Source organism: Drosophila mojavensis, unplaced genomic scaffold (genome assembly GCF_018153725.1).
Source record: "Drosophila mojavensis isolate 15081-1352.22 unplaced genomic scaffold, ASM1815372v1 contig_74, whole genome shotgun sequence".
NCBI classification, from domain to species: Eukaryota; Metazoa; Arthropoda; class Insecta; order Diptera; family Drosophilidae; genus Drosophila; species Drosophila mojavensis.
In genome coordinates, this window is record NW_025318899.1 from 17,626,092 (window position 1) to 17,745,078 (window position 118,987).

Sequence of the window (118,987 nt, forward strand, 5' to 3'; positions counted from 1 at the left end):
AGGCTACTACTATTTTCATGAATTTTTTATAAACACTTCCTATATCAAACAAAAATCATTAAATTAGTAAAAAATTTCTGAATCTTAATATTTGGCTTAAATTCTACTATTTAAATTAAATTTGAGAAACCTTTTCTATCTCAAACAAAAACGAATAAATTAATAAATAATTTGCAGCTCAAGCAAAAAAGAATAAATTATCAAATAATTTGTTATTTATCTTAATATTTATTTTAAATTCTACTACCATAGTAGTACAATTCTACTACTATAAACGTAAACTCTACTACTTAATTTGTTTTAAATTCCATTGCTCTAGTAATAGTAGTAGAGTTTAAAAGAAATAACTACCTTTACTACTTTTACTACTACTATTATTTTAATAAGCGCAGATTTTTAAATGTCGCATCAAAATAGTAGTTCGACTGTAACTCAAAATTTTCCTTTAAAAATTGTATTATAGTTGTGTCATACATAATATGTACTTATTAAAATATCTCAGCTATACTTAAATAGGCCCACTAACTAATGCTATTTATAATCCTCTTATAGTCCCACTAATATTTATATTTTTAAGCTCAATTTAAATCCGTGAATTGTGGTTAAAAATAACAGCATAAGCTCGTAATTAGCAAATGGCAGCTAGGAAAATAATAAATTTTTAAAACGCAGCTCGTTTGTAGGAGTGTGTTGTTACACTGGCCAACAATGGCCGCAAATGTCATAGCTCCACTTTTGTGCCCTGTACCTTTAGCTATTTTTTGTTGCTGTTGCTGTTTCTGTTCGTTAGCATTTGGTCCAATGCCATTTTGTGCCTTGGGTTGTATTGTGTGCAGCTGACGTTTGTTTTTCTTCTTCTATTTTCCCCCCTTTCGCCCCTTTGCTGGCTGCCTGGCTGCCTGTCTGCGATTGCATTGCCTGGCTTCAGGTGTTTTTTATTGCATGTTGTGAGTTTTGAGTGAGTTGCCTTTTGAGTTGCTTTGAGTTTGTGTTGTTTTGCGCATGTCTCAACACGAATGTTGTTGTTTCCACTGGCGAGGCACCCTGTATTGTCTAATATTTTATTTACTGCATTTTAGTTATAGCCAAGTTCTTTTGGTGTTTAGTTTTAATGTTTGTCAAATCCCTATTTATTGGATTTAAGCAAATTTAATAGAAAATGTAACAGAAAAGCAAAGTGAAATACAAATTTATTAAATATTTATAATTAAAGCATATGTAGAAGAAATATAGATCGTTGATATGTAGCTTTGCCTAAATGTCTCATTATTAAATATTTTAAAACGGAGGCACAGAGGCGGGATGGAAAGTTAGATAGACACAGGACTGTCATCTGCTTCTCTTTAGTTTCCGCTCTCTTTTAATTCAGCAAGCGATAGAGAGAGGGAGGATCTGAATACGAGGAGGAAACAGAGAGAGAAAATAGAGACAGATAAAGTCAATGAAAGCAAAAGAGCGAAATGGAGAGATCAATATACAGAAAGGAAAGAAAGCGAGAGAGAAAGGGCGAGAGTACAAGAGAGAGAGAGTGGAGAAAGAGGGATAACTAGAGTGAAAACAGAGAGATAGAGAAAGAAAGTAATAAAATAAAATGGATGTAAATTGGGAAAAAGAAAGAGAGAAGAGGATATCAATAGAGAGACACTTCAATAGGCAATGAAATGACAGAGAGAAGGAGAGAGAAAAATAAAGCAAAAGTTAGAGAAACAGAGAGGGAGGAACTATACGATCCAGGAACAAAGAGTAACACGACGTAAGTGAGATTTAGAGAAAATAAGAAAAAGGTTACATTTGTGACCAAGCGAGAGCTAGAACACGATAGAGGAAACGAGGAAAGAGATCCGAAAAGGAGCAGATCAAATTATATAGTTACAAAATGGAAATTGAGTGGACAGAAGCATACCAAAATAGATCCAAAGGGTCTGATACGAAGTGTCTGAAAGTGATAATAAGAATCTGATAAAAAGCCAACTTTTTGGCATGCTTAAAGAGAGGGAGGTAGTTAGTAGTATCATAATATTGCCCAATTAATAAATGTTTGTGGGCTACCACAGAGACACTACTTCAGTAAAAGTCACACAAATAGAATGGTTGCCACTATAGAAACTCTAGATGTCTGTAGCCAGACTATAAATTAAAAAGTTAAATAATGGAAATGTCAATTGCTTTGAATGTGAATACTTGTGGCAGACACTTGTGCTGCTTGACAATTTTGCTTTATATTTGGAGTGACTCGAAAACAGTCTACAGGAAACTGCCAAAAAGCTGACACAGATTTCCATCTATTTGAATGGAAATTTGAGTTTAAATGGCTGTTTACTCACTCCAACTTGTTCGGCTGGGCTAGAGGCTTTCGAGCAAATGCATACCCCTTGGTAAAAACACTTTACATATTAAAAACTTTTTCCATGAGAGACATAGAGAGGGAGTGGAAGAGAGGGAGTATGAAGCCAGCCGCATCCTTCAGAAACTTCATTATACGTTTTTTAACTGGCATAAAATGCTAATTGTTTGACCAGCTCGTCACTCAAGCGTGGCCAACTCATTTTTGGTTTGGATTTTTGCATGTAATTAATTACAAATTTGTTGCCACACTCAGTTTATTCGTTGCTTCTTCTGCTCTGTTCTTCTCTGTTGTTGAAATTGAAAATAAAAAGGGTAATTAAAACTTGAAAAATATGAAACGGCCAGCATTAATTGACCCAGAACGGGCGCTGCTTAAGAGATCGCAGCTGAATGGGGGAAAACTCACTCAAGCCAAGAGGAAAACTCACTCAAAGTAAGGTGCGTGCGAAGTGCAACTGTAAATGTTACGCATACGCCGCGTGCAACAAACGAGCAAGGCAAGCCACACACAGAGATTACGCTTGCGCTCTCGCTCGCACTCGCTAGCGAAAGTGCATGCGAAAAAAAAAATCAATTAAAATGCACTCGAGTGCATTTGCTGCTGTAAGAAATTGCTGCTGCTGCTGTTGCTGCCGAAAATAAGCTATAGGCTAAATTGTTGCCGTAGAACCCCTAAAAGCAGAGACCTAGCCAGCCCCCCTCCCCACCTCGCTCCTGCTGTCGCCCACACAGATGCGATGCGCTCTGCTCGACGATTCGCCCTTACACAGTGCGCTCGGTGCGACGAAATTTCAATTCAGTTATTTGTGCAGTTTCGCTCAGTCAAGTTGTGCATGTCCTGTGTGCGCTTCACCTTAACGACAAATCGACGAAATTCAGCCCACAGCCGAAAGTTCATATCTGGCCAAATAAACGCATGCATTCACACACGCACACAAACATAGTTCAATAATAATCAGTGCATTGGAAGCGTAGTTTATAACTCTAGCAATCGACTAAACGTGGCCAAATAAACAAACTGCATTAACTACCTGTCCCAGAGGCAATCGACAGAGGACAGTGGACATACGACAGACGCCGTAGTGCCGCAACAAACGTCATAATAAACACACTGAGATCCGCTGAGAGAGCGAGCGCAACAGAGCAGCACATACATACATATATAGAGAGCGACAGTGAGTGAGTGAGAGTGAATGAGAGAGAGAGACAGAGAGAGCGCATCAGTCTGACCATATGTGCATATGTGTGTGTGTGTGTCTGAGTGCTTTCTGACTGTACTTTGGCGCCCAAAATTATCAAACGGTATAATAACGAAACCAATTAACGCAAAACCAAAAACCAATCAATGAACTAAACCAAAGAATTTACAATTACAGCCCAAAGCTCGTTCATTCGATTAGGGCTCCAATTTTACGTTGCAAAAAGGCCCCAAAAATCAAATTAAATAAATCCAAACCAACAATTGCGACAGGTGAGTGCGTGTAGTGCCCAATTTCAGTATACTTAATTCAATGTATTTGGCTATAATTGAACTTTGTCAATTTTGTGGTCGATAGACATACGATAACCGATAATAATTACTAGAGATTGCATTGAGAGTTGCAATATTTACTATAATTAGGAAAAATGTGCAATATTTTATAAAATATTTATTTTGATTTTTATAATTATTTATAACCAAAAAAGGACAGTATAAATATAGATTATTTATTTACGCCTTAACAAAATAATAAATGATCTTAATAATCGATACACTCTTGAACTAGTGTAAAGTGTGAGAACTTGGCAAGAGACGTAAATTTTGTTTATATCATTTTTATTTGCCTTGTCAAGAGGTGAAAATATATTTTGTTTATAAGCACGATTTTTATTTTGTTTACAATATCATGAGCTTTCATGGTCGAAGCAAATGATCTTTTGTCAATGTAATAAATGCTCGAACTCTTGATTCTTATATGAGTTTAATACATTTACTTGTATGACTCTTTGGATGCAATACATATAAACAGATTGTGGGAAAGTGTAGTAGCGTATAATAAAAGCCAGAAGATTGAAATTCAATAGGTGACTGAAATTCATAGCAGGATAATACGTTATCGTATAAATAAATAAGCTACTGAGTTATCGTATACCTAGCATAATAATGATATTGATTATCGTATAAATGATATTGATATTTATACAATGATAATAAAATCAACAAAATATTCATTATTATTTAGAACTTTAATTACAATACAATCACATTTGCCCCTATTAATGTTGTTTAATGTATGAGCAGCGAAATGGAATTCGAGTGAATGGCAATTGCTTTAATATTTCATTAGCACGCTCCGAAAATTAAATTAAGAAGCTCCAACTATATAATGAGTATAATATCTACTCAGGGTACTTCCTAGTCGAGCACTCCTGATTGGTGCATTTTTAGTCGTTATTGAAACTGTTTCTCGATTTCTATTCATACATTTTCCTTATTGTTTTTCTTCTCCAGCTTTTCCATTCGTTGTCAAACAATGCCAGTTGACAGGCAAGTTTGATTGATTCGTTTGCCCAATATCATTTTAATTAACAGTTCAATTCTAAGCAGTATCTCGCTCTTCAGCTGCTCAGCAATGCGAGCAGCTGTCATTTCCTCTTATGCTTTCTACTTTCAACTTTCTTCTTTTTGTTGTTGTTGTTGTTGTTGCTGTGCAGCTGCAAAGGCTCTGGGGCAATGTAATTTAAAACAATTTGGTGGGTAAATCCCATTAAATGTTCAACAACTTTTGAACTGGCTTCACTGAGCGTCGCAAGCGCTTTGTTCTCTTCAGCGGGCACAATGGGCTCGCACACAAGGACAACGCGCAGCAAGGACGACTAATTAGAGCCGCGCTAGACGCTAGACACTAGAAAATATGGAAATGAGGATATAACGAACTTAGCGTCACGGCGCTAAGTAAATAAACTAAGCCACGATTTCACGACCCAAAGTACCATAAAATATAAAAAAGGAAAATTGGAAATATATAGAGAAGTAAAGTTTACTTAATAGCACGGAATTCTTGCCACCAAAGCGAGAGGCGGACACAAAGCAACATGCTGTACATTTGCCCAGGGAAAATATCAAAAGTAAAATATGAAAAAAAAAAAAAAAAAATACAAAATAGAGAAACGAAACTACAGAATGCAGAACAGAATATATACATATGTATATATGTGTGTGTGTGCGTCTGTTTGTATGTATGTAAATATATTTTTACGTGCACAGTAATGAAAGGCCTCGGGCATAAGTTTTAAATAAATATTTGACTGTGTATATGTGCATGTAATTTAACAAAAAAATAAGATGTATATATATATGTAAAAAAAATTATATATATATATAGAAATATGTATGTATATATATAGAAAACAAGCGCAAAAGAAACGGACAAGAGTTATGCCCGGCTGGGAGGCAAGGGATTGCCTGGTCCAACTGCTGCATATGAAAATTATGATGAATGATATATATGTATGTACATATATAACTGAACAAGTACGAAAACATAATGCTCTAAAGGCTAGACAAATAAATATTCTTCATTTTGTTTTTTTCGAATGGGGGCAATCTTCAGTATTTCATTGAAGCCTATGTTTTGTACTTTATAAAAAAGAAAAATTGAACAAAAATTAAAAAAAAAATTGTTATAAATTAGTATCATTTCCAATATAGAAAAATTAACAAAAAATAAGTAAAAATAAAATTAATAAAAAAAGAAAATAATTCGAGTTTTATAATATTATAATATTTTTATAATACTAAAATATATTTTTATTTTTATATACAAAATAAATAAAAATAAATAATCATATAACAATATGAAAAATAAATAAAATTTTAAATATTAATCAAATATAAATTAAAAATAAAATAAATTATATAAATAAATACAAAAAAATTAAATAGTTAAATTTTTATAATTTAATAATGCATAGATCTATGCATTCTTTTTTAGCCTTTTTTCATAAGTGACAAACGGTATGATATAGCTATTATACTCTCTTGTTCTCATGGTACACTTATATATATACTATATGCTGCAGATGATGTGGACGCTGAAGAGCCGGGCTAGGTAAATATGCACAACAACAGCAACAACAGCAACAACAGCAACAGCAGCAACAAGACTGCCTGACTGACTGCCTCACTGTTGACTTGCAGCACGTTTCGGTAGGCGTGGCAAATGGGGCTACAAGGTGGGGGGCGGGTACGTGCGCTGGCTCGCTGTGTGGGTAGTTCTTAACAACGACGGCGACAACGCAGTCTGGCCCCGAAAGTAGGTTGAGGTAGCCGCCAAGCGCTGCCATGTTTAGAATATGCACACAAAGCGTAAGGCCAACAAAAGCAGCAAGAAGGGTTACTAGATGAAGCGGCGGCAGCCGAGCGATGTATGTGTGCGTATGCGTGTCTGTGTGTGTGTGTGTGTGTGTGTGTGTGTGTATCTTGTTTAAAGGAGGCGCAGCCTTGTTGCTGTAGACAGTGTAACAAAAGATTTGCTTAGCTTTCATGTAAAGCGTAAAATACAAACAATTATGCAGCTTGTTGGTAGGATACAAGGTACCAAGTTCCCTTAGCTACTCCCCCACGCCCTCCGGTGTCCCTCCCCCTCCCGCTCGCCAGCTAGCCATGCGCCAACGAGCCCGCATTTCCTATTTAGTAGGCCGTCACAGGCCACTTGAGCCCGAGACTTTGCTACTTGAACATATATATTTTCCTCTTTTTTTTTTCTTTTTTTTGGACAAAGGCAGCGCGACGCAGAGGCAGATGACGCCGCATGGAAAAGGGGTGAGCGGGGCGGCGCTTCCACAAAATGTGACAAATTACAAAATAATTGTGCGCACAGTCAAAATATGCTCTGCTGTTCTGCGCTGTGCCGTTCTCTTCTGTTCATGGTGTTTGTGTTGTCGCTGCTGGCTCCTGCTCCTGCTCCTGCTCCTACTCCTGCTACAGCTCCTGCTCCTGCTGTTGCTGTTGTCGCCCGTCCACCTTGCAATATTAATGAACTCTTTTACATCGTCTGTCATTGCCATGACGTTCGTGCGGGGCAACGCAACCGCAATATTGCGAAGCAGCCCCCCATTACCAATACCAATCCAAGCTCCTGCTTTGGCCCGATTGGCAAACAGTCTGCGCCTAACTATTTGCATTACAGTCGCACGGCCGTCGACTACGGCAGTAGGCGTAAATGGAGCTCTGCTGGCAGACAGCACGATTTGACTTAAGGCCATCAGCTAGTTGCTACGTTTATGCGTTACGAGTTTTGCTCATAAAGTATCGTGAATACATCTATTTATATGTGTTGAATTTATGTATACTGAATATCCTTGTAATTTCTAGTGCTTGTGAAACTCTTGTATCCAATTGTGAAAGCACTTTAAATAATCTATTTTGTGATCTTTTTGTATATGATGTAGTAGTCCTCTTACAACCCTTTTCTTTTTAGGAGGAAGGGAAAGTCTTTAGAGTATGGGTAAAAATATTTAATATAAATTCTTTTCTCTGATTTTGTGTTGAATAGGGAAAATTCCAAAACTCCAGAATTGAGTCTTTATAAAAACAATCGCGGATATTTATTGAAAAGATCTCGTATAGAAGTTAGTCAAGTAAAAAAGTATGAAAGAGATATACATGATAAAAAGTGCGTATAATTTACATTAAATTATGAAAACATCTAGGTGATTTATTTAAAGACTATAACTAAAAATATTTGAGAGTTTGATAAGGAAAGTATGAGGTATATTTATTTTATATAGCACCATCGCCGTAGATCAGTTTTAATCACTTCGTTTCGCTTTATTTCACTGAAAGGTTTCATGGCAAATCAATATGAAATTTATATTATAAATTGATTAAATATTATTTACTAATTTTATCAAATTTTTATTTAAAATATTAATTAAATATTAAATTAGTGTTGTTTAATCTATATTTAATATGTAATATTTAATATGTATATTTAATATGTAAATCAATTCTGATCAGAATGATGTGAGGGGCATATGTTATATATAATCATATACATAAACACACTTACATAGGTATATATAAGCTAGAAAAACAATCTGGCTGAGCTGGTCGTCTATTCTCAATCATTTTGTACGTTGATCACAGTCCCTCTCTCTCTCTCTCTCTCTCTCTCTCACTCTCACCCTCACCCTGCTGTAAATTCATAAATCTCCTCTTTGCCATGCACATGGTACATATATCTGTTTATTGTATCATGTCAATATGCAAATATAACATATAGATATATAACTCAGCATCAACTATAAAATTCCGGCTAAAATTGTTCAGCGGCAACCCGCTTATCACAATTTGCCGCATAAACATACGCCAATAAAGCCGCCCCTTGCACAGAGGCAATGCCTGTGACAATACTTCAACTATATATGCATATACATATATATATGGGTGTATATGTGTATTTGCCGGCAGCTATAGGAAAAGTCTGCACCTGTCACGCTGTTTTACAGCGAGTGGGGAACGACATCCAGCCATTTGGTTACCAAATAAACGCGTTCGCTCTGCGCCAAGTTAGTTACTCGAATGCATTTTATATGGCCCGTTGGCCGTTGCAGTTCTGTTTGCATAGCCTCGCGGGCATTCATTAAAGCCCGAGTGCATGCATCGATGCTTTAAGCTGACATTTGCCAAGTGCCATTGAGCTAGAATGAAACTTCAAAAATAAAAAAAAAAAAAAAAAGGGAGAAATGAGTAAAGGGGAAGCAATTTTTGTGACAAGCTGGTTAGCGCTGAAACTAAAAAGGAAATTAAAGGAAAATGTGCGTCGCTAGGCGAGTGTTTGAGTAATGGAACTTTGCCGGGGCCTGACAAACTTGCCTGGATAGATAGTTGGCAGGCCGTCAGGCCGTCAGGCTGGAATGCCAGTTGGACTTGGCTTATTACATGCCACGACACCGAAACACAGGGTGACTAAATGTGCGTGTATATGTGTGTTTCTGTGTGTGTGTGTGTGTGTGTGTGTGTGTGTGGTGTTGGCCAAAAACTTATTAGACAGACGGAAATTGAATATTGTTCCAGCAAAATTTGTTAAATGCTTTTTCGCTCTGAGCGAATCGTGTCCCGTCTAGCTGCTCTTGACGTGTCCTTTTGAGTTTACTTTTTTATCATCTCGATTTTTGTATTTTATCTAGCACAGTCTGGGGTGACAAGGGTGTGGTTTGCACTCTTTGTGTAACTTTTAAATTGTTTGTTACGTATACGACATGTAATTAGCAAAATGTTAACATATATTGGATAGTTTGTAGTGAACTTGTTAAATGAAAAATATGAAAATATTTAATGAAACTCTTCTCATATTGAAAAAGTTTCTGCTTAAAGTGAAAGCGAGCATATTTTAAAGGCAATTACAACGATCTGTCCTCATTTATTACATTTCTTGCATAACATTTCGTTTACTAACACTGAATTGTTCAAGCTGTAATTCCCTACGGTTTTCCTTAGTTTCTGATAGTCGAGTATGGTATAAGAATAAAGAAACTTGCAAGATTTATTGCTCAATTTGCATTTGAATACATTCAAGTATTTCCTACGTATATGTTATTAAAAAAAAATGTTAGCATACCATGTAAAGTCTATACAGAAAATAAATAAAATGAAATGAAATGAAAATTTTAAAATATTAAAAAATAACTTTTCTTAAATGAAAAATAGTTTAGTCTCAATTTACAACATTTATATCTCAAAGCATATCTCAAATCTCAATTCGAAGACTTTCTCTCATTTATTGAAGTTAACATTTCTTGCATAACATTTCGTTTGACAACTATGAATCGTTCAGGCTGTGCTTTGCCTTTGATACCTTACAGCTTTCTTAGTTTCTGATAATCGGATATGGCATAAGAAAAGAGAAACTTGCGGCATTCAATGTTCAATTTGCATTTGAAATATCTCGCATTACGCATACGACCCGTTGTTGCCATAGTGCATAAAACCCAGCCAGGCAGCTAGGCAGCCAGCCAACTGGGCAAAGCTGCCAAGCATCAGACATGAAATGTGCTTGAGCGTAGTGTTGTCATCATTAGTTACATTTTGTGGCGCACGATAAGCGTATTAGCCAAATGTAAGCGACAATGTTAGTTAAGTGGCATTACGTATACGGCCCCGTGTGCGGCGCAACTTTAATAAAATGCCTTTAAATTGCGCATCAGCTAATGGGACTTGCACCTGTTTAAGCAGACGCTGCCTCAGCTTTGCCAGGAGCAGCTGCTTTGAAGCGTTAAACTCTTTTTAGCGTCTGCCATTCCACGTCTGCATCTTTGTCTTACTCTCTCCCTCTCTCTCTGTCTCTTCCTCTTAATGCCAGTTGAGTGCATCGCTTGGCTGGGCTTAAACTCTTTTTGCCGCCGCTCAGTTGAAGCAGATCCCGTGCCACTTTGTATGCTCCCACACAAGTTTGAATCGAAGTTCAATCCGCTTCTCTTATTCCTGGCTTGAAAACACAAACGCATGTAAATTGGCCAATTTCGTGCTGTCCCTGGCAGGCCGCTGCCACTTGCGCCAAACCTCTCGAAATGCTAACAAAAAAAATTGCATATCGTTTCTTCGCCAAATCCCTTTTCTTTTCATTTCTCTGCAGATTTTTTTTTTCATTTTACTCTTCGCTCACTCCCGCAGCAGAGACGGACGGCTGTCTCTGGTTCTGTCCCTGCCCCTGCTCCTGCTCCCCTCTCGCCATGCACATCTTTTGATTTGCAACTTGCGCACTTTGTTGATTTCGTTTCCTACATTTTTTTCACTCTCTCTCTCTCTCTCTCTCTCTATCTTTCATTTTATTTGTTGTTTCTTTGACAGCCAGCGCCGACCTTTCGCAATTGCACAAAGATGGTGCATCTATCTCAAAAAAATAAAATAAAAGTTGGCTCTGTCGTTGCCATGCCAAAATGCTGGAAAATTAAAATTGAAGCTAATGGCCAAGCAAAGTAATATAAAATGTATATAAATGAATTCACACACAGATATCTATATATATATAGGGAGAGAGGAGAGAGTGAGACAATGCCACTTTAAATGGAAATAGATGTTATCATAAATATACAATGAGCAAAGGAGTGTAAATTAATGACCCTTGGAAGCTCATTAATTTTTAAATAGTCTCTCTCTTAGACTCTGTTAGAAATTCTGAATCTCTCCTCTTTCTGTCTCTGATTGTGCCACGACTGACTTCTGGTAACCGATCCAGGGTAATGTCAAATGCTGTACCATATTTCATATCACACAAATCCCTGTGACAAACACATTGTTTTATTTTATTTTTTTACTTAGCTTGAAACGAAAACTTTTATTGCTGAGCTACAGATAACTCTCGCATAATATATCTAATGGCCATGTAAAGAGCATGTAAGCTATGCCAGCTCCAAAGTAAACGTTTCTCTCTCTTTCTATTTTTGTCTTTCCTTTTTTTTTTGGCTGCTCTTCTGGTTATTTTAGCCGTAGCTCCTCCACCTCCGAGTCCCCACTTCCCCCTCCCCACCCCTCTGTCGAGCTGTTCGTGTCACATCAATCACGTGCCGTCTTTCGTGCATGTGCAGCAGAAAAGTATGCTACATTTTCTGCACTTAAGTAGCTTGTTCTCTGCTGCGTGCGTTTTAGTTGCCTCTGTGGAATTTATTGTGGCTGCCGCCTGCCACACAAGTTAGCAATATATTGTGGCATACGATTTGTTAGCGCAACCACAGCCGCAGCACCATCAGTAGATGCTTGAAAACCCATTTTGACTTCTGTCGCCCGCTCATTAAAATTTAAAATATATATATTCAGCTCAACGCTCAAGAGCGTCAAATAATTAATGATAAGTAATATAGAAGACGTTGACTTCGACAGGCTTTCGGCTGACCGCAAAGCCAGCTCGCTGATAATATATCCGCTCATAGCTCACACATAGGCTACGAACTACGAGCAAGGTGTGTGCCTGCTGGGGAATTCTAATTTGATTAGCGTCGAATGGTACCCAACGCAACTCAACTCAACTCAACTCAAACCAAATACCACATGGAGCACTGTGCTCCTTTCAGATTGATGTCTGGCAATCGTTTCCAGGCGAGCTTCATTAAAACTTTCGTAGCTAGCGATTGGCTGTGGTCTCTACAGCTACAGCACCGGCTTGAGGTGAGCTAACCGCAACATTTCATTAAAACTGAGGTCGACAACTTGCATTGGGCACAGGAGCAGGAGCAGCAACAGGAACAGGAATAGCAGAGATAGTAAGAGCTTAAGAATGCAAGTCATGAGTTCTTGAATAATTGGCCAAGTTCATAGATGTATCAATGCATATCAAGTTGATCGTTGGGAAGTGGCTGCCAGATATTATGGGTGGCCAATAATATGCTGTGTAAGCGTTAAGATAATATATATTAGGTGGTTCGTAATGAGTTAGAGGTCTACATATCTAACTGTATATATTGCAAGGTGTGTAAAGGAATTAGGGCAATGAGTTGTAATAAGTCTAAGATGTGGAATAGAGCACTTAGCTTTGATGACAAATTATTTTTATTTTAAAGTGCAAAGAGATTCCTTAAAGAGATTCACAAAATATAATTTATCTTTGATTATTATTATATTATTTATTATATTATTATTTTTGATTGAAATAAATAAAATCAAAGTAAAGCTTTTGAAAGCCGTAGGAAATTCCTGCAATAATTATAATTAAAAAAAATTTTTATTCACATATTTGTATATCTTTTTGATTAAACTAAGTCATTCATTCTTATTTAGTACCTGTAAAAATATCAAAAAAAAGAATACCTCCACTTTCTTTTTAAATTTTTGAGAATCAGTAGAAGTAAATAAATATTTTACAAGTATCCATAAATTATTTATTCACATGCCTTAAATTCGTTTCGATTAAACTAAATTCCTTCAATCCCCAAGACAATTTAAATTGAAATTTTGTGAATTTTCAACTCCCTGAGACAATTTGCACATCGGCTGCTTAGTCAGAGATTGCATATTTAATTGAATATGTTTAAATTGCAATTAGATTGCATGCTAAGCAAATGACATAATTGGCTAGATCTGTTGTCAGGAATGCTCCAATAGCCAATTAGCTCATTGCATATTCAAGTGCTTGAGACATGATTCCACATCGAGCATGCTATCACAAACAAACATGTCCCTGTGCAATTAAATTAACAATCTTTTATGCATTTCTAAATGCATCTACAAAATCAAATATAATTACAGCAAATATTTTGTCGGCGCTGTTGTCGCTGTTGTTGCTGTTGATGCTGTTGAGATTTTACAAATTTTTGCGTAGCATTGTAAGCGGTGCAGCAACTGCAACAGAATAGAGGCAAAAAGTGCAGCTAAATATAGACGACTCGAGTTGGCACTGGGTAAGTGCCTCCTCATCGGCTGGCCGAGCCACTCGCCTCGCCACGCCTCGCCCCGTCTCTCCACGGCCAACGGATTCTCATCGCATTGCCAAATGCAGTGGACGACGCGGTGCCGACGGCAAGGGCATCTTCTCACTCGCGCACTCAAGTTGTCACAGGGCTGGCGATGCAAAAAAAAAAAAGAGAGAGAAATGAGAAGAAGAATATATAACTTGGAGAGCCCGCACTTTGGTTGAAATGTTGATGCAGTCCAATAAGTGGTTGTTGATAGCAGCGGCAGCAATGAATCCCATCGAGTGACAATCTAAGAAAAGAAAATCATTTAAATTTATTCAATATCCATCTTCTTCATTAATCTACAAAATATCAATGCCAACGGAATGACTTTTTTTTTGTATTATTTTGGAATTCATTTCTTTTATTTTATTGATCTAATAGGGGTTTTATTTATTTATCTCATTTTATTCGATTTTATTTTTTTATTATATCAGTTTTTATTTTCCATGTCAATAACTTTTTACAGAAGGAAGAATTAAAATTTCAAGGCCATGTGTAAGTTAAAAATCTTAGATGAAACATAATACAAATACATACTAGGAATAATATGAATTAAATTTAAAAAATGCAACCAAACCATACAATGACTATGAGAAGTTAAGAAGTTATAGTAGAAGAAATATTTTGTATAATTTGTTTGTATATTTTAATTTTTATTATTATTGCTTCTTATAGTTTTAGAAAAGATTTTTCATTTTCATCAAATTTAATACCAACTAATTAAATAAATTAATTGTAAAAATAATTACATTGTACCCTTTTGAAAAAAATTTAAATTATTTTAAGCTTAATATAAAAGTGAATATATATCTTTTTTTATGTTATATAAAATAATACAAAATATTTGTTATACTATAAAAAGTTATAGAAGAACAAACATTATGTATATTTTGTTTGTATTTTTTAATTTTTATTAATATATTTTTTTTTTTTGCATTTATTTTCATTTAAGATTTTTAGTCTTCATACAATTTAATATTAACTATGTAAATAAATTAATTTTAAAAATTATTAAACACTAAAAAAACAAATATTTTAAGCAAAATATAAAGCTGAATATATATTATTATATTATTTTTATGTTATATTTATATATATTCTTTTCCTTGCACTTTATAGCAGATTTAATATAATTCAAATTATCATTGTGATATAATAATAAAAAATTATTACTGTTTATTTGCTAATTTAATTTTCTTTTTTCTCTTTTTCTTTAAATATTTTATTGATTTCATATTCATTTTGACTATGTTTAGCATTGACATTATTATTCTAATTATTTTTGCTACCAAAATAAAACCTTTGTTATTTTCTCGTTCTCTTAAATATTTTCACATACTTCTACATTTTCTTATACTAAAGCGTTATGCTTTGCCTTGCTCCAACTATGATTTAGTGCAACCCTGTCTGGTATAGCATCAGTGTCTATTAGGCTGTGCGTTGTCTATATGTTGTTGTCTATATATTATGTACTAAATCTGTCGTTTTCCTTCAATATGTCAACCGTGTTGGCCGTTGACGCCGTAGCAGGTCTCTATTTTTTGGGATCTGCTCTCGGCTGTGCTGGGCTGGGTTGGACTGGGCTGTGTGTGTGTTCGTGGTTGTCGCTAAAATTTAATTAATGTGAAAATTTGCACAGACTGAGGCTATTTATAAGTTGTTATAAGTGCTCGCAATTGCACTACCCCTTCCCATAGACAAGTTCTCCTCTCTCTATCTCTCTCTCTCTCTCTCTCTCTCTCTCTCTCTCTCTCTCTCAGTCCCTCTCTCTCTCTCGTGTATGTGTGTGCGATGTGAATGCAATTTGTGCCGTAAGCAGCACAGAATTTGATTGGAAAACCTTAACCGAGCTGCATAGGAAGCTAATTTTCGTTGTATCTACACATGTATGTATGTATTATCGATATATATATATATATATATATATATAGTTATATGTATGTGTGTGCATGGTCAAAATGAACTCTCTTTAAAATGCAAATGTGACATGATGGTGATTTGCTTGTTTGCATATCAAACAAATTGACGAGCTGCGAATGCTACAGTTTATCAAGCGGGGCAGAGGGAGGCGAACGGGGCGTAACCAGGTGCCAGAGAGCCGTGCCCCAGCTACCGGACAACAGCATCCAGTTGACGACCACAGCAAACAAAAGCACTCCAAAAGCTGAACACTCTGAACAACTGTAAACTCTGAACTCAATGTCAGAGAGCGGCTGGTCGAACACTCGACACGCTTTTTGTTACACGTACTCAAAAACTAAGTTCGCTATGGAAATGACAATGTTAGAGAGTGCATATAGTTGTTGTTGTTTAAGTAGTTGTTGTCAGCAAGATTAAAGGATTATTATTATTGTTTTTCCTTTGGCATTTTTTTCCTTTGGCATTCAATATTGATTGAAATTTTTGTAAACAAAAAATGAATATATTTTGCTTTTTTATGCGCAACATTCAATTAATGCAAATTAATACATATATATTATATTTTCATATGACTTTAATTAAAATGCAGCTTATAATGAATATTTGATGAGAGTCTAGTTGTTTTTCATTGTTTCATTGTTATTGAGTGAGTAGAGTGTATCTCTGAGTCGTCTTTTTGCAATTATATTCGGCTCTGTCTGCCAACCTGCCTGCCTGCCTGCCTGCTGTTGATTTTCACTATCACAAACAGGTGAAAAGGCTCATGCTGGTGCGCTCACGCAGCGGGCGGACGTGCCCGCTCAAGTCTTAAGAGCATCAGTGAAAAGTGTAATTGAATTTTGATTTAAAGTCCTTTGATATCCGACACAAGACACCGTACACACTTGGCTCGCCACATGGTTAGGCGAGCACTTCAGCTGGCCCCTTGCCCCTTGCCCCAACTTGCCCCGCCCTGCCCTCGTTTCTGGCACCATTTTGTGCCCAGCTATTGTCAATTTATCGGTAAAGTAAATCAATATACTGCTGTCCTTGTATGCTATGCATGCGTGTGTCTGTGTGTGTGTGTGCTTGTGAAAAGCCAACATGACCAGACTTCTGGCCAAATACCATTGCCAAACTAAAGCGACCAATAAAAATAGTTGCAAACACAATGGAAAAGTTCTTGCAAATTGATTTGTTGCAGATGTTTTGGGGCTTTCGCAGCTTTTGTCAGACGATGCCAGGCATGTGGTCGTATTTGGTCTTATACTTTAATTACTTAGATTAATTGAAAAGTTTGCGGCAGACAGGGGGGGGGAATGTGGGAATAGTTCTACTCTTTTAGCCAGCAACTGCAATGTATAGATTGCAATTTCAATTAAGCTTCATAGCTAAAATGGTATTTAAAGCACAAACAATTGATTTTTATGAAAAGACCTCAAATTCCTCGAATGTCGATCAAGCAAAGTAAATATGTATATTTTATATTTTTTCAGAAATTAAATAGAAACTCAACTGCAAGAATATTTCATTTTTTTAATTTTAATTTTTACTTTTAGTTTCAGTTCTGGGAAAGGTTTAAATTTTTGCAACTGTGTGACAGAGGTAGACAAGGGAAACATTTTCTGTTTATATTTCTGTTGAATGACGATTAATAATAGAGACAGAGAGAGAGAGTGAGAGACAAAGAGAGATAGTGAGGTAGGCAGAGATTGAGCTGCTTTCAATACTTGTTCGCTTGGATTGCTCTTTAAATTTTACTTAAAGTCTCTCATAAATGATAAATTTAGCCTTTACCTATATTATGGCCCGTTCTTTTGGATAATGAGCTCTTAATCCTTACACCACCTTATTGAACCGCACTCATTAGAGTCTCATTAAAGCTCAGCTGGGTATATTATATATATCAGTATATTTTCTTCCATATTTAGGCATAGCCCTTTTCCAATTGCCGCATATCGTCGCTGTAAGCAACTCTAATGGAAAATATTTTGTAAAAAAAAAAAATAAACAAACAAACCATAGCCAACACACACACACACACCTTTGCGGCAAGGCTGTCAGCGGTGGCTGCATGCAATGTTGTCCGCTAATAGATCCCAAAGCTAAAGCCCAGTGTGTCCCAAGCCCACCCCTGAGAGTGTGCGAGTGTGTGTGTGTGTGTGGGTGTGGCTGTGTGGGCGGGTGGCGGATGCTGGGAAATGAGTAATGCCGCGTTTAGGTTTCGCTGTTTGGGGCCACCGGCGGCAGCTACAACAAGTTGGCCAAAAATGTGTTTTCAAAACGGACTAAAAACCAAAAGCTCTGCACAGTTATTTTAATTAGAAACGAAGCAATTTGCATATTAACAGCGCTCCCAGCAGAAAAGAGGCGTGAAAGAGACGAAGCCAGAGACAGAGAAGGAGAGCGGCGGCAAAGAGCGAAAAAGCGGGCGAGAGTCATGTTAAATTTAAACTTTATTTCAATTTAGTCGAGGATGTTTTCCTAACCTGTGAGCAACTGACAAACAGCTTAAATAGATAATGAGCAAGTTTTTAGTAACTAATTAGAGAAATGTTTTGGAAACAATTCAACAGAAACATAAATAATATATATTGTAGAAGTATATTTTGCTGCATAAGTTATGAACATGTGAGGAAAATGTTTCATAAAAGGGATAATATGTGAGCAAAAAATAATTTACAATAAGTCCCATTTAGCTAATCGGTTTTAGTTATCTTAGTCTTTCTGTCTTTCGCTACAAGGCTACCGATTTTTATAAAGAAAAATTCAATCAATTTAGTCTTCACATCAGCTAAATATATAAATTCCATTAGAGTACAATATAAAATAAATTAAATATATGTTATTTATTACTGTTGATATTTTGACTGGAGTCAACGTATTTTATTTATAAAACACATTATAATAATTTTGTTTTCATGTTATTTTCATTTTAATTGATTTAAATTTACGCAAATAAATAATGTAAATCAATTTGGAAAATTTGCTGATAAATAAATGAAACAAAATTTATATTTATTTTTGTTAAAAACATTTGACAGCTTCAGTTTAATGCGCTACGACGTGCAGGATTTTTAGTTGATTTTCTATAATTGAATATTTAATTTATAATGCCTGCAGCATTCAATGATTTACCCGTTGGCTTTCCCTTTCCCTTCAATTTGCATTATCTGATCAATTACAAGCTTCCGTCGACTCGAATATGCTGAAGCGTTTATTTCAACTAGATTATGGCCAGTTGGCATGGATAATGAGCTCGTATTCCTCGCATCACAATTACAGAGACTGCCACCCTATTGGGCCGAAGTCATTAGAGCCTCATTAAAGCACAATTGGGCATAGAAATCTCAATTTGATGGCTGTTTGATCTAGAAGGATCTGAATCAGAATATAGCAAGGCGGAAATTTGATTGAATTGTATTGAATTTGATGTGGAACCTAAAATTTATTGTTTAAACAAATTGTAGAAATGCTACACTGTCATTGAATTAAAGCTTATGAAAAGTGGGCTGCATTTACCTTCTGAAAATGTTCCATGCCATAAGCTAAAGACTGACTGCTCTCAGTTTAACAGACAGTTAGAGAGAGTGAGAAAGAATGAAAAAGCGAGACAAACAATCAGTGAATCAATGGGCAACTAACCAAGTTAGTTGGTCTGTCAATTAAATGTTGAAAATAAGAAATCTTAAGCAACATCAATTGATACGAATCGAATCGCTGTTCCTAAACGACTTTTGAGTGTTCTCTTGATTTGTTTGTTTATTTTGTTTTCGTTTTTTCTTTTTTCATTCTTTTGTATTTACTTATTTCTCGAGTAGAAGAAAAAAAAAAGGACTTCAAAGTGTCGTCCTTGTCGGTCCTGGCATACCAACCCAAATTCAATTTCTTTTTTGTTATGCGCCAAAGGACGTGCAAACTAAACTGATTTGAAATGCAGCCAGCGGTGCCCAACGCCCGGGGCCACAACATTTGGACATTCTGACTCCGGCCATGGCGTCGTCCGCCCAACCAAAGACGTGATGCCATGTAAACAGATTCCAGTGCGAACAAATTCTGAGACGTAGGTAAATGGACATTGAGACTGAGAAGCCGATGGAAAGCCAGAGGGAGACTGAGCCGAAGACTGAGACGGCGACTGCGACGGCGACGGCGACTGAGACTGAAGGCACAGACTGAACCATTTTTGAAGTGACAGCGAATGTCAGCTGCTGTCAACGCGTAGGAAATTTGAATAGGCAAATCGTAAAGTCAAGATGACAGAGTACGATATTCCACTATTAGTGTACAAGCAGCTAACGAGGGTTGCTCATTGAATAATGCGCGATTACAGCAAAATGCCTTACAAATTTCCCTTAGATATACAATTTATACATGCCCCAAAGGTCAAGTGGCTCCGATTTAGGGAGACATCAAGTGTGCTGTCGCTATTGTGTGATGTGTCGGAAATTTGGTATATAAATGTGTTTATGTATGTATATTATATGAAGCAACAATAATAACTAGTTATAATATAATCTGCCAGTTATAAGAAGTATTTAGTTAGTGAGTTATCATTCAAGTTATCAAATGTAAAGCTAAAGCCTCAATGACTGCACTGTTTTTGCTATTGGGTCCCTAATTTGCATATAACATACAGATGAGACAATACTTTACTAAATTAGACTTACTTGGAAAGACTCCCTCTGATTTGGCACAGATAAACAATTAACGTCCGATCGTCTTGAGCTCCTATTTAACACTGACTTAATTCTTCTCGGGCTCAATTGCTTTAAGCACTTATAAAGGAAACAGAGGGGAACGAGCGAAAGGGAATGAGCACAGGGGACCGAGCAAAACGGAGCGAGCACAGGGAACGAGCACAGGGAACGATCACAGGGAACGAGCACAGGGAGCGAGTATAGGAGAATGAGTACGGAAGAACGAGCACAGCGGAACGATAGGAGTGAAACGAGCTCAGAGCTCATATACTATATTTTTCTGTATGCAACTTTGACAACTGAAGAGAAATTAAAGAAGCATTAAAAAAAAGTGCAAGGCTATGAATTTCTCTGTTATGACTCATGACTATTCAAACTTATTATCTTCAAATTTAATAATCAATATGATCAATATAATAAATAAATAAACAAATATATATATATAAGGCATTATGTATATTCTGCAGAAATTGCTGCACGATTCGAATTATATGAGCAATTTTTTATATATTTAATAAATAAAAAATTCTAATTTTTAAATTTAATTACTATAATCAACTCAAATAAAAAAATATTAAAATATAAATGATTAATTATGCAAAATATAAAATTAAAATATAATATTAAAATATAAATGATTAATAATGGAAAACTTTGTAATCTGAAATATTTATAAAATTAAATAAAATTATGAAAATATGGTTCTAGCATAATTCTTAAAAAAACATAAATTTGAATATTTAATATTGCAAAATGTACAATTTGAATTCAAATACATTTAATCAAAATATTATGAATATTAAAAATAAATTTAAATATTAAGTATTTAAAAATAAATATATATATTTTTTTTATTATTTAAGAAACCCCAATAGACCGACTCTATTTTTATTAGTTCCATCAATACTCCTTAATCCAATACCTATTATGGCCCATATTGCCCTTGCATCACATAAATTTAAATACAGTTTAACCAATTTCAATGGCCAGCAAATGAAACTTCATTTGACGGCTTCTCACTGTGTCCTGGAATTCACACTCTGCCCCTGCTATTGGCATTCTGTCACTCTGGATGGTCATAAAAAATCGCGAGCAGTAAATCTGGGCCATTGGCTAATTCGTATTCATGGCCACATAAACGAGCAAACATCTTGAAGGCTCCAGGACCTTCATAAAATTTGACGATTTTTAATTGCCCACTTTGAGAGGGCGTAAGCCAGCAAAGCCAGGCACAAACTATGCTCCAAAAAAAAGAAATGTAAATTGCCACGTTGCTGGCAAAGACAACAACAACATGGGGAGAAGAAAACAACCTATGAAATTTGCACATCATCATTATCAAGCACAACAGTGAAAATTATCTGCTCAAGTGAAGCTGGGGCACGGCTGCCTGTCCAAAAGTGCTAACAATGCCGCAGCCACAGACTGTGCCGCCTCCCCTACTCTCTCTCTCTCTCCTTCTGTCTCTCTCCCTTTCTGTGGCAGTCCCACCTCACCTGAGCGCCGTAAAAGCTGCGACGGCGACGCGTCAAATACCTTACGGCAACTTCAACTTTGTTGCTGTTGTAACACGGCAAATAAAAATTGAAAGCAAATGAGACAGCGGAGACATGGGACAAGGTGTAGGCGGATCTGGATGCGGACGCGGATGCGGATAAGGATGCGGCTTGCAGAGAGGGGTACGTGCGGATGTCGCTTTGCTGTCCCAGTCCAGGAGCCAAAACCTAGACCATTCCCAGTCGCTGCCTCACCCACTGCCACACCTACCCCTGCTGCCACTCCCATGCCCCCCCTTTCCTGTCTATGCGTTTGCCAACACTGACAGCTAACGCTAAAAACGCCGAGAGTCGAGTGTCGGGCTCGGTCTCGGTCTCGGCTTGGCTTTTTGAGTGGTTGGTAATGCGTGACGGGCCCAGACCAGAGCAGGAGCAGCAGGAGTAGCAGCAGCAGCAGCTTTCGTCTCTTCCCTCTCACTCTCTCCTCTACAATGTTTCTGAATTCAAATTTGATGGCGGCTGTGTGGGCAACAACAGCGCACGTCCTGCCACCAGTTCCACTTTTCCCCATTTTCCTGCCCGGATGCGAGGCGACAGCGGCGTTTGTCTATGTCGTGTCGCCCCTCTCATGCTGTCTACCCCCCCCTTTAACACTCTGCGCCAGCACGAAAGTTTAAGCGAATTAAATTATTTGCTTTTTAGATTTCAATATTTCCGCAGTGGAGATTTTTCGTCGATATCAGTAAAGTGGTTTGTGTGTGCGCAGGTGGAGCAGGCGGGGCAGGTGGGGGGAGCAGGCGACGCTCTAAATTGAGTTTGATGATGCGCTGTAATCATAAAGTGCTTTAGGGCTGGCAAAATATTTGGGTCTGGGTTAGCTCAGGTAACACACAACAGATATAGCTACACATACAAACACATACACATACATATATATATATATGTATATAGATTTATGGCTAAAGCGTGTGGCTTGCAATAGCCAAATAGGGTTAAAGAACATAAGGCTGTCATTCAAATGAAATTGGGTTAGTTTCAGATTTATGATTTTATAATTATGTGAGAAATCTTTTGCAATACATTAGGAATATAATATATAAATCATAACGGAGGGGAACTTTTTTTTATAGACATTTGAATTTATTTATATTTACAAAAAGATGTTGCATCAAAGATCTTTGACCTTTTCTATGAATTTTGCAAGTTTTAAATTTTATGAAAAATCATTGCTTTAGATTTTTATTGGAAAAAATAAATGTATTATATTTTTCTTATTTATTTATTGATTTATATTTAATTGAAGATATTATATTATTCATTTTTTTATTTTTTTATTTTTGTATTATTTTATTTTATTCTATTTATTATTTTTTATTGCTAAACAATAATCAAATGTATTAAAAATATATTACATATTGCCTTTAAAGTTTATAAAACATTTTATTTTATTTATTTATTTTTTTTCATGAATTCTATAATCTTAATATTTTTTTTTATATTTTTACAATGATTTTGTAAATAATATAACTTTTCTGTAATTTCTGTGAGCTTACAAATTATATATAATTTAGTTTTTATTATTCAATGAAATTATATAATTAATTTTTTTACTTCTTAGTGAATTCTAAAAGGTTAATAATTAATTTACATTTTTATAAATATTTTATATATAGAAATTACTATGAATTATATGTCCTAAATAAATTAATTGACTATCTCATTCAGTGCATTTAAAACAGAATTTTTTCTGAATATCTCTCTATCTATTGAGTGAACTGGTTATATTAATTATATACTTTAGTTCTTCCATATGGATATATCTATTTTCATATATCTTCATTTATACATACATATTTATATATCTATATTCCGCTATTTCATTCATTGTCTCAGTTCATATGATTTGTATTTGTATTTGTTTTGCTCTGCTATTCTCAGTGTCCTTCAGACCCAACTGAAGAGTATTCATTAGTCAAGGCACTTTTTCTGTTCAGCTCTATGTTTGTTTTACTGCAGCCACTTTAAGCTCGAGCAACGTTTGAAATCATTAAAACATAAAAATTGTACTTATGCAAAAACAAGGCACACAGAAAAGAAAAGAAAAATGTAAAAGGAAAAGGAAAATCCGCCCAGAGTTTTCTTTTCTATTTAAATTCCAACTCTAATTCAATTTCCCGCTGAATTTGCCTTTTTACGGATCGTCTAGGCGGCCAAATTACCTAGGCAGCTAAGTATAACTACGTACACACTTATGTATACATATATATGTACATATATATAGATATATATGTATATAGGAACATTGTTGTGAAGGAAATGCAAGCATGATTATTATAACGCTGCTGGAAATTTTTATTTGATTTTTTTCTGCCGGCTTACAGGCATAAATATTGAGCTTGGCAGCGTCAGAGTGAGACAGAGCGCAGGCAAGCAAGCGAGACAGCGAGAGGGGGAGAGAGAGAGAGAGACAGAGCGCAATCGGTTTGAGTTTTGAGTTTACTTTACATACCCGAAAGTTTGCTGAGCTGAAGACCAGGCTGACTGCCTGCCTGGCTAGCTGACTGACTGACGATGCGGTCGGTGGGTTGGCCAGAAAGAGAGAGACAGGGAGAGTGAGAGAGAGAGGAGGAGGTACCGAAAACTATTGAAGCGCACACACAACGCGAAGCGCATTCATTTACTTCGTGTGGGCGGATATGGGTGAGAGTGCCCCGCCCCCCAACTACTGTTGGCCGGAGTGAGCAAGTCCATTGCATGCCTGAATGGTCGCGCAAAACATGCCATCATCATCATCAAAGGGAAATTAACCTAAACGGCCATGAAGCTGTTTGCTGGGCGTTACTGCCACTGAGGCTTTGCTTCATGTTTGTTGTTGCTGTTCTTGTTGCTGTTGCTGCTGTTGCTGTAATTTTGGCTCTGCGGCCAGGGCAGCGTAACTGTGAACTGTTGAACTGAAACTCTGTAAATGTGACTGGCTTGCAGCTCCTGCTGAGTGTGCGCCCACATTATTGCTGATTATGAGGTTGAGCAAACTGCAAAATATTTTAACCTCCGGTTTGGTCGCTCCATTTTGATTGCTACGGCTGCTATGGCTTCTACATCTGCTGCTGCTAATCCCAACAGTCGTTGCTTATCCACTGGGAATCTCTCTTCGACTCGCTGGCCTTAAGTGAGACATTCTCACTCTTTCTCACTCTGTCTCTCTCTCTTTCTCTCTGTGTGCGCACCGAAAACAGCATCCAACTCGTCTTTCTTTATGTGGTGCTAATTGTGGCTGCTTTTGCTGGTTAACTGCGCTAATTGAAGTTCTCGTTGAGTCAGTTTGTGGATTTATCGATACGTTTGCGGCCAACTCTCAATGGAGCCTTTCAAAGGGCAGCTGGCACGTTGATTAACATTCTCCAGCTGAATGGGGTTCCGTGTACGGTGCACATGCCACGCAAAAGGCTCGCGGAATATTGGTCTCTCATATCATCATTTCAATGAATTGAATGATTGCCGAAGAGAATAGAATTTAAATGGGTTATTGAAATGTGCTCTTAAATTAAAGAGTATTTCTCAAGAAAGGAAGACAGAAGAAGAAGACTTCGAGAATACCGATTATGAGTAGAGCAAACATATTCATTGAAGACTTAAGTTCCCACTCATCTGCAGTAAGTATAGTAAGTTAGGTGCAAGGGTAGCTACGTCTTGGGCTTTACTATCTATACTATCATACTATCCATTCTATCTATACTATCTTTACTATCTATATTGTCTATACTATCTGCACTGTCTATACTATCTATACTATCTGTACTATCCAAACTATATATGTATACTATCAAACAATCCATACTATCTATACTATCTACACCATCTATACGATCTATATTATCTATACTATCTACACTATCTATATTATACAAATTATCTATACTATTATATTGCCGATACTATCTATACTTTCCATATTTTAAATATCATCTATACTATATAATCTATACTTACCCCAAAGTAAGCTAAATCTTGCACTCAAAAGATGAATATCACATATGCCCATTTAGCTGTTCTTTCTTAAGCCTTTTGAATACTTTGTATCATGGAAGTTTATTCAACAATTTGTGGGAAAAGTGATTTAAAGTAATTGCTCAAACTTCAATGAAAGGTACAGGATAGAGTTACAACATATAGCTACAAGATACAAAACAAGATACAGCGACAAGTTACAAGATTTCACTGACAAGATACGAATTACAAGCTGATTGGCTTAAGATAAAGTTCTTCATATCATGTGAAACACTTTGTGACAATCTGTTGTTGTTGGGCTTTAATGGATTCGTCGTAGATTTCTTAGCAAAGTGGAGTGAAAAAAGCCGTTTTACACCGCAATCCCATCAGGCAATGCCACAGATCCTGTCACCCCTTTAGCGATTTCGACAGCACTTTTCATAATTACCCCCGCCGTGTCGCAAGTCCTTTGTACGTTCGGAAATTTGCGGCGGCTTTGGCCAAAGGACTCTGCCAGCTGTTGTGGTCTACACTTTTAGCGTGTGACAAATGAGAATACATAGCACTTTGTTGTAGTTCCAGTTGCTGTTGCTGCTGATGTTGTTGATGTTGTTGTTGTTGTTGCTGTTGTACTAAATGAAGCAAGTGCACAAAAAGGCTGAGCATGCTTATCCTTATTAGAGGACTTTGCTGCCAGGTAATCCATATTTATAAAAATAGTCATTAAAAGGGTTGCTCACATGTCCTCTGCTCTGCCCAGCCCACCGCCCACCGCCCACCGCCGCTCTGCCCGCCTTATAAATACATTTTAATTTAGCTTTGTGCATTGAAACATATTTAAATTAAAGAGCAGCGGCTCGTAAAATGCGCTCGCTCAGCTCAGCGCAGCTCAGCTCAGTTCAGTTCAGTTCAGTTCTCTGGTCAGGTCTGCTGGTCGTGTCCTTTGCCATTTTTAATACAGTTTATCAATGTCCAATGGACAAAAGGAGTCCGTGTCCTTCCCCTGCTGCCGCCTCTGCCGCACTGAACCCAACTTGTTTGTGCTACGAAGCATGCTCAATTGTGAGGAACCGCTGACGACTAGTCATGTGTCCCGTGTCCTGTGCTCAGTGTTGCTCACATTTCAGGGAAGTCTTAACCGGCTGTTATATGAAAATGCGATCAATACTTAAAAGGGAAATGTATTTGATTATTGCATAAGAGAATGCGGCTTCAATGCTTACTCCTATAATATTTCTATCATCAGCTTTTTATTTACTATAAAAAACAGTAGCTAGATTTATCGCTGCCAACACTGTTGCAGCTGATTTTTTTCTTGTCCTTGCTTGCTGTTGTCCTGTTGTCCTGTTGCCTGTCATACGTTCGATAAAATTAAAACGTCTGCTCATGTGAAAAACCTCAGACCAGGACACAGACCAGAGTCACAGCGTATAGCTGACCAGACCAAACCAGACTCGACCTGACCCCATCAGACCAGGCCAGAGTGGAGTGGAGTAGCCTAACGCAGTTCAGACCAAGTTTACGCCTTTGTTTATCAACTTGGCCATGTCCACATGTTCTCTAACTTACTCTGCAAGAGTCATACATTTTTTTTATCAACCAACACAATTAACGCTTTCATGTCAACTAAAAGTTAATAAACCTTAACCAAGATTGTTACAATTTTTAATCAGCCTCATGGAAAATTGGAAAAGTTGGAATTTCTAGTTAAATATTATGTAGGTGAAATTCCAATTTGTTTTGTATTTATTTATTTATTTTTTTTTTAGAAATGAGTAGTTGTAGTATAGGTTTTATTTCATAGTAAATATTTTAATTATTTGTTATATATCAAATTATAGATTTTTAAGAAAAACAGTAATTAGACCTTTTCTGGAATAAAATAATAAGTCTCTTACTAGGAAAGAATAGTAAAACTTTTTTTTAGAAAAAAAGTAATTAAAATCATTTTTTGTTTGATTACTTATTCTTTGTTTGTTGATTTTATATATAATTATAGATTTTTTATCAAAATAAAATATATTAAATAATATAATATTATTATTTATATAAAACCTATATTTTTTCAGGATTTATATTATTAATAATAATATTTACTTATATTATTAATATTATATTCTTGTCAATTTGTTTTTAAATATTATTATATTCCAACTTAAAACACTGCTATCAGTTAACATATATTTTATAAATATTAATTAAATAATCTCATAAATATAGCATTAAATATTTTTTAACGAAATTTGTATTTTTTCAATTTTTAATTTTAATTTAATTTGCCGGAGCATTTGATTTGATGTGTGTAATGTGTCGGGAAAAAGTTAAAAAGAAGACAAAGGTTAGTTAAAACTGCACGACTATGAGATACCCTGTACTTTAAGCAGAGTTAATATTACCACTATTCTCCGATTCTATGCTGCATACCTGACTAGATCATCTCACTTCGTCATCCCAGTCAAGAATATAAATAACTTAGTGTGTGCCACGCCTTCACCTGCCTGTTACATGTTTATTCACATAGCCATTATACCCGGTCATTCCTTTTTCAATGTCTTCCATGGGGACAGTGCACATTTTGCCAACTCTTCAGTTTACTTATTTATCGATAATTGGAAAAGCAGACCTGTTGTGCTTTATCTTTCACACACACACACACACATACATACCCCTCTTCATATGCATATAGTCATTGTCTACTTGCTATTCTTGGCCATAATATGGAAAGAGCTGCCACGGGTGGCATCATGGATACATTGATTCATTAGCTTGACAATGCAACTGAATTCCATTAGAGAGAGAGAGAGAGAGAGAGAGAGCTTTACTCACTGCATAGCAAATGTCTGGCTAAAAAGAATCAAGGTACCTAGTTTTGCTCTGCTCTACGCTGCTCATCATATATGACTTTATGCCCAGCGCCTGCAATTTTGTGATAAGCGTCAATTGCCGTGTCCCATTAGCAGCCCCCGCAGCACTCCGGCTCCTGCTTTACCACTTGATCCCACTGACTGTAGCCGTGCATTGTCTCGCATTGGCTGACTGGCTAATGAGTTGCTAATTAGAAGTCTGTGTGTATGTGAGTGTGCGTGTGTGTGGGTGCGCCAAATGGAAACTTTAAATGGCAATGTGTTGCAGCAATTTGTTGCCAGCGATTGCAGCGAATTTGTTAGCATTTCAACTTTAGCAAAGGACTTTGAGTTAGACATTTAAATGGAATTTGAATTCATTCTAGAACTATTTTAATCAAATCCTAACCAACTGCTTTGGCAGGCAGCCCACACAGCAGCACACGCTGCCTAAACTCATTTGTAAATGTGCTTAGACACACATTACTCATACGCCCTGTTTAACATGCAATTGCTTAAAGCTCATGTGCATGGCTCTTGAAGGTTTTTCTCTCTTCTATTTCCATTTCCATTTCCATTTCTATATTTCAAGTGCTACACTTTGCTTGGCAGCAATCTAAAATCTGCGCTCAAACTGTCTCAGCTGCACTTGAAGCTCATTTCAGATTGAAAATCAACTGAATTTCGTCTTGGCTTTGCAGCAAGCTTCGCTTCAATGCCATTCAGCGCTTTTCACAACAAATTTCGGTTGAGTGAATTTTCATTTTTTTTTTATTCGTATCTCTCATCTCTCATTTTGTTTTTTTGGTCTTGGGCTGCAGCAAAGATTTGCGCGCACCATTGGCCAGAGAAGAGGAGCTCGGCTTTGGCAACGTGTAATTAAAATATGCGCAATTAAAATGGAGCAAAGCAAGCTTACAATGCGTCTAATTCGAGTATGAAAAATGCAGAAGCGACACTTCATAATCATAATTTACATATGTATGTGACACACAGAGACAGAGAGACATACATTTGCTAAGGGAAAGCCTGCGTACATAAATTGAAATTTCATTAAGAAAATTCTCACAGCGGCGACAGAGAGCGGATGACGCTCATGGACTCTCATTGTTTGTGTGTGTGTGTGTGTGCGTGTCTCTCTCATGTCACTTCAAAATTGAAATGTATAATGGCTTTCGTATGTATATGTGAAGGTGTATGTGTGGGTGTCTCTCTATCTGTGTGTGTGTGTGTGTGTGTGTGTGTGTATAGGCGCACTTGAGCGACTTAATTGTGTCGTGTTAACGTCAAACACATGCAACAAACATGTGCAAACAAATGTTGTGAGAATGTGTATGTGTGCATGTGCATGTGTGCGTGTGTGTGTGTGTGGGGCGGGACTGTTCGGCACGTTTATGTCAGCGTCGTGTTGACAGATTCAACCACCCAGTAAAAAACCCGTTACCAGCCTACCTTCCGCTCTCACACACACACACACACAGATGCATAAGGCCACTCTTTTATTTTATAAAAACACATATACAAACATTCACTCAAGCGGCAAAACATATCCGTACACATCCGTTATACCGCCAACGACCCCCAAAGAACACCAGCGAGCCTTACAAATCCTCCTGCTCCTGCTCCAGCTCCTGCCCCAGCTGCTACACCTGCCGAGTGCCTGCCAGGCAGCCATTGCCACCTGTCATAAATTTCCATATGCGCGAAAGGTTGAGCGATTTTTTTTTTAATATCAAGCAAACGGCAGCGTGAAGGAAATTAAATACTCTATCTTTGTTGGAGTTAAGGAACTCAGATATAGCTTTAGTATTGACTATATATTTAGAATGTTGAGCTGAAGAGACTTTAATTTTATTTTAACAAATTTTTAATTAAAAACATTTTTATTTTAATATGAGCTCTATATATTGGTATGAAATTAATTTTAAAAATATTTACCTATCTATTATGTAATATAATATATTAATATTATCATTATAATAATTAATGTATTAAAATATATTTTATTATATATTTAATATACATAAAATACAAATATTATATAAAAATAAATATAATAGTTAGAAAACATTAAATAAATATAATCGAAATAAATTTTAATAAAATAATGTATTTGTTGCAATACAAAATTAATAATGAAAAAAATATATAAATATACATATATACATATATTAATAAGATTGCAGTTGCTTAAGATTTTAATTTATAGGGCAACTTTAGAGTTTCTTAGGATTTTAAAAGATAAAGATCTACTACACTAAAGACGTATATTATATTTTGTATGTTATGTACAAATATTTTATATAATATTTTATAGCGCAATATATTTCAAAACTAAATTAAATTTAATTCAATTTCTTTATATTGACTAGTTCTCTAATCAATTTAAAGTAGGATTTAATTAAATCAAACCTGCTGCAATTGTCTTTAAAATCTCTAATTTCAATTTAATGTACTACGGAGAAGCTCTCTATTTATATAAATATTTATTAAAGCGATGGCAAAGATAATTGATTTAAAATTTTTTTGAAAGAAAACTGACCTTATGACTCGTGTAACCCGAGACACACATTACAAATATATTTATACACACATATATATATTTTGTAAAACAAATTAATTAACTTTGTCTAGTCACCAACTAGTCTCATGCTTCGCAATTGAATTCGACTCTGAAGATAAATATTTATTTTTTTATTTTCTCGTATTTTTTGTGCTGCTTCGTCTGGTCTCAAATTTCAGTGGAGTCTCGGCTTTCGGTTAGGGCATGATGCGAACTTTTTGGCTGAGTAGTACAGCATAAAAGCAGCTGTTCCGTTATGACTGCCAGTGGCTGAGGGTAGCTGGCGGCTTATGCATAATAGACACACACACATATGCATATGTATATGTATATATGTGTGTGTGCATGGCAGGGAAAAACCATTTCCATAACTGACTCAACGATTCTGCGTTCATATTTTCGATTATGACAATGCTAAAAATACCGCGAGTTAAATTCAAATGCATTTTCTGTTTTTCATGCCATTTTTTTCCTCCTCTTTCTTTTTGGTTTTTTCTTTTTGCCAATCAGCCCATTTGGCTGACCAGGCCGACGATGCTTTTCAGTCAATTTTTCTGCCCCCATTGTTTGCGCAAATTGAATTTCCCAGTTTGACAATGACTGTCGTCGCTCTGCGGCCATTCATATGCATGCATGTGTGTGCATTTGGACCAAAACTGGCAATGGCCAGATAAGTTTTAAGCCTTGAGTGCTAATCAAATGCTGGAATGGCCAATCAATTTGGTGTCGACGTCTTTTAATGAACGTTTTTCCAATGATGCAATGCAACCGCCTGTTGCTGGCGCCATCGTCGCATATTGTGAAAAGTGAAAAGTGAAAGGCAAAAGCGAGCGACCGCTTCGTCCCGCCCCCTTTTCCGGTGCCCCTGGGGGCTGTATTGTGGCCAGTTGACAGTTTCATTAGTTGGTTTACATGCAGGAGGTGCCCGTCTCTGTTCCCTGTTTGTTTGCATTGTATTGCCATGTTGTGCAGGATATTGGCTGGCTTGTCCTGTTCACTTCTGTATGTGTATGTGTGTGTGTGTGTGTGTGCGTGTCTCTGTCTGTCTCTCTGTTTGGTGTGGCTGGGTGCTCTGCCTTGTTGTGGCATTCTCCGGAAGTTGCCTGATAAGTTTACGTTGACATGTTGCCGCACTCTACCTCACTACGATTTCTTACTTTATGCACTTGTGTGTGCTCGTGTATATGTATATGTATAGGTATATGTATATTCCCAGCTGAAAGCTTTCATAAGTTGATTGAAATCTTAACTTTTGACCATGCTATTTTGACAGCCACTTTGGGCGCTAACTTAATTCTGATTTTGCCTTCGTAGTTTGTTTGCCTTTTTGGCTCGAATCGAACCTGAGCCTTAAATTTATGGCTATTAGGGTTAGGTTAATAGCAGTATAAGTGATTTACCGAATATTATATTGAATGAACAACAAGTAAAATATTCTTTAGTGTCACGTCTCCATGAGAACATTGGCAATGTACATATGTAAACGTCATAAAGTATACATCATCTTAATGTGGATATAAAGTCGAGTTTATTTGGGCACGTCCGTCTGTTCTCTGCTCTCTGCTGCTGCCCTCTATCTGTATTTCTGACGTCTCTGAATGCTTTTCCGTCTGTCTGAGCATCTCTCTCCCTCCCTCTCTCTCTATCTGTCTACCTGTGTTTCCGTCTCTTTGTCAATTTGTCTATCTGTCTGTATGTTCGTCAGTCTGTCATCTCTGTATATATATGTAATATATGTATATATATGTAATCGACTCCCTTTGTCTTTCTTATGTCTTGCTATATCTGTCACTCTGTCTGTGTACCTATTTATATGTCTGTATATGTGGTTGTCCGAGTGTCCTTTCCCTCTCTCTCTCTGCATGTTCATATGTCCGATCGTCTCTCTGTCCATATGTCCATATACTTTCGTGTATATGTAAAGCTGTCTATCTGTTTCGTTGTCTGCCTGTCTGCCTGTCTGTCCTTCTTTCCGTGTAGCATCCGACAGTCCATCCGTCAGTCCGTCCATCCGACGCTCACTCTGCCTTCATATCTGATCGTCTTTCTGTACATCCGATATCTCTCTCTCCCCCTCTCTCTCTTTTTAACTATCATTCGCTCTTTCTCAGTCTCTCTCTCTCTCATTCTCTCTCTTTCTCTCTGTCACTCCTCTAACGCTCTCTGCCTCTATATCGCTCTCTCTTTATTTCCGATCGATATCAACATTTATATATTTATGTATACATATATATAATATTCTTTATACCTATATACCTAAAACTTATTTTTTAAAGACCATATCTTCAACTCTGAAAATTGCGATTCTTATATACACTTATTTTAAATAATTAATACATGAAAAAAACTTAAGTTGAGCTGAAAATATTTTCACATTTTTCTTCACTACCAAATCTCAATTTCAATAATTAAAATCAGAATCTAGAAAGATTTCTATTTTTTTGTTCAACTCTAATCGAGAGCTCTTGACTGCATGTCCTATGTAAATGTCATTTGTTGTTGTTGAGCACACTGAGAAGAGCTCTCAAATGCTTTTTCAAAGTAAATGTCAATTATGGTTAAAAAAAAAAAAAAAAAAAAAAAAAAAAAGAAAAACTTCTCCATCCACAGCTGTGAACGGAACTTGCCAATCAAGTTCCATTTCTAATTGGAAAAACTATTTAAATCCAAACAGCCTTAGATAATACCAACACGTATACACCTTTCAGACATGTCAGCCACACCTCGACTCTTGGTCTTACCCACTCCACTCCCCACCCCCAGGAGGTCTGGAAAATCGAATACGCACACAAACATTTGCATTTTTCGTTTTGTGCCGTTGACCCATAAAAACAAAAGAGGATGAAAAACAAAAAACAACAACAGCAGCAACAACAACAACAACAAAATGGAAAACGAAAACACAGGAGCTTCAGCTGACGAACAGCAAAGTGCGCAGGACGATGTGAGGATGATGCCATTCCAATGCAAAATTGAACAAACTGTCAGTTGCAGCAGGAGCAGCAGCAGCAGTCGGGCAGATCAGGAGGCCTATAACACACATAACACATAACACTACACTACACAGCACAACACAACACAGGCCAAACACAACACTACACGTCAGCAGCAAGCTTTGTGCTTTGTACCCAGCCAGCTTGTGGGTATAACACGATATCTATCTCCCTCTCCCTCTCTCCCTTTCTCTCTCTCTGTCGCTCTTTTTGGCTGTGCATAGCGATTGTGACTCGCTGCTGACCACATACACTGTGCGAAAATCTGTTTGGCTCATTGATTTTGATGTGCATGTGGTGGTACAAACTGAAGGTTTGATGGAACTCGTATTAAGTAGTTCGAGCTGAATATGTGATGGAACTGGTATTATGTAGTTCGACCTAAAGGTTTGATATAACTTGTATTAAATAGTTCACATCAGTTCCATTAGAACTTCATATGAATGATGATTTAGCTGTTCAGTTAACTAAGAGGCACTAAGAGCCACTAAGTGTGAGCTCTGCTGTGGATATATAGATAGATATAATATGTGGATATATAGATAGATATAATATCACTGAAACTAAGGCATGGAGATCCAACATTTACAAGAAACATTTCACTGAGAATTATGGCATGACTCTAATAATTTACTAAGAATCCAGCTAATTGCATACTTGTAATATTTTAGATATATCCTAAACTAAGGCATGGAGATTGAATATTTACAATAAACATTTCACTGAGAATCATTACATTAATATTAATAATCTTCTACTATATCTTCTAATTCTATAGAAATCTACTTATAATATTTTACATACCCAATATTTTGTCCAGTGTAGCTGAGTTGGTGTAGTAACTTTGTTAGCCAACACTCTGTTAGCAGCAGAAGGACACATCGTGAGCTGCTGCTGCTGTGGCTCCTGCTGTTGCTGCTGCATGATAATAGGCCATTGGACGTGGTCTCTAAACGTGGACATCGATTCACGGACATCATGGACTTTTTGGGCATATGAGCGTGTGTGTGTGGGAGTGTATCTAGAGTGTTTTTTTTTTTTGTTTCTTGTGGAGCGTGCCTATAAAAGTGAACGGAAGTTAATACGTTTACCTGGCTGTATTGTTTTTTGTTGCCATTGCCCGCACACAGGTGGCGCCACCTACATTGTTTGATGGGCTTTGTATGCCTTTTATTGTTGTTGTTGTTGTTGCGGCTGCTGTCAGCTTTGTTGTTTTTGTTGCTACGTAAACAGAGTAAATTGAATTGCGTTAATGCGCTTATGGCTTATTCGAGTGTTGTTGGGTCCATTGCTGCAATAAATGGCCAAAATAAAAATGCATATGAAAATCTACATACTATCATAAAAATAGCCAACAAATTGGGTTTAAGTACAAATGACACACCGAATACATACCAACACACACACACGCACACACACATGCCCGCTGAACACGTACAAAGTCAGCTCTGCTGTGGTTTGGGATTTATAAATATGGCATAACATTTATGTTGGCTTAAATGTAATTCTGAAATGGAAGTGAGGGAATTACGACTGCCAGCACTTAATGAAGCCACATAAACACATACACACACACACACACACACATATATATATACATATATACAAACACAAGTACATATTCATATTTACACTGTGTGACAGTTGTGATAATCATTATTTTGGTTTAGCTCGACACTAAATTGAAACATTCAGCTCTGCCCAGTCTAAATATAAATGGGTTATGTGAGCTTATGTAATAAGCAGAGCTTAAGAGCCCATCAACCATATGAAGTTTAGCTAAACTGTTTTTATCTACTGCATGTGCTTGAACGTAGCAGTGATTAGCAACAGATATTACATCTGGCTATGAAGCTGGAAGTTATGGCAACAAAAGGTCAGAGGTACACTTAATTATATATGTCTGCCTTTATAGCAAACTCAATTAAAGCAAAATTTTACATTCAAAATATGTCTGACCAGATTTGTTAGGGTATGTCATAGGTGAATCTGCTCTGAATCGAGGAACCACTCTGTGCTGAGGTACATATATAGCTGAAACAAATATAAAAAGTAAGAATTAAAAACCCATTTAAAATCAAGAATCTCAAAATCATCATCTATCAACATCTGCCAACGTTTATGAGTTATGAAGAATTAAAATTAGTAATTACGAATATCATAATGGAGAGCAATGTAGAGATAATGAAAGATGAAAATGTTGAATATCATATATAAGCTATAAACAATTAAATTAGTAAGCCAGGCATAGTCTTTCCATAGGCAGAGTGTGATTGATTAATTAGATAGACTTGTCTAGATAGCGTCTTTTCAGTCCATTCAGTTTTTATGGATGGTTTGTTAATGTCAAGACAGAGTTGTTGGGATTAGAAAAATATTTAATTTTTTTTGTAATATTGAATTAAAATCAGGAGTAGTCTAAAATGTTTACAAATTTGACTTTGGGACTCTTATCAAGTTAAGTAAGCCATGCTAAATATTAGGTTTTTTATTAATATATATGTATTCATGTATATATATACATGTATATAAACATATACGTATATCTATATCCAGGTAATTTATTAAGAACTCATTCTCTCACTCTCTTTCTATCTGCCTCTACTTTTTCCAATTATAACTTAATTTTGCTCTACTTTAAACCTTTTTAATTCCTTCTATTTTCAGTGATGCGTTCGTGTGGGAATCAGATCTGCTCTCTCCTTCATTAGCTGGCAATATAAAAAGCTGCAGTGCTCTGTGAATTCTCGGGTAAGTACATATTAATGAATATTCTATCTTTTGTCATTAAGATATACAATTTTTTCTGCCTTTTGTCGTTTGTTATAAATATGGGCAGCCATAAATATAGCAAGCAGCGACTCACACTTCAGTCGTAAATTCCTATCGTAAGCCCTTGAGTCTTGAGTAACAATTTATTTTTAAATGCAGTTATGGTCTTGGCTCTGTCCATAATCGCATTCTATTCTTTATCTGCCATTGACTTAGTGCCTGATCCTGTTGCTGTCCATTGCATAAGCCAAATGAATTCCTGCTGCTTCTTGTTTCAGTTGCCGTTATCGTTGTCCTGGCAAAATTGCATTATTTTGTATTAGCAGCGGGTGAGAGTGTCACCTGCCTGCCCCCCTCTCAGTAAGTAGCTGCAACTGTCCATATTTCTCAGTATCTTCCTCCTCCTCTTCGACGTCTTCTACTTTGGCGTTTTAACATTTTCCTAATACACTAAAAGCCAACGTCATAGTTCAAAGTCGACGGCACTTAGCTAACGGCAAATGCAATCGCCTTTAGTTGCGCATTTTATACTCGCTCAAAGTTGATGAGCGGGTATATTAGCACTTGAAAAGTGTATGTAACAGCGTACAGGATAACAATTATATATACAGGATAACAATTATATATTCATATATTTTGAGTGGAGCAAGTGTGAGTTTATGTAGGTATATGTATATGGATGTCGAGTTTGATATAGTTGAGGTGAGTTGAACAAAAAGCCGTACCCAACTCTTCGCCTATACACTACTCTACTCTACTGTGTTCCATTCTGCAGTACTCTTCTCTACTCTACTCCACTCAGCTCTATTCTGTTCCACTCTACTCTGTTTCAGTCTACACTTCTCTACTTTACTCTAAGCGGTTCCGCTCTACTCTGTTCCGCTTTACTCTGTTCCACTCTACTTGGTTTCACTCTACTCTGTTTCGTTCCACTCGGTTTCGCTCTGCTCTGTTTCACTCTACTCTGTTTCACTCTACCCTGCTTTGCTTTGTTTCACTGTATTGTGTTCTACTATACTCCGTTCTACTCTACTCTGTTCCACTCTATTATGTTCAACTCTACTCTCTTGTACTCTTCTCTGATCTACACTACTTTACTCTGTTTCACTGTACTCTACTCAACTACTACTCTGCTCTACTTTACTCTACATCTTCTGTCTACTCTTGTCATCTAAGGACTCTCTATTTATATAGCTCAGTATATAAGAGCAATATACTCTTTTCATGTCATAAATTAACTGACAATTTAACTAATTTGCTTAGAATCCTTTTAAGCAAGTTTAAGCTGTTCCTCTTCAACATGATCATTAATAGTCAAGCAGTTCAGCTGCCATTCAGCTGCTCGTTAGGGTATCCTTCAGTCGAATACTCCCACCAATACTACTTTAGCTTGTCTTATTTATTTTTATAATATTTTCACTTTGATTCAATTTCTTTATACCTTTAAGTTAACATCCGCTTTGCCGGTTGCGTTCAGCTTTCACTTCCGTTTTGCCAATGCGTTCGCGTTCGCGCTCTCTCTCCCTCTCTCTCACTCGCTCACTCCGCCTCTAGCTGTGTGTGTGTGCGTGAAAGGTATAGAGTCTTCCGCTGCAAGCAGTGGCATTATCCCTGCAATCAGCGTAACTGTAAATCGCACACACTCACGCACATGCTTACACATACTAAGCTATTAGAATAGTTGACACAGGCAGAGACTAAAAATGGCGTAGGAAATGATGCTGTGATGGCTGCCAAGTCTCGTATGCTTTTGTATTATGAATGTAACTGTAACACGCAAGCAAACATCGCACACGCAGCACATCACAGACAGATAGACAGTCAGTCGGAGAGAGAGAGAGAGATGGAGAGAGAGAGAGGGTGGGGGCTGTTGGACCAAGCGAAACAGGACAGTTGTGCAGCAGCGGCAGGACATTTTTCTAAACTGAACTCGACTCACGGAACTTTCGGTGTCCCGTGGCCGGACGGGCGCTTCGTTCGCATCGTCGCCAAACTGACGGATATTCCGGTGCTTCTGTCAAACGCTTGTCATTTTATTTACTATCCACACAGACACACACACACACACACACACGCACACTCTCTCTCTGGCACAATGAAGCACCACTCACTCACAGCATCCGAACGTCCTGTTTCGCCTTTTATCGGCTTAAAATGCGAAAACTGCAAATAAATACGAGAAGAGCCCGAGCAGAGCCCGAGCAGAGCTGAGCTCTAGAGTTTCATTCGCTTCAAGTGCTTCGCCTGCGCTGGCCCACTAAATTATTTACTTAGTTTTTATTTAGCGTTAAACGCTTGTACTACTCTGGCTGGCCATGTTGTAGTGGCTCCTTGTATCTGTTAGATACTTTCGATCGTTAGCCGCCAGTTGAGTGTAAAATGGCTTAAACTGTCTGCCGCCTGCCCAATTGTTGCGCCAGTTCCATGTTCCGTCCATGTTCATTTCGTGTGCGCTTCGAGTGCTGCTCAAATATGGCCCACACACAATCACACACACACACATACACGCACACAGTGCGTTTTATTGGATGATTGGATTCTACTAAGTGAAGAATGGTAATTGGATGCCTGACTAGCTGGCTGACTGGCTGGCTGTCCCTCTCTGTCTATCCGTCTCACTCTATCTCCCTCTTCCTGTGTGTGACTCCACTTGCCAGAGGCCGAAGCCTAAAGTGAATATATGACAATCGCCTGGCAACAGCTCTATTTAATTTCTTATTTCAGCTTTATCCAGTATTAGTATTAGAATTTAAGTACTATGTCTCGATATAAGCGCAATCAATAAATAGTTGCTTGGCTGATATTTGTTGCAGTTTATTCAAGTCTTGTTCGCTTGACTACTATTTATTATTAATATATTATAAGAATTTCTTCTATTGCTTAAATCAACTTTTATTATAGTTTTGTTCGTTTGACTACTTTTGTATTGTTAATATATTATAAGAATTTATTCTTTTTCTTGAATACAATTTTATTATATTTTATGAAACTTCGCTATCTCGAAAAGTCTTTGCTCTTTTAAGTAAATTTCATGAGTGAAATGAAAGCGTTTGAGATTGTAAAATCTATAATATTTGTTGCCTTTTTATGTGATTTTCATTTTATAGTAAATTGTGAAATTTTGTAAAAATATTTAAGAAATCTCATTTCGCTTTTTCCGTTAACTCTCTGTTATCCTTTATCCTTGCACTTGGTGTTTAAGGTTTTTTTTTAATAACAGTACAAGAGTTTTCATATTATTATGTAAATTCTACAGCAAATATTTGTAATATTTCCTATTTATTTTTCTAAGTTATTCATTAAGTTAAATCAAAGTCATTTGTTGCCTTTCAGCCTCGAATATGTTTTAAAGTTTCTCTATTATTTTCATCATTCAATCTGCTTTTAAGTCTCTGTAAAGGCCAAGATAAGATTTTTCATATATAGAAATATTTCTTGCTAAGCCTTAATATCTTTATATATGTTTCTCACTCTCTTAGTAAAATATATGATATATTAAATTATTTTCACCTAATGATCAACTTAATTAAATGCTTAAGCACTGGCTGCACATTCCTGAAATATATTTCCTAAATATATACACATTTATATATCCTGTGTCTGTTCCATCATAATAGTTTTCTCATTTAACGCCCACCCATGAAGAACAATTATTGCCCGTGTTTAGCTGGCAAATCCATAGCAGTTTAGGCTTACCTGCCCCTATAAATAACCCGAACAGAAATGTGCCCAACAAAAAAATCGAAAAACAAAAACAATTTGGCAATTTTCCACTTTTTATGCAATTAATCAAAGGCAAACAGAAGCCTTAGAGCCAAAGGAGAACTGTCCCAGCATCTCATGAATATATATTTTGCACTGTGATGTGCTGTGATGTGTGTGGGGGGGCAGCGGCTTTATAGATATGGCAAATCGTCTATCAGTCTCGGGTCCGTTGTCTGCTGCTGCTGGCCGGCAACTGGAAAGCAAATTCAATTAACCCTACGGACCGTAGAGAGCGTAATCAAATACACTCAGCCAATACAAATAAATGTGGATGGTGATGGACCAAACTAAGCCCGGACACGAAATATGGACGAGGGGCAACGGAGAGCGGACAGTGGACTACAGACTATGGATTGCTTTGGAGCGAGACACGCGCCACTTTGAAGCTACATCAGGCAGAGAGACCCAGACGGTTGAAGGGGACCGGCGAGGGCTGGGGAAGGTAGCGGTGGAATGTGTTGGAACCACAACGACACAAAGTAACTAATTATCTCGCCTTATCCCCCACGGACTGGGACTTTGTGTTTACTCAAGTCCAGAGCACTCCAGAGCGCCGGCACTCAACGAGGCAAAATTTTTAATATGTGCGCGCCGAGAGTTGTTCGAAACCGTCTGGCTAACCCTTTCTACACACGTCCACATCCACATCCTCATCCGCATCCCCGTGCAGCACACGTGGCCAGAAATCGAATGCAAGCTCGATATGTCTGTTTGGTCAGTGTGCATACGTTTAAATGGCCAATAGATCAGGACCTTCAAGCAGCAGTTGGCCAGAAAGGAAAAAAAAATGAATGTGAAAAACTCCAAGTGATATGTGTCAAATATGCCCGACACATGCTGCGCTCAACCGGCTGTCCTCCCCCCCCCCAGCAACAACAACAAATCGCAAAGCTCAGCGACTATTCGCACTTTTGCATGTTCTCTGATGACATTTGGCTTAGCCTTGAAAAGGGGTGTTTGAGTTTTAAAGGGCGGACATTGCCAAAGGGAATATGTTTTTTTTTTTTTTCATGAATGACTAAGCTTCTTTGGCTACATCTATTATTTTTAATTTTTTGTTCATATTAACTTTTTTTTTTTTTAATTCATTTATTCATATTAACATAACATACTACTGCATATTTATTAATTTTTTCTATGAAAAATATTTAGTTTTAAAATATTTGCATATTTTAATTGAATATATTTACATATAATTTTTGTTATTAAATATTTACAAGAGGACACTACCTCCTGTTTAACTCCAATATGAATATAATATTTTTCTTCTTTTTAACATGTGTGGTTTAAATAAAACAATTTGAATTTTTGTATAATTTTTTATATTTATATTCTTTATATTTAAGTCATATGCTAAAATTATGGAAAAATTAAAGTTTTTATATTTAAGCTAATAAAAGTAATCTTTTGACAATTATATTTATAAAATATTTACAAACATATACATATATGTAAATATATTTGCCAACAAATAGCTATCCCTCTAAAAATAATATTTTTAAAATCAAAAACTATATAACAATGAAAGCATTAATGTTAATACTTAAAGCATTGTTTGCGCAAAATACTTGAAATTTTTTAATTTAAATAATTAAAAAAAAAATTTAATAAGACAATAATAATTAATTTTTAAATGAAAAATTAGTTCATTTTTGTTATACAAAAAATATTTTTCAATAAGACAAAGCTATTTTTAAATAATAATAAAAACAAAAACATTTAATTTAATTTTTAATTTAAAAAAATCTGCTTATTAAATAAAAAAAATTAATATGTAATTATTTTTTCCAATTTCCAAATTAAAGCTCATATATAGTTTTTACCTTTAAATATTAAAAAAATAAAAATATATATGGCTACTTAGGGTGTCAATTATTTTATAAATTATTTATTTATACTTTTCCAAATATATATTTTTAAATATACAACTAAATATATAAATATAAAACTATATAATTATATCCTCAATTCTAGTATCTCTTCTCTACCAGGGTATTCTATCTCCAATCCCAATTTTTTTTTTTTTTTTTTTTTTTTTTTTTTTTTTTTGGGAAACTGAGAAATATGAAACAGCTTTTGTGTGAAGTTACATTGAACATTTTGTTTGTTAGGGCTTGTGTTGGATTTGCCATGTTCAGTTATGGCAGTTCGAGTCGCAACTTCGTGCATTCATTCGATTATTGGGGGTGTTTATCCCGCCTTCCCATTTTTTGAGATTTTTTTTTAGTTTGCTGCTGGATGTTTGGACACGGCTCACGTATCATGTTTTTATTTTATTTTTCGTTTTATTGTTTGTCTGGAATTCGGCATTGGCAGCTGACAGTGAGGCGAATATCCTTTACATTATTGGATTTGAGCTCGGTATACAACAACATTGCTAAGTAGATCAAATCCACCAATTAGCTGATATGCTTCCTATACTCCCTGTACTCCTTTTGTCATAATCGATGTTAATGAAAATGTTTGTTAATTGGAGCTGGAAAATTGAGGACTACTTGATTATGAATTATTGAACCTGTTTGTATATTAATTGTTCAAGTAGCTTAGACTGTTTCAAGAATGCTTTGTGCATCGAAATCAAGTGCTTCTCTGCGATTCTCATCAATTCTAGTAGGTCTTAAACAGTTTACCGCTTTGACATTAAGTTTTATAGTAGTGCATGTCTACAATATTATAATAGACTCTGTCCTATTTTTCTCCCTCTTCCTACCAGTACTTCTCTAGTCTGCCAACCCATTTTCCTCTTTCTTTTCCTGAGTTCTTTAAGTACAGTTTAATACACTTGCTAAAGCGTTTACTTCCACTAACATTTTTACCTAGAATCGATTAACGCTTTATTTTATAAATATACCTGCAACCTCTACCTCATTTTCACCTGTTCGCAAAATGAAGTAGCTGGCTAAATAAATCTGAAATTTAAAAAATGTTGCTCAACTCTCAACTTGGTTAATATATGTATTGTAGTTTTGCTGCAATCTCTCTCTCTGTGTCCCACATAGTTGGGGAATGTTTTTGGTTAATTGAAGTAGAGCTATTAGCTTGTGCGTGGGCTCTTCCTGCTGCCCTCCACCCCCCCCAAACAGGAAGTCGCAGCAGCTGCAAGTGCAACATTGGTGTTGCCATTTCGCTTTTGGCTGTTTGGCTTGCATTACGGAGTCGAAAAAGTTTTTAATACGCTTTTACAGCATTTTTCAACTTTTTTTCCCGTTTTTTTTTTTTTTTTTTTTTTTGGCTGGCGTTTCCCGCGCAAGTTTCTTCTTCTTCTCTTTTTTGCACCGTGTGTGCATGAAATACAATTTTGTGGCAAATTAAATACACAAACGAAGCGTGCACTACCACGCATACCAACACATATATATTATATATATACTATATATACTATATACTCACACACACACACACAGAGCATGCAGCGAAAATTTGTCTAAAGCGTCGCTCAGTCGTGTGCGTGAAAACATTTGCCAGCTAAACTGAATAGTTAGTCCTGGCATACGTGACGTTATATATGTATATGTATATATGTGTGTGTATGTCAAACGTAGTTGCTAAATATAGCTACACGAAGTATATCTCAGTATATACTACATATTATCCATTGGTTTTTTTTTTTCAAGTTTCTCTTTCTGCTTTTATTAAAGTCGAAATGTTTCTTATGGAATCTCTGCAAATTATGTGCGTGCATTGCTCTTCTCTGCGATTCTCAGGCATTCCAATAAGCTCTTTGTCTAGTTTTCTGTTTCATATTTGATATATTTCGTGACAATTGTGTTGGTGCCTCCTCAGCTTTATTAAGCCTTTGCGAATCGCAGAGAAGAGACATTTTTATTTTGATTTTCATCTGTCTAGTTGTCATATTTGTGATATTGCTATGCCTCTATGGAAAGCCTCTACCTAGTGAAGCATTTGGCATATGCATATGGCATTTCATTTTCTCTTTTTCGCTTTCACTGCCTTCCTCTTGCAGCGCTCTTCTCTGCAATTCTCAAAGCTTCAATTTCAATTTGTAAACTTGTCTGCCTGTCTGTCATAGTTTTAGCTACCATATATGTGCATATAGCTCTTATTTTATTGTTATATTTTTGATGGTATCTCTATTGCTTTCCCTCTTTCACCTTTTGACCTGCGCTCTTCTATGTGCGAACCTTTATCGCATCCTTTCCTTTCCATTCCTTTCCTTTCCTTTAATTTCTTTTATTAAATGTGCTGTATTTCTATGGCAAATCTATTAGTGCTTCACTCTTCCCTGTGGTTCTAGTAGCTCCAGCGCTCTTCTATTTATTTCTCAGCTGTTCTATGTAAATATCAAATTATTATTTCTCTGCAGTTCCAATGAAACCTTATTCTTTTTTTTCTAATTGTATCGCTTTATTCTTAAAATGTATAGCTCGATACTTGATTCTCTGCAGTTCTCAAAATTGTTAAATAGATACTTGATTGATTGATTATATTTAATAAATTTGTTTGCAATTTTCTCTATATTCTTTGTCTCACTTTTTATCTGTTTGAGTATTAATTTCGTACCTCTTTTAATTATTATTATTATTATTATTATATAGCTATAATAGTTCTTAGGTTTCTTATAATTTTATGCTATATTTATATACAAATTTAGAGGTAAATAATGATGCTGATGAAAAGGTTTATAGAAAATAAATCATATAATAAGGAATCAGTAAACTCAATCATTGAAAATTTTAAGAACAGAACAAAGAGAAATGAATGAATGAGAGCACTGTATGGTAGCTCAAAAGACACGCAAATATTATTATCCAGAGTGAAAGGAACTCTCTTAATTAAAAAGCAACTTCAACTCGACTTAAAATGAGATTGCGTTGTCTTCTAACGTGTCCAACAGCAGTCTATGGTACATTTGCTGGTACTTCTGTAACCACACAGTCAATTTGCTCCTGCAGCTGTCTCCCCCTCTCCCCCCGTCTCTAGCTCATTCACTTGTCATTTTCTGTCTCACAGTTTTTCTTCAACTTACAAATGTTTGAGTTGCTCGCACGTCTGTTAGGCAGATAAAACTTTAGCTTTCAATTTACCTAATTAGCAGACCAACCCCCTCCCATGGACCCTTATCTATTTATATGTGTATCTCTATATGTGTGTATTTTCTCGAGGATAGTTGCGTAGACACATGCTTGCCGGAAGTCGATTCCCCAAATGCGTAACTGCTTATCACATTATCTGGTATTGTGCGCACTCAACTTTGGCAAAGTTTTTTATACCCATTCACGAAAGTCAAATGAGTATATTGGCTTTGTGGTAATTCCCTCTTTCTGTCCTTTCGTCTTTTCATAGGAATTTAAGCCTTGTGTATAACCTCTTCTGATAAACTGTCAAAGTTTTCCTAATTTACGCCCCTTGAGGGCGTGGCAAATCGTTAAATCAATCTGTGAGCATTTTGGGTATTCTGCAGTCGTTAACGCCCGACTACTCACTAAGTTTTTTTTTCTTTTATCGTTTTTTGACATTGTTCAGCCACGCCCCCATCCGTGTTGCAGCCCCTATAAACCTTTTGCTTTGTTCAATGTGCAGCTGCAGAAGGGAAAACTTAAATAACTTTTCAAGTTGAAGCTGAAGATTTTGCATTCGCAGACTTCTCTTAAATCCTATCGCTTATTATATAATATATATATTATAATATATTTATTTCAGAGCCTCGACTCTGTTCACATTTTAAGAGATAGGCAAAACATTAAGCGGATTAGTTTTGCTTAGTTCACCAACAGCCAGGTGAGCCATTAATTCTGTCTCGTCCCTCGTCTGGCTCTGGCTCTGGGCAAAGTCCATTTCCTTGGGCTTGGTCCACTTCAGCTAGTTATAAATTGTTGGCTATTAGTTTAATGAACTTGTAGATTCTTTGGCTGCCAGCGTCTGAGGCGGGCATCTCCGTTTGCTTGAGTGGCCAAGGTTAAGGAAATAAGTCGAAACGAGACCCCAAATTCCCCCCAACCACCCACCGAACCCAGCTTTAGCTGAGGGTCAAATGGTTTTCACAATTGGCTTAGCAATTGGACTTGGCATATTTTGTGGGAATTATTTCAATTTAGTTAAATTTGGAGCACATGTTATTAATGGGTGAGCCGCAAATGCGGTGGGAAATCGGTCTAACTGTACTTGGCTTATTATAGAAAACTATTTTAATTTAGTTTAGATTTAGGCAGAGCTGAGTAAATGGCAAATTTTTTTTATTTAAAATTAAGATTACTTGCTAACCCATATTACTATATTTATGGATAATAATTATAGTATATTTTTTTTAAATTTATATTATATTTATAAATATTTATATAATATTTGTAAATATTATATATTATTGTTTCTATTGCGAATTCACAGTTTCTTTGGTAGATAATGTCTACTAGTAAATAAGATGTGTGTATTTATTATATATTTGAAAAGCTCTATCAAATGTTTTTTGGCAACTCCTTTAAAGGATATCTGCAAGTATTTTTGTCCTTGTTTATTTTTATTTTAAATATAATTTTACTTTAATTGTATTTGATTTTAAATATATTTTATCAAAAAATATATTTAAATTTTATATTAATTTTAGTTTATTAAGAGGTAAATAATATTTTAAAAATATATTTCAACAGTTAGATAAAAGCCAACGGCATTTAATTTTTAAAATTGATATTTTATATAATAATATATAATATATAATAAACTGGCATAACTAATGAAAAATGTTAATAACTAAATGGTATAGATAGGTTTAATACCTGTTGCAAATATATGTATATATCGGAAATAGCATCCTTCCTGTTTGATCAAGCTGTCAATGTGTCGAAATGATTCAGTTGATATAAATATATACATTCTTATTTTATAAGTATTTATAAACATTTCAAAGTCTATATATATTCTGTATATATACAATATAATACATATATATGCATGTGTATATAATTCTATATTTATTCCTATATTGATTTTTGTAAGAAAAAAAATGCCATGACAATTAGAGTTGATTCCAAATTCAACACGACCTAATTTACGAAAAATTGTTGGCTGTCAAATGTTCGATGTGTGTGTGTGTATGTGTCTATGTGTGGGTGTGTGAAGCAATGCCAAAACCTGTCACACACACACTCACACACACACACACAGATAAAGAGAGGGAGCAGGAGCAGCAGCAGCTGTGCCTCAGCTGGCAGCGCAAAATACAAACGCTTGCATTGAACCCACACACACACACACACACACAAATACAGACGCACACACACAACGCAGAGACAGAGTTAAGCTCCGCGAATTTATATATTGCCTACTTATGTGTATTGGTATGTGTACTCTGACTCTGTGTGTGTATGTGTGTGTGTGTGTGTGTGTGTGTGTCAGCCGCCTATTGCCCACACAGAAAATGTGATTAAAATTTCATGCCCTTGTAAATGCAGATGAGCAAAAAGTGTAAATTAGCTTGTGTGTGTGTGAGAGAGTGTGGGAGTGTATGCATGTGTATGTGTGCTACCAGCACACACACTCAAATCAGATTAATAATAATTTAATTAAATTCGCGTAGCTTAATGCACTTCGCTTGTAACATTCCTTTCTTCGTATTCTTCAATTCTCTCTCTCTCTCTCTGCCACTTTATCACTCACTCTCTCTCTTTCTCTCTCTCTGTCCCCCTCCCTCACTCTTGCCACTTGTGTTTTATTTTATTTTGTTTGTTAAAAATTTAATTAAGTTTTACACTTATCGCTGGACCAGGTTCAAAAGTTGCGCCTACGCAAATCAATTTATCCACCTTCCATTCTCCATCTCTCTCTAGCACACAGAGTGGCCCTGCATGCATTTTTATATTACTCTCGCCCTCTTCTCCTCACCATCGCACTATGCTGCTTCTCCCGCTCTCCTTCGCCCTCTCCCTTCTCCATCGACCCTTCTCACTCTCACACACACTGTCGCTCTATCTCTCTCCCACTCTCCCAGACTCTGTATAAATTGTTGCGTGTGACATTTAAATTTGTGCCACGCCCACAACGTGCGCCCAATTAACCCGCAGCTAACCAATAATATTTTTGCAGCATTTTATAAAGTTTTTTTTTTGCAAATATATTTTTTTTTTGTTCTATTTATTTTTTCCTTTGTATATTTAACATTGGAAAAACAAAAACAGAAAGTAAAATGTATTTTTATTCAATTAATTGACTTTTGTGCTTATGTTTGTGCTCATCCTGCTACACACACACACACACATAGAGAGAGAGTTATACAAGCACAGGTGAGAATGTGCGGCGCGCAGGTGTTCACATGGCATTTAGCAGTTGTGCAATATTTTAATCTGATTTATGTGAAACATATGAAATTATATTCCATTTGGGACTTTTTTTGCGTTTCGTCTAAAAATGTGAATACGTATGCGTGTGCGTGTGTGAGTGCTTGATGCACCTATAAATACCTCGTAAACAGTTAAAAAGCTTATCGCTTTTTTATTGCTTTCGATGGTTTCTATTCCAATTGGAATGGACATCAAATCCTAAGTTTACTTTTATTTATTTTATTTTTAATATTATATTATTTATTTTTATTTATTCTATATTATCTATTATCACAACTTTTATTCTATGCCAACCTTGCATATCTTGCTTTTTTCCAGGGTATCACAAAATATCGAACCAGCTGAAATTTTATTAGAGTTCCTAACTAATGTTTATTTATTAAAATTAAAATAAAAAAAAAAAAAAAAAAAATCATATATTTCTTTATAATAAATATGCAGAAATATGAATATGAAATAAAATTCCAAATAAATAATTCTATAAAGAGATAAGGGGATTTTATCGAAACAAACATGTTTTTTAATTTTTAGCGAATTAGAGAACTTTAAGCTCTGACCCACTGCGGCATGAGCTGTACGGCTTTTTTTTATTTTTGTTATATATTTTTAAAATATAAATTCCAAAAAATTGAGTCTTATGATTTACGAGATATGTAAGCAAACACGTATAAATTATTAAATAATTGTAGTTGTAATTATTCAGTAGTTATTTGTGTCATTTGAGTTAATTTTGTATTGTTGCCACGTGTCAATAATGCAATAAAAGTTTAATGCAATGCACTATGTATATATGTATATACTAATTATACATACATACATACATATGCAATGCTGTAGATGATGTTGAATCTCGCGCATTTGATATGCTCAAAACTTGGCAGCACTGTTTCTTTCCATAAATGTGACACTCAACACACATTGACGAGTATTCACTCATAACGCTAGCTCACTCAGTGAAATGTGCTCAAACTATCTTAAGGCAGGACACCAACATGCGCAAGCGAGATAACCATAGTGCCGTACAGCATATAAAAGAGCGCATAGACAATACGAAATATACTCAACTCTCCCTAACAGTCAGCTGTTAAGCTGCTCGGTTAACATTCGAGTGCATCCCCAAGCGTATGCAATGCAATTCGGTTAGCCCGTTTGCGCACTGTACACTGTACACACCACTCATTGTGCTCTCTATTTTAGCGGCGAGTTAACAGTTTGAGTGTCATGTTAGCCTAACAGCACTGCGGGTGGCGTACGCGCTCTCCTAACGAGCGAAAGAGAGCGAGAGAGACGGAGAGCGCAATGTGCCAGCCAGTTTAGCTTGTTTGTTCTTATAAGAAAAACTGAGCGCGAAACTGAGTCATTTATAAAAATTTAATGGTGGTGTACGGTTCGTTCAGCTCGCAACGCGTCGCAACGTTTCGATTTGTTGGTCAGTGAAAAATTTCAGCAAATAAGGAAATTGTATTGTGCATAGTCTATTGTCGCCGCGCGTCGTGCATTACACTGTAACAAGTAAAAATACAAGCAATATACAACAAATTTTCAAATAAAAACCAACAACAAACAAAAATAAAACCAAATAAAAGCGCGTCGCGTCTAAAATTGCAAATTGCGAATTGCAATACAAAGTCTGAAACGTGAAGCCGAAAAGCGGAGAAGAGAGCAGTGTAAAAAAAAAAAAAAAAAAAACAGCTATTCAAAGAAGCGGCAAAAACACAAAACATACATAAAATACAACAAAAGCAACAATAATAGCAGAAACAACAAATACAACAACAACACTCAACAGCAACTACAGCTACAATTGAGAAAAAACGTGAGCGCAATTTTTTGTTTTACACTGAATTTGACTGCTGAACAAAAATTTTTTGAAGCAGCTTTTGTTGTCTTTGGTTTTGCTCTCATCGTTTATTTCGCTATCTGCAAGTGCTGTGCAAAAAACTTAAATAAAAATACATATACGAGACTTTACAACTGTTTAATAAGTTTATTGTTTGTCAGTTTGATTAACAACAAATTAAGCATAATTAAGCGTTCTTTCTCTGTACCTTCTATTCGCTCTCATCTTTGTGGGCAGCCGGCAAAGCCGTCGCGTGTTGCGTGCCTGTTTCAATGTGTATATATGTGTGTGTGCGTTTCTATGTGAGTGCGTTTGTGGTGTATACAGTTTTTATGCGCTCGCTGGAGATGAGCATATAAATTGTACATGTCTTTGGTAACGCATCCAAAAATATATTGAATTTTGAAATCAGTGCATAATTAGCAAAAATAAAAATGTTTTCATACTTAAAATGTATTTCATTCAGACTCAGATCTGGAAAAACAGGTCTTAAATAATTTGCATTGTTTTTTCTATATGTATGAAATATACAAGTTATGACGCTCAAAATAAATTCGCATACTAATTTCATATTATATAAGAAATTTATATTATAAAAATATTTAATTTTGCCATGTGCCCGTGTTAAATTCATAAAACATCAATTTGAAAGGGAATTAGAAATTCGTTTCACTCTTTGCGCTGCTCCTTTTTTTGAGTGCAAAACCAAAGACAGCATCCATATACACGTTCACTCACACACACATATCACATTCGCATTTAACATATTCGTCCCCACGCCGCTTGAAATTGATTTTTGTATGGCGGCGGCGGCGGCGGCGTCGCATTATTTTCTTATTTGCTTCTCACGTTTTGCTTTGCCTTAGCGCTCTTTGTTTTCTTCTTTTTGTTGTTATTTGCCTCCTTTTGTGCCTTGCATTCTTGGAACAGTCGCCGTTTACGCGCGCCTTTGAGTTTGCTGCTTGCTCTCTTGCGCAAGCCGCTCTCCGCTCTTTGCTCTCAAATGCTGTATAGCCGTTGTGTGCGTGTGTGTGTGTGCGAGTCGCCTGTTTTTACATTGTACAACACTGGTTGGTTTACCAGTTGGGATTTATGTACATTTTCTAATTGGCGTGGGCAGCAAAGCGCTCAATTTATTTATTTAAAAGAAATTTTTTTGGCAACCCTTTTTCAGCCTTAATCATTTACGCTTGGTAACGCGTCAGGGCTTTATTCTTATCAGCCTACCAGACAACAAACTGCAGAAACTTTTCTATGGGCTGCTGTCGTTGTTGCTGCATCTTCGCCGTCGCCTATAAAATTCAATTGTGATTACTTTTAAGGCGACGCAGCCGTCGCTGTCGCCGTCGTCGTTGTCGTCGTCGTCGCTTCGCTGCACTTGAAAAGAGACAGATTTGAATTTGAATTTACACCCGTCTCGACTCTCTGCCTGCTCACTCACTCACTCTCTCGCGCTCAGTCTTTCTTTCATTCCACCTTTCATATTCCGTTGACTTGGTTCGGGGCTTTGCACAAAGCTCAAGCTCAGGCGTTTGCTTTGTTGTTTAGATTTTTGTTGCTGCTGCTGCTGCTGCTGATGCTGATTCCTAGTCATATACAAATCATTTACACTTGGCACGCTCACCAAACTTGAGCTGGTAACAACAAAAACATACACACGCACACACTTATCTTATATGCACATATTGACTCTGGTAGACAAACCAGAAATCTCTGAGAATCCAATTCGATTTATTTTAAGAACATTGTATGTTGAGTACCAGAAATTACTGACCAAACAGAATAACAGACAGAAAACAAAACTAGTTCTGATGAAAGCTTTAGCTGGGATTTATAACTGTAGTTGTATGGTGATTTACTGGGGATTGGAAAATACTTCTATTCAATTTGGTTGATTGCGTTTATTTTCAATATGAATTATTATGCAAGATAAATAATTTTTTATATATCAATGTTTTTTCCTTTTATTTATTATTGTTATTTTGTTTTTAAAATATATTTTTGTTTATTTATGTGTTCTAAAATTAAGTTGACTATTTATTTTTATTACTTTGAATTTATTTATTTTTTGTTTTTAATTTTTTATGACTAGATAATTTATTTATTTAGCGTTCATATTTAAGCTAAATATATTTAAACAGTATTATTTTATTTTCTAATCAAGCCACAATTAATAAATTTTCCCATGAATTTTAAGCTCACACATACACTCACACACACGCATACAAGTGTCTTTTCTTCGTTTTTATACCCTGAACCCATTTTCAATGGGAAATCAGGGTATAATGGTTTTGTTGAAATGTATGTAACAGGGAGAAGGAGGCGTGGCAGACCCCACAAAGTATATATATTCTTGATCAGGGTGACGAGCTGAGTTGATTTGGCCCTGTCCGTCTGTCTGTCCGTCTGTCCGTCTGTCCGTATGTATGAACGCGTCGATTTCAGAAGATATAAGAGCTAGAGACTTCAAATTTTTTTTAAAATGTCCGTAATTACAGCGCGCATATCAAGTTTATCATTAAAAATCGATAACTCATCTCGATCTTTTTTTATCGATAAAAAACCTTATCGAAACCCAGCTATAAAATTATATCTTCTACACCTTTATTGCTAGAGTCTCCAAATTTTTAATGTATGCTTATATGCCATTTATACAATTTCGGTTTTTGTTGAAATTTACCCCCCACCACTAAATTCACCCCCTCACTGTCACTTTTGTAAAAAGCGTATTTCAAATACTAGAGACTTGTGCTTTGGCAATTACATGCATATTCATGTTATAATCATAATCTAAAAGTTTCATGAAGATCGTACGTCCATAAAAAAAAGTTATTAAACAATTAAGTTCTCATAGTAAGCGCACACTGCAGCCCATGCGTGTTTATGCGTGGTTGCTTGTATGTGTATGTGTGTGTGTATGTGTGTGTGTATGTGTGTGTGTGTATGCGTTTGTGTCTGTATGCGTGTGTGTGTGTATGTGTGTCTGTATGCGTGTGTGTGTATGTATACCTGTGTGTGCGTACGTGCGTGTGGGTGTGTGTGTGTGCGTGTTTTTTGTGTAAGCTGAAAGTCGCGAAAAAGTATTGAAATATCTATTGCTCCAAGGGTTCAGGGGATCTCGTAGTCGAGCAGTCTCGACTAGAGCTTTCTTACTTGTTGTATAGGCTTTTATCAGTTATTTGTTTTGCGTACATGATATTCAGCTGCTTGTGCCGCCCATTTACCGCCCGAATTGCTGCTGGTGTGCTCTGCTTCTGTTTGTGCTGCTTCTTCTTCTTCTTTTGCTTTGCAGTTGCAATTGCTTTGACGTGTTCGCTTTATGTTGCATTTTCTACTTTGCGTTTTGCTACTGCTGCGCTGCGGCTGCACTGCTGCTGCTGCTGCTGCTGCTGCTTTTGCTCTCTTTTGCATTCCTTCGTTCGCACTGTGCCTATTTGGAGCTTTTTTTTTTAGTTTTTATTTTTGATGCACACACGCCGCTTTGTCGCCTGCTTTTCTTTTTTGTCTGGTATTTCGCATGTCTGTGTGTGAGTGTGTGTGCGCGAGCATTTTCTTTGCTATTTATACTCTGTTCGAACAGGCAAATGAGTTTGATGTATTGTAATTACCATTTGTTTAAAGAGTATCAAAAGGGGTTTGCATTTATTTATATATATTCTATACAATTGTATTAATTAAATTATATATTAAACAAATTAAGATTAAGTTAAATTAATGTCTTAAAAGGAATACAAAAATATTTCAATAATATAGTCCGATATTTTCGAGACCGCCCAATTCACAGACATTATAAATATACAGCAAATATTGCACTATGATAAGATAAAAAGTGTTAAAGGAAACTTAAATTAAGCTATGAATAAGCTTTAGAGTAGTTATCATATAAATAATGTTTTATAAAAAGCAAAAATTAATAATATCAAGAAAATATTATGAAATGCAGCGAAAAAGAATAAGAAATAATGAGAGCGAACGAGAGATAAGCAATGTGGAGTATTTGCTGGACCATGCAATATATTATATAAAATATATGTAAATTTGCATATCTGTATATGCTTATATATGTATGTATGTATTTATATTTGCAGAATTTATATCAGAATTTTAGATTCAGTTTGCTTCATAGTCAAATCATCTGTTATTTTGCATATGTAGGGTATTGCGCAGTCAGTCTTCTTGGCTGCTGTTACTCATTTACTTTACGCTGTCGCTTCGCTCGTTCTGCTGCGTTGAATTTCAACCTGCCAAACGAACATAAAACGTACGAGCGCGGGGGAGGAGGCGGCGGAGTAGGTAGCTGTAAGTGACGATGCATGTGTGTGTGTCTCTCTCTCTCTCTCTCTCTCTGTGTGTGTGCGTGTGTGCACTCGCTATCAGATTGGTAGCTGTACTTTGTTGCATTTTTGCTGTTGCAATTTCTAACTGGTTGGGCATGGGCTTTGGCTTAGTCTCGTCTTAGTCTCGTCCCACCTCCCTGCTCTCGCTGTCTCTGTCTCGCACAATTTCTCTCTATTTGATTCTTATTCTTTGTTTTCTACTCATTGCCGTCGTCTGTAGGCCGTTGACGTTGCTGAATTGCATTGAGTGGCGTTCCTCTTTGTCTGGCCACCCGCTTCCCCTCCCCATTTTATCAGACGCGCCCCCGTCCCCAACGCTCGCGCGCCCCCTTTTATTGTTGACCCTGCGCGCCACTTATTGCAGTTTCCTCTTGCTTTCTGCATTTCTTTTGCTTCGAAGCCCCACAGCGCAAAGTACTCAACCCGTTTATTTCCATTTTTTTCTTTCTTGTTCTCCACAGCTCAGAGCTAAAGTGGGGTGTACCTCCCACTCTCAATCCCAGTCTCGCCCTCTCCCTGTCTCTCGCACTCTCCCCCGCCCTGTTTAGATGTGGGCGTAGGCTGTATTATTGCTGCCTCTGAGCACTTAACCGCGTTCCGTCTTTTGTGTGTGTGTGTGTGTGCGTGTGTGCTTTTTTGTATGTTTTGCTAGCTGCATTTTTCACACCCGCCAACAGCAGCGTCAGCACCACAGCACCACCAGCACCACCGTAACCAACAAACCACCTGACCGGCCAAGAATTGACGTTGCGCCTTCTCCTTTTCCGGTCGCGCCGTCGTCGTCGTCGTCGTAGGCTCGCAAATGTCATTTAGACGATGGGCAGCAGCAACAACAACAACAACTACAACAGCAGCAACGGCGACGGCGGCTACAAATCTTGCCCCCAGTCTAGTGAAATATGCAACGCAAATGTAATCATTATTGATTTTGTGGCCAGCCTGCTTACCCATGCAAAAACCCCTTCACTCCGCTGCTGCTACTTACACTGAGCGAAATGAGTGCACTCTAGTAACTGACATTAAAATTATAAATTGGAATGCAAAATTGCTGTTAGACGAAGCTAATATTGATGGGTATATAGACAAGTGTTCATAAATTCAGCCTTTGGGCTTACTCAGTGATTGGGCTAATTAATAGAATTTATTTATTATTTCTGAAAAATATTCCAGAACTTTGCACAAAAAATAAAAATTTTAATTTCAATATTTTTTGTTGATTAAATGTTAAACAATTCCATTTTGAACTGTAATAATTTAGGTCAATTTTAAAAATTGTTGTATTTTATTTATAATTGTTATTTCAAATTTATAGAACATGACAAATTTTAAAGAGATTTTCGCTCCAAGCTTAAATTTAAAATTCTATAATTTGAAAAAAAAAAAAAAAAAATTTATAAAAATTCTTTTTAATTTCTATGTTATTTGTATTTGTATTTTACTTCTATATTTCTTTGAATTTTTTTTATTATTATTTTCTTTAAGTTATTTATTTTTATTTATTTATTTATATTTTTTTTTTATTCAATCAACAAAGTCATTTTAAGGCATTAGATAACATGCTTCACCCAATGTTAGCTTTGAAGCACTTTAAAGTTTAGGTTAGCACATTCATTTCTCTCAGTGTCGCCCATATCTTTTTCTATTGATTTACAAAGCATTTGTACTTTATAAATAAGTAAACCGTTTTCAAGTAAACTTGCTAATGAAATTACATAACATTAGCATTTGGAGACACACGCACACACTCATTAATTTCTCGCTGTGCATTCGCAATCGCAATCGCATTTAAAGTTGAAGTCAAAGTCTCTCGCTCTCCCTCTCCCTCACACCTCACACCTCACACTCGCAATGGGGCTGCGCTCACATTAGTATGGCAGATTATCCAGGGCTGTCAGGTCGCTTGCTGTTGGCCGTTGGCTGGTGGTCGTTGGCTGTTGGCTGCTTAAATATGCAAAACGTTGCTGCTCGTTGGCTATTTGCGGCCGGAAAAGCAACAACTTTAAGGGTCGTTGGCGGGAGGGGCGCCCCGAGTCGAGAGACGTAAGGCAAACGCTATGTTTGGCTGAAATAACTGCGGGTCTCGCTGACTGACTGCCTGCCTAGCTGACTGGCTGACTGTCTGACTGCCTGGCCGACGGGCTGTCCCTGTGCGAGGTTGCACGGACGCGGGACACTCTCTTGACTCGCACACATTAGAAATTTAACAGGTTAATGTCCAGAGTCGTAAACGAAACCATTTATTTATGCCATTTGCACGACGGCATTTTCGGCAGGACTTGAACTTGCGGAATGTATCCTCTGCTCGTAATTTACATAATATATATATATACGTACATATATATATGTACATTATATGTAGATATATCTGCGCCTGCTACTCTAACTCAGAATCAACAGAAGAATCATTCGCGTAAGCGAGACAGAGCGAGACAGCAAGACAGCTTGCAAGAGCTTTGATAATAACTGCGGCCACCCCGTTCGTTTATCAAAGCAGGGCTCGTCCTCTCACTCCCGTTTAATACTCAGCTCCTGTTACGAGCATATGATGCGTGCCATAAGCTATGCTCATATATATATGCGCATATGTATAGAGCGAGCGCCCCATAGCTGTCAGATTTGTCAGTCATAACTGTCTGGGAGCATAAGGCACACACACACACACATAGGAAGTTACATGCGATCCATGGGTGCTTACAAGCACAACCAGAACATGAGTAGCGCCCAGCAGCTCGTTTCAAGTTACTCGAGATCTACAAATGATTAGAGTAACATAATTAGTATACAGTAATTTATGTTTAGATTTTAACTAAAACGATCAAATTTAATTTCTTTGAACTATTTGAAAGTCTCTACTTAGAAATGTTAAATGTATCTATGTTAAGATGTATATGTTAATAATGAATGTTAGCTTTCAAAAGGGGAAGCAATGTGCTATTGGTTGTTATTCACTGTAATCAAGTTTCAGGATTACCTTTCTCTAGCATCATAATTAATAGCGGTAATATTATTTGCCAGTAGATACTAAATACTAAATATATTAATTTTGTTCATATCATAACTAGAACTTGTAAATATTTCGTGAATCATTTATATAGGTAATATAACTACAATATAATTCAATAATATAGTAGATAAATAATTGAAGTAATATTGAGTATATTCAAAATAAACTTTAGCCAATTTATATTCCAGATTTCAACTTTGCTGAGTAGATAAGTAAAAGTTTTCATGACTGGCGAATATTACCTAATAAACAAATATACTCTTATTCACTAACTGAATGCGCATAAAAATCTATAATTAAAACTAAATTCGCAAATTTGATATTGTTTCCCTAATAGTCGTTTTATTTAGTTCAGTCTGTTTTTTATGGCTCATTTATTCGTCTACAGTAGATATGCAATATGTGTGTTTATTGCTATACACACACATGCAGTCTTTCTCTCTCTCTCTCTCTCTCTCTTTCGCTCTCTCTCTCTCTCGCTCTCTCTCTCTATTTTTCGCACAACTATAACAATTGTTTGTCCGAATCCCTTGGAAAGTGCAAAGCTGAATTGAAGCACATTTGGACATTGGCTTATCGTAAACGCATCTGCACACACGCAATCAGCCATAAATGGATTTTGATGACTTACAGCTGCAGTTGGAAATTCCATAAAAGATTTCCATTAATTCTTTGGATCTATTTTTACATTATTAGTGCAAGGCATAAACAGAATTCAGCATCCATCATCGGCAAACGGCAGCATCCAACTGCAATCAGTTGAGCATTCAGGCATTATCAGACTCTTAACCAGTTACGAATAGCTTGACTATTTCTAGGAATCTCTGTTGCTGTTGCAGTTGCTGTTGCTGTTGCTAATTGCACTGACAGCAGCAGCAGCAGCAAAGCCAAACCAAGATCCATTGATTTTCCCCTTAGCTGTCAGCTTTTCCATTTTTGTCAACGCCTGCATCTGCAAACAACCTTATTTGGCCAAGTTAAAAATATATAGAAATAAGTAATAACGTTGCTGTCGGGCATTACCGATTACAGAATACTCATTCATGGCTCAAGTGCTCACAGATTCGATTCCGATTTGCCAATATGCATTATTTACCAAACCAATATACTCATTTTACTTGCATGAACAAGTATAATATATGGAAAAACTTTAAATATTTTTTATTTTCCTTCAAAGCCAAATCCAATTTGTCTACACAATGACAATGTCTATTTTTTTTTTGCTTGTCTGTCAGCAATTGAAATCGAAAACGAATAAAAAAAAAATCAATTTGGTATTTTATTTGTATTTTTTTTTTTTAAAGCTAAATGCAAATGTCAACGTATCAATTTCTGTGTCGCCTTTTTTGTGTGTCCAACTTGTTCATATTTATGAGCATTTATTTTTGCTTATTATAATATTATATACACCGACAAGGCGGCGATCTCGTTTGTGTATTAACTACAATAAGTTGATCAAAATTCCCCCAAGCAACAGAAAAAAAGAAGCCGAAAACCAAATACACACAGAAAATATAAATTATAAAAAATGTACAATGGGCATATTAAAATGAGCCATAGTATGTAACGAGTGAGAGAGAAATATGGTTAAAAGTAATTTTTAGTTGTTAATAATTATTTAAATTTGGGTTAAGCTAGCGATTTTTAAGTTTACCTAAAATATAAAAATCAGATTTTATTTCATATTCATATATTACAGCTTTAACTGCAGGGTATTTTCGTCTCTATCCACTTTGTTTATCGCTCGCTTTAAAGTCTGTTCATAATTAGCTCATTTATAAATTGCTCGAAAATGGGGCGTATCGATTTGCTAGAGTTGCTTGCCGGATTGAGTTGATTAGCTGATAAATGAACTCGGAACATTTTAAGAGATTTGTGTGAGAAGCAAAAATGAAGCATATAAACGAATGAGCAACAAAAAACTGTAGACCCAAATGAAAGATTAAAAATTCAATGAATAAGTAATAAATTATAATACATACATTAAATATTCAATTAGAATTAATTAGAATTAAATATTAATTTGTTTTCAATATAATTGAATTCCACTCAAAAGTTATTTAAATTTAATATACTATAATTTGAATTAATAACAAAAATATTTATTTATGATATACTGAACTTCTGCTCAAATAGAATTATATATAAGGTTTTTTTATTCATGATCATATGCTGATAGTTAAAGCATGTATTTAGCTAAAAATATTTCAATATTTAAATACCAATTTAAATTACTTGTTTTTTCTTTTCAATTTCTCATTTATTAATTATTGAACCCCCAGTTGCTTTTTGTTTCCCCGTTTTGCTATTTGAGTAACTAAACAAATATTTATTTTCCCACTTTATACATTGTGCTTTTTATGATCAATACATTTTCTGTTTATTTATTTATTTATTTATTATTGTTTCTGCTCGTTTTTTGATTTATTAAAACATTTGTCTTGTTATTAATTAGCTGAAATGCAAGTATCTGACGCATCGAAATATCATTTAAACGATCTGCCCACATGTTATGTCTCTTTCTCGCTTTGTCTTGCACTCACTCACCCGCTCTCTCTCTTCTCTCCCTCTCTCTCTCTGCTGTGCTGTTGCTAATCTCATTAGATGTTATTGTACTCAAATGGGTTTCCAGCATTTGTTTTTGCTCCATGCGCGCTCTCTCTCTCTCTCTCTCTCGCTCGCTCTCTCTGTTGATATAGGTTTTAGTGAGATGTTTGACTGCATATACATATATGTGTGTACGTGTGTGTGTATTTGTATGTCTGTATATTTGCTTTATTTTGTTTTTATTAACCGAATTTCGCCTTAGTCTTTATGTAGTTGCTCTGGGGCTAAAGCGCTTTGGCCGCGGTGTAGGCATTTTCATTCATTCAAGCAAATGTTGTTGTTGCTGTTATTGTTGTTGTTTTTGGTATTGTGTACATTGTATGTGTTATGTTATTATCATTAGCTTGTCGTGCTGGTGTTGCTGTTTGCTCGTTCGCACTCTCTGTTTCCTCTCATCAACAGCAGCCGCCTCTGTCGCTGCTTCTGCCTCTGCCTCTGGCTCTGAGCATCATCTGGCCAACAAGTTCATTAACTTTTGTTTGCCGCTGCCGCGAAATAATTTGTCAAATATTTTGTCGGACATGCGATTTATAAATTATGCTTTTGATTTGATTTTTCTTTCTTTTTTTCTTCGATTTGGCAAAGATTTTGATTCATTGGATCTCATTTTTCTTTTCCATTATACTATAGCCATCTCGTCTGGGTTTTATTGACCTATATGGCAGTGGATCTGTTATTTCTATTTTACGCTCGTCCGGTTATTTAGCCAGATTTGCCACATTTACTATATTTGCTACATTTTGCTGGTTAACTCTTGTCTTGTTTTTGATTAGCACTCGATATGTCTGTACGTCTGTCGATCTGTCGTCGCCGCTTCTGATATAGACGGACGGCTGACTTACTTGACTACCTGTTGTGCCGGTTTACTTATTTTTGGGGCTACCAGTTCCGTTTCAGCATCGTTTAGCGCCTGACGTCGAAATCAAATAAAAAAAAAAAAAAAAAAAAAATGTATCTCAAAAAACGAAACAAAAATGCGATGAAAATATATAAAGTACCGGTTCAATATCATCATCGTTGCCTAGAGACTCAATTCGAAACTATTCGTTTCCTTTTGCTTGTCTCTTGGACACTGTAATTTTCTCATTTCCTGCACAAACAAGTGAAGATTTTCCATGCTATTAAAAACCAGTTTTCTCTAAATGCAAACAAATTGCTGGAAAATGGGAAGAAAATTTTGTATAAATTGTTTGACCGTTGAGCGTTGAGTAACAAATACAAACACAGTGGAATATATATTTCAATTTAAAAAATATATATATTTTTTATCAACTATGCGAGAATCAATTAATTATATAAAATATATAAAATTATAAAATATTTACAAAATATATTTTAAATATATATTTTTTGTATTACTATTATTTTGTTTTGTTTTTTGTTTTTATTGGATATACAATAATTAATAATCAATAATTGTATTCTTTAAATATATATAGATATATATTTTTCATAACCTTTTGGTACATTTTTGAATATTTCTAAAAAAAATATTTTATTATAAGTTTTTTTTAAAGCTTTTATTTAAATTATAATAATAAAAAAAAACATTTTTGATGCATTTATTTATTATTCATTATTCATGTTGGTTATGCAAAACAAAAAATATTTATAACAAAAACAAAGTTTAGCTCTTCAAATGTTTTTGAATATTTATACAATATATATATTTTTTTTAATTTTATATTTTTTTCGTTGCATTTGGCTTTAATATGTATTTATTCATTGAAGTACAACTTATGCACACAAAAACATGCGCAAACGTTTTATGCAAAATAGCTGAAATGCTTCCGCTTTAGTTTATTTATTTTGGGGCTTGGCTTTTAGAGGCAAACATTAAAAAAATAAAAATAAACAAAAAAATAAAAAAAAAAAAACAAATATGAATGAACAACTGAATTTTAAACTAATTTTTGCCTTTTGTTTTTTTTTGTTCTCTTCCACAGGTATGTTTTCTATGCATTGATCTTTGTTTCCTGAAGAAGCTAACAACAATTAGTGATGTGTGTAAGTTTTAACACATTTGAATATGAATGTGCCTATCCCATTAATACAACAGCTAGCTGAGCTTTATAGCCCGGGTGGGCGAATCGATTTTCAGGTAGCCATATATTAATTAACCCGGGCGGGCTGTCGAACAGATGTTTTTTGTACGTGTTAGTTTAAAGATTCATCAATTTACTCAGCTCCAACCGTAGCTAAATGACGGACTGACTGACTGATTGACGGACGTGCAATAGGTTAATAAGCTTTGACTGACCTGGCGGCGGGAATTCTTTAGCAAATCTTTGAGCTCTGATCGAATAAATCACAACTAAAAGAGAAATCGACCCCAATGTTGTTGCTAATGATGTTGCTTAGTTCGTTTTTTGGTTTTTGGCGCCATAATTGGGCAAACTTAATAGAAAATTAAGAAAATGTTTGATACTAAATATAATGCGACTATTTATATGAACTTATGCACGGATCTTTGTTGAACATCTAAATGTGCCTTAAGAGGAATTTTTTATGTACAGTATATATACACATATTGTGTATATATTTATAAGAAGATAAATATATCTCAAGATTTCGGCTAGAGACTACAGTTTTGCGCAAGTGACTGAAAAGAATTACTTCCTATTTTCGCAACTGATATACTGTTGGCAAGTAAATAATTTTGAAAATATTAAAAAAATGTTTTCAAAGGGTTAAATATCTAATTTCATATATTGTTCTGATTGTTTTGATTAGACTATTCGTAAAATTTGTTAGTTTTTTATCAGTAGAAAAAATAGTGTAAAATTTTATACATTAGAAATAAAAATCAGCTTCACTTTCTATTTATTTTATCATTTATTTTCCCCAGTAACTGTCATATCAATATTTCAGTTCATTTATCTCGCTTAACTTTTCTTCTCACTTGCATCTATGTTTCTCTCAATCTCTCGCATTGCCCTTATTTATGACCTCTAGATTTCTGTCTCTTAAAATCTTGACTCATTGTAGTTTTTTTACACCAATTTTCCATCAAGTTTCTCTGGCAAATTAACTCCGTTCAATTAAATTCAATAACAGCCAAAAAAAAAAAGAGAAAAGACTATAACTAGTTTCTCTGTTGCTGCTAACAATTTCCGTTAAACGCTGCACTTAAGAAAATGTTGCCGTCAAGGAAGTTGATTATTTTCCGCCAGTTATCTTTGTTCTCTCTCTCGCGCTGTATCACTGTCTCTTTTGCACAATCAAGGCCCTGAGCTGCGGTTTGTTCTTTATTTCTTGTTAAAGCATATACATTTTATTTCTAGCAAATAAATATCATAAGACCGTTGACAGCCTTCGAACAGCGAAAATTCATCTCCGGCTTTGGTTGGCTTTCTTTTCAGCCAGAGCCAGAGCCAAAGCAAAAGCTGAAGCAGCAAGAAAAACTAGTTTTTTCTTTCTTTCTTTCTTTCGTTGGCTAACGTTTTCGGTATTTTCTTTTTGCTATTTTTCCAATAGTTGGTAAAACTCTCAGTACACACTACATACTTGGGCTAAAAACTTTTCTGCGGTTGCACTGCGCCACCAGCAGCAGCAACAGCAGCAGCAGCAACAGCAGCAACACATCAACCAGCATCAGTTGCTGTGGTAGCAAACTCTCGTATCATGTCAGTCAGTCTCTGGTCCATTCGTTTTGGATCTGTCGTGTCTAAAAGTTTTCCATCATAATCTACTTAACTTTTGCTGCAATCAATTGCAGTCTTGTGATGTTGCTATTGTTGTTGTTGCTGTTGTAGCTGTTGTTGTATGTGTCGCCTCATTGCATTTGAATTGCAGAGCCTCTAGAAACTCTGCTCCAGCTCTGCGCTCACCCATACACATATATATGTATATACATATATATCTCCTTTGTATAGATACAATAGACCAAGAAGAGCCTCAAGCGATGTCTGCCTATATTTCCCAGTATTGCGTTAATAGAAAAGTTGTTGGAAGTTTTTGCCGATGCTGCTGCGGATGCTGCGTAGGAAAACGGACGGACCTGTCCCACTGTCAATCAGCAACAGCAACAGCAACAGCAGCCACAGCTGCAGACTTTGCTACAAGTTTTGCTCTAACAGGCACACGAATACAGAGAACGTTATAGATACAATATCTTAAAGATGCATTGAAGCGTAATTGCACTTACCTATCAAAGCAATAGCAAGCTCTCACTCTCCACGCTTTCCTCTCCCTTACTCTCTCTCTCTCTGCCTCTCAATCTGTCGTTCGTTCGCCCTATCTGAGTTGCTTTATCTGTGATTTTTGCTCACAACAACCTCATTTCGTATTGCATCGAAAATGCATTTTACTAACAATTGAAGCTTTTGTGTGCACAGTGTGCGCACAGTGGCACAAATCGAATGTTTAGTAAAGAATTTTTTATGTATATTCATTCGACTCGCACTGAAAAATATGTAGTTATTTAATTTAATATATAATTTATATATATTTTTTAGTTTACAGAATTTTCAATTAACAATTTAAAACTGCGATAAATAGTAAATTAATTATAAAAAAAATATTCAAAGTGACAAATTTTTAAATGATTTGTTTAAATTTTAATATTAAATTAAAGTCGAAGAGGCGATATAAATGTAAATTTTATATACTGAAGATTCAAGTTGATCTTAATATAATAAAATATATATATGAATATTTATTATATTTATTGAAAGCTTTTTAAGAAAATTATTAAAATAAACATCTGTATAATTTTTTTTTTATAATAATTTTAATTCGAAAATATTTGTTATTTAATTCTAATGTTTCTCAGGATTTTTAAATCAATGTTAATTTATTTTTGCAAATTATTTTTGCGATAGCAAATATTATTATTAAATATTTTTAAATGTTATTATACGCATAAATGAATTTATTTATATTTACTTAACATCTTTTAGACATAGTATTTACATGTTTTTAAGAACTCCTTTCACTGCTGTTCGCCTCTGCTATTTTGTATACAAAGTTTTACTTAGAAGCAAAAACATTTTGTTTTCTTTTTTTTTTATTGTTGCAAATGCCAATGCATTGTGCATTGTGCAACGTTTTATAAGCTAGTTAATTTTTGAAGTGCATTTACGAAATTGTGTTTCTGTCGGACTGGGGACTGGAAACTGGGTCTGTGACTGGGGCTGGGCTTGGGTCAAGTTGTGTATGTGTGTGTATGTGTGTGTGTGACGAGGTGTGGGACGAACAGGCCCGCTTTGTACTTAGCTGCGGGCTCACCTAGATGTAACTGCAATTCTCTCCGAGTGTGAGTGCACATCTAGTTTTTTTCCGTATAGGCGCATGCCATCTCGCTTTAAGACTCCATATACTACAATGTGCTGTACTCTCAGCTTGTGCACATTTCAAGATTTAGTTTTCGTTTTAAGACTCGCAATGAATATTTGTTTAGCTGCAGCAGTTAATTGTTTTGAATAGTCATCGGAAGCTGCTGAGCGAGTGCGAATACAAGCGTCTCGTTTGTGCACATAATTGTAATTGATAGTTTGACTTTTACACACACACACACACAGAGGCTCACTCACTCACACACACACACACGCCCATTTGCAGTACAATGTGCATACGCTAAGGGCCTGTTTACGTCTCGTTGTTATTGATGCTGTTTGTTGCAGCTGTAATTGGATACTTAAAATGGGCCAAGCAAAGCCAAGCCAAGGTCTTTATGCAGTCGTGTAATAAAATACTATATGCGCACTCGTGTGTGTGTGTGTTTATGTGTTTGTGTGCTTTGAACTCTGATATTTTCGGTTATGTAGCAAAGCTTAAAGTGCAAGCGCACAGAGCCAATGCTGCGCATACGTAATATCCGTTATATATACACATATACATACACATGTACATATATATGTATATATTACTCATACGCCAATTGCTACAAAACAGCGCAACAAGCAGAGTGAGAGAGGCAGCAAGCAAGCAAGCGAGCGAGCGAGCGAGCGAGCGAGATAGCTGCTCGAAATTATGCGCATCTCAACTGTAAAGTATCTAACAGCACGTTGAAAGTTCATTGTGCGTTGTTGTCGACGCGTTTCTATCGTTAACTCAATCAAATGCGTTTAACTTTTCTTTTCTTTTCTTGCAATTTATTTCATTTTATTTATTTATGTGTTTTACACATTTTTGTTGTTGTTGTTGCTGTTGCTGTTGCTTCTTCTTCTTCATTTTCGCGCTGCAGCGTCGCAGTCGTCAGCTGCGTTGGCAAATTGCGTGTGCTTTTCGTTTCGTTGGCTGCCTTTCGTGTTGTTGTTGTTGTTGTTGTTTCTTTTTGCGTATATCAAGCGTTCAATGCCCGCTGCGTGTGTGTGTCTCTCTCTCTCTCTCTGTCTCTGTCTCTCTCTGTGCTTTTTTTGTTTTTTTGCTGCTGCATTTTTGTTTTATTTTTAACGCATACAATTTGTTTGTAATCTCTTTTGCTGCGATTCGCTTGGCATTTGTTTATGCTAAATGATTTGTCCGTTATACGCGAGAGTTGACTGTATGTTTGGGTGGGGTGGCGGTTGGCCAACGACAATTGCACTGTGAACTCTGTGCGGCGAACGTTCGCTCTCTCCCTCACTCTCGCTCTCTGTCTCTCTCTCACTCGCTCTCTCTTTTTCTCTCTGTGCTCTTACTCAAGGTCAATAAAATAACCTTTTGAGTGATTTATGTTTTGTTGTGATTCGCTTACGCTTCCCTTTTGCGGTTTTCTCCCTTTATGTGTTTTTTTATTTGTGACTGTTAAATAAATTGTTGTTACTTATCTAAGCACGTGTTTGGTGAAATTCTCTCCACATGATATAGTATACACACTTATTCACTTATTCGCTGTAGATAAGAGTGGGAATTCGGTTAGCTTGTTCTAGATCTTGTATCGATATGATTATATGTTCTTAGGCTTATCGAAAGTGAATGTGTTAACACAATGATAAGGTAAATAAGCTATGACTTGTAGATATGTATATGTGTATATATATAGCTATTCATTTCCTGAGCCACATAAATTTGAACGCATGCTAATCAAATAAATAATTTCTATAAATTCTTATCTATGACTAATCAATTTAGCAATCGCATAAATCATTTGCATCTGTTATTATTCTATGATCGATCCGCAGACGGCAAACAATTGTACTAGCATTTAACATAACTACTTACTAGCCAGCTAGTTCACCTATCAACAGTAACTAAAACCAATTGTTGTTAATCTTGTTGAAGTGAATTGCTTATCAATTTATGGAGCTCGTCGTCGTCATTTGCTGCTAGGCCGCGTCGCGCAGTGCATGCCGTGCACTTAATCAGTTTATAAAGAGCTATATATGTATGTATATGTTTGTGTGTATATGTTTGTATATATCTGCTGTTTGTTTATATATAGCTTGTGTGTATAGGGCTCTGACTAAATGGCCAGTGCTTATACAGCGTAAATACTTATATATGCGCGCATACTTACACAGACGGACTGTAAACCACACGTCTCAGGGCTGCGTTTAAGCAGCTTTAATTTCATTTCAACTGGCCCACTACAACAATATTGACAACAACAACAACAACTAGAAAAAGCTGTTTTTGCGCTATTTTTATTTACTTGTGCCATGCGTTTTGCCTTTGCCTTTTGCTCAATGCTTTTGTTTTTATTTTTATTCAATTTTATTTTATTTTCGCCGCTGACTTTGCGGGCTTTTTGCATTTTTACTTTGGCCTGCAAAACTATTTTTGTTTACTATTTACTTTTGTGCCGCCGGCAGCAACAGCAGCAGCAGCAGCAGCGACAGGGAGAGGGAGCGGGGGCAGTGTCGCTGCTTAGTGCGTTGATTTCCCGACCTAGCCGGCGACAATATTTGTTGTGCACTCAACACACACACATACACACACACACAGCAGCAGTAACAACAACGCATTGAAGTCTGTGAGAGAAGGAGAAGGAGCTGAAGCCACAGCAGGCACAAGAGCACAAGAGACAAAGGCCAATGGAAAGGCGTGGTTAGCCATTCGCTCTCTCCTGCTCCGTCTCTCCCTTTCTCTGTCCCTGTCCCTCTTCTCCTCACTCTCTCCCTTGCCTGCTTCCACAAAAGTCACTGTGCCCAGCGCCAAGGCACAGACATACAGCCTAGGCATTATGTGCGGTTCGACTGCACAGTGGTGCGGATTGTGGCAAATAAATTAAAGAATGTAGAAATTAATGCGAAATTATAAATAGATGGAAATAGTTTTAATTATGTGTGGAATGTAGACGAGTTGGAATATACAATTTAGCTGTGAATTGTACTAGAGAAATATAAACAGATTTGCCTTAATTGACTTAATTATGAGCGGAACTTTGGTGAATTATCTTGCCTGCCTGAAAGTTCTTTTTATTTATAAAAAATACATGTTGCCCCATTGAAAGCTCAAGCATAATTCCAAAAATAGCCTAATTAATAAATTATAATTTTATATTAAAAAATACTTATTATATATACAATATATTTTTTACTTATGTATAAAATATATAAAATTATATTTTTATTAAATTTAAATTTAATAATTTAAATAAATTAAATTATTATTATTTCTTTTCAATACGTACTATTATAATAATTAACCCAAAATTCAAATTCTTTCAATTTCACTTGTTAATGGTTTCTTCCCATAGTCGCTTGATCAAAAAATATTTTCTGTAGCCAATTACAATTATTCATGTTTTAGCTTACTTAACATATATTTTTTTTGGTATGCTAATTTCTTTATGGTCATCATTATCATTGCATTTATCTGTTTTTTATAACCTAACCTATTTTATTGCATACCCGTTTCTCTAGCTGAATCCAAATAATCTCGAGTCCTGCTCCTCAAATTGTTGGCAGGCCATAAACAACATTTTTCCTTTGCCATCAACGACGCCTTTTCTCTTTCGAGTGCTTAACATATTTGATTTTATGTTCATTTCTTTTAGTTTTTCCATAACAGCGTTTCCCACGCTGTCTCTTTGTTTATCTGTGTGTATGTTCGTTACTCCAATGACACCACTGTGCCATGTTTCGCTAGCTTTTGCTGCGCCGCTCTTTGCTCCACTCGTTGCTCCACACGCTCTGCGTGCACTGCACTGGCACATAAGTTGCTTCTCGTTGTTGTAGTTGTTTTTGTTGTCGTTGCATGCCACTCGCAATGGCGCAAAAGTTCCTAGACCACTCAAAAAAAAAAAAAAAGAAAAGCATAAAAAAGAACACAAAATTTATATGCGCCGTCGCGCATGCAGTCGCCGCTGACGTCGACAGCGCAGTCAGCGTCGAATGTTGACACGTACAGCGCAGCGTCGCGCCTTGTATGGCTTTCAATGGCAGCAGATTATTAATATTGCAAATGTATGTGCAGCTAGAGAAAGAGAGAGAGAGGGTAACCAATAGACAGAGAGAGAGAGAGGGAGCCAGATCTATGCGACGACGAGCCTATAAATATGTTTTGGCATTAGGCCTAGGCCCGGGCTTTTGTTTATCTGCAGCAAATGTATTTTAATGCTGTCGCCAAGTGCGATCTGTTTTTGGTTATAACTTGGCTTATGGTATGGGTAGAAGACATTGTATGTATATACACAAATATATTTATTTATATATGTATATACAACATTTTGCTAACTTGCAAGAATTAAAAGTATTTGAGGCAAAGAAAAATAAAATATTTTTATATTTAATTCTTTAAAATAAAATTTGATATAAAGTATAACAATATATGTTTATCTAAAAATGTATTAAAAAAAAAAAAACATAAGTTATTAATAAGTATGTATATACAAATATAATTAAATAAATATTAAAAAAATATCAATAAATAAACTAAGTAGAAATGATATCCAAATGTCATTCATATAAATATGAATAAATAAATAAAATATAAAAAATTATAAAAATATGAATATTTGTATATAAATATAAAATCAATATAAATGTTAATAAATAAATTGAGTAAAATTCATACAAAAATAGGAATTTATATTTCAATAATTATTAAAATTTCTTATTGTTTAACATTTTTTCGTGCCGAATGATCAATTAAAAACTTTCTCGATTATTTTTTTTATCAGAAATTTTTATGTTTCCGTAAAAAATTTGTTTCGCAGAGGCTTTCACAGTTCACATAATTTTTGTTTGTGTTTTTTTCTTTCGGTTTTTCTCGAATTTTTTTGGTGTGTGTATATGTGTGTGGAAAATCTGTGCTGCCGTTGACTACTTCAAATAATTGCGAAAAACCAGGCGCAGCAGCAGCGGCAGCGGCAGCGGCTGGCTAGCAACCTGTCTGGCAGCCGTAGGGCAACATCATTATCAAACTTGATTATCATTGGTCTGTGAGCCAACACAACGCACATTGCACTCGGTTTGGAGTGTAACTTCATCATCAGCATGCACAATATCATTATCGGCATAGTCGACGGCGGCGGCTGCTGCTGCTGCTCGACATGCGCTTTGTCTGTTCACTTCCACTGTATGTGGATGCGACCATATCGTGCCTATATGTATGTATATATATATACATACTTTACTTGCGCCTGTGTGTGTATGTGCATATATAAATGTATATGTATGCAGTCTGCGCTGACTGCGCTTCAGAGAGCTGTGTATAGCAATTGAATATTTGCAAGAGATTTCCGTTCATTAAACCCGACAGCGAAAAGCAGAAAAGCACCAGAGCAACGACTGTAGGCGGCCTTTGAGTGTCAGCCTCCCGCTCTCCGTCTCTCTATCGCTCGCTCTCTCTCTCTCTCTATCGCTCGCTCTCTCTCTCTCTCTATCTGTGCTGCGTTCCCTGGTCTACCAGTTGCGGAACTCTACGGCCCTATGTTGTGACCGACCCGGCTAGCTTCTGGCTGCACAGCTCATGATTTGTACTACGTAGTGCTTCGCATTTAATTTTAATTTTTTTTTTACTCTCTCTTTCTTTCTCTCTCTCCCTGTCTTTCTCTCACTGTTTTTTTTTATGCGGCTCTGCGATTTTTTTCTTCTGTTTTGCTTGGAAGCTTTGCTATAATTAAATTCCTCTTTAAAGATGCGCGGCATCGCCCTATCGTATTATTATTGTTATTTTCATTTGTTGTTGTTGCTATTGCTTTGTTTCTTACAAACGTTGGTGCAAAATTTAATTAATGTGGAGGCAGTGCAGAGTCTTCACGACCTACGCGATGCAAAACTCTATAGTTTTGAAAGTTTTAGCTTATGAGCGGGCGAGCGCGCATAAAGTTTGTCTAGGCGAAGAGCACTTAGAAAAGTTGATGTGGGTCGTAGAAGTCAATTTGAAAGTGTTTGCAGGATCCATAAACTTGAAGCGAGCTGAACTGAAAATAAAATAAAAAATTAGAAAGAATGATTTTGATGTTCAATTAAAAGTTGATAATTACTTAATTGATATTTACGCCTATTAAGTTTCTCGTCCAAATGAAACCCAAAATTATAGAGTAAAAAATCTTTTAAAAAAGCGGCTATAAAGAAATATGTTAACGTAATCAAATAAAAAAATGTAATTAAATAAATAAACAAAAAGTAAAAAATGATAAATAAATAAAGTAAAAATAAATAAAATAAAAAGAAATAAAATATAAATACATAAAATACAAATAAATTAAATATAAATAAATAAAACATAAATTAAACATAAATAAATAATATATAAATAAATAAAATAAAAAGAAATAAAATAAAAAGAAATAAAATAAAAATAAATAAAATCAAAAATAAATAAAAAATAAGAAATAATAATAATTAAAAAAGAGTTGAGAATTATATGAAATGTTAATGGAGAGTAAGTTGTCTAAACATTTTGTCTTATATATGAAAAGTAATTAAAGTGGTTTTTCCTAGGTGAAAAAATATACAAGTAATATTATTTGTGCCCATTGAAAAATAAATTTAAAGAAAAACTAGATTCGAATTAAATTAAATATGCATAGAAGGAAATTACTTTAAGATTTTTCAACTTTTATTAATTGTTATAAAATATAAACTTTGCTTGTTAAAAACTCAACAAGTGTTGAGAATAATATTAATTATGCATACAGAGTGCTTGCCTTAACTTATTTAAACTTTTATTGAAGTTCTCTTTTGTCTTAAATGTTTGTGGTTCTTCACTGTAAAAAAAAACTGATTTGAAAGAAATTAAGTATTAAGGAAAAGAGTTGATATGAATATGCATACAGAAGAAAATACTTTAAGTTCTTTATGCTTGTTACTTATTTATTTTAGAACTGAAACTTTGCCTTTTGAAGACTTTCTGTTTAAGGAAAAAACCTCTTTCTTTTGTCTGAAATGTTTGTGGTTCCTCAGTGTATTATTTTTGGCTGAGTTGCTCAACATTTTGTGTAGCATTTCATTAGAACTTCAGTTGAAGCCGCAACTTAAAGTCCACCTACAGACTTTTGTATAAGAGCTAAGCTGGGGCATGTGCCTGAGAGTGTGTGGTTGTGTGTGTGTGCCTGAGTGTATATCTGTGTATGTGTGTGTGTGTGTGTGTTTTTGGGGAGCGGCTAATGCAACTACTATTCTACGTGCGCTGTTCTGGTGGAAATACCTGTCTCATTCTCTTTCTTCCCCTCTCTCGCTCTCTCTCACTCTTTGTGAGCTTTTCCTCTGTAGAGACCTGTGGCAAACTCTTGCTGTTTCTAATTGCCGTGTTATTGTGTGTACATGTACATGCTCTAAGGGGCATGTGCTTCATGTTGCATGTAAGTAACTTGGCTTGCCTTTTAGTTTGCTTTGCTTGCAGCAGTAGCAGCAGCAGCAGCAACAACAACAACAGCAGCAGCAGCTCTTGTTCTGCATCTGGTTCTGGTTGTGGCTCTGGCATAGAGTTTATCATAATACCTTTTAACGCAACTGCGGCAAACGAACGAACGAAGTAACCCACCAGCCAACTTCTAAGCCAAGTTGAAGAATTGACTGACTGTCGGCCGGGCTAGCTGCTAGGCAGCCTCTCTATTTGGCTGGCTGGGCGAGTGAAAGACATGCGGTCCATGTGGCGGATGTATCTTCGTTTTTGGCTTGGTCTCGTTTTTGTATTTGGTTGTTGGCAAGGTAAAATTGCGCTGCTGGAAAAACATGTTTCTTTTCCGTCATGTCTGCCGCCACGCCACGCTACGCCACGCCATTCCACTCGCAATCTGGCAGTGAAAAACTGAAAAACTGCATACAGCTGTGGATAATGATAATAACCATGGCGATGATGATAATGATGATGACAAACAAGCACGCCAACAACTGCTAGCTCCTGCTTCGGCTTCTACTCTCTCTCTCTCTCACACACTCACTCTCTCTTACTCCCTCTCTCTGTCCCTGTTCATCAACTCTGCCTGTTTGGTCGTTATTCGTAGAACATAGCGAACTTGTTTGGCCATTTTCTTTGGCCTCATCTCGTCTGGCGACGGCCTGTTTGGCCATTTTTCTTTCTTTCGCTGTTGTCTTGGCCTTTTCTTTTTTCTTTCCTTTTGCAACAGCAACAGCAGCAGCAGCATGCATTGATGCATTTTTCCTGCTAACAACCAGATGAGACAGCTCAGGCGAGAGGCGTGCGGCTCGTTTGCCTGTTGGTGGCCGGTTTTTGGGCTGGTTTTAAAACTTAGCTGTTTGTACTAAATACCTATGCTCTAAATGCTGTTTGTTTCGCTTAGGCTACTCTGCAATGCGCCCATTGTTGTTGTTGTTATATATGCCGAATGCTCTCTAGCTAAAAGGCAGCCACTTAGCTATCAAATTATTCGAGCACTTTAACATTGCATTAAGCAATCATTATCCCAAATACAGATGTTGAGAGTTTAGATAGTTGAGCAATACATTTTGGGCTGCATGTCGAAAAATAATTGAGATTGTCTATGCATTGCAATTTCAAGTCAATTTTTGTCCAAATTAGTTTCACATTGCGGCTCAAACGAACTGCAACAACTCTAAGCAAATCTCGTTACAAATTATTCTGGAATTTAGCAAATATTTTAATGAAATTTAAGTATAGATTTCATGTTATATATTTTTTTTTTTCTATAAATAAACAAGATAATAAATAATATTTATAGATAGTTTATAGTTTTAAGTTAAGTTTTTCCTAATATTTATATAATTATAGATAGAAGACTATATAAAATAGAGACAACAAAAATAGATATCTAAATGGACTAAAATAAAATACTATGAAAGCATGCGGCACAGTTATATGATTCTTCTACGTGCAGCGCCGCTCTCGGCGATTTTCATTAATGTTAATGAGATTTAGAACGCACTAAAGAGTAACATTTCGCATTTGCAGAGAGCATTGCTTAAGTGTTTCCTGACATTGTGGCCGTCGGACTATTATTCTGGATTATGCGTAAAGTCCATTAAAGAGGTCATCGTAACGGCTTTTAGCATGTTCCACTTCTACATGGAGCAGTGCTCTAGCTACACATGTGTGCGTGTGCGTGCGTTGTCTTTCCCATTTCATTTCATTTCATTTCATTTCACTTTGTTCTTTGCCATTTTTCAAGCGAATCATCAATCACACATCCAAGCTGAAAATGTTAACGAGATGTATTACAGCCCAAGTCCGTAGGCAAGCAAGCCCAAAAGAAAGCTGAAATCAGACAGAGAATTTATCTATCTATATATACATATATATAGAATGCTTTCTACTCTGCTCGTTACGAATAAAAGCATTTGAAGCATTTCCTTAAGCACTCGCTCAAGTTTCATTAAGCAACAGCAAACTGTTAACTGGCCTGGTCCAAAAGGAAAAAAGGCTAAAATAGAAAAGTAAAATAATAAAAAAAAAAGAAAGAAATGCGCAGGAAAAGAAAACTCTATTCCGGCAACGGCTGCAAGCCGAACAAAAGGTGGCCCAAAAGGCTTGTCCACCCGTGCACCCGTGCGGCTTTTCATTATGACGAGTCGGTGCCCCAGGAGGCAGGAGGCGGCGTGGGCGTGTGGGAGGCGTGCGCCTAAATGTACGCTTTATTAAAATCTAATTTCTTATTTATGCAGCCAATTTTCAGCGCTGTGCTGCAAGCGCAGAGAGAGCATTTTAATTAAATTTTTAAAAATTTATTTCCAGCCGCAAATGTTGAAAGAATCACAAATAGCACAAAACGCACCTAATTCAATTTGATGCTTAAGGTTGTTATTTTTCATTAATATTAGTAAATACATATACACACATATATACATATATATATATATATATAGAGAGAGAGAGGGCTAGCTTTTGATATATTCATATTGTTGTTGCCAATTTTAATTGGAATTTCTTCTTCTTATTCTTTAGCTTGGCCTTTTCCTAATTGTATGCCTTTTTCTTATGCCAGCAGCAGCAGCAGCAGCAGTAAACAAATCCAATAAGCATTATGACTTGGCTTGCTGTTTGTTTAGCCAGACTTTTGTCCCATACGGCATCTTAGCCAAAAAATGAAGTCAGTCCCTGTGTGTGTGTGTTTGTGTGGGTATATATAGGCCAAAAATAGCGCTCGCTGCTTTCCCTTAGGGTTTATGGCCCCAACAACTGTCGCGCTAAATATGCCCGTTCTCGGCGTACACCCAGCGCGCCCTCGAGTCTCGTTTGCCTGCCGCCTCGATAGGCAAAAATTTTGCCGCTTTATTGAATTAAAAATTGAAACTCTGCCCAGGCCCAGGCTCAGGCAGCGACAAGCAGCAGCAGACGGAGCTCAAGGCGACTCTATAGCTGCCTTTTCGGAGCGCACATTAAATTAATAAATTAAAATGGAAAGCACTTTGTTTTAGCACTCAAAGCTGCGCTGCCTCTCCCTCTCTCCCCTTCTCTCTGTCTCTGTGCTATGCATTCAGTAATTCGCTAAAATTATTAATTTATGTCATTTAAGAATGTCATTTACTTTGCTTATGAACATTTTTAAATTAGCCGCTCGCACACTCGATAGAAAATGAAGTAAAGGCCACGGCAAAGGAAAAGCGATTTCCAGCGCCGTCTCTCATAATTGAAGCGGCGCGCAGTCACAGTCGAGAAACTCTTAAATCCAGTTGACGGGAGCTTAGGTTTTGCGTCATTTGCAATTTGCACAATGGGCAAACGATTTATTGATTGAATAAATACAGTATTTATATACGCAATGAAATTGGCTTTTGGCTTGAACTTTGGTAATAATATTAAATTTATTTATATTTTATCTAAGCATAATTTGATGTACACAAATATTTATAAAAACGTTTGAGTTGATTTGAATGCAGAGTATGCATGAACATACAGGATAGAATTATAGAGAAATAAAATAAAAAAGTTTGAGGAGTCAGTTAGTAAACTGAAAATACTTTAATTCATATAAATTAAAATAATAAATAATAAATAAATATAATAGTATATAATATAAAATACACAATTTTTTTCAAATTAAAAATAATTTGAAACATACTCATTTAAATATTAATATTATTTATTAGTCGGTCAAAAAAATCTTTTTGAATTCCTGAATAAATTAATAATTTAATAATTAACAACAAGCAATAAATCAGTGAAAAAGAGCTTTCAATTAATATAATTAATAAATGAATAAAAAAAATAAATATGAATATATTCTATATGAATGTATGAGTAAAGATAAAGTAATAAATTAAAATATAATAACAAAAATAATTAATATGATTTATTTCATATATATTTTAATATATGACTTATATGAAAATTATTAATAACATATATTTATTCCTAATAATTTCAACTCATGCCCACTGTGCACGCAGCCAAGTCCTTCGGGCAACGTTTTTCGCTTTCTTCGCTGGCTGCTGCTGCCGCCTTTGCTTCCTAATAGATTTTGTATTTTGATTGATTGCCTCGCTTATTCAATTGTTGTCCCCACCCAGCGCCCCAGCGTCACCAACATTTGAAGCTGCCAGCGTTGCTGCCTCCTCCTGCTGCTCACACAGAGAGCGAGAAAGAGAGAGAGAGAGAGAGAGCGAGAGAGGGAGAGAATACGAGTCGCGTCTGCGCTGGGATATGAACCGTGTGATTGTTTTACTTAGATGGGCGACCCACGCTCAGCTGTTCCGACTGGATTTAACTGCATTATTAGTTAAATCTGTAGCATAAATTTCAATATCGATGCGGCTCATGGTTCGTTTGGCGCTTGGCTGGCTGGCTGGCTGGCTGTTGGCCCCAGGCTGTTTCCGAGGCGACAACCTAAATGAATTTTAATGCCATTTAAAGCGACTTTCATATGCTGCCTGTCACCTAATTCTCCTACTGTTGTTGCTGTTGTCGGTGTTGTTGTTGTTGTTGGTGAAGCCTTAGCAGTGTGTGCACACTGTGTGCAGTGGTCGAATACGTTTGATGCGCACTGTTGCATAAAAGCCGATCCATGTGCCCTACTATGAAAAGGCAAAGCTCTCGCCGTCTGTCTCACACACTCTCTTTCTCTCTATTCCCCCTCTCTCTCTCTCTCTCTCTCACTCGCTCTGTCCATCTCAGCAGCACGAGAGTTGCCAACTAGTCGCCATGTAAACTAATGCGAGCAAAGCTTAAACGCATGCCACGCCCATATATACACAAAGGCCCAGCCAATATAGTCCAATGGCATTTGACCGAATCGCCGTCGTCGATGCCAGATACTTCATGTCACGCAAAGCTCTTTGACCGGCTATAGATACTCCCAAAGGTAGTTAGCTACCTCATGAGTGGTGCATGGATATTGCAAAGCTTAGCCTCAGGTGTTGCCTTTGGCATTGGCAGGTGCATCGAATTGAACTTGCAGCAGACCAATTAACGGCAACTTTATAATTTATGTGCGTTTCGGCTTCATGGCCAAGTTAATTAGCAAATTAATAGCGGCCTAAAACCCCAGAGCGACTAAAATGTCAGATTCTCCACAGAGTCGGAGGAGAATATTTAATTGCTAGTTGCATTGCATTACTAATGCATTGCTCTAAGAGGATGTGCGCTAATGAATGATTAAGTGGTGATACAGGGAAGTTAAAATACGAGCTAGGTAGACAAATTAAATGCAGTAAATAGACAAATTAGGGTATATAAAACATTAGAAATATTATAAAAAATATTAAAAAATGATTTTTTATTGTAATTGTTTTAATTAATTTTAAATTGAGTCTAAATTTTATCTCAAAAAATGTCCATTTTTTTTATATCATTTTTAAATATAATTATTTACATATAGAAAATGGATGAAAATTATTATATATTTACTAAGGAAATTTAAAATATTTCTATACCATTTTTTCCCCATTTTTTTTTGCAAACTATTTTTCCACTTAAAAATAAAGTATTAATAAAAATATTACAAATTAATTTTCAAGGAAATTTTTTAATATTTTATAAAACCTAAATTGCGCTTAGCAATATTTTCTACAAAGACCGCAAATTTTATTATATTTGTATAGGTTTTTTATATACATATAAATATATACAATAAATATAATTCAAACAGTTTTTCCTTTTATTTCTTATATGCCAACACCTTTTTATTCTTTATTCCTTTACACGTATTCAATATTCTGGACCCCTACACAATCTAGATTTGATATAGTTAGTAAATATGTATATATATGCTGATGTATGTTAACAACTCGTTTGTGAGATTAACACGCAGCGAGGGCTTAAGCAAGAACAAACACTTTACTATGCATATAATGTTGAGGTGCTAAGGGGCGGGGCATTACGGGGCGTGTCCGCCTTTGATGATGTTGATGATGATGATGATGGCAATGCCTCGGTAAATCGCATTTCATGCTCCGGCTTCATTGCTGGGTGCTAAAAAGGCGAATGCCCCCAACTAAAGAAACGAATAGGCATTAGGCAAAGGTGAGAAAGAGAGAGAGAGATGGGAGTGTGGGAGAGGGAGGGAGCTGTTGTTGGCTGCTGGCCGTAATTTATGCGGTTGCAACGGTGACTGCCGCTAGTGCAACAACAACAACAACAAAAACAACAAATAATAACAAACTAACATATCCGACCATATTTTCACTCAGTGTGCATTTTTTAATAAGATTTCTTCAAGCAGACGACGTCTCAAGACAGCTGTGTACGTGTCTCGGCATATGTGTGTTTGTGTGTGTATCTTCATCTTTTGCTTGGCAACATTTGTAATGTTTCGTTGCATTTTGCAACGCGTCGTTGACGTCGGTGTTAATAAAGATTCACCCAGCTAACCATGCGGGGGGCCTTTAGGCAACCCACTGGGCTGCAGTTGCACCTGTGCTGTGCGGGGGTGTGGGGGGAGGTGGAAAAGTGGGCTGAGATGGTGTCTGCCTGGTGCTTGGTGCTTGCTGCTTGGTGCCTGCATCGGGTCCGTCTATGGGTGGCCTACTTAATTTATGAGACGCGAGAATTTGCTGCGCTGGCAAACAACGCAGCAGCAAACGCGAAGAAGCAGCAAAAAAGCAGCCAAAGCATAGCGCAATTTGTAATTAGTGTAGGTACATGGCACAAAATCTGTTGCTAAAGAAAATGCATCCAACAGATACTTAACGCTCTAAGACGGCAATGACGTCGTCGACAACAGCAGCAGCAGCAGCAGCAATAACAGCAACAACAACGATGACAGCAGCAACAACAGCGACGACAACAGTTGCAATAATTATGGGCTGCAAGGCGACATCATGTGATTGACCGCATTAGAGAACAGACGAAAGCAGTTGTCGACGGCAATAGAGATGGACAGTTGGAGATGTTGAATAGTAAAACGTAAAGTAGGCAAGAGAAGGCAGCGCCGAGAGCATAAGGTATTCAGATTTTAGATGGGAATGAATGAGTAAGTCTATTAAGGTTTAATAAAAAAATGAATAATATAAATATAAATAATATAAGAAATAAATTAAATAAATAAAAAAATAAATAAATAAATAAATAAAAAAAAAAAAAATAAAAATAAATAAAATAAAAAATAAAATAAATAAATGCAAAAAAATTAATACAAAAAATAAAATAAAATAACCAAATAATAAATAAATAAAATAAAAAAGAAACATATATAAAGCAAATAAAAATATAATAAAAATAAAAATAAATAAACATTTTAAAAAGGTTTAAGAAATGAATAATAATTAATAAATGAAGAATATTAAAAGGAAAAAAAAAATATATTAATTTACTCATTAATAATTTCAATAAAATTGAACTGAGCATCACACACATCTTCATCTGGCATAAAAGATTGAAAGATTAAAAAATACCATAAATAAAAAATGCTTAAAATAAATAATACAAAGCAATTAAATTCCGTAAAAAAATAAAAATAAAATATACTAAAATAAATAACATAAATATAAATCTTATAATTATATAAAACTGTCGCTTAAACATTAATGCGAAAAAATAGTTTCATAATATAAAGTTACAAAAAATGTATTAAACAATATATCAAATTATTATATACATATAATATGTTGATTTTATAAAAAAGCCTAGACAAAAGTAAAATATTACAAATTACAAACAGATTACGGTTTAACTTATTTATGTAGCCCTAAAAGTAAAGCTAGGCCATATTAGAAATGTATTAGAATATTAAATAGAAGCCCGGGCTAAAGCTCTGGCAATCAGGTATGCAAGGAATTAGAATAGCATGTGCTTAATAGCTAAATTTGTGGATTAATAAATAAAGTTTTGTGTGTATGCAAATTAAATGAGAGGCAGACCACAGGCACAGGCTAACACACACACATACATGTGTATTTATGAAGTCAAGCCAAATAAAGGCAAAAGTTGAGTTGAGCAATTGAGTTGAATCTCTCAAGGGTTTTCGATGAAACATAAATGAAGCGAAGCACACTTGGCTGGCGTTAAAATTTAATTTGTGAAGCTTCGCACAAAATACACACATACATTTGTTTGTATGTAGTATGTGGGTGCGGATATACATATAAATCCAGCCAAAAGCTAGCTTAAGTTGATTGAATACGTTTTTCTTTTTGTCTGCTGCCTTTTGAGGGATTTTCTAATTAAATGTCACTTCATGTTTTGTGACATTTGAGCATCAAAATATTTTGCATAGTTTGCCCCGCTGGCTATGTCATTGTTAGCCGCATCCTTTAACGCAGAGATGTAGAAGTAGATAAAGAGACAGAGAGAGCGAGAGAGAGAGAGACGTAGAGAGATAGTGAGATAGTCTATTCAGGGCAGTATATGTCCACGTCATCATATGATATGACATAGATGTTGCGCATAAAGGCTGAAGAAGAAGAATGGGAATGGGAGTGGGCATGGGCGTGGCTCAAACCTGTGCCAACATTTTGTCACTTTTTTGCCAGTTTTTGTCATCTGCTGTTCATTGTATTGTCTATGCCATTTGTGACTTGTTTATTGTGTGTGCTCTCTTTCTCTATGCCTCTGCTGCTGCTGCTGCTGCGGCTGCTGCTGTAATCCGTAATCCTTCTGCTTTATTGTGCATTTACATATCAGTCTGACTCGTTTGTTTGGCATCGGACGACAGTTGTTGCTGCTGTTCTGTTTTCTGTTAGATAGCAGTTCATGGAGGTTATCGCTTTTGTCCAAACAAAAAAGTATAAAAAAGGACTTTGTAATAGATACAGATGGGTTTCGTTGTAAATAATGTGATAACTCTAAAAATTCCAGCAGCACTGTGACCTAAGAAAACAAAAATAAATGTTGAATGTGTTTAAAGTTTGATTAGAATTCAATTGAAATAAAAATGTGTATAAATATATACAGGAATGAGAATATATATGCATATATATAAATATATAATGCAAAAAAAGGTTTTCATATATGTATCTACTAGACTTCAACTTATTTCTTGGACTTTGTGGAAGTGATCCAAGACAACCAAAATAAATATTATAAGTATTTCAAAGTCGGATTGGTTAAAACTCAATTGTAGTAGTAACGTGTATAAATATGTACATAAATAAAAATGAAAAATAAAATATGTACATATAAATAAAATATTCAATCAACAAAAGTTTATTTCTTCAAGTTATTTTTGCAATTATGTTCTAAAAGTATTTTCGTTCGACTTTCTCTTGATGTACTTTCCTAAGCTTCATCAATTTTATATATATTTATTTATTTTCTAACGTTTATTTACAAATAATAATTTATATAAATATATATTTTTCCACTCAGCTTCAACTTATATCAACAATTATTTTCTCATAGTATTTTCGTTAGACTTTCTGTCATGAACTTCTTCAATTCGAAATAGTATATCATTTATTTTCTCACAGTCTAGTTATTAGAAATGTATTAGAACTAAGCTCCTCTTGACTGGTACGCCCAAACAGCTCGCATAATTGCTGCATCATCTTCGAAAGTTGTTTTTGCCCATAAACCTGCCACGCCCAGCCCAATCAATGATGTGAAGAGGCAGCCGCCAGTTAGCTTTATGCTATGGCCAAAAGTAACTTTCAATTTATTTTGCTTCAGCAATTCCATGTGCACTTCAGACACACACACACACACACATACATATGTAACATATATATATGTAATATGAAATAGGCAATTTTGGCCAAACAAGAAAAAAGAAAAAGTTATATATATCCATTCGGTTATTACTCACACAAAAGGCTGCCTATAATTCTGAGTTGTCAGCGTCTGTGGCAAGTTTTTTTGGATGGAGGCGTTATAGTTTATGCTATTGTTGCCATTGTCGCGCATAGCGAACATAATTTTAATAGGTCATCATATTAAGGGATTTTGTGCAATTTGTTCCCACACACACACACACACACACACATACTAGAGTTTCCTTGTTGTATATATATGATTTGAGTGAAGGCTCTGGCTGCTATTTGTATTGATTGTGTGGAGGCTGCTCTAGCTGCAGCCCTCTCTAGCTCTGTCCTGCTCTGGCACAGCCTTTTGGGCCTCTCACTCTAATTATGGCTCTGTCTGGTTATTGGCCATTTGCCACGAGCTGACATGTGCGTTTAATTGCGTTTCACTTATTTGACACAAAATTAATACGGCACTCGGCAATGGTTGGCTTGCTGTGTGTGTGTGTGTGTGTGTGTATGTGTGTGTGGATGTGTACGGATGTGGTTGTCTCTGTATGTGTTATGTAAGCATCGTGTGTGTGTGTGTGTGCATTGAGGTGTTTCTAGAGAGCAACAACAACAACAATAGGCTCAAAAGTTTTAGCTCTACCCTTTCCGGGCTCAGGGCTCGCCCACATAAGTATGCTATAATTTCGGGCATATGTCCATTGTTTTAGCAGGAGCAATTATTAAGGGCTGCCCCCTTTAATCCTCGCATTGTGCTGCTGTGTGTGCTAGTGCATGTGTGCGTGTGGATAATTAAATATTTCTGCAACATTTGCGTTTTGTTTGTGGAATTGCTGTTGCTGTTACAGTTGTTAGTTGTGCTTTGTGCTGGATTTTATGGATTGCCCCAAAAGTTTTCATTCTATTTATATAACAATTTAAGACTCTATGACAGCTGCAAGTCAACATTTATAATTAAGGAGATTAAAAGTTAAATTTAGATGAATATATATCTATATATAAATTGTTTGATATATTGTTTTAATGGCTGTAATTGAGAGTTAAGCTATATATTACAGTCAAGTCAAGCTAATGGCTGAGTAATTTATATACGTTTAGCTTGAGTTCCTTTAAGCCCGCTGACAGCTTGACAAAGTCTTGCCTTAATTTTTTTTCACGTTAATCTTGCCTGTTCGAAAGTGATTTCAAGCGCAACAACAAATGTCACTAAAAAAAAATACGAAAAAAAGGAAAATAAAAAAAAAGACCTTTTTAAAGTGCACAAGAAAATCGTTGCCTTTGGGGGCCAGTTGGTAAACATAAATCAAATTATGTGCTCGGCTAACGCCCGGCTATAAAATCTGCCCAAATGTTATTAAGTGCGGCCCAGGGACATTCATCAGTAGTCCCGAGGACCGAACAGGAGCGCTTGTTGACCATTTGGGTTTGAGGCTTTTGTAGTCCAGTATTTTATGTTATTAATATTAATATTATTATGTGCACAAAGTTGTTGTTGTTGTGCCTTCCGAGAGACAGTGTGTGTGTGTGTGTGTGCTTGTAATTACGCACTTTAATGAGTTTTCCCTTTGACCGCCCCCCAGGGCAACAACAGCCTGTGCGTTCGTAACGCTACAGCTGGAAATGTGTCAGGTGTCGGCCGGTTGGGCTTATAAAAATACAGACACACACTCACACACACACTGTTACAATGCTCTGACAGGCATTTTGCCAGCGGGATAGCAGCAGCAGACAGCTGCGTGTATTGCACATGTGCATAATTAATTTTAAAAATTAATTTCCATCGTATAACTTTCGCTCAGAACTTTTCTTTCATCTGTTTGTGAATGGGTTATAGTAAATGGGAAAATAACTGGATATGCATAGTTAAGGATTAAATTGCCCATCTTTAATATTCATTTTGAATGCTAAACCCTTCGTGCATTCACTTCTAAATTACTCACAAGTTTCTCAAAAGTTCGTCTCAACTTGCGTCACTGGAACTTGAGTGAGTTTTGAGAACTAATTGCAAAGTGATTTTCTCTCTTTCTCTGGCAATTAAAATGTGTTAATGAGCATTGCGCGCACACATGTTGCTAGGCTGGCTTGGGGGTGTGGGTGGTTGGGTTAAGTAAGTAAACTTAAAACTCTGATTGGATTTCTGTTGAAGAGTAACAGCTCACAGAGCCCCTCACAGTGGGGCTAAATTGCAAAAACCGCATGAGTGAACGATGAGTGAGCTGTGCTGGAAAACTGGGGGAGATACGAAGTCTAAACACACTTGCTGAAAAGTTAACTCAACTTTGATAAGTCAAATTAAGTTTATGACTAAAGTCAACGATTTGTGGGAGATCTAAAATAATACTTGCCAAAAACGAGCTCAACTGCAAAGTAATTGAATTTGCATATTATTTAGTATTTATTTGAAGTAATAGTTTTAGTTTTAAACAATTTTTAATAATTATGATGTCAATAAATGTGATGCTGAAGGAAATGTAAGGAAATTGGGAGAGATATAATGACTAAATGCACTTGCTAAAAAGTTAAAAAAAAAATACTTTTCATAAACTAAACTTTAGCTATTAACCTGTTTATATAAATATATAAATTTATATATATCTCCTAGTGTTTGGTAAAAACGAGGTTGAGCTTAATATTTTATTTTATTATTATTATTTTTTTTTTAATTTTAAAATATAAAATTTAAATATATATAGACAACCTCAGTGATTTTTAATGATGAAAAACCTGAGTAAAGCTGTGGGCAGCTATAAAGACTAATACATAAAATTTACTAAATTTTGATAACTAAAGCTAAACTTATGTTAAATATTAATATATTTAATAATACGTCTACTAGAATTTAAAAAAAAAATTAATCTATTTTATCTAGCATAATTCAGAGCTTTAAATTCTTTTCTTTTTAGCTATAATAAAAAATTCCCAAAAATTATGCGCCGTGTCGTCCATAATGACGATAATTTGAAAGTTCTTTTTCTTTTTAATTTTAATAAATTTCTAAACACCTTCAGTGAGTGTATTAAAATAAAATTATGCGCTGTGGGTGGCCGTAATGATGATGATGGTGATGAAAGTAATAATGATGATGCTGACGAAACTGTTTCCACAGCGACAACACCTGCCTTTGGATTTGGAGTTTGGCTGGCGGTGTCTTTGGTGGTGTTGGCGGTGTTGGTGATGTTGGTGATGCTGGTGGTGCTGGTGGTGGCGGCTGATGTTTGCAGACGACAACTTGACGTGAGAGTGTTGTGCTGCTGACTAGAAAATGGCATTTTAGGCGGAGTGAAAGCCAGTCAGCCACCCAGTCAGTGAGCGAGTCAGCCCGTCAGCAATGTTTCTCGACTTGGCAGTCGTCTGCACTTGATGTTTGTTTTTCCTGCTGCCTGCCATAAACGGGAAAGCACAAAAAAAAAAACAAAAAAGGAATGAAATAAAAAATAAAACTCCTCACGTCTTCGTCTCGTATGACTACGATGAAAATTGACGTATAAAGTCAACGCGACCGTCAACAAAAGTCTCTCAACGCATGACAGCATTTTTAAGGCCGAGATGTCAGCTATTCTCTCTCTCACTCGCACTTGCATTCTCTATCTGTCTCTTAGCAAACCATACAATTCGTACTTCCATCCATCCATTACAGTCCATACCACGCCATACAGCATCATCATCATCATATGACCCCCGTGTGTGTGTCACGTACAGCATTTAGCATTTATTGTGCCGCTTCATGAGTTTCTTTTTTTTTTTTTCCTTTTCTGTTTTTGCTTTGTGAGACACAAAAAATTCAATTGGATTTTCTTTTATTTTCTCTTTGTTTTTTTTTTTTTTTTTTTTTTTTTTTTTTTTTTTTTGCTCTATTTGAGCAAGACAATATATATATAGGTGTAATATCAAAAGGCAACAACTGTTGGCAGCATAGAAATTATTATTGTTATTATTATTATGATGAGACCACAAACGTCTGTGCGCTGCAAAGCAGGCAACAGTTTTTTTTTGGCTAAGCATAACTTGATTAGAGAGCGTAACGGATTTAGTTGACTTAAAGGTGTTGAACTCAGCTCATAGGAAGACATCATCAATGGCAAAGTGAATTGCAAATGTTAAATGTCTTTAAAGAATCTATTTCCTTTTATAGCTGCATTATTATGTTGGAAAATTCCTTTTGATTGCCAGCAAAAGATGTGCAAAATACTTTGCCTTGGCCCGCATATTAAGTTTTTGTTGTTGTTGCTATCGTTCGCTGGAAATCTTATAAATTTCTACACAGAATGCACATTTAGTTGGAAAAAAAAAAAGAGAACATCGCATATGCAATTCATTTGCCAGCATGCTGAATGCAAGACAGAGAGATGGAGGGGAGTGAGTGAGGGGGAGAGTATGAAAGAAATATAAAGCTCTTACTTTATATCTTGATGATTTGTGGTGCTGTTTTTCTCATTGCCAGAAAATTAGAGAATTGGCACACACACAGACATGCAAACACTTGAAAGTGTGCGTGTGTGTGAGTGTGGAAAGCTAAAAGAAATTAGAAAGCAAACCGGTTGCCCGAGTGCCAGTGTGCTGGCATTTATATGCAAGTTAATTAAAACCAAACTAGTTACGATGCTGCGTTGCCGTTTTGAAGTATTTTTTTTTGCGTTTGTCTGAAGAAAAAGTCATTAAAAGCTGATGCCAAGTGCGCGCATACAGTGCGTATGATTGATAATGAGTTTTGCAGCCAGACGGAGTTCGAGACATCGTCGTTGTTGCTGTTGTTGGCTGAAGTTGGTGTCGAGTCGAGTCGAGTCGAGTTGACTTGAGTCGAGTCGAGCCAGTGCCAATACGTTGTCTACTGACTGCTCAGATGGATGTCTTCATCTGTGGGCTCTGGGCGCTGTGGCATGCAATGCTAAGAATTTACAATGCTTGTAACGGAACTTATTATTTCATTGCCCCCTACAGCTGCTCGTTGCCTGAAGGCAGCAATAGCAGGCTGCTGCTGCTACTGGCTGCTGTCTGTCCGTGTCTGGCAGTTCACAGCATGCGGCAGTCCGCCCGACCGACCGACAGACAGCCCTGAACTGTCGTCTTTAGCGTATTCTGGTCATGTGTTGTGTTGTGTGCTGCTGTCTCAACGCAACCTCCGGTTCACACTCCCATAGAGCCATGAGCATGACAGCGTCGTTGGTGTGTGTGTGTGTGTGTGTTTGTTTGTGTGCCCTGTCTGAGCAGGAATCAAATCTTGGCTTATATATAGTGTTCTCTCTACCTTTTTATTGCACACTTGTCATACCTGCACCGCAATTTGTATGGCAACATTGAAAGCTGAAAGCTGAAAGCTTGGCATTCAAGCAGTTATGTTAGTTCAAATGTGAAATATGCATGCAATTGGTTTAGTTGAACATTTCTAATTTTTGGTGTGCCATTTGTGAGTGTGTTGCTGTTGTGTTTGGCATTCGCAATTCCATCTGATGAATTCATGAAACTCTTGCGACAGACTGCCAAAAACTTTTGCGTACTTTTTGCCTTCGTTTGATAGATGAAATTTTTCGTATATATGCTGCTGAATATATTATGTACAGATGGTTTTGGGCAGAGGGAGGTGGCTGGACGTAGTAGGTGAAACATGAAAACTTAATGCATTAGTCGGACACAAATGTCGAAAGTTTATTGTAAGGCTCTGCACACATGTCCGGAAAGTCAATGCTTAAAGTTGAGAGGAATGGATTCGTATGCTAAGATAACTTGGCCATGGCTGTGAGTTTTGCGATATATGCGAACAAAGGTTAGCTCGGACAGGGACAGCAGCAGCAATGTGAGGCTGATTACAAAGGTTCTGCATTAGTTTGCATTTGTAGAGCAAACAAAAGTTTCTTTGAAAAGGAACAGAATTGTCAATGGTAAAGATGTTCGGCTAGAAATGGAAATGAATTTAGTCGTCAAATTAATTCATAACGTCCCGTTTGAAGATTGCATTTTTATATTTATTTAGCCAAAAGTGTGATTTCAAATTAAATATTGGTTATATACTTTATTTCTATTATATTTTAGTATATTTAATTAGCACTAAATATTTCTAGAAAATTTGCTATACATTTTATATATATATATATATATATATACAACAATATTCATAAATTTAGCAGTCCTCTACGTAAAAAAAAATATTTGCAATTCCAATGAATTTCAATCGGTATAAAATATATTATTAACTATTGATACCTTTTCATTTAAGGACAATTTTTATTCTTTGTATTTTTACTATTTTTATTCACAATTTCTAGGAACGCGCGATTTTCAATTCAGTTCCCAAAATCCATCAAAAAGAAAATTAATTCAGTGATTTTTCGAAATTCTCTTCATTGCATTCAATTCTAAACAAAATTTGGGAATCATTTTGTTTTTCAATGGAAAAATTTCATTTGATTTATATTTTTTTTCTAGTGCAACGCTTCTATTTTTATGAACTCAAATATATATACCATATAAACATTGCGTTAATAGAGAAATAAATTATTATGCTACTATAGTCATGTAGTTCAGATTTTTAAGGTTTTTGTTGAAGTGAAGTCCGAAATAATAGATTAGTGTCCCATCAACAAAAAAAAAAAAAAAAAAAAAAAAAAAAAAAAAAAAAAAAAGTCTTAAATTTTATTATATGTCATATTATATATATATCATATTATATATATATCATATTATATATATATCATATTATATATAAAAAACTTATTTAATTTAATAAATAATTAAAACTATGTAATTATTAATTAAATGAAACCATAGTTCATTTTCTTCAATGGGATCAGGTTATAAAAATATAGAAGCACCTGAAAAAATTCTATACATTTCTCTAATAAGATTTCCATTATTTAACTGAAAATATTTTCTAATATTTTGCTGCATTTTCTAACTGTAAAATATAATTAAATGTATCCCTATATGAATTCTCTCAAAATTCTTGTATATGTTTTTTCTCTCCTTGATTCTTTATCCACACCAACAAAACTTTATTTTACTTTGTCATACATTTCCATAGCAAAAATATCAAACGAAGCAACATTTCATAAAATACACTCCGCAATAAGTTTTGAACATAAACTTTAGTTGTTAAAATCAACTTTAAATATTTGCAAAGCAGTCTGGTGCCTTTTATATTTATAGCAGTCGGCGGGCGTCTTTCTTTCATTTTTGAAGGCGACTGCTACAAGCTGTTGCAGTAGTTGGATTGTCACACCTGGACAGCGCAATAGATTTGCATATTTAGAAACAAAACATGGAAAATATGCATGCAAATAATTGGGCGTGGCAGCCAAGGGGGCCGGCTGGAGCATTGGAGGACTGGCTATCAGTGAGGCTCTTGTTGCTGTTGTTGTTGTTGTTGTTGTTGTGCCGAGTATCATGTCAATGTAAAGTGCACGCGGGCAGCCAAATTATGCGCATTTATTTAGTCGTTAATGCTTTTTACATTTTGCGAGCGACCCGCATAAGACAAAGTCAGGCAACACATAGACAGATAGAGAGAGGGAGAGAGAGCGAGGGAGAGATAGAGATGGGTAGATAGACGGACGCTATGCTATCTCTAGGCAGAGTTGCCGTTACATGGGGAATTAGTGCGCATAATTTCATAAACAGCAACAGCAACAACTGCTGGAGCTGTTGCTGGCAGCCATCGCGTTGGCCTGTGCAAATATTTTGGAGCCCTGTACTCTCCGACTGTTGCTCCTTGGGGAAATGTTGTTTGCTGCTGCTGCTGGCAAAAACCATTCAGAATCACATGCGAAGTCTGCATATAAAGCTATGCTGGGAATTTGCTCTGCTCTCGTACACGAAAAAGTAAGCGAATGAATAAAAAAATATTTAAAAAATAAAAAGCGAAGCAGCAGCAGCAGAAGCAGAAGAAGCGACGCTGTGTATGTTGTATATCTGTACTAAATTGCACATGAAGTGATTTCGAGCGTAAGAAATGCCTTGGGTTGAGTGAGGGGGAGTGGGAGAGGGGCTGGGGCAGGGGCTGAGGCTGATGCTGAGTCTGGGGGCGCAGCCATCGATAATATATATGTGAACACTCGGTTATATGTCCCAAACGAACGGTGGAATATGCATATAAAAACTTGGCGCAGTTTCAAAGCTGTATGTATGTATGTGTACATGTTTATGAATATGTATAAAAACACATTTCATATCAAAATTACAACAACGCACACGATAGTAGCCTTATGATGAACGAGGCATGCTGAGCGTTCTCTTGCTGTTGTTGTTGTTGTTGTTGAAAAAAATGCCGGAAGTCGGAAAAATGCCACAAAAGTTGAGTCAAGTCGAGTTGACTGAAGAGCAATTTGATTAAATACATTGCGCAAATTTTACAAAATAAATTAGCTAATATTTATTAAAAATATTTCATATATTAATTGTTTATCTTTCTCTCTTTTTCTTTGCAGTGCGAAAACTAAATACAAACGCTAAGCAACAGTATTTTTGCTCAACATTAACATAAACAAATACTAAGCATAATATACTAGAAATTCTATGCAAATTCGTATCTAGCAGTGATTATTTGTTGCATTTTTAAATCGAAGGAAAACCCCAAAAAAAGAGAAAAGAAAAACAGCAAAAGGAAAGCAGAAAGCCACAAGAGAGACGAGGATTAATAGAACGCAGCGAGCTTAAGCCAACAAAACAAAAAAATATTAAAGTAAAAATATAAACGTAGTACGATTAGTAAAAGACACCACCAATTTAATTTTCAAAGGAAACTAAAAAAAAAAAGGAAATAAAAATAATAAATTAAACAAAAACCAGATTAGCCAAAATTCAAATAGATGTCGGTGTGCATTATATTTTGATCATATATGAACAATATACTGTACATATAGCAAGTATATATATCAAATATATATATATTTACAACTTTAGCCATAAATCGCAGCTAAAAGACAAACAGTTCAAGGATAACAAGAGCGATAAAAGATCTAGTAACGACCGCCAATCGGTCAACACTTTGAAGATAATTAACAATATAAAAGACAGAGCAGAGAGCACAGAGCGCATCATATAAACAATATAATAAATATAAAGCAACAACAACAAAAACAAAACAAATAATGGAGGACAATAACACAAGCAGCAGTGCGAGCGGTGCGCCCATCAAACTGGAGGATCCATCGGTGACACTCACAATAAGGCTGATTATGCAAGGAAAGGTGAGTGGAATAACTGAAGATATTATTGTATTAATAATTAACGTATATATGAACAACACTGATATTAAGCTATATGAATTAAGTGCTTGTGAAATGAGTATATTTAAAGCAAGGACAGGCTTGAGAGCTCTACAACAAGCTGATGAGTTTTAAGAAAATGTTAAAGGGTTTACAACTTGAATTTGAAGCAGTAGAGATTTCAAAAGGTGAGAGCTTTAATATAATTTGAAAGCTTTGATGTGGCTTCGAAATGGAATTATGTTTGTCAGTCTAATAATTTATGCCATATGCTAAAGGGCTTCAGAGATTTGAGGATAAACAAACCTGAAAAGTTGTGCTTTGATATAATTTTCAGACTTTGATATGGGCTATTAAGTTAAATTATGTGCTACCACGTTATAAATAATTCAAGGCGGGATAGCTTTAAAAGGGCTTAATAATAAGAGATTTAATAAAGTCTTATAGCTTTTGACTTGAAATAAGTCAGATTTTACAAGAATTTAAGCTAAAACTTGTAAACTTTGATGAAATCTTCAAATTATAATGTATAGCACTTTAATTTGACTCAATTCTAACAGTTAGTTGGCAAAAAAACTTTTTCTATAAACTTAAAGTTGAACTAAAACCTTTTTAACAATGACTACTTTAATTCAGCTGATTAACTAATTTGCTAGAGTGTGAGCTGTTAAACCAGACTAAAAGGCTATAGAAAGTAAATAAATTTACAGCTGATTCTTTATATAGTGTGAACTATACTAAACATAACTTTGCTAAATACTTCTAAGCTTCTAAGCCCATGAATTTATTGTAGAAGCTAATAGCATGGCGTTATATATTCTTAACTAGGATTTTAAAGCTAACTGAATAAATGGCTTAAACCAGGAATTTAAAAAATATATTGTAGATTGTGAAAATGTTTTTATTTTTACAACTGTCATGAGGTATTCCATTCAGCATTTGTTTTGTCAGTCCTTGAACAAAGCTGACAGCGTTGAAAAGCTCTTGTCAATCAGTTCACGTGCCGAGAAGTTGCGCAACATAAAAAGGGATATTATTTATGTGGCCTTTCGTTGGGCTTTGCAACTTTTTAAATGGGGATTCTAAGAGCAGGTGTAAGCGTTAAAGCGTTCCATTGAATTATGTCGTTGTTAAATATTTATAGAAATACGCAGCAAGCTCTCAAAGCTAATCCAGTGTTATACAAATACAGAGAGAGAGAGAGAGAAAGGTGGATGAAAAGAGAGTGCGAGAGAGAGAGAGAGAGATTGTGAATACAAATGCAATCAGAAACGGTGGCAATTTAAATGGAAAGTAATTAAAATTATAAATTGATGCGTAAATTTTGTATGCAAATTCGAATTAAATACGCCACACTTCACGCATTATTACAAACCAAAGAAGAAGGACAAAAAACGATATTTATATATATATGTCTAATATATGTATATGCAAATACGAGAAATATTATTTACAGTCATAAAATGCGAAGCAAGCATCGGCTATTAAATAATCATTACAGCACACAAATATTGTGAGTAATAAAAATAAGTAATAAAAAAACAAAAAACACATCAATAAATGTCATAAAAATAAAAGGCAGAAATGCAGCTGAACAGGCAGGTGGACAGTGAGCTCTGATACTTATATAAAAATATGTATCTTCATATATACATATATACAATATATCAACCAGGCTCATCATAAAAGAATATATCAAGCATATATGTATTTTATTGAAAAATAATCGTATATTATACATAATTAAGCATTTGTTTATATAAGGCAAAGGACAACTGCGAACGGCGGCAATGGCAATGCAAATAATGTAAAATAATATTGGAGCGCAGTAATTAGGCACGCGTTGAAAATGCAGCTCATTAAAATATATGTATGTAGATTAAATAAAACATTGAGAATTTAAAGGGAATTAAAAAATGAGAGCAGTAGTTATACTCTTATGCTCATTAATATATTAAACTGATTAATGAGTTCATTGGAATTGTATAATGTGAAGCAGCATTCACTCAAATACTCTCGACTAAAGCAGTTTTTTTTTGTTTACTAAAAAATTAACTTCAATTTAGAATTTCCATGAAATGAAACACTCAATATTTATCATGTAAAATAATTTTCTCTATGTAAAGAAAAATAAATTGCTATTTAAAATTATTCAAAAAGAATAATTTATTAAAAAATAAATAAATAAATAAAATAAACAAATAAAAAAAAAATAAATAAAATAAAATAAAATAAATAAAATAAAATAAATAAAATAAAATAAATAAAATAAAATTAATAAAAAGAAACCATTGTCCATATTAATCTAAAGTCAATTTCATAGAATAGACTTAAATAATTTGTAAAAAAAAAAAGAAAAAAACTTATATTGGCTTTAAGAGAATGATTTCCAAGCATTAATTTTCATTTTTATAGCTGTGTTAATTATAATAAAAATAATTATATTTAATATTAGTTTCATAGAAAAAATACCTTACTTAATTCAAATAAAAAAATAAAAATTAAAAATCGCCTCCAACTTTTTCTGTCTCGCTCTACTATTTGTCAGACAGACACAAAAGAAACCGAATTTGTTCATTTGGAGCGGCCTATCAAAAAGTTTTCTTTTTTTTTTTTTTTCTTTCGATATTTGTCAAAAATCAAATACCACATAATAGAGCTGATAGAGCTCAGTCACAGATAATTATCATTTGCGTAAAAGCCGTTGTCAAGCCCGACTATCATTACAATCAACTACAGCTAAGCTTCAATGTGAAGCTTAAGCCACGCTAAAAGAGTGTAAATATCAGCTTATTTATTTGATAACAGTCAACAAACTTCAAAAACAATTATGCAGTGACATTAGCTACAGTCCATGTGGGGGGCTAGGAGAGGAAGCGGTTGAAAAGCTGTTTGTGTGCCACTTCAAATTCAAATGTGGCGACAGCACGTGCTGGCTGAGCCGTCAAAAGCTTTTGGGCCAAAGCTGTCGTTAAACTCGCGCTGATCATTATTTAAAAGCCGATTTGCAAGTGTGACTAGCGTTTGATTTATGTAAATACACACTTATATATATACATATATATACTGGCCCGTTGTTGTTGCCAAGTTATGTGAGTGCAACGAATTGCAGCGACAGGTGCAGCAATAGCAACAGCAACAAGAGCAGCCACAGCCACAGCAGATAAGGCGACAGAGCGACGCACTGTCAGCCGCAGGGTGCATCAAGGGAACTGCTCTACACATTGCATGATGTGTAGCTAAAAATTGGCAACTTGGCAAAAATATCTGCAGACAATTTATAATAAAAATAGAACAACAACAACAACAAATGACAAGTGAAAAGGAGAACCTACGAAGAGGAAGGGGGGCTGAGCGGTAGGAGTTGGGGTGCCTCGATCAACGGGCCATGGTATTCACATATATGTATGTAATTGCGCACTCTTCAGTGCTCAAGCTAAACTAAAATTAAGTATTCGCATATGTAAATGTACAAATCTTGTTTTGCTCTTTTTATTTTTGGCCAGTTTTTCGCAATGTGTTCGATTCGCAAGTATTTGATACGCCGCTGCTCAAGGATTCAGGCAATAAATTCTCAAGACACTTTGAAAAGCGCCGAATAGCTGCGCTAGCCATCTCTCGCTCGCACTCTCTCCCGCTATCTCTCTCTCTCCCGCTATCTCTCTCTCTCTCTCTCTTTGTGTGTGTTGGTCTTTTGATCGATAGTTATAGATTAGCGTGATTTATGAGCGGCGTCGTTGTCGCCGCTGCTGCTGCTAGCTGAGTTGACAAATCCTCACACATACAAACGCACACACACACATGCCAGAATATGCAAATACATTTTAAGCGCAATGCAAATCAAGTGGCAAATAACAAAAAGAGAGAAGAAGAAAAAGCGCTTTGAATGTACACAAACAACATCCGTGTTGACTTGTTTAATTGAGCATGAAATGAAGGGATTTCTATGTGATGTACCCTGTACAGATTAAGCAACTGCAGAAGGGGTATAATAGAGCTGCTTAGAAGTAATGCATTATATAATAGAATAAATGTCTATATATTAATAAATCAAGGGTATTTGTCAGTCGTTAATACCCAGATAAACACATTTATATGCAGATTAAACGGATTTGCGGTGAGTGTGCATAGTTGACCTAATGTATTCTATAATAACAAAAGTTAGGGTAGGTCACAAGCTTCCAAGTTAGCTGGAATAATTACCATGCCATATTCATGAATGCTTTTAGCATTAGTGTTGAAATCTTTCAAGCTTGAGCTGCGACTAATGAAGTAGGTATATGAATATATATACATATGTATAATTTACGATGACTCACATATATTCATTTCTGCAGTAATAATTTGCACTATAATTTAATAAATATGTGTATAAATAAATTAAAAACAGGTTTTTTTTTAATTGTATATAAAACTATATCTCAAGTTAATTAATCATTGAAGCATTTCTTCTCTCTTTCGCTAACTACAGTTGTTTTATAAATTTGTGTCCCCGATTTTGATGATTTCTGTTACATTAGCATTATTATGTAAAGACATTTTGGTTAGAGTGCATAGATAAATCGGTTAATTATAATTAGACAAGAGACTGTAAAATATTGCGCATTGAACACAACCAAAATTCACGACAAGATGCTGCATTCTTCTGCTCTATGCAATTTCACTAATTAAAAATGCATGATTCAAAAATAACAACTACTAAAATAACAACAACAACAACAAGGGGAGCAACGGCAGCAGCTGCTGTAGAAAATACGTATACGTAGCGTATGCATATATGTATATGTATATAATGTATATGTGTCTGGCTGACAATTGCAAAATACTCGATAATTCTGGGCGAGAGAGTGCAACCCACTTTTAGCTTTGGTTTCTATGCAATTTGCGGCTGACTGCCAAAAGACAACAACAACAACAACAACGGCAAAAACAAGCTAAGGAAAAAGCAAGCCAAATACCAGAACCTTAAACAACACAAAAAGTGCAGTCGATATTTTGTCTGCTCACTTTTTAGTTTTTATTTTCGTTTTTAATGCTCGTTTAGGTAATTAAATAGAGTATATTAGGCTTGGCCAATGCATGTCTATGCGAATTAACTTAATAAATTGGTAATCTTTTCTGATTTTGTATGCATTTCTAATGAGGGCGTGACAAATGTGGTATTATAATAGACCTCACCAACATAGATTCTATAATTTATGGCCTTATTTAAAGTAGATATTCAGAATAGAAAATCGATTATCTTTTAGAATCAATAAATTCATTAGACTGGGAATACGAAATATAATACGAATAAGAAATAAATATTTTTAAAGGGCAGACTTGGCAGTTTGAATCATTGATTCATCGAAATAATCGATATTTACTGATTGCATCCTCTTCTATCTATTAATTAAAAAAAAAAAAAAAAAGAATAAGTTAGCTTATCTGTAATATTTATTCCTCAGCGATGTAGTAAAAGCTGAGCTCTTCTACATATATAAAGCTAATATCAGCAAATTGGGCAGTTGGGTCCCAGTTGATCTCTATAAATCTATATAAACTAACACAGCTGGCACAAACCCGAACAATATTTCATTCCAATTCAATTGCCGTTAGACTATGATCATCGACTTTAGACCCTGATCACGCATTGGGCAGTCATTTCTAGCCAACTATAATGATCTCCTACTCGTTTTCTATAATTTTCACATTGTCGCTTCACTGAGTTTTCTTTTTGTGTTGGTTGTTAGTTTTGTTTTTTTTTTTTGTGTCATAAATTAATTAGCTGCATCACGACTTTGCCTTCAACTCTGGTTTGACTCATTCGACATCTGTTGCTGGCTTTCACACAAAACTGCCAACAATTGCCATTGAATGAATAACAAAAGCAAAACAATAATTAATAAGGCCCAGTTAATTAAAGATGCAAAATACTGCAGCTGAATTGTGGCCTTGATCCAGTCATAAATCTTGTGCACTCGCATAAATCCGAGTATTGACAATTGCCTTTCATTATGGGCCCTCTTGCAGTGTTTCTAAACTCAATTATAAAGGGCATTGTTTTACAGTTATTTTATGTTGTTGTTTTTTGTTTAATTTGAAAGACATTCTAAATGCCAACTTCAAAGATCTTTTGTCTGGAACTCTGACAACAATTTATGGACCGAATTTTTGTTGATTGTTGATTGCTTCAAATTTGATAAAAATTTGTAAAATAACCAAAGTCAATTTAAAATGAATTTCTGTAATTTAAGATTCTTTACTTTATTGTTGTAAAACTAACAATAAAAACTTAATACAAAATAAATAAATCTTTTAAAAAAATCACCTTTAAATATATTAAAATTATATTGCTATCAGAATTTTTATTATTTTTATTTTCTTTAGATTTATTTTTAAATTTACTTATTTTTTAATTTTTTAATTAATTTATTTTTATTTTTTTTTTTTAGTTTATTTATTTTTATTTTTTTTTTAATTTATTTTTTTTTAAATTTATTTATTTTGTTAATTTATTTTTTATTTTTATATGTGTATATATTTTTTTTTATATTCATTTTATTTTATTTTATTTTTTATAAATATTATTTTTATAAATAAATTAAGATAACATTTTAAATTATCTCTATTCTTCAATTATAGAAAGTTTTAAATACATTATATATATTTATATTTGTTTATTTATTCTACTGACCAAGTCCAAAACGAATTAAGTGTAAAGAAACTTCTTCTGCACCGATTGCAACAGATTTCTTCGTTTTTGTTTTTGCTTCTTCGCTTTAACGATCTAACTGTGCTATTTAGCATGGCTAAACATTTCGCAACAGCAACAAACAAACAGCTTTGTTCACCTTCCAGCGACAATTACAGTGCCTAATTATTACCCACCTATTATTAAGCTGGAGGCCAGACAAACTAACAAAACTTGAACAGAACAGAACAGAACAGATTGTCTAATATTCTCAAGGGAGCGCAACATTTTGATAGCCCATTTATCACACGACCAGCCATCTGGCTGCTTGGCTGGTTGGCTGGCTAGCTGGTAAAGCATGTGGCCAAAACAACGTAGAAGAAGAGACTTTAATAACACTGAACAAGAAGAAGAATCAGCAACAACAACAACCACAACAACAACTACAACAGCCACTAGAATGAAACGCATTAAGTCTTAAGAATGGACGGTGCTAATTGTGCCGCAACAAAAGAAACAAAGAGCGCCAAGCCACCACATACAATTTTGATGTTAGTAGAGCAGTAGAAAGAACAAGTAGAAGAAGAGAAGAAGGAAGAAACAGACGAAATACAGACAGCTTAGACACAAAGCAAAACAATATATAGAAATGTACAGATATATATATATATATGTACATATATGTATATGTATACATAGATATAGCTGTAGTTATCTGGCAATCATGCTGAGCGTGCAAAATTTCTGCTGCTGCGTTGGTGGCAGCTTAAAAAATTTGTCTCTATGTTGAAAATTGTTTAAAATATTTACCAAAATGAACGAAACAAAAAAATACTTTAATAAATGCATTGCATGTTGTAGTAAGTTACAAAAAAAAATAAAATAAAAACAATTGCCCAACCGTGAGAACCATTTATGGAGACCGTTCAAGAAAAATTGCAAGACAAAAAATACAAAAAAAAAAAAAAAAAAAAAATGAAAACACTGTGCAACAAAATGTTGGAAAATGCAATGTGACAACTGCTGGCAGGGGCCGAGGCGCAAATGTACTGGCAACATATGTGCTTGTGTGTGTGTGTGTGTGCGTGTGTGCACAGCTTGTTGCACGAAAAACTACTGCTGCTGCTGGTGCACACATGTGTGTGCAACGCGTTGGTCCCCACCTCTCTTGCCCTTTTCTGATATATACATATATATATAATTTTTTTTTTCTTTTTCTGTTTTAATAAATCATGCTGCGCATTTGTCGCCCTGCTGCTTGTTTCAGCGACTGCTCCTGGCACTTGAAATGAAAACAGAAAAGTGCAAACTGTACAATTAAATAATTTACAATTTGCAAGGGCAATGCAACAACAACAATAACAACAACAGCTGCAACAGCTATTACAATTTTTCACAAGTCGCAGCAGGTCGCATTTTTAATTTGATTAAAATAACAGTAACAGCAACAACAGTTGCACTTCGTCTCTTTCCAAGCATTACTAATTGCCTGAAAACAAATGTCGAAATGCATGTAGAGGCACTGATAGACTTCTCAATATCATAAATAGTAAATGGAAATATTTTATACTGATATAAAATTAAAAACTGCCACGATTTCCATAATATTCAAAGCGAATTAATTTCAATAAACATTTGTAAATAAATATATTTAATTATTATGTAAATCGATTTCCACATATATGTTTGTAATAGTTTTTATAGCAATTTTGTTGGTATATTAAAATTCAATTGATTAAAAAAAATATTAAAACTGATATTTAAAGAGATACCCAAAAAAGTATATAAACAAATATCCATAATATATTATCTAAACAAATATCAATAAAATAAAAAAGTATACCACAAATATGTATTTTAAAAATTGATATGAATATTTAAAATCAATTTTTTCATTTTAAATATTCATTTCATTAACAATTTATGCCTTTGAAAATCCTTTCTATTGCTAGTTTTCATCTCATTAGGTTTTAACTATAATGAAAGTGCAATTCAATAATCTCCTATACAACTGCTTGGAAAACCATTTTCTTTTCTTGTTAATTTCAATGGAAATTCCAATACACAATATACTATAGATAAAGTGCATTAAAGTCATTTTAAGTAATTAAAAAATAAATTCAAATGATATACATTTGCAGTTCGGTCTACCATTTGTTTTTCTATATATTTCCAACTGAATGAATTTCAGCTCAAAATATTTGCTAGCAATCGATAATCATAAACAAAAATCTGCATCTTTTGTTCGAAGCTGGCGAAGCTGATGTCCAAGTGTGTGCGTACGTGTGTGTGTGTGTGTGCGTGTGCGTGAATGCATGTAGTGGACCACAGTAATGTGCACAATGTTTCGTTTTTAGCCACTTCCTCCATGCATATTTTATAGCACACATACACAGATACGGACACCGACGCACACATACATGACGACAACAAAAACATGAAATGACATGCAAAATTTTGAATTCACAACCGCAAAAGTGAATTTTTGCATACAAATCGATGCATGGGTTGCTTGCAAATGTTGGAAGTGCAAAATTTTAGCATTTAATTGCTGCCATGTAAAATGTGTGGTGCTGACGGTGGTGGTGCTGTTGCTGCTGTCTGTGTGGTGCGGTGTGGTGCGGTGTACTTTGTGGAGAAATTTGTCCGGCATTTAGCAAAAGGAGCAGCAGTTGCAAAATGCAATCAAGTGAAAGTGCAGAGATTTCATCTGTATACATGTATGCATGCATGCATGTGTGTGTGAGTGTGTGTGTGTATTGTATAGGAATATGAAATGTCTAAAGCTGATCACTTGACCCATACAGATTTATGCAAATTGCGTAAGCTTCTAAGCCGCAAATGGCAATTGATATGCAGGAGACTGAGACAGAAGGAAAAAGCTGACAGTGCGGGCGGAGGGGCGGAAGCGGTTGGTGAAGGGGGCGATGAACGTGGAGGTAATGGCCGCATTTTGACCAGAGCGCATTAATGATGATGAGCATCCGTCGCTAATGAGCAGCACATCAAACTTAATAGCCATTGGCTTAGGCTACTTCAAATATGAGAAATACACTTTGTGTCTGTGCCTCTGTGTGTGTTTGTGTGTGTGTGAGCTTGAATGCTTATTGCTAGAGAAGGCCCCCCATAAATTATCGAGCGCCGTCAAAATTTGTCTTGAGTGCAGACAAGCATAAGAACGCAATAAACGCATAGACCCATAATCATGCTAATAATTATGGCAATTCCTTCTGACATTTGTGTCTAATAAATATTTCGGCCATTTAGCCTAGCACCATGGGCATAAATATTATATATGAATGTGCACAAGTAGCTGGCAAAAATGCCAAATGCAAAATGGCCCACAAAAGCAAACCAAAGCCATCAGCGACAAAAGCCAAGACAAGTATAATTTTTGCATAGATTCAGTTGAGTTGGCTGAGGTGGCAGGGATGGGAAGGGAAGGGGAAGGGGGAGGGGGCGACAATATCATACTTTTATTGCTTTTGCTTCTGCATTTTGTGACAGACTGGCAAAATGCCCAAAATACTTATACCTTGCATTGTCTAAGCATGTGTGTGTGTCTGTGTGTATGTAGAGATGTACCTGTGTGTGTGTGTGTGCGTGGCCATGGATAGGCTTTTAGATATTGAGATAAACTTTGCGACAGCCGCATAAACTGCGCTGTTTGAAGGTTAACAAAGATTGTTGTACTAAATCCTTAAAGTGCGAAAAAAAAGTGACTTAAATATTATTTTGCTAAAGAAAATATATTTAAAAGGGCACCAATATGTATAGCATAATATATATTTGCAAATGATACAATAGCTGACCGAACCTAAGTTGCAGAGTCCTGAAACAAAACAAGATTGTAAATCATGTATTATATTTATTTATTTTTAAATCAGAAAATTCTATAGAAACCAAAACTATACGTAGTTTGAGCGAGCGACTTGAATTCTGGAGTTATAGGAGCAGTGTTTGCAGTTAGTTTTACGAGCAGCATTTGGAGTTGCATTTGTTAGACTGGGAGTGTCGCTCCCATTGGCTTCATATTCCCTATGCTCATTTTAACTGTGCTCGCTCACTGTGCGCTGAGTGCAGCTGAGCATACGAAGATTAAATTGACATAAAAAGCGAGCAGTGGAGTTTTGTGTAGGTGGTCTCATAGACCGAGATGCCGAATGCTGTTAATAAAATATATATTCATTTGAAATTATTAAATGTATTTTTCATCTTAAAAAAAAAAAAAAAAATACAATTAAACAGTGAAATAATTAAATATAATGTAATTCATTTAAATATCGTTATTTTTTATTAATATTATTTTTTATAATTTAATATAATTTATTTTATTATAATTATAATTTTTTAAATTATATTTAAAAAGAATTTAATACATTTAAAAATATAACAAAGCATACAAAAATATATTTCTAAATTGTTTTGTTAGCTTTTCGAGAGAATACAAAATATAAAAGACTGAGAATTTCAAGAATTAATAAACTCAAATTATTCAAGAAAATGAAAATTCATTTCATGCTTAGTATATATTTTGCTATATAAAATAAATAAAATATGTCGTTATCGTTCATAAAGTAAATTAATGCCACTGTAATTGATATTTCATAATTTTCATTGATTACTTACTAGACTAGATTTACATTATAATTAATGCATTCCCGTAAGCTCTTGTCATAATCTTCATAAACTTGCAATGGTCTACTCTCAAGTCCACACTCGTAATGTCCAGAAAACCGCATTAGACATAGCCAAGGGGTCTTTGAATTAGCATTTGCATTAATCGAATATTTGCCTAATGCTAATCGGTTGCAATTCACGTCAGTTATTTCGATCTCTCAATGTATTGACGTTTACTTTGTAAGATTAATGGCATTCCGGTATTAATTAGTAAACTGTCATAGAACAGCCTAAAATTATTTTAATTGGCCTAAAACGGTTGTTGGCTGAGCCGTGATGCCTCGCATCGAATTGAATTGTGACTGCAGTTTTAATTGATATTTAAAATTGAGTATGATATAAGTGTCAATCAAGCGCATTCTGGCTTAAATTCCAATTAAAATGCATTTTTTAATAAATGCCTTTAAACAAAACGCAATTTTCAATAAACGCAAAACGAGATAAAGAAAAAATAAAATAGAAAAATTTTCGGCAAAGTTGAAAATTTCCAACACGTTTCCATAGATACACGAGTGGAGTTGACAGCTGCTGTGTAATTAATGTGATTTATTTCTCGATATTCTGTTATTTTTCTTGTTGTTTGGTTATTTCGTTTTCTATAAGTATGTATGTATGTATTTATATATATATATTTTTGCAGTTATTGATTGCTGTGTGCACAACTTGTTCAAGTTTCAGTGAGTAGCAAAATTGTTTCAATACTTTTGCAGGACGGCCAATTAGACCAGAGTGAAGTGCTGCTCCATAGATGCAGATACATATAGATATACAGATATATATGAGTGTCTGTGTATGTGTGTGCACCCTTGCGGCTATGCCATATATTTACAATCAATTAAAACGCGTAAAACGCGTTGCCCGCAAATTTCATTACGAGCGTCAATTTCTGTACGTGTGTGGATGCGGGGGGTGGCGAGGGGCCACGATTGGAGCTCTGGTTTTGGTTTGCATGTGAATCGCTTTCTGTGTCACTTAAATATGCAAAAGTAGTTACACACACAGAGAAAGAGAGGGAGAGATAGAGTGGAAAAGAGAGGTATACACGCATACATTTACACTTGCTATAATATCACTTAATATTTAATCGAATTTGCACATCGCTGAAGCAGTTGCTGGCAAAATAAAATAGAAAATGAAATAAACTGAAAAACATATGTGAACTGAGCCAAGTAATGGAGAGTCTTGTATAGCACTCTATATGAGCATATTTTATACAGAAGAGATAATCAATAAGTAATAATAATAAATGAGTAATAATAAAAAATATTACTAAATAAATAATATTATAAATAATAATACAGAAATAAATAATAATTATTGCAGGAAATAGATTGATTTTAAATACACTATAAAATGATCTTATGTAAGATATAAAGAAATTTATTTATTTATTCTTTACAACTAGATTTTAATTTTTATTAAATAAAAAAGAATTTCACAAATTAGATATAAATTTGAATATACAATTTTAAAGGATCGTAAGGCTATTGTAATGTCTAATAATAATAATAATATAAATAATATATAACGTAATAAATTATATAATAATGTTAAATTAAGAATTCATGACTGCGCATTACATAAATATAAATATTTAATCTACTAGCTTATATGGTATAAGTATTTGTTTTTTTGGATAACATAAATTTGTCGATCTAGAAGTTCTTAAAATATATTACATATTGAAAAATGCCTATTTCTCATAATAATACAATATCTTTTCTCTCTCTCTCTCTTTACAGGAAGTTGGTAGTATTATTGGTAAAAAGGGTGAAATTGTCAACAGATTTCGCGAAGAGGTAAGCATAGACAAAAAAAAAAAAAAAAAAAAAGAAACAACTCACTTTACATTATATTTATCTAACCGCCTATAAATCTTTACAGTCTGGTGCCAAAATTAACATTTCGGATGGCTCATGCCCGGAACGCATTGTAACGGTATCTGGCACAACAAATGCAATCTTCTCGGCATTTACGCTAATTACAAAGAAATTTGAAGAGGTATGTGTGCGCTAGATTGAAACGGCTGCCCAGCCGCACAGTCGATTGCATAAGACAGAAAAACACACACACAATAATTAATACAACAAACACGATATATGTATATTAAGTATATAGTATAATATATGAGAGTACTGCCAAACAATCGCAGTTTGGCTAGAGAAAGTCTTTGGCAGAATGGTGTTTGTTGTACTCAATTCTTGAAATAAGCTCACGCTTCACATTACTAACTTGAAACCCGTTTCAGTGGTGCTCGCAGTTCAATGATGTTGGCAAAGTTGGTAAAACTCAAATACCCATTCGATTGATTGTGCCCGCCAGTCAATGTGGATCGTTAATTGGTGTGTATGGACACATAAATTAAATATGTATAAAGAAACGAAATGTGAAATTGTTCCCTCTTTCCCTCTCTCTCTATTATGCTAATGCGCTGTGACATGTAGGAAAGAGTGGCTCAAAGATTAAGGAAATACGCCAAACCACAGGCTGCTCCATACAGGTGGCCAGCGAAATGTTGCCAAACTCCACGGAGCGTGCGGTTACTTTGAGTGGCAGCGCTGAGCAGATAACCCAATGCATCTATCAGATATGTCTTGTCATGTTGGAGGTAAGTTGGACAAAGCTAAAGTGAATAAAGTGACAGGTGGCGCCATCTATAGGCGGATAGCGCTATGATTCGATTGCTATACCTTGAAATAATTGAACATGAATTGAAATGGGTAATTCTTGTAATCTAGTGATGAAATTAATCACATTTCCATTTTATTGTGAGCACAGAGCAAGTTGTGGCGCCATCTATGGTCAGATAGATGCATAATACTTTTAAGAAGTATTACAAATGATTTAGTTTGTAGTTATTCTCAACATTCAACTTCACAAACTAATATATTTTCTCCTTCCCCCTAAACAGTCCCCGCCACGCGGTGCTACCATACCGTATCGACCAAAGCCGCAAGTAACTGGACCCGTTATCCTGGCCAACGGACAGGCCTTTACCATACAGGGCAATTATGCGGTGCCCACACAAGAGGTATGTTAAACAGTGCCTAGAATTTATTTATGTCTAGTCTAAGCCGTCTTTTATGATCTACTTGAAGAGATCAAATATAACGCCGCATTCTATAGCTAGTTACTGCCGAATCTTTCTATATATCTATCTTAATTTCTATATATTTTAACTGTTTCCAACTACATCGTAATCCAATATTCATTTACTTTTATATTGCCATTCTTTTCATAAGCTAAATAACATTTCTGTTGTCTATATTATCTATAAATAATTTCTTTATTTTTGGCTATTATAACTACTTTGGTTTACCTACCACTATGCGCGTCAAGAAACAAAACCGTTTGCCTCAACTCTTAACTCAATTGATTTTATGTACATTTCTCTCTCTATGCCTATCTTTGTGTATAAAACAAGAGTCTTTAGTTTGTTCATCCACTCTAATTATAATTATATCCAATGCTCGTTTAGAATACCTTTTTATTATTTGCACCTCTCTCTTTCTCTCTTTCTATCTCTCTATCTTTGTTATCCACAAACTTTTATCAAACAATCCCTTGAACCTTGGCAGCTGTCTAGAGCCGAACCGACTTGTAACCCACTCTCATCGCAGTTCTCTGAAATGTCCCGCAGAGCCCTCAGTTGGATTCTGTCCGACTGTGGGTGCTCTTTGTCCACTTATTACACCCAGTCGATTACCGTTTCTTTGCGCTCATATTCACATATTTATATCTCTTGTATTGTTGAACCCAGTCAATTTTCAAATGTCCAAAAGGTGGCCCCCTCCGAAAATCAAAGAACTAATTTCAATCATTTACAGCAGCAACTAAAAGAAAATATTGATTAATAAATATATCTAATAATATTTTTAAATAAATTTTTACATAATTTTTTTTGTGTTCTTTTTTTAGTTTCTTTCGCACTCTCTTCTCTCAGGTTAAGAGCTTGTAATGAGAGTGTCAGCTCTCTCTCTGGCTCGATTTCGTCAAGTGCGTCGTGTCTGCCCTTTTTTTTTTGGAAAAGGGGGCGGCCGCACTTTTGGAATCATTGGTTTTAGGGTTCTACAACCGAGTGAGTTTTTGTGCGGGGGCTTCACTAGTCTCACAACCACACACAAAACTAAAAGAATGGGTTTCTCATCTATCTCAGTCACTCTCTCTACTCTCTCTGTATCTCTGTGTGTGTTGTAATCGAATCGAGGGCTCGCGTGCAGCGTGTGGAGAAGTATGTTCAAACTACACTAGCTCTATAATATATTAAACAAAAAATAATAATAATAATAATACACATATATATAAATATACCCCATAAACAAGAAGCACAACAAACCTTTTGAGTGATAAACAATTACTAAAAGTATTTCAACTGATAAACCCAAAAAAATTAAAAAAAAAAAAAAAAAAAAATCAAATTTTGCTCTATTTATCCTACGTTTATTTTCGGTATAATATATTTTTAATATATATACAAAACTTAATACTCTTAATTTTTGTGTAGTAAATACTTACATACAGATATATTAAAATGTTAAGTTCATTTGCCAAAACAACAAAATCCCATTTCCGCGACAATTTTAATCACCAAAAACAACAACAACAACAACAGCAGCAGCTAGAATAATTTATGTGTCGGCTCATAAAATGCTGATACCTTAGAGGTGTTTTAAATATGCATATGCATATATATATGTTTGCATATATGTATGTATGTATGTATATGTATACGTATATTATACAACATTTAACATAATACAACAACAACAATAATAATACAATTAGCAACTGCAACAACATACTATTCAAATATCGTCCTGCCCGAGCCCTCACATCACTCAACTCTACTCTCGTCCGTATATACAAAATATATATAGTATATATCTATATCGTGTATATCTCTTTGATTCCCCCGTCCAAAATTTGCAGCAACAGCAACAACAATCCCTCTAAGCCCTCGCCAGCCACTTTGTGCCAAACAAATATAGTTTGCAAACTAAACAAAAAGTTTTTGTTGTCACTTCAAATTCAATTAATGTCCGCAAACAAAAACAATAATTCAAACAAAATAGTTATACCATCTCTCGCTCTCGTTCTCTCTTTATCTCTCTCTCTCTCTCTCTCTCTATTTACCCGCCCTTGGTTATTGTCGGTGTTGGTTTTTAGCTTAATGCGGCGTGTAGTGTTGAATGAATAATCCCAGTCAATAGTCGCGGTCCAGCGGTTGTCAATTAGGTACACAAAGAGCATAAGTTAGTATGGCACCTGGGTGTGCACCTGTGCCTTAAATAATTTATGATTATATTTGGGCACTAAATTGACAGCTAACTGCGACTAACTTATTGACCTTCGCTCATCAAGTACTTTTAGTATCCATTCACGGTTTGCTAACCCGATCTGGCAACAGTATTCCGACCCAAAATCGTTTGCCCACTCCTCTGTTAGTTTGTTCTCTTAGTTGTGTTTATCATTTGTATTATAATTATTATTTTTTCTGCAATAAATTACCAAAACTCCAAACTTTTGTCATATATTAAAATTCATGAACTGCCTTCGTTTACACCAAAACTCTGCACACTCTACTTTTTTTTGTTCACTCTCTCTTCGACCTACAAAAGCTTTTTCTCCGTCCCAATGAACGAGAATCTATGCAAGCTTCCAACTAAAATGCTTTAGAGGAATATATATTCACATATATATATTTTATAAGCTTTCTATTTGAATTATATATAAATATATATAAAAAAAAAAATTAAACAACAGATATTTGAGCTCAAAATTTATGTTTGGTAAATCAACTTTTGTTCTTCTACTTTTTTCTTCTTTGAAAACTTTTGCAAAACAACAACAACAACAAATAAAAAATACCTTCAAATTCCACGAACACAATATCGAAAAAAAAAAAATCGAATTAAAAAAATGTAATACTATTAGACCTGTCCAGTATTTCCACTTGCTTTGGCTACCGGTGGTCTACATGCTGGTATTTCAGGCTTAGCGGATCCTTTGTTAAAGGGGGCACATTTACCAGGAGCGGTACCAGCACACCACCATCACCTACAGCAAATGCCCGATGTGAGTTTTGATTGATCCGAAAATACAACAACAAATACCAAATACCAATAACAACAATTCCAAATAAATCGGCAAAAAATAATACAAAGCAAATCAAAATCAAAATCAAAATGAAAATGAAACATACATATCCTGAAAAAAAAAGTCGAAGCTTGCGAGCCAGGACAGCATTTGATTCTTTTTTGGCATGTGTTGCTGTATTTGAACTATGTACCCTCTAGCTGTACATCAACCTGTACGAACCAAACCCCGCCCCTGACAGCTCCTGCCCCCCTCTGTTATACCGTTGTGTTTGTGCATTGCTGTTTGTTGTTACTCCGTGTATCGTATGTATGCTCCTGCTCCTCTGTACATCTCACCCCACACACACACACAGTCTGTAGTTGTGTTACCCCCCCTCTAGTACCCTCCCACCCAGCAGCTAGCCAACCAGCCTCTCTCTCTATATATATGTAGTTTGTGTTGCTGTAGTTGTACCTTTACTACCTCTGCCATTTCTTTTACGATGCCCGTGTTGCAGCAACTGTGTGGTCAGGACACATTTCAATAACATTAACGTTATGTGTGTCCCCATGTGTCCCCATATGCGCCTCATCCCCAAGCAACTGTTGGATCACAAAGTTGTTGTGGGTTACTTACTATATTCTTTTTTTTCGTTTGTTTATTTTTGCTTTTGCTCCCATTTTGTTTCCCTTTTAGTTGAGCCACACTAAAAATCCCGCCACTCGGGAGAGTGCTCCGAACAACCCATCAAATGCATTTTTATGATGACACAAAACTTGGTTGCAGCATCATTTGTGAATTGTTTCCATTTGTTTCCTTTTCTTGTTATATATATTTTTTTTTTTTGCTGCAACAAGATATGTTTATTTAATATGCCAAACGCTACTTTCTATGACGACCGACCACGCCCCTGCACCCGCACCCGCCTCCGTCTCTCAGCCAAATTCCCTCTTGTTATTGAGTTGCAAGTTCATTTCCATTTGTAAAAATGCAAAAGCAAAAAATATTGCTGTTTTTTTATTCTTCATACAGTGAAGCATCGAGCATGTTACATTTGTTTGTGCGTTAGATAAATATTTGATTTAAAAAACACACACACACACAAAGTTTTTATATACTAAATATATGATATACATATATGTAGATTTCAGAGACACACAGCTTTACACACAAACATTTCATTTCAATATTTGATGATTTTTCTACCCTTCAGTTTTTTTTTTTTTCGGCTTATATTTTCCCCTAGTTGCATTTGTATATATATATATGTATTTATATAGATATATATGTAGTTATATCTGTGCAACTTTCATTCATTCATTATTTACAAAAGTTTGCATTTGATTTGATTAATTTACAAAGCGCGTGTCTAACCCAACCCTGCTCATATATACATAAAAAATATATATATGTATAGACGTATATGTTGTATATATATAATGCATATATGTACATGCACATGCTGCATATATCTGTGCGTGTGTGTCTTATTTGCTGTAGGTGTTGTGGATGCAAATCTCTCGATGCCTATGAATATGCAAGTTTTTGAAAAGTTGAAGTTGAGCAAAAGAGAACAAGAAAAACTATTTGTTTTAGGCTAGAATTTTAGGTTATTGATGCCCTAGATGCTATGAATGGAATGGGGTTAAGGGTTCGGTATTGTAATTTCATACAGGATGCAGGAAAATTGTATAAAAAGAAAGAGCACTGACAGCCTATAGGTCATTCAAATAGGTCAGAGTGGAAAGAAATTATTATACTTTTGTAATTATAATTTTAGCAAATATTTAGGGTATTATTTGGTAACTTAAATATTTAGCTATGAGGTCAAGTTCAAGTTCTTACTGCCTTTACTCTTTATATTCTGATTAGCTTTTGCAGTATATTGCTCTTCTTATAGTATATTTATGTGTTCATGAAAATCATAGTCTTGAATAAAATGAAGATGAAAATTCAATAAACTTCAGTCAGTTAAAAAAATAAAATATTTAATATTTATAATTAATTTTGTTAAGTGCCTACGATTATATAGATAATCTTCCTACACTGATAACTATTTCTATAGAAGTTCGCTTATTCATGCATCTCTTTAAGTTATCTCTGTAAACAAATGAAATATGAGCAAAGATATAGAAATTTAAATAGAAATCTCTTTGCATTCTACTCTAAACAAAAAGTGGGCAATTTTTTCTTTTTCATTGGAAAATTTACTTTAAGTTTCTATCGATTTATATTTTGTGTAGTGCAGCAAAACTATTTTCATGAACACATTTGTATATATACTACTCTATTAATATATTTAAAAAATCAAAACGTTTTATTAGAAATATTATAAAAATAACTGTATTTTCATACTCTCTGTCTCTATTTCTGTATATTGCGTAGAGCTTTTAAAGATTAGAATTTGCCACAAAATATAATTCTCATATACTTTCACAAACAAATTAAACTCAAACAAACACTCATTTACATACACACACACACACAGACACTCAATCACACTCACTTGAACATAAATTTAACATGTTTTTTCTAACCTGTATAAAAATGTTAATAATATTTGTCTAATAATGTAAACAAAATTGTTTTTTTTTTCTGTTTGGTTTTGCTTTTGATGCATTTATTTTCTATATAAAATATAAATATTCTATGTATATTTATTGTTTGAGTTGGTTTTATTTAAGTTGTATATTTGTATTTATTTTATGATTTTTTTTTTTTTTTTTTTGCTGTACGCGCGTTGTGTTGTGTTACCCCAGCCAAGTTAATACTCTACTATACCAAAAGAAAATGTTGTGTACTAAAACCAAACCAAAACATGAGACTAATTCTGTGCCCATATCTCTCTCAATATACTTATATAATATATATACTACTTCCTCTATCAAGAACATAATCATAATAATAATAATAACAAACTGAATCAGATAAGCAGTATGTGAATATTGATTTTAATGTCGGGTTGCCTTCCCAACAGGTTGCCAAGAATCCTTTGGCCAGTTTGGCTGCCTTGGGCCTGGCCGGCATGACGCCCGCCAGCACCGGTGGCATAAATCACACAGGTAAGTCCATGATATACTACAATGGGATAATGCCGAATTAACGTATGAAAATTGTTTTTACTTTCTTCTCTCATTTATTATTGTTAATTGCTTTAGCTCTGGCTGCCTTGGCTGGCTCGCAGCTGCGCACGGCCAATGCGAATCGGGCACAGCAGCAGCAGCATGAGATGACAGTCTCGAATGATTTGATTGGCTGCATCATTGGCAAGGGCGGCACCAAAATTGCCGAAATACGTCAGATCTCCGGCGCAATGATACGCATCTCCAACTGTGAGGAGCGCGAGGGCGGCAATACCGATCGCACCATCACCATAAGCGGTAATCCGGATTCTGTGGCATTGGCCCAATACTTAATCAACATGAGGTGAGTTTGAAATGCAAAAAAAAAAAAAAAAAAAAAAAAAAAATTATCTATGTATATCAAATCTAAATTTGTGTATGATTGTCTCTATGTATGTATGTATGTATGTTTGTTGTCTAAATGAAAATTTTGTCGAATTGATTTGCAAATTGACAAAGTGAGAAAACAAGGTCTAAGGAGGTCGTCGGTCGTATCGGTTGTATCGGTCGTCTCGGTCTCTCAGTCATCTCTTTTTGATAGAGTCTTAAACTATGCAGAGCAGTTTTGGGGCAGCGCGTTCAAACTCTTGTTAACTTAAGCTTAAGCTCAGTACTCAATTGAACTCTCTACTCTACTCTCTATAAGTATAAGTCGTAAGCCCGCATTCAGCACCTAACTGCTTATGTCTCATCTTTGTAGCTCCAAAATCTACTGAAATGTAATGCACAATTTCATACATAGACAATATAATAAAACAAGCAATAATCTAAATCAATTCAGCACCAGCTAAACTCTAAACTCTAGTTTTACAGACCAATCTATTAAAAACAAAACTAAAAAAATAAATAAACAAAAAAAAAAAAAACAAACCAATACAAAAACAAACGTTTAATTCTATATAAAAATATATATAACCTAGCATCTAGTATAACAATGTATATGATATAAACTCAGCTCAGCAGTCGATTTGGAGGAGGAGGAGCAGGAGCTAAATGGACAGCATCTCAACTAAAACAACGTCACGCGTCGCACTCTCTCGCACACACACGCAAAATCTAAACGCAGCTGGAACTGAAAACAAATTGGTACTTCAAAATACTAAAAAAAAAAAATAATAAAAAAAAAAAAAATAAAAAAATATGAAGAAGCCGCAGTTCAACCCATCAACCTAAATATATATTTTACCAAAAAAATATAAAAACTATGCTCCTCTCTCCCCAACCCGCAACAAACTAAACTTAACCAAAATTCCCACCAAAAATCAAGTTTTTTATAATCCTGCAAACTTTTAAATACTGTTTTTTCGGTCCAAGCCCAAACAACAACAACTACAACAAGTCAAATAAACAAGTTTTCTACTCCTAACATCCATTTTTTTGAACGCCGCTCCCAAACCATCAACAAACCAAAACATAGCGCCCAAAAAAAGCTCTCTTTAGAGCTTTGCTATCTATCCGTTAACTCCGTACCGTTCCTCCACACAAAAACCTCCTTAACCTTTTTTGCATAACAAAACACTAAAGCAATTCAAAAAAAAATTTAAAGAAATGACCAACTCAATTCCACAAAATCACAAAAAAAAAAAAAAAATGTTTTGAACAAAAGAAAAAAAAAAAATCAAAAATATCCCATAAGTTCCTTTCTCTTTCTTTCTCTCTCTATCTATCTCTCTGTGTACCTCATCCACAGCGTTGAACTGCAGAAGGCCAATCTTCAGGATCAGGCAGCACAGAATGGCACTGCTGGGCTGGCGGCAGCTGTTGGTGGTGTTGCCGCTGCTGGTGCTGGTGGTGCAGCTACAACAGCAACGACAACAACAACAACAGCAGCGGCGGCGGCAGCAGCAGCAGCAGCCGCAGCAGCAGCAGCAGTCGTTGCTGGCGGTGTCAATGGCAACAGTTGCTTGTCGCTCAATAGCAACAACAGCAACAACAACAGCAGCAACAGCAGCAGCAATGTGAACGTCAACGGCAGCAACAGCGCCAGCAGCAACAATAGCAACAGCTCGGCCAGCAGCAATGGCAGCAGCAGCGCCGCCAATTATGTCACAAATGGCACACAGAACAGCACCAACAACAACAACAACAATATCAGCAGCAACAACAACAACGGCAACAGCAACGCCGTAACTTTGGGCATAAATACAACAACAGCAGCTGCTGCTGCTGCTTTGGGCGGCAGTCCATTAGCCTCCGCCTTGCAGCTGCTGACCAAACCGGGCGCACTCACCGCCCTATCCAACCTAAGCGCCTTGGATCTGCTCAGCCTGACCTCGCTGGGCAGCAATGGCAATAGCACGCCCGGCGGTCCGCCGGTCCAGACCACGGGCGTGAACCGTGCCAAGGGTCACTATGCGACCTCGCGCTTCCGGCAGCATCAGGCCGAGGCAGGCGTCGAGTCGGAAAAGGCGCGCAACAAGTTCAATCCCTACTAGGGGTAGGCCAAATAGTCGCGCAGCCCAAAAAGTAGACAAAGAAAAAAAAAAAAAAAGAAAAACAAAAACAAAAATAAGTAATGCGTAATAATTTTCTAATTTAGTGCGAGTTTTGGTAGTAGCTTCTTCTAGTTCTTAATACGTTTATTATAGCGTTGCGACAGCTTTAGAGTTTACAAATTCTCGAAGAATTTTACTCTAGTAATACAGATTTCAAACTAATGTATAAAAAAAAAAAGAAGATTGTAAAACTATTTGCAATTTGAAGACAATTTTGATATAAGTTAGTTGAAAGCCCAATTGCAACATTATCCAAATTAGTTTGTAGTTCAGGCAATATATAAATTGTCATATACATATATATATTTATCAATGTTTTTTGAAAACAAATATTACGCAAAATATATATTATATATACACCATATTGGATTGGATCAAGCTCTTGAACAAATTTGTGTATCGAATATAGTCAAGGAAATGAAACAAGCAACAAATCATGAAACTAGCCCCAAGTATTGTAATCAAAACTTTGACCAAGTGAAATGCGTAATGCAGCGTGAGGACCCTTTCTTCTATTAGATGTTATATAGTTCTTTTGGCGCCCTATTCCCTTTTTATATGTAGTAGCTACATCGGACATACGAACATACATAATAGAATTTGCCAAATTAGACATCGGGGACAGAGCAGCCGAGTGAAAATCGCTGACTATCGAATATCGATAACACAGGTTTAGCATTATACAAGCATATATATATATTATCCTTCGACCCTTTAATTAACATTCACTGTAACATATATCAAATCTATGTCATCTAATCCCCATAAACCTTTATACATACATTCTCCAATATATCTCTACGATTAACTATTATTATTATTCATATTTTCTCTAATTATTCAATTAGTAACTAAGCTCTAAATGTATTTTACGCTCTAGCTCTTAAGTATAAAGCTCCCCATCCTCAGCCATGTGTCGAGAGAAACAGAGAAAACTTCTTTAAGAAGTTGTACGAAAATTTAAATTAGAAAAAAAAAAATTGTATGTGAAAAATGGAAATTAAGAACTAATTTAAAAATTAAATTTAAAAAAAAAATTCCAATGCATTGTGCTCAAAAGAATTTGGCACGACGACTTTTATGGACCAATTCGCTCTAATTGACGCAATCCACGCAAACGAGCGTACAAAAGCTTAAAAATACTAAAAAGAAAAAAAAACTTTTTGAATAGAAATCACACTTAAAAAATAATCTAGAAGCCAACTGTAGGCAGCGAGGAAAGTATATGAACTCGTAAATGTTAAGCGTGAACTTTGTAGAAAGGGAAAGAGAGAGAGAGAGAGAAAACAATGAGAGAACGAGACGGCAAACGTTATTATTATGTATTGGACTTGAAGTCACATCAAATTGTTTTTAAGTCATAATTTTATATTTTCTAAATTATTGTATTGTATTTAATATACGATCGCACATTTGTTATTACTCTTATTATTATTATTATTATTATAACCATATAATTATGATTTTGTATTGTATTGTGAACCAAAATATTTTTTAATTGGTGAAAATTAAGTGAAAAGATTGTTGAATGAAAAAAAGTATTTGGAAATTGAAATTTCTCTCCTCTTTACACAAAACATATACATGCATATACGATATAAGGATTTTTTATTATTTACTAAGTGAAAATGACACAAATTGTAATAGATTTATTTTAAGCTAAGCGGGCTTACGATTTTATAACCAAATCATGTACACGCATACGAAACATAACATACAAACTTATATTTAAATATATATACATACACCTAAAATACATACTCGTATATACGACATTTATACAAAGTAGTTGGAGTCGAAAAACAGAAAGAAATAAAAACCAATAAATTGCGATAAAAATTCTTCTATTGAATGTACTTCTAGACTAAACTTCTCATTGCATAGATACATTGAAAGAGGAATGAAAATGAAAACATAATAAAATACACACACATTTACCAATTTTTAAAAGCAAATCGCTTTTTACCCTTAGTCGCGATTCTTAGTAAAAAAAAAAAAAGAAAAACAAAACAAGCAAAACATATTTATATGCAATCAACAAAAATTATAATGAAAAACTGCGTTTGTAATAAAAATGAAGATATACTAAAACGAAAACATTTTCATTATATTTTAGAAATGTTTTATTGAAATTTAAGCAAAAGCTGAATTGGAATGGGTAAAGAGAAAGAAATTTTGTAGGTATTTCAGGCATAACATTTAACATTTAAATATAATATTATACAAATGCATTGCTTTAAGCCTAAATGACAATATTGAACTAATATCTATTTCCTAATTTGCAGAATATCAATGGAGACCGCTGGACTGCCCATACCTGGCTATCATTATATTGCGCCCAGTGCAATTGTTAAAACGCCCATACACTAAGTGCAGCAAAAACAACAACTACAACAAACAACAAAATATATAAAAGAAAAATATAAGCAAAACAGAAAAAAAAACAACAAAAACATTAAAATAATATAAACACAATAATAAAATGCAACAAAAAAAGAAATCGAATGGAGCCGCAGCAAACGTAGCCAACATCGGAATGCGGCATATTGGGAACGAATGTCAAATGTTATATTATAAGCAATAAGAAAAACAAAAACAAAAGAAAAACATAAAATAAATCATATGACAGGGTCAAATCACAAGAATAAGCATTAAAACAATCATCAATCGTCATATAAACACATTACACACACACACTCACACACACACACTCACACACACATACACTCATACACACACAAACACACAGACGTGTAAGCATACATAAACGTTATATTTATTCATTGATTCTTATTAATTATGATATTTTTTATTAAGTTTAAATGCAAAAATTTAAGATGATGAAGATGAAATATAAATGAACATTATGTTTAAACCGTTTTTGGGGCGCTGCGCCCTCATAGTAAGAACAGAACAGCAATTAATTCTAAGCTTAGTCAAAATGAAGACAAAATGCAACAAAGCAGAAAAAATAAATAAAAACAAACAAATGAAAACAAAATAAAGATAATAATTAATTAACCAACAAAATGCAGTAAAAAATTAAAGCAAATTTCTAAATGCAGTTAAATTTTAAGCCAACTAATTGTGCATGTGCATAACCAAAAAATAAAACAAAAAAAATACATAAATACAATTACATCAAAATAAGGCGAAACAAAAATAAACATAAATAAATAAATACATACATTATGAAAGTAAGCCAAGCCAAGGCCAAACAGCAAAAAACAAAATTAAAAAAAAAAAAAAACAACACAAAACTAGAAATAAAAAGAACAGTTAATTTCCACAGAAAAATTCTTATGTTTGTTGTTTAGATATTTACATGGTAAAAAAAAAAAAAATAACAAAAACAAAATAATGAAAACAACATTAAAATATGGCGATTAGCATTACATTATACATACATATATATTAATTGATATAATAATTATTAATTTTATTATTT

The 118,987-nt window shown here is 35.2% G+C and overlaps 1 protein-coding gene and 1 long non-coding RNA gene across 9 annotated transcripts; one reads left to right on the plus strand and one right to left on the minus strand.

Moving 5' to 3' along the window:
* The first annotated feature begins 3,157 nt into the window (after window positions 1-3,157).
* LOC6582879 (poly(rC)-binding protein 3) lies at window positions 3,158-118,187 on the plus strand. 8 transcript variants are annotated; one of them, XM_032731723.2, is made up of 13 exons: window positions 3,159-3,648; window positions 3,723-3,817; window positions 36,931-37,014; window positions 91,712-92,473; window positions 105,587-105,643; window positions 105,729-105,845; window positions 106,093-106,186; window positions 106,289-106,452; window positions 106,756-106,875; window positions 109,779-109,919; window positions 112,900-112,984; window positions 113,081-113,348; window positions 114,735-116,826. In XM_032731723.2, the coding sequence occupies exons 4-13, from the start codon at window positions 92,375-92,377 to the stop codon at window positions 115,477-115,479; spliced, it is 1,890 nt and encodes a 629-aa protein (XP_032587614.1). In that variant the 5' UTR covers window positions 3,159-3,648; window positions 3,723-3,817; window positions 36,931-37,014; window positions 91,712-92,374; the 3' UTR covers window positions 115,480-116,826. The 8 variants fall into 8 exon arrangements, with proteins under 8 accessions (XP_032587616.1, XP_032587614.1, XP_032587618.1 ...); XM_032731725.2 differs by having other exon boundaries at window positions 3,158-3,817; window positions 106,105-106,186; XM_032731724.2 differs by lacking the exons at window positions 3,159-3,648; window positions 3,723-3,817; window positions 36,931-37,014 and adding exons at window positions 50,829-50,907; window positions 62,826-62,886.
* LOC122757596 lies at window positions 13,793-20,860 on the minus strand. Its single transcript, XR_006357693.1, has 3 exons — window positions 20,349-20,860; window positions 13,950-14,026; window positions 13,793-13,882 (listed from the first exon to the last, which is right to left on the minus strand). It is a non-coding gene; the product is annotated as an uncharacterized LOC122757596 (long non-coding RNA).
* Window positions 118,188-118,987: the final 800 nt, after the last annotated feature.

What these genes read in the sequence shown, in the direction of transcription:
- LOC6582879 (XM_032731723.2), top strand. Translation starts at nt 92,375, where the DNA reads ATGGAGGACAATAACACAAGCAGCAGTGCGAGCGGTGCGCCCATCAAA. An exon ending in TCAATGTGGATCGTTAATTG is followed by an intron (nt 106,187 to 106,288) that starts GTGTGTATGGAC and finishes TGTGACATGTAG; the next exon opens with GAAAGAGTGGCTCAAAGATT. An exon ending in TATGTCTTGTCATGTTGGAG is followed by an intron (nt 106,453 to 106,755) that starts GTAAGTTGGACA and finishes CCCCCTAAACAG; the next exon opens with TCCCCGCCACGCGGTGCTAC.